The 106,020-nt window shown below is 33.4% G+C and overlaps 5 protein-coding genes, 2 long non-coding RNA genes and 1 pseudogene across 8 annotated transcripts; 2 read left to right on the top strand and 6 right to left on the bottom strand.

Moving 5' to 3' along the window:
- Positions 1-2,919: 2,919 nt before the first annotated feature.
- On the bottom strand, positions 2,920-3,849 carry LOC146916139 (uncharacterized). The gene is made up of 2 exons (XM_085721555.1): positions 3,766-3,849; positions 2,920-3,435 (listed from the first exon to the last, which is right to left on the bottom strand). The coding sequence occupies exons 1-2, from the start codon at positions 3,847-3,849 to the stop codon at positions 2,920-2,922; spliced, it is 600 nt and encodes a 199-aa protein (XP_085577681.1).
- A 7,976-nt stretch (positions 3,850-11,825) lies between these two features.
- LOC146916138 (uncharacterized) lies at positions 11,826-12,506 on the bottom strand. The gene is made up of 2 exons (XR_015013739.1): positions 12,284-12,506; positions 11,826-12,152 (listed from the first exon to the last, which is right to left on the bottom strand). It is a non-coding gene; the product is annotated as an uncharacterized LOC146916138 (long non-coding RNA).
- Positions 12,507-16,049: 3,543 nt separating this feature from the next.
- LOC146916137 (uncharacterized) lies at positions 16,050-20,957 on the top strand. The gene is made up of 5 exons (XM_085716882.1): positions 16,050-16,187; positions 17,857-17,964; positions 18,090-18,620; positions 19,759-19,872; positions 19,994-20,957. The coding sequence occupies exons 1-5, from the start codon at positions 16,128-16,130 to the stop codon at positions 20,747-20,749; spliced, it is 1,569 nt and encodes a 522-aa protein (XP_085573008.1). The 5' UTR covers positions 16,050-16,127; the 3' UTR covers positions 20,750-20,957.
- Positions 20,958-46,919: 25,962 nt separating this feature from the next.
- LOC146916136 (uncharacterized) lies at positions 46,920-49,833 on the top strand. 2 transcript variants are annotated; one of them, XR_015013737.1, is made up of 4 exons: positions 46,920-47,349; positions 48,368-48,481; positions 48,667-48,900; positions 49,556-49,833. It is a non-coding gene; the product is annotated as an uncharacterized LOC146916136 (long non-coding RNA). The 2 variants fall into 2 exon arrangements; XR_015013738.1 differs by lacking the exon at positions 48,368-48,481.
- A 739-nt stretch (positions 49,834-50,572) lies between these two features.
- On the bottom strand, positions 50,573-69,950 carry LOC146916135 (cysteine proteinase mucunain-like). The gene is made up of 4 exons (XM_085721554.1): positions 69,844-69,950; positions 51,761-51,812; positions 51,534-51,674; positions 50,573-51,067 (listed from the first exon to the last, which is right to left on the bottom strand). Exons 1-4 carry the CDS (start codon positions 69,948-69,950, stop codon positions 50,630-50,632), a joined length of 738 nt encoding a protein of 245 aa, XP_085577680.1. The 3' UTR covers positions 50,573-50,629.
- Positions 69,951-87,423: 17,473 nt separating this feature from the next.
- Positions 87,424-89,047, bottom strand: LOC146916134 (E3 ubiquitin-protein ligase ATL6-like). Its single transcript, XM_085718301.1, has one exon. The coding sequence runs from the start codon at positions 88,795-88,797 to the stop codon at positions 87,844-87,846; it is 954 nt and encodes a 317-aa protein (XP_085574427.1). The 5' UTR covers positions 88,798-89,047; the 3' UTR covers positions 87,424-87,843.
- Positions 89,048-92,423: 3,376 nt separating this feature from the next.
- Positions 92,424-93,942, bottom strand: LOC146916133 (uncharacterized; annotated as a pseudogene).
- Positions 93,943-99,763: 5,821 nt separating this feature from the next.
- On the bottom strand, positions 99,764-100,555 carry LOC146916132 (uncharacterized). Its single transcript, XM_085721553.1, has one exon. The coding sequence runs from the start codon at positions 100,553-100,555 to the stop codon at positions 99,764-99,766; it is 792 nt and encodes a 263-aa protein (XP_085577679.1).
- Positions 100,556-106,020: the final 5,465 nt, after the last annotated feature.

The raw sequence follows: 106,020 nt of genomic DNA, 5'->3' as shown, positions 1-106,020 counted from the left end.
TGGAACAAAACCAACACCCCTTAAGAGGATAGGGCGATGGTCGGAATAATTCCATGTCAAGTTCTCTACATAAGCTTCTGGAAAAGTAGTATGCCACGCACAATCACCAAGGGCCCTGTCCAACCTTTTGGCAACCTTCAGAATCCCTCGTTCCTTACGAGTCCAAGTATAAGTACTACCCGTAGCTCCAAGGTCAATAAGATTACATTGCTCCATCATATTCGATAATTTCTCAGCTTGTCTAGCTGTAAAGATGCCCCCCTTTATCTCAGAGGGATGGAGGACTTCGTTGAAATCTCCTATCAAAACCTAAGGACTCAAAATATCTTCGCGAATAGAAATAAGATAACTCCATAATTTTTCACGATTGACTAATTGAAGGCTACCATAGATAGCAGAGCAAAACCACATACAATCATCCTTTTTGATGCAAATGATGACCGCTTGAAAGTAGACATCTATCACAGTAATATCATAATCGCAACCTTTACTTTTTAGCACCCAAATACCTCCCGAATGACCGGACGCTTCGAAGAGAGCACATATCTCATAACCCAAACGATTCCAAAATATTGATGCTTTTGAGAAAGGACAATGAGTTTCCATGAGAAAAATAAAGAAAGGGTGATGTTTCCTTACCAATTCCTTAGCGTGTCGGCGACCCTCAAGACTAAGAGCACCTCTAATGTTCCAGCTCAAAATAGTAAGATCTTCAAAATCCATGATAAAACATATATTGTAATGTAATGTAATCACAACAGCGTCCTCTCACAATAGGGAGAGAAAAACCAAAACTCTCACAACGAGGAGAGAAAAACCAAAACCAAAACTCTCACAACGAGGAGAGAAAAACCAAAATATTTTCCTTTTCTTTTTCTTAATCAAAATCTTAATGAATCTTAATATTACTTAGACCATATTTTGCAAATAACTAATTCCCACCTCACCTTTTTCCAATCTCATGCCCTTGAGGCCTCTTTCCATTCTTCAAAATCCCATTTTCAAACTTAAAATCAACCAACAAAAAAAAACAAAAACATTTTTGGAAGAGAACTACGGTGGATTTGATCCCTTAAACGGGTACGTAGGCAAGGAACAAAATTCCTTCAATTCAAATAAAATAAAAATTCAAAAACATTCTTCTCCCTCCAATTCTCCACTTAGAATACCTTTAGGCCTAACATCATTTTCAAAATAGCATTTAAAAATAAAGCGCGCGCGTAGAAAGTAAAGACGGTTCCTATAGGATACTATAGTCGTTATGGGTGCCTAACACCTTCCCGTAGCGAAAACAACTCCCAGACCTCGATTCTCAAGGGTTTTGCTTACTTTTTCCCTTCCCAAGAAAAAATAAGATATCACCGGTTAAAAAGGTTCAAACGTAATCAATGTTTGACACCCGAAAACCAAGATAAAACACTTAGGTTTCCCCTAATCGTCCGGTTTAGACTCGTGTCATGATATGTTTTGCTTAGGCCTTGATACGTAGAGCGTATTCTCGGCAATGCGGTCCTAGGTTTCCCCTCGACCGCCATGACACGTATAGGAAGAGAAGCCTGTAACAAGTGAGATAAGCCTATGACGGGTCTAGCATGCACTACCGTCTAGGGAACATGACCACACAAGTATAATCAACCGTCAGGTTGTATTGTAGTCACGTGGTGACCGTATGTTTCCCCTGAGGTTACCTATAGCCTAGGATTTAGGAGAACTCACTGAGACATTATGTCTCATCCCAATCCTTATTTTGTTTCAGATAAACAGGTTGGATGGCAAGCTAGTAGCCGAATGGATGTTTCAACAAGTGATCGTTCGTACCCGCAGCAGGATGTGATGGATTTCAAGGACGTATTTTATTATACTTTAGAAATGATGAGTAGTATATCTTTGTACGAACGCATGTTGTTGTAAATAATATTCATTCGAAATTTTATTGTTGTATATTTTAGTGCATCCAGTACTAAACTTAACGCACGTGCTAGACTTTCTAGATACGTCTAGTATGGGTGTTACAGATATAGTTGCTGGAGGGAAACCAAAATCATGGAGAGTGAGTTCCAAGAAGTCCCAATTAAGCCTATCATATGCCTTTTCAAGATCAATTTTGAACGCAATAGAGCCCTTTTTTGCATGAGAATGATGTATGAAATGAACAACCTCCTGGGCCAGGATGGCATTATCAGTAGTACCTCGACCGGGGATGAAGCTACTTTGAAGAGGGCTTATCAGGTCAACAAAAAACGGTCGCAAGCGACTAACCAAGACTTTTGTGATTACCTTAAAAATGACATTACAAAGACTGATGGGTCTAAAATTCTTTAACCTTTGGGGATTACTCTCCTTGGGTATTAGGACAATTAATGTCTCTGCAATTGAAGCATTAATAGTACCCATTTTGAAGGCCGTATGTACGAGACGCCATATGTCATCATCAATTCTTTCCCAAAAATGTTTAAAAAATATGGGTTGAAAGCCATCAGGGCCAGGAGCTTTATATGACTTCATACTAAACACGGCGCTCCTCACCTCTTCCTTAAGGACCGGTTTTGTAAGAGAATCTCTGCATTGTTCACTTAAACAAGGCATATCATTAACCAATAGATTATTTGGAGTAGTGGCGTGGTCTACCTCAAATAATTCTTTAAAGTAATTTATGGCCTCTGCTTGGAGGATAACATCATCGGTACTCCATTGACCATTTTCAAGAAAGAGACCTTGGATCTTATTTCGTTTTCTCCTCACTAGTGTCTGAGTGTGGAAAAAACTTGTGTTACGCTCTCCCAGTTTCACCCAATTCTCCCTCGACTTTTGGTACCAAAGGATCTCTTCTTGTCTTAAAACATCATTATATTCTTTTTGGAGTGATGCCTCAGTCATGGTGAGGTGGGTTGAATCAACTGTTTCTAACTTGCGTTGCACCTACTTTAATTTCTCTGCAAGAGTACTCTTCCTTTTATGAATGTCACCAAACACCTCTTTGTTGAATGTAGTCGCATCTAACCGAACATGCTTAAGACTCGCGGGTACAATATGTTCACCTTTATCCCAAGCTTTATAGACTACCTCTGGAAAATCTTTATGTGTTAGCCAAGCAGCTTGAAAGCGAAAAGGTCGCACACGTTTAGCTGGAACAAAACCAACACCCCTTAAGAGGATAGGGCGATGGTCGGAATAATTCCATGTCAAGTTCTCTACATAAGCTTCTGGAAAAGTAGTATGCCACGCACAATCACCAAGGGCCCTGTCCAACCTTTTGGCAACCTTCAGAATCCCTCGTTCCTTACGAGTCCAAGTATAAGTACTACCCGTAGCTCCAAGGTCAATAAGATTACATTGCTCCATCATATTCGATAATTTCTCAGCTTGTCTAGCTGTAAAGATGCCCCCCTTTATCTCAGAGGGATGGAGGACTTCGTTGAAATCTCCTATCAAAACCTAAGGACTCAAAATATCTTCGCGAATAGAAATAAGATAACTCCATAATTTTTCACGATTGACTAATTGAAGGCTACCATAGATAGCAGAGCAAAACCACATACAATCATCCTTTTTGATGCAAATGATGACCGCTTGAAAGTAGACATCTATCACAGTAATATCATAATCGCAACCTTTACTTTTTAGCACCCAAATACCTCCCGAATGACCGGACGCTTCGAAGAGAGCACATATCTCATAACCCAAACGATTCCAAAATATTGATGCTTTTGAGAAAGGACAATGAGTTTCCATGAGAAAAATAAAGAAAGGGTGATGTTTCCTTACCAATTCCTTAGCGTGTCGGCGACCCTCAAGACTAAGAGCACCTCTAATGTTCCAGCTCAAAATAGTAAGATCTTCAAAATCCATGATAAAACATATATTGTAATGTAATGTAATCACAACAGCGTCCTCTCACAATAGGGAGAGAAAAACCAAAACTCTCACAACGAGGAGAGAAAAACCCAAACCAAAACTCTCACAACGAGGAGAGAAAAACCAAAACTCTCACAACGGGAGAGAAATACCAAAACTCTCACAATGAGGAGAGAAAAACCGTGTTTAATAAAAGCAAAGTATTATCCTTACAATAACATCATCGGGAGAGAGAAACACTTTTCAAAGAGAGAAAAAATCGAATACTAATGCTATGGTTTATAGTGATAGCAATTGAGGACGGAACAACAAGAAACACACTCAATTGGATTACCAAATAGAAAAGCTACCAAGAACAATTTCAATCATGTTGCAACAAAAGAAAAATTGCTCAAGGTTTCATGTATTCATGGCAGAAAAGGCAATTGGTGATAACACGGACAAGCATAAAAAGAAAAAGACAATCGATGGACAAAGGAAAACAATCAATTGGAATTTGGTCTATGGATTAATTATGGGAACCAATAGAAACTATTTTAGGTGAAATAGTGTAATAACCTGGCATACATTAAAGCTAACGAGAAGGGGTTACATATTAATATATGCAATCGCACAAGAAACTGCAATTAGATGATGATGGGCGGTTGGGAAAGTAGCAAAGTCGATACCTAGCAGAGTACTATCCCAATTTTTTTTTTTAATATCTCTAATTAAACAGCGTGATTGTCTAATTTTTATTAATATATTAATAAAATATATGTGGATGTATGGACTATATATTAATAAAAATATATATGAGTATATGTTTGTTTTATGCGAATATATTAATATATTCTTATTTCTGAAATTTAATGGGAACTATATATTGATAAAATACAAATGAGTATATGAACTATATATTAACAAAAATATATCTCACTATATGTTTTTTTACGGGAATATGTTAGTATATATTTATTTATGAAATGTATTTTCATTTATTAGCTTTTTTAATATCATCAATACTAAAACAAGAACAATATACTAAGATTAATCATACTTCAATTTTTTCCGTTGTTTTTTTTTTTGAAAAGGTATCACTAAAAAAATCATTGGAGTGTACAATTGTAACACGAGACCCATTTTAGTAACTACAACGAGTGATCGGTTTTAATTAGTATTTTTTTAATATCTCTATTTAAACACCACGACTGCCTAAGTTTTATTAATATATTCAAAAAATATATGTGGGTGTATGAACTATATATTAATAAAAATATATATGTGAGCGTATGTTTGTTTTACGGGAATATATTAGTATATTTTTATTTCTGAAATCTAATGGGAACTATATATTGATAAATATATATATGAGTGTATGGACTAATTATTAATAAAAATATATCTCACTACATGTTTTTATACGGTATACGGGAATATGTTAGTATATGTTTATTTGTGAAATCTATTTTCATTTTTTTTAATATCGTCAATACTAAAACAAACAAAAAAATTATAATATACTATGATTAATCATACTTCAATTTTTTCCGTTGTTTTTTTTATAAATGTATCAATAAAAAATCCGTTGGAGTGTACTATTGTAACACGGACCCCATTTTAGTAACTATAGCGAGGGATCAGTTTTAATTAGTATTTTTTAATCTTTCAAAAAAAATTAGTATTTTTTAATATCTCTATTTAAATACCGCGACTGCCTAAGTTTTATTAATATATTAATAAAGTATATGTGGGTGTATGGACTATATATTAATATATTCTTATTTCCGTAATCTAATGAGAACTATATATATTGATAAAATATACATGAGTGTATGGACTATATATTAACAAAAATATATCTCACTGTATTTTTTTTAAGGAAATATGTTAACATATGTTTATTTATGAAATATATTTTACGATAACAATATTATATAATACATTAATTATGATTTTTCACGGGAAGATTATTAGTATTTTTCACACGAAAACATATTAGTAAATGAAAACTATGATTATTTTTATTTATTAGCTTTTTTAATATCGTCAATACTAAAATTTAATATATATTTGTTCATATTAAAATTTAATTATTTTATAATTTTTCATTACTACCGATCAATATATACATTATTATGTCTTAAATACTTTACATATTTTCACCATGGACCTAAAAAAAATATTATGTCAAGCGCAACCGAGACGCGACACACGGCGAAGCCACGGCCATACAGCGCGGCAACGCCGCGCTACCCGTGCTGTAGCACGGGTATCTCGACTAGTTGTGAAAAACAATCTAGTTTTTATTCAATTCAATTGTTCTTAAAGCTTTTTATATCCTGATCAAATATAAACATGATTTAGTGGGAATGAATGACTACTGACCATAGCTTTCTACTTAGACCTAATTGAATTGTTCTAACAAACAGGGTTAGTCTAGGAATGGAGAATCATTTGTTAGTGATATTAGGTTAACGTGCTTAAACCTTCAAAGATTATTAGACCACCTAAGAAATTAGGGGTTGTAGTTTGAGAAGAGGGTCCTAACTCAAGGGATTGATTAGGACTATTTTGTTAACTATCGTGGAACTAGAAAATCATTCATAAGAATCAGTGCAATATACCAATTAGGGGAACATAGATGATTCGAATGACCTGATCTCATCTCTCTCTTATTTTCTAATTGAATCTTTATTTTATGTTATTTAATTTTATGCAATCAAATCAAATCTAAACAAAATAATTTATACATCCTAAATATTTACTTTATTGCTAAGTTGAGATTAACACAGTCCTCATGAATACGAACTTATTTTATTACTTCGATGCATTTTTAGTACACTTGCTAAAAGTCTATCAAGTTTTTGGCGCCGTTGCCGGAGACTGTTAAATCATTTCAACTTGGCAATTTTGTTTTTATTTAGGATTTCTGTCATTTATATTTTTGTTTATATATAAAAAAAATTGAAAAAAATATTATGATTTATGCTCTTCATTTTCTTCTCATTGTACTGTGCTACTAAAAAGTTTATCCAAGTTTTACAGCTATGATAGACAGGTTACGCCTCTATGACACAGAAGAGATTTGGTCCTTGCAGTATGAAAAATATATGCTATCTTTGAAGATAAAATGTTTGGACAGTAAAATCTCGATACTAAATGAGAGTTGTGGTCATTGTGAGGCAAATCAATCAAGTAGTGATTGTGAAGGGAAGAAAGAGGTGATCAACATCGATTACAATACTCAACTTCAGAATATTTTAGATGATTTCTTGGTGTCAAATCAAGTTTCATTTGAGAAGTTTGATGTTCAGTGTGGTGATCTTGTTGAGAAAGCACATAAGTCTCAGAGGAAGATGGTTCAGATGGAGACTGAATGTCACAAGGTTGTGGTGGAAGAAAATCCCAAAGTGAAGAGTGTCGATATTTTCCCAAAGTCTGAACCAATGGGGATTAAGGAAATCACTCGTGTGCAGATGGATGCATATCCTTCTCTAAGGTGGGAGAGTTCAAATTCTAAAGGCTTAAGAGTGAGTGCATGGGAGTATCTGATTCGTTATGCCAAGTTCATGGAATTCCTGCCTAACAAGAGGAAGAAGAAGGGTGATATATTCTTTCTGTCATATTTGCCACCCTAACAGTGGTTGAGGCGTCAAGCTCAATGACTTAAAAGAAAGCGCTTGGTGGGAGGCAACCCATCCTTTTTATTATTATGTTTTTATTTTCAGTATTTTATTTATATTGTTGAGTCAGACAATTGTCAATGTGTTTGAATAACTTAGTTGTACCCTTTGTTATGTGATTGAATCTGAACTTGTTTATTATTGATGAATTTGCTTGTTAGTTGACTTTTTCCAGTTTAGTAACAATTGTTTGTTCAAGTGGTATTCCAAAATTTCAAAAGGAGGAGTGACTTGATTTCAAAGGCGAAGTGTACGGCAGTTAAAGATAGGTAGTCACAACTCCCAGAAATCTAAACATTGTAAGGTTCATGGCCAAATTTTATTTTTCCAATTTACTTATATAGAGTGTCCATGCTTTTACATTTCTAGAACTTGCATTGTTCCTCTACTGTCGATTGATCTTTGTCATTAGCACACTGAGGCAAAAGTGCTTGGTCCTGTGAGCCTTTTTGAAGCCTACCCTGATATTAATTGTTATTTTATCCTTTTCTTAGCCAACTTGAGCCGGTAGGTTTAGATCTTTTTGTTCGGTGACAAACTACATTACAAGCTTAGAGACTTTTAGGATTTATCCCAAATTGTATTTCTGAGTTAGGCATTGTAGAATGTTGCTAAATAATAAGTTTGGGGTTGCCATTGGAATTTGCAACTAACTAAGTTTGGGGTGGGGGTACTAGAGAACAAAGAAAGAACTTTATGAAAAATACACACAAAAATGGTGTATCAAAAAAAAAAAAAGAGGAAGAGAAAATAGAATGAAAAGGGGACAAAACATTGAAAATCCAAGTAACTATAAACTCGATTGTCCCAACAGTTACAAGTGTTCTCTAGTACCTTTACAAGAATTGTTGTTCCAAAGGTGAATGATGGATTGAATTTGTGCTTTAATTTTCGTAGGAGTGCCTAACTCAATATTTTGTGTAGCCTACTTATCCAAATATTATCCCACCTTCACCTAAGCCCCGTTATAACCCTTTAAGACCTCAAAGTGTGCATTAACATTGATTTTGATTGACGTTTAGAAACTTTTCAAGCGTATGGTAATATGTAGATTTGCATGTCGACTGTGTGTGAACCCTATTCAATTTGTTGCGTGGAGTTGTGAATTGGTGGATGCAAACAAGTCAAACTAGCTCATCTTTAGCTAGTCGGGAGTTGAACTTTTGGGTACTATTGCTTGATCAGGTAATTGTTATTTTACTGTCAATTGTCAACTTTGCAAGTAAATTCCTTTAGGACAAGGAATGGTTCAAGTTTGGGGTTGTGATGACAGTAGTCATTACGTTATTTTTAGTGTCATTTTCATGATGTTTTGAGTTCACAAGCAAGCTTAAACTACAAGGAAAGCAAGAAAAATAGAAGATTTTGAAGAAACAGTTGTGTTGATGTTTTTATTGAGTCTGTAGCAATATTAGACAGCCTGGGGGTGTGAAAAGCAGAAATTCTGGAAGTGCTGAAAATAGGCAATCGTGTCACGATTTTCAAAGGCGTGACACGATTTTTGGTTCAGAATGTAGGTTTGGTTCTGCCACTGAAATCGTGACACGATTTTGCTGGAATCGTGACACGATTTTTATAGGCGTGACACGATTTTTGGTGCAGAAAATATTTCCTATTTACGCTGAAGTCAGTTTCAGAATTAAGCGTTAAGAATTGGAGAGAGCAAAATGCGATTTTGAGACCTAAAGACGGCTAGGAGGGTGATTTCTTCAACCTTCTATCAATTCAAGTATGTTTTGATTCCACTATTAATTATGCTATTTGTAAACTCAATTATGAGTAGCTAAATCTCTTAAGAGATTACGTCTGAGATGATTCTTTGTAACCCTAATTGATCCATGTTGCTGTGAAACTCTATTTATTGTGAATGACAATCTAGTTTTTATTCAATTCAATTGTTCTTAATGCTTTTTATATCCTAATCAAATATAAACATGATTTAGTGAGAATAAATGACTACTGACCATAGCTTTCTACTTAGACCTAATTGAATTGTTCTAATAAACAGGGTTAGTCTAGGAATGGATAATCGTTTGTTAGTGATATTAGGTTAACGTGCTTAAACCTTCAAAGATTATTAGACCACCTAAGGAATTAGGGGTTGTAGTTTGAGAAGAGGGTCCTAACTCAAGGGATTGATTAGGACTATTTTGTTAACTATCGTGGAACTAGAAAATCATTCATAAGAATAGGTGCAGTATACCAATTAGGGGAACATAGATGATTCGAATGACCTGATCTCATCTCTCTCTTATTTTCTAACCGAATCTTTATTTTATGTTATTTAATTTTATGCAATCAAATCAAATCTAAACAAAATAATTTATACATCTTAAATATTTACTTTATTGCTAAGTTGAGATTAACACAGTCCTCGTGGATACGAACTTATTTTATTACGTCGATGCATTTTTAGTACACTTGCTAAAAGTCTATCAACTATGAACGCGTACCACATACCAACGCAAATTGCATACTATGACACTATGGTATATTTATTACCATGTTTCAAGTTATAGGTGTATGGTCGAGAGTGTCATCATAGGCGTATCTTTTTTCTACTAATTAGTAGTGATAGTATTATGTTGTTGTAGAGGTTGGAGTTGCTAGTTCGTTATGGCTTCACTGTGTGGGATGCTTTTTGTAGCACATTTCTTGTAATTTTTCAGATCTTTTATCGTTACTTTCTGTATTAATATATTTTGCCTTTTCAAACAAAAAACTATAATTTTATTTTTATTGTTTTCTCTCTTTTGTTTGCAACCTAATTTGTTTCTATATCAATGTAAAGAATGACCTTTTAGCTTTACTCGATGCCCTAGTTTTATGTAGAAATAACTTCAATATGGAAAACTTTATAATCTATTGAGAGACAAATCTCTCTAGTTTTTTTGTAGAAATGTCTTCTTGTTGGTTCTTGAGTTTTTGGTAAAGGTGTATTGCATCTATCACTTGCTTGGGTAGTGGCTCTTGCTTAATGGGTGGTCCTCCGGGCTACACTCGTGATACAACAATGCTATCAAAGCCCAAGCTCCTTGAACTAAAAATTTTCTCGTTTTCGGAAAAGTGAGAAAATTTTAATTTTCTCCAGAAAATAAAAGAGTAAAATAACAGTGAAAGAAAAGGTGAATGAGAAAATTAAATTTTCTCGAGAAAATGCAGCGGAAAATCCTTCAAGGTGGATACCAATCTTGCTCTGATTCCATGTTATGAAACATGGCATCCATGGAAGGAATGAGAGAAATAGCTCAAAGTTCTTTGTATTGATGGAAAATGAATATCACAATATGAGAAAGTTAACCCACTTATGGGGAGGTTACACCTATATATACTAATAGGACTAGTATCAGTGGTAACTAAACTATATATCTCTAATAGGTTTATTTGTGTAATCATTTTTAGGGATATGGTAAACGAAAAGGAGTGGTTTAAAAGGAAATAATAACATAATTGTGATGATTGTGTTTGTGAAAGGGACAAGTGTTTCTTTTAATGTGTTGAGTGAATGTGGACTGGATAGATATGGTTTTGTTTCAAGAATATATAAGGTGTTGAGAGATGATTAACCAAATACTAATGGTTGAGACACAATATTCACATCACTTCTTAAAGGAATTAACTACATTGCACAAGTTTAATTATTTAATACAATTTTTTGTGAAGAAATTAATTATATTTGAAAAAAAACTCACATTGCTTGAAAATCAAGGTTAATAGTGTTTTATAAACCCACACATTTGTCTTTTTTCTACCTATCAAAAAACCTTTTTATAAATAACAAAACTATAAGGGCTCACACAAAATCTAAAGCAAACAATACACAAACTAAGTTTGTGGAACCAATTTCTGCCAAAACAAATAGACATATTAAATATTAAAGTGGAAGACTTAGGGTTTAGGAGTTAAGGTATATACTTGTATACAAAGACTTTGCAGCTAGGTTCCCCCCCCCCACATGCCTTGGAATATTTACCCGTCGACATAGTAATTACATCATGTTGAATTTAACTCTTCTAAATTCAATACTTGATAAAATAAGAAAATCAAAATTTCAAATAAAAATTTGGAAGAACAAGATTCCTAATTTCGTATATCATTCCTAGTTGATTAAGATAGCATAAGAGTAGCTCATTATCATCATTCCTTTAATCTTTGGGATTTATATTTTCTGCTTATAACAAAAATTATTACTAAGATCAGTTTTCGTGAAATAAAAGTGATACCAAACAAAGCATTCCAGTTTCCAACGGTACTTCAAGAAATAGGGATGTGCATAAAACTATTTTCATATGACAACCAAGATAAGAACCATCCTTAAAACATCATTCAATGCTAAGAGGTAAAATAGTTGGACAGGTTCTTTATCAAAAGGTTACATCAATAGGTTACATCGATATACAGATTCAACAAAGACTGCAATACACAAGTTATATAAAATATACAAAAGAAAAAGGAAGCTAGAACATAACACTATTATACAAGCAGGTAGCAGATGTTGGGAAAATGAATGAGGAATAACGCTCTAATGAGGAAATTTTCACCAGTTGTTGCTAAAGTTTGCAACGCCAGAGATCGAACGATTGGAGAACAAGATTGCAACTCATCAGAGATGACACTTTTGCGGAAAAGCGGCTGAAAACATACACAAATAGACATATTAAATATTAATTCTTCAAGATATATAGAAAAACAAAAACTTGATGCATGTTCAGAAAACATCAAACATTAAACAAAATAGCAAATTAAATCAATTCATCGTATACTTTTCTTCTGTTTGAAGGCAGACTTCTTCCCCGACTAATCCTTGGCCGGTTGAGTATATTCCCCATGAAATCCAACCTTTTTTGGAGTTGACGGGCTGCTATAAAGACAACAAATACTTTTATAGCAGCTTCGTCAACCGAAAAGGATGGACGGCGTGGGGAATAAATCCAACTGGGCAAATCAAAACTATAGACGAAAGAAGCTATTATTGCAATGTGTATGTTCTCCCTCACACTCAGTACCTTATGCTCTCAAACCCATATCTTATATACACACACACACGAAAAAGAAAGCTCCTACTTAAGTGGTATATTGAAACCGTAAATGCAGGTTATTAGGATTGACTATTTAATACCAAATAAATAGCAACAAATTTTGACCAGGCAACAAGGACATAAAAACGTGCATCAAGTAATTTAATAAATAATTTTCCCTACAAAAATGTTATTAATAAATATATTAATTCTTTAAAATATATAAAAATGCTTATAAGTTATAACTTGTAAAGATGCCAAATTTTAAAGATAGGTGCAATGATACTTGTGTTTTCTTTTTTAAAAAAATCAAGCTAAATGTTGAGTGTTTGATTATTCCAAGTTTTCATCTATTGAAATCAGCCTAAATATGTATAACCTGTAAATTAAGCAACATCAAGCTATAATAATCCTTCTCAATCCAAATTGCAATCTTTGAGTAAGAAAAAAAAAATCCAAATTCAGAGTTAATTAAACAAAATTACTTTCATCAATAATAACAAAATTCAGAGTTATAATAACGCTCATAAAGTTTATCGAAGCCCTATAAAATATGTATTATAAACACAATGTTTGGCTTAATTAATGAAGAACTTATATTAGGAATAAGTTAATTTAATGAAGAAATTATATTAGGAATAAGTTAATTTTAGCTAAAAAAGATATGAACTAATTTACAAACAAGTTATGTGAAAGAAAGAGAAAAGACCATTCTCATGAGAAAACATTATATAATTATATAAGTAGGCTCTTCTTCTTCAAAAAAAAAAACAATTATATAAGTAGGCTCTTGTAATTTGAAACCGCTTCTTAAAATTGAGTGATACATAGTAGCAATTATATAATATAAGCAATATCTTTATATCACGTTTATTTAAGTTCAAAATAAATGATTTCATATTTTGAAGATAATAAAAGTAGAAATAACCAAAAACATATATGAAATCAAATAACCTTTATATGAAATAAGGGGTGGAGAGTTTGGAACTTTCATTCGCATAGGGAAAATTTTCATTCTCTTGAAAAATTGTTAGAAACCTGTAAAAACTATGCCATAAAAATCACCAACAACAGAAAATAAATCTATAATTTGAAATTGCAAACAAAGTTACTTGTTGGTGTTTATCATGAATCTCCATGAGAATTTACTGCAAGCTAGAGAACCAAAATAAACCTAAAAAATGTAACAAATTAACAACAATAAAAAGAAGAAAAAAGAGAAATACAATATTAGGAAAAATTGTGAAAGGATAACAACCGCAACTCACCTTCTAATTGATTTGAAAAGAGAATTTTGAGAGGAAGTTATTTTGAAAATTCTTCAAATTATTATCCAAACAAAGGAATTCACCTCAAAGTATTTGAATTTCCTCAAAATATTACATTACGTCAAGACATTCCTCATCCAAACACACTCTTATTTGAATATAATATGTTTGAATAGATTGAAACAAGGTATTGCACTATAGAGAGATTCCAATTAGCAGCTTCTCATATCCTCCTTCATTCCTAGCTTTTCATTTTTTTCATAACACTTTAATCATTTTGATCTTCCACGGGACAAACGTGCACACACATGCTCTCCCTGAAGTACTTCTTTTTTTCTTTTTTTTTGTATTATGGATCCAACCTTAATTATCCTAGTTGTTTTATTCTAATGAGTTTTGCTAGAAGCCACCCATGAAGATGTCTTTTAGCAACCCACACTTCAAGGAGTGATTTCCACTTTTTAGTTATAACTTTGCTAAAAGACACCTTCATAAAAATTAGTTGGTGTCTTTTAACAAATGCTCATAGAATAACTTGCTAAAAGACACCTTCATAAAAGGTGTCTTCTATGAAAACTCTATTCTAATAATCAAGATATAGTATTCTTCTAATAGTTTCAAGAAAACATAATACTCATCTGTCCCTATATGTAGCCACCTTTTTTTTTTTCCTTCACATTTCTTAAGAAAACTAGTATGTGAATAGGACTAATTTTTTTTAATACTAATAGATTGAAAATATTTGTCACATTTTTTTCTACGCATGAATGCAAGATATGTGTCCTGTGATTTTTTTTTATATTAATTAATGAAAAATATTTTCTCTAAATAAAAAATGAAAAATATTTATCACATATCTTTATGTATCATTAAAAAATATTTATCACATATCTTTATGTATCAAACTAAAGAGTTTAATTGTGGTAGGTTGACAGTTCAAAACAATTTTGTACACGCAACTAATCAAAACATTTAGAATCGCAACATCAATTAATGATTTTGATTTATGTGGGTCAAATAAAGTAAAAAAAAAAATACTTGTTATTATATCAAGATTAATTTATATAGAATGGAAGTGGCTTCCCAATCAAGGCGAAGGTTACACTGTTCATGGTGTCTATCAGTTGCTCACTCATCAGGAGGATCATCACTTGGTTTACCGTCTTGGGCAGCGTTTGGTATAAATATGTTCCATTGAAGGTATCTATTTGTGCTTGGTGCCTTTTGGGCAATAGGTTGTCGACTAAGGATAACTTAGTTCGATGAGGCACTATTTTAACAGATGATCATTTTTGTGTTAGTGGTTGCGGCCACATAGAATCAGCTCAGCATTTGTTCCTTCATTGCAAATTATTCTGTTTCCGATAGATGCAAGTGCGGACTTGAATTGGTTTTAATTCGGTGGATCCTAATAATATTATGTATCATTTTATTCAGTTCTCTCACTCTACAGGAGGTTCTCGTGTTTGCCGAAATTTTCTGCAATTACTTTGGTCAGGAGGTTCTCGTGCTCGCCGAAATTTTCTGCAATTACTTTGGTTTGCATGGGTGTGGGTCTAGTGGACAGAAAGAAATAATAGGTTGTTTAAATTAAAAGAAATGTCAATTATGCAATTGTTAGATAAAGTAAAATTTTGTACCAAAAAAAAAAAAGATAAAGTACAATTGATTTCTTTTTTGTGGCTGAAGGTAAAGTATGTTAACTTTCCTTTTGGCCATCATTGGTGGCAAGACCCATTAACTTGTTTGGGCATTTGTTGATGCTGCCTGTGTTTAGTTTATAATTTTGTAAACTTTATGTAGCCTCTCTGGTACACCTTGTGCTAGAGGTACTCCTATTTGGTTTTTAATATAATCTTATTTTGGCTTGTTAAAAAAATATATTTTACTTTGGGAGAAAAATGTCAATGCTATCCTAAGCTTCCCCAAAAAAAGTGTTATCCTAAGGTTTAAGAATGAAAAGAAAATACATAAATAATCAAAATTTTGCAATAATGGAGAACTATTTATACAAATAAGATCTTACGTAGATTATTAGTGATTTGAAATAAAATAAAATATGATTCAAACACATGTTATGAAGATTAATAATTTATGTGATTTATTCAAAGCAAAGTGTCTTTGTTTCGCACCACCACGTGGTATGTGTTCATGCAACTATCCAATGTTCTGTTATTTTTATTTATTTTATTTATTATTACTATACATCCTTTATTTATTGTACTTTTTGTCACACACCCAAAGTTGGTAGCTAGGTGAAAGCATAGTGTCACACACGCAGAGGTTGTTGATTCTCCAGTCATTGGAGACTCGCCGGAGAAATGGAGGACTCAAATTCTGATGCATGTTTGCCACCAGGTTGGACTGGTCACAAAGACAAGGTAATAAAAATAGTAGTAATTATAATGATCTTGCATTCTTTTTATGAACATGCAATTTTCTTAAATGTGTGATCTTGTGACTTGGCTTCACCGATTAGTTCTGTTTAACGTTAAAGATCGAAAATGTTGTTTCTCTTAGTTATTTGTTACATATGGGCATGGCAACGATCTTGTTGGGGTTTTGGCATGTTTTGTCTTGTGTTTGGGCTGCAATTTGTAAGTTGCAACCATTAGTGTTGCTTAAGTTTTCGTATTATTTTGATTATTGAGGATGTGCCTTAAAGCATAGGAGTGGTAAAGTAAAAAGTATTCTGGGACACTAAAAAGTTTATAAACATGGTCGGTCTTAAGATTTTTGGTGTCTTTAGCGAATCAATGAACTTATGCCTTTTCAATTATTCGAATTTTTTCTTACGTTTTTTGTTCTGTTGCAAAATATTCATTTTTTTTTTTCATAAAGACCAAGGAGAAAACAATAAAAGCCACCAGGAAGGGGATTACACAAAATACAAAAGACCTACGCCATCTCTAATAAACCAATGTTCATTCATAATCAAGGTTCTCTAAAAATATTTTTTTGATAAATTGATCAAAACGAGTTAAAAAGAAATATTTATATATAGTACTAACTATTAAGTAAAATGTAAAAATAGTTTTTAAAAAAACTACCAAATAAAAGTAATAATTTTGGTGCTTCCAGAAAAAAGGGGGTTTGTTACTTTCAATTCTCTGCATGTTCTCTATGGTATGTTTGGACTATGTTTCCAACAAATTCATGCTCTTCATTGATACTTCTTAAATGGGCTAGTCATTGGGGTGTTCATTTTTGTGTGATTATATGCCTTCGTGTCGTGTTCCACACCTTCAGTATGAAGTATCAGTGCTATATAGATAAGTACCTTAAGAGGAAAGGAATCTTTACATGTATCTTATTAGTTCGGGTTAATGTCATGTGATAATGCTTTAAATGTTTGCGGAAAATATTGCATGTCTTTATATACTAGTGAAACTGGCAAAACGAAACTCGACAGAACATGTCAATGTGATGGTGCTTCTGCAATTAGCATTATGAGATTGACTGTTTATGTGTAAGTGAATATATCAATTAAGAAAGTCATCTAACTGGTTTAAATTTTTTGTGGTAGGTTCATTTAATGTGATTTTGTTTGTTATGATATAATCTAAAATTCCCATTTTTTGCAGCTGAATGTCAAAGCTAGTAAGTTATACTATGAAACTGAGAGTATCATATATGTTAAGGGATTGATCAAGTATTTTATGTCCAAAAACACCAAAAGGATGCGAATATGCAAATATTCTCTATTTTCCCTCATAAAAAATTTAGAAATTTCATATTGGGAGTTGATTTTAAATTTTTAGTACATGGTTACCTATGTAGCACCGGCACATATCATTATATTCAGTCACTTACATTTTAAAATTCTCCAATTGGATGCGATGCCATTTCCAAGTTCATTTATCTAAATGTATGTTTGATCATAGTATCCATATCTATGTTTTACTTGATTAGAAATGGATATACATATACCTCCACTTTATCATCTTTTATCTGCTAACAATTGTTATTAAAACCGTTCTAGACTTTATCTTATCTTGAGACATAATCATTGAAACTCTTTACCTAAGATGATTTATCTCGATTTTGCAGTTTTACTTCCCCCCTTCAAGTGATCAAAAGTTCAATTCCATGGTAGGGGTACTTCGTTATCTCGACAAGGCTAAGAACAAAGCCAGCCTGCAGAGTAGCTCAAACAATGTCTGTCAGTAAAATCTTCTTTTCATGATATTATCTTATCTTCAATTTCTATTTAGTTGTATTAAGTTATGTTGGAAATATTTGGTTACTCGAGCAAACAATGTCTGTCTATGATTTCTTTGCAGTCAGAAGATGTAACTATGAAACCAACATTATCGGCAAGCTCAGGTCAGATTCCGAGTGATCAACAGATTCCACGCCGTGCTTCAAAGCGTCTTGCTGGAATAAAGGCTGATATGAAACCAATATTATCGGCAAGCTCAGGTCAGATTCCGAGTGATCAACAGATTCCACGCCGTGCTTCAAAGCGTCTTGCTGGAATAAAGGCTGATATGAAACCAACATTATCGGCGAGCTCAGGTCAGATTCCGCGTGATCAACAGATTCCGCGCCGTGCTTCAAAGCGTCTTGCTGGAATAAAGGCTGATCTACCTCAAGAACTTAAAAGAACTCGGGCTCGTCGAGATGTGGTCAAACAACCACGTGAGGATGAAACTGTCAAAATTGCTGATAAATCCACCAATAGCTTGCCAAACAATCAAGCCAAACAGTTTAACGCACTTGATAGGCCAGAACCTGTCATAAATGCCGATGCAAGTTTGCCACCAGGTTGGACAGTGAATGTAAAAGTGAAAAAGAATGGTCACAAAGACAAGGTAATATTATATACTAGTATTTGAAGGTTTGACTTTGACATTTTTTTTCCGGATGATGCAGTATTCTTAAATGTGAGATCTTTGTGACTTGGTTTCACTATTTAATTCTGTTTTATAAGAGAGTGAAATTTTTGTTTCTTTTAGTTACTTAAACTTGGCAATAGTCTTGTTGGGTTGTTGGTACCATGTTTTGTCTTTTGTTGTTGGTATATGGTTGCATCTTGCAACCTTTAGTGTTGCTAAAGTTTTCAGATGATTTTTAGGACGGTTTTGGAGCTTAGGTATTGTAGCGAACAGTGATTCGTTACAGTAAAAAGTTTCACATTATTTGAGAATTGAGGCCAAGAGTAGTTTATAAATACCGAATCTCTTCAACTGCCTGGGACACCATTAAGGATTAAACCATGACTCGGACTTTCAATATTTCAAAAAAACGGTGCAACGGACCTGAGGTTGGAACAAATAGTATGAAGGAAGATTTTGTTTTTGTTATTGGTATATGAGTATGTAGCTTGGTTTGAATTTGAGGTTTAACACATAGATCAATGCTTTGCATGTTCTGTCTGGACTAAGTTTCCAAAAATTCTCATGCTTTTCATTGATGCGTTTTAAATAGAAACAACATTGACACGTAGAATGAAAGTGATTGAATGTAATCATGGCTGTCGGAGTCGTGTCTGTTTCACCAACAGATGTCGAATACCAAACACGCTTTCAAGGGGAAGGGAATCTTTACTTTAAGGACTTCATTTCTCTGACTTGTTAGGTTAGCGTCATGTAAAAATGCTTTACATGTTTGTGGAGAATATTACACGTGTCTTTCTATACTAGTAAAACTTGATGAAAGATAGAATATCAATGTGGTTCTGCAATCAGCATTATGAGTTAAAAAGTTTATCTGTGAGTGGAATGAACTTCACCATTTCTAAGTTTATTTATCTAACTGTGAGATTACGCATAATGTTCAGTCTATGTTTTATTATATTCGAAATTAAGATACACATACCTCAATTTGAGCATCTTTTATCTTCCACTGAATGTAGGTAAAACCGTTTGGACTTTATCTAATTTTTTTGAAAAGTAGTCCTAGAAATTCTGTGACTGAGATGACTGAGCACAATTATTATACTTATTGCAGTACTACTTTCCCCCTTCAACTTCAAGTGAAAAAAAATTCAATTCCATGGTAGGCGTATTACGTTATCTCGACAAGGCTAAGAACAAACCCAGCTTGCAGAGTAGCTCAAACAATGTCGGCAAAATCTTCCTTTGATGCCATTTTTTTCCGTTCAATATCTAATTTATTTTATTAAGTTATGTGGGAATTATTTGATTATTGAAGAAAACAATGTCTGTTTATGATTTCTTCGCAGTTGGAAGATGTAACTACGAAACCAACATTATCGGTTAGCTCGGGTCAGAACTCAGGTCTAGACAAGATATCAAGCGGTGAACAGATTCCTCGCCGTTCAAAGCGTCTTGCTGGATTTAAGGCTGATCAACTTAAAACAACTCAAGCGAGTGGAGATGTGGTTAAACAATCAGGCGAGGACAAAACCATCATAAATGCAGATAGATCCACTAATAAAGTGCCAAATGATCAAGTGAAACCGTTTAATGCACTTGATGGTTCAGAAGCTAAGTTCAATAACAAAAGTGCTGAAAACACAATGGAGAACAATGCTACTGAGAAAGATTGTGTGAGAGTTCTCGAAAATGGAGATAACGCTGTTGCCAAGTTAGATCACAGATGCGATTGTGACTCTCCCCTTCAAGTAATACTAACCGATCCATGTATCGCATTTGCCGTACAAACTCTCACTGGAGAAACATTTGAAACATCGAAAGACACTCAAATTTCTTCGGAACTAAAAACCGTCCAGAATTGTGAAACTTCTGCTGAAGAGCACAGTAAGAAAATCATTGCCACGTGTGATGATTCTGACCGACGTAATATGTTCTCATCTCCGGAAAGTTTTGCTATTGAAGGAAAACATGTTGATAATGCTCTAATCGATATTGCTCATAAGAATGCAGGACCATCCGAAAAGAAACTTGATATTTCAAAGATGGCCGTATCAACTGTCAACTTATGCAAGAGGTTACAGTTGCAGCCAGCAGTTTGGTGAAGAAAGAAGCAATGTTTGTTAGAGAATCAGCTACCAAGTTGTGTCATGAACTAACTTATTGGTATTTTGGTAACTAGCTACCTTATGAAGCCTTTAACAAGCTTCCTTTTGTTGGTATTTTGTTGTGTAATATTAATGTAATATAGTCTTGTATATTGTAGAATATGCTATCAGGTTCTAATGTATATAGTTTTCATTGTTCATGCTAGCTACCTTAGTATCTAATCTAAGTCTAAGAATTCCATAAGCAGAGAAAAGTGAAAATGGAGAAAAGTGATTATTCTTGATTGAATGAAATCTGTCACAGCTTAAGGTATATATAGAAGCTAGAAATGACACCTCATCATAACTAACTTCTAGCAAACTAAATGAAATGTAAATGAAACTGAAATGCACAATAAATTCATAATGAAATGAGATAACTTGCGCCCTAAGCTAACTCAAGCTTTGGTTGCATGCTTCAACTCTTCTTCAGTTTTGTTGCTATCTTCGAATACTAAGTAAACATGATGTAGAATCTTACTGCCGATAATCGAATATCAAATCAGCGAGACCTCCCAGTCATGGTTCACTCGGTTAAATAACCGAACCGTACAGAATGTTGATCCATAGTTCAACTTGAACCGTCCGGTTTGATTCTTGAAACATTACTTATTACCAATATTCTTGTCAAGCAAGCCTTGCCTGCCTCTTCTAACTGTGTTCCTTAAAGTGAGTAACAAGTGAAAGGGATGCATCATATTAATATATAAGGCCCAGTTTACTTGTTGAAAATATTTTGTATTTGAATATTTTAAAATTTGTATTTATTCCGACTTGCTAATAAGAAGATGTGAGACTCCTAAGATGAATTATTGAGATAGAGAGATAATGCATTTCTTGAAAAGTCGACCATAATTAGTTTACTTTTGCCCAGTTTTAAAATGAGAACCAACTTTTTTTTTTCTATATAGTTTCATTGTATTCAACAATATATACAATTGTTCACTACAAGACCTAATTTTTTTTTTTTTTTTAAGAAGCAAAAATGAATTATATTACCACAACGAAGGTCTTCCTAGCACAAGGCGTGCCAAGGAATAAAAACCTTAAAGTCGATACAAATAACAAGATTACAAACAAGGCATACAAGACCTAATTTTAGAAATAGAAAATGTTTTCACAAAATAATCAGGACCAAAGTTATTTTTTTTTTATCTTCACATTATTATTTATCCCATACATTCATAATTTTATGGAAAAAAGTTTTTGTTTGCCGTATTATCTTTCCAAGTTTTTGACCAGAGTCTAGCGCAAGTGGTTGAAGCATAGGGTATGTGAATACATCTGGGTACCAAATTCAGTTCTTAATTATAAAAATATATATATCAAGTTTTTTTTCCAACTATGTTAGAAAAAGTAATAATGGATATATGTTAGTAAAGAACTGGTTGACAATTTTTATTTGCTTTCATTAATAATTATAAATTAGTCTATCTATTGTTCTCAGAATTTTTTTAAAAAAAAAACCATGAAAGTAAGTGCAAACGTGATGATTTTTAATCTTTAGTGATATTGAGGGGCTTTAGAGACATTATAGGCTTTAGAGATATTAGAAGGCTAAAGAGAGAAACGTTCTTGTATCAAATAACTAGGGTGTAAGAATTAAATTGTTTTGGACTGGGCTAAGGTCCAACAAGGTTAGATATGATGCTAAAAATCCTTGAGAGCTACATTTAGATAATTTCATTTTCCACTCTATGTTCTTCTCGCACACCCTCTAAATTGACTATTTTACCCCGTTCAGATTTTATAATCTGAGGTATATATGATTTTTTCGATTGTAACCCTTTGGGTGTGATATCATTGAGTCTTTTTAAGGAAAATTAGGGTTTAGGGTTTTTTTTAAGGAAAATTAGGGTTTAGGGTTTATTGTTGAAAGCTAATTTCTTGTAACCTTTGTATCTCTTTATAAAGAATTTCTTGATAGTAAATTGGAGAGTTCCTCTCTTCTCAAGAGTATGTGAAATTTAGAACGAATTGGATATACAAATATCGTTTTGTTCTTCCTATTCTTTTCCTTTTATCTTATTTTATTGTTTGTGATCTATATAGTTGATTTTGGTTGCTACGTACTAATCTTTGCTCCACATCAAAATATTGGTTTAAGTTTTTATCTGAATTCACAACAACAGAAAAATGGTTTTGGACAAATTACGCAATTATTCTAACTTCTTTTTTGAAGGAATTATTATTCTAACTTCTGTTGCTTAGATTAAGTGCATTTTAATAAAATAATTTTGCTTCTTAAGAAAAATCTTCTTAATACTATCTTTGCAAAAGGAATTATTACGATAAAGTTGCTTAGTTTAATAGGTTAAAACTATTGAATAATTTTATATTACTTCTGTTTAAATCAGTTTACAAGAAATTATTAGACAAATTTTCACAAGTATCCTATGTTGTTGGTATAAATAGAAAAAATAGTTTTAAATAGATGTCATTAAACGAAAAGAATACCACATTTATCCCTTAAACTAGTAAGAGTCCATGATATAATCATTACAAAGATTATAGTGATCCATTATCACTTTTTTCTTAGACATGAAAAAAACCATAAAAAAAAAATCCCTCTCCCATTGGTCTTAAAACCCACGCTTGTCCGAATTTATTCATCCGGACGTGAACAAAATCTACCGTTTTTGGATTTACTCAGTTGGACGTGGAAAAAGTCAGTCTTTTCAATCTGTTTGTATCGACAAATTCAAGGAAAATACATCGTTTTTTCTATGTACTTGCAAAAAGTACAATAAGAGAATCTAGGGTTAGACTGTTTATTGGATGTCTTGAGAAGGCTTTCAAGGGTTGTATTTATAGCCCTCTATGGGCTTGATTTGTGGTTACTTAGGCAGCAAGTAACAGGGGTATTTAGGTATTTTAGGCGTGCTCTAGAGGTTTCTAGAAGCGAGCAAAGGCGGCGCCTTGAGAAGGATGCGCCTTGGGCTTCAGGGCCCTTCTGGAGGGCAGTGAGGCCTCTGAGAGGGTCTAAAAGCCCTTCATGGAGGTCTTTTAGGCCCTTAGGAATATTATAATGGTCCATTCTAGATTTACTCATTTGAACCAAGGAAAATATGGTTTTTCATATGTTTGGATTGACAAATTTAAAGCAATGTGATTTGTAAAACATCAATGGTAGTTAAAGTAGCTCTCAAAAACTAATATCCCTATATAAATTTAGGTTAAATATATTTTTGATACCTCTAAATATACTAATTTTTTATTTTAGTCTCTCTAAATTTTTTTTCCGGTTTTTAGTCCTCCAAACAAATTTCATCTTCCATGTAAATTTGTGTCCATTCTTTTGTTGTGTTGGAAGTCTACATTTAACTATTAAAGATGCATGGATACCATTGAGTAAAAAATCAAAAATAAAAACTATTGGATACCATAAACTGACAAGGTCAAAAAGTTTCCATGAAGGAAGGAGCCATTGTTGGTGCTAAAGAAAGTCAAGAAGAAAGTTGCGGCTCATGCTGAGTTACAGGTTGTTGGAATCATTCTGTCCAAGACCAGACCAAAGGCCATCATTTGTAGTAACATCTGACCGTCCTTTAATCTTATTTCATTATTCCCTGTTGGAATATGTTTTACATTTTGTAGAGAACAGTTGGGAAGCAACATAGGACACTTCTAAAAATTCCTAATTTTTTTTGTCTCCAAAGTGAAAGATATTCTAATTAAGGAACATTTATTTAAGTTTGTGAATACAAGTTTTATAGGTTTTTTTTTTTTTTTGTAGAGAACCGTTGGGAAGCAACATAGAACACTTCTAAAAATTTCTAAATTTTTGTGTCTCGAAAGTGAAAGATATTCTAATAAAGGAACATTTATTTATGTTTGTGAATACAAGTTTTATAGGTTATTATTTTTTTTCTATCGATTTTCTTCGTTAGAGATGTTCTCTATTTGAAGCGTGTTAGATTTTTTTTTTTTAATGAAGCGTGTTAGATATTAAATATAACTTTCTTAAAAAAAATACTAAATATAAATGTCTCTTTCAACCACAATTTAAACTTTTAAATTACCATGTTGTTTTCTGCAGTCTCGGCATTTGATTTATTGTCAGACTTTCATTAATGAAATTGTCTTTAACGTTAAAAAAAAAAAGTTACCATATTGTAGGAGTCTAATTACTTATACTAAACTTAACGAGCTGGTGTTTTCAATTAGCTTTTTTATTCATATATCCTTATTTATTAATTTTGTTTTGTATGCAGCAATTTAACCTAATATTTTCCATTTCATTTGCTGTATTAGGTTAGCAGTAATTTAACCTAACGAATTCCATCTAAAAAAATGCATCGCACCAATTTCATTCATATCCTCTTGCTTTTTTTTTGACAGTATTTTGTACACTTGTTTAATACTAAAAAAATGCATCGCACCAATTTCATGCCTTTTTTTTTGACAATATTTTGTACACTTTTTTTTTAAAAGGAAATATTTTGTACACTTATTTTTTTTTTGAAGGAATTTTGTACACTTATTTAATACTAAAAAATGCATCGCACCAATTTCATGCCTTTTTTTTGAAGGAAATATTTTGTACACTTATTTAATACTAAAAAAATGCATCGCACCAATTTAACCTAACAATTTCCCTCTAAAATGCAGCAATCCCTAATATTTCTCCTCACTGATGAGCTATTCATTCCTATCCTGTTGTGTCATCGTTTGTATATATTTATTGCTTATGTATACTTTTTTTTTTTACAAGTTGTTGTAGACTTATTTAATACATTTACAAACAGAATACCCTAATTTCCATGCAAACTCGGCTACCCTAATTTTTGCAGCAACTAAACCTATAAAATTCCCTCCAAATGATTCACATTAATTGCTAAGTGCTAACCCTAATTATGTACTATTTCCTTCCAACACTTCTTCAATTTGAAATTCAAAAAAATTTGTTAGGAACCATGAATTGCATTAAATTACATCTATTGTTATACCTCTTGAAAAATACATATATAGCTCTTCAACCAAGCACACATCTTCAAAATAATTAATCCATTGTATAAGATCTCTTCTATTTGGTTGGATATGATATGTATTTGGTTGGAAAAATATATTATTACTTTTAGTAAATATCAAAGTGTAATTATTCTTTTTAGAGTTGTACGTGTGATTTAGAAATTCTATTAATTGAAGTGACTTTGTTTTTCATGTTAGTAGAAATTTAAAACAATTATTACAAGTCAATTCTTGATGTTTAACTATAAAAGTAATTAATAAAATTGACTTGTGCAACAATATAATATTGTATTATTTTTACCTTTTTCTATATAATTTAAAAAAAATGAGAAGATAGTGCCCCAATAATATATTGTGATAAAATAAAATAACATTCTTTAATTGATTAGTTTTTCAAAACTAAAATGTAAAATTTGATAAGATTCAAGTGTCATTGAAGGACATAGTAAGACAAATTTAATCGTAATATTGTATCTCTAATATTCTAATTTGCGTTTATTGATCGATCCATGATCTTATGGGATAAAAATTATTCATTAGTCTCTATTATAGTCGACAAGACCCGTGCGTCGCACGAGTCAAAGGTCATATATATATATATATATATATATATATATATATATATATATTAAAAAGAAGGTTTAGGTTTGATCCAGACTATTAACATATTTCACTTCCTTTTAACAATATATTAGCAACTAAAATTTGAATATCAAAAATAAAATAAAATCAGTCTTAACCACTATTTTAATTCTTTTAAAAATAAAACAACCATTTTAAATAACTAGTGGGAGACAATGAGTCAAAGGCCATCTTTTGATTATAGGAGAATTTTTATATCATGTATACCTAATAATTTATTCCATTAATGTAGGGTTTAGGAGAAATGTTATACATAGCCTACATCTAAATCCTTAGACCTTTGGTTACTTTTACCACTTTTGAAAAGAGAGGAGTATCTGACCGTACATTTTAGAATATATTTTATATTCAATAACAATAGGTGTTAGGAGAAAATGTGTGGACTCAGGTACATGAATAACACTCCATAAAAAAAATTAAATATATTGGGTGAAAACTCCAGTTTCTCATTTTTTTTTTAACAAGCCAAAATGGAATTAAGTAACACAGCAGTCCTAAAAGCACAAGGAGTGCCTAAGCGGCTGCCAAAGGAAAGAAGAGTTTACATCATGTACAAACCAACCAGAAAAAGCACCGCTAGCCTAAACCCAAACAAACAAGAGGGCTAGACCACCACTGTTGGGTGCCGAAAACAAAAGAAGCTTTTCTAGCTTTCAACCACCATAGAGACAACATTTTCACCTTATCTAACAAACGGAGAATGGGGGTTACAACATTATTAAACAGACGATTATTGCGCTCATTCCACACAACCCAGGCACAAAGCAGCCAAATAAGTTGCATGAAAGAACATCTAGACTTAGCACCACCTGTCTAATTGTTCCATATGAGATCAGAGTTTTGCACCTTAAAATTAGAGTGTCAATATCTCTTATATATGTTTTTTTTTTCTTTTGTAAATTAACTATCCAATATGCACAACTATATAAACTAATTTCTCAAACCATATAAATCCCAAAGCAATCTCTTATAGCTCAGTTGGTATGGACAATGCATAAAATATGCAAGGTCTGAGGTTCGAACCCCGGCCACCACCAAAAAGAAAAAAAAGCAATCTCTTATATCTAAACTAACTCCTTATGCACTGAAAACTTTAAATTGAAAATAATGTATTCAATTATTTAAAATTAATATCTAAACTAACTCCTTATGCACTGAAAACTTTAAATTGAAAATAATGTATTCAATTATTTAAAATTAAAAAATTATTAATTTTAATATACAAATCCTCTATTTATTTTAATTCTTAATAAGTTTTCTAATATCATGTTTGTTATCATGTGCGCATCAAACACATGATAGGATTAATGTTTATCAAGTTCTTATCATATCATATCTCTATCCAGCTTTATATCATATCCTGCATCTATCATATCTTGACCATCAAACGAGCTCTAAGTATACTCACTTTAATCTCAAATATAAACAACAATCAATAAAAAAACAACGTGTGTATTTAGTAGGTCAAAATTCGTCAACTTTATTTTATTAATAAATTTTATTTATATTTGAGACTAAAAGAGTAAGAGCTAAGGAGATATATTCCTGTTAAATCGGAGGTCCTGTTCTAATATTAAAAAAGAATCTCTAATAAAAAAATTCTATTAATTTGAACAATTACAAATTAATAATAAACATTATTTTGATTTCAATTTGTTTTGTTGATTTTTATTATTGTTGTTGGTGGATATGTGGTGGTTGAATTTGGTATAACTTGTTTATTTACTTTTTTTTATCAAATAATAAGTATTTGGTTTTGAACTACCTTACCATTAGAACAAAAAAAAAAAAAATTATCCTACACTTTAACGATTATACTCTATTTGAGGCCTCGTTAATTGATGGTTCGAACGAACTCCTTACTCTGCTAAAGGATGCCGCGGTGATAAGAGAAAATTGATGTTTCCGCTTTAGATTTTAGTTGAAAAAATTACACATTTAACTTTAATAGCAGCTAACTACCATTTGACTTCCTTAATTTTCTTTGTTCGCAAACGTTGGTTAGCTGCTGTTGGAGTTAAATATGCAATTTTTATTTGTTTTCTAGCAAAATCTATAGTGGAAACCACATTGTTCGTGGGTGGCACCTTGTTCGTGATAAGAATGACCTTTTTGTGGTAAAATGAATAACCTTTCAAAACTTGTTACGCTACTCTCTACAAAATTCAGGGAAAGCCACTGAGATTCTGATATGTTTACTTTTTTAGGAAAAATAATACCCAATTCCCCAATACACACTACTTTTACATTTGTGATCGACTATTAACAGGTCGCGTATATGTTCACTTTTATCAAAGTATGGGATTTCAACCACAAAATGATTATAAAATATCTCACTCATCTGAAGATTTTATTTTGCCACATTACAGGTAGCATGAAATATTATCTTCTAATAATTTATTATCACATCCTAAAAGTCCATGATTATAATTATTTGTAAAGTATTCTACAAATCCAAATCTCATTGTCACCATTAATTAAAGTATACTAACTATATGACTATCCTAAAATTTAACATTTCTTAATAAATTAGGAACATAGGATAACATGGTAGTGCAGTTATCTTAGAAGTGGGTGGAAGAAAAACCATGATGGATTAATTTTATATCATTGTTGATCCTCCTCCACTGAAATTTTTCAATTTAATTTAACAAGTATGGTTTGGTGTCAATCTATATATTGGAACCCTTCCCTTCTCCTTGGTACTCTTTCCTTGTGTACTTATGTCCTAAAATGAAGATTCTACAATTGCAATACGTAATGCATCTATCTTAAAGTGGGTCTCACATTGTTTCTGCTTTACAGCTTAGATTGCAATATTTCAAGGGCAATGCTTATCATTGGTCTTATTTCTATCTATTTCCACAGTCCACACGTCACTCTTTCTACTTCTTATCCTCAAAATGTTGGAGAGTCAAAAGTGAATATAGATTGTAGAATTTATTTTATATGCTTTTTATCATGTTAATATTATTATTTCAATTTTGGAGAGTCAAAAGTGAATATAGATTGTAGAATTTATTTTATATGCTTTTTATCATGTTGATATTATTATTAAATGTAAATTGACTTTGATGGCAGAATTAACTTTATCAAAAGTTAGAATTTGTCCTCGTGAGCTTAGCTCAGTTGATAAGGACAATGTATTAATATATACAAGGTTCGCGGTTCAAACTCCGGCCATCACAAAAAAAAAGTTAGAATTTGTAGTTTTTAATTTCTATCGATCATTTTAGCCTAAAATTAAATTTTAAGTTCACTTTTACATAAATGCATCTAAACATAAACTAATTTATATCGAAATGACCTTTATTCATAATCAATTTGATATAATCAATTCATTCAAAATTTATTTTCGATACAGCAAATCAAACATACACGTAGTTAATTTTGTAATGGGTGGTCATATCCAAACTAATTTAAATAAAAATTTATTTCAATTAAAAAAATTTAAAACGACACAAAGTTGAATGATATTGAATATTTATTTTGGCCTTCTTTTTTTTTTTTTTTTTTAAAAACTGTTAGAATCAAATTTGCTTGTCAAACTAAACTAATCAACTACAGATATAAATTTTAGGGTTAAATAAATAAATGGTTTCTCTAAATATACAAATATTTGATTTTATTCCCCCTAAAATATTCCTTAGGCTTTTAGTTTCTCCAACGTTTTGTGTCCATGAAATTAGTCCCTATTTTCCTTAAAAAAACAAAATTAGTCCATATTTTTTAGTCACCTCATGTCCAACCTTCATCTTTTTTAATGAAATTTTTCTAGATTTTGGTAGAAAATTATGACAATATTTTCCAAAAAAAAATTATAATTTTTTAACTAAACATGAATTTAATATAAATTTTTTAGCACAAACAACATAAAAATTCATATTTAATTTATGTTTTGCTAAAAAAAATGGGAGAGATTGTCATAATGTTATACTCATTTCTATAAAATTTCATTAAAAAATATGAAGGTTAGAAATGAGTTGACAAAAAAGTAGGGTTTAATATCATGGATGAAAATTTTTGGAGCAACCAAAGAGGCCTAAGGAATATTTTTGGGGGAATAAAATCAAATGTTGGTAAATTTAGAGGGACCGTTTAACTCTTTTTATTATTTTTAATTACAATTTAACTCTTTTTATTTTCATTCACTCATGTAATTGGTCTTTTTATTTTAAAATGATAAAATCATACAATTTTGGTCCTCTTTTAGATCAAAATCATTCAATTTTGGTCCATTTTTTAGATTTTTGAACTAAAAATTGATGATATATTCTGTTTTAATTGGTTTTTAGAGAACTTTCTTGTAATTTCATGGTTGTTGATCATTTCGTATTATCATATCGTATAACGCATCATTTAAAATTTGTCATCTCACCATTTGTTAGTCTAAAAATAGGAAGAGAGACCAAAACTTTGGATCTACATGTAAACTCCCTCCGATCCTAAATATAAAAAAAGTTTTTTTTTTCAAATTCATTGAATAGATTATCTATTTAGTTTATATTATAGTCTAAATACATTATTGTTTAATGAACATTAAAAAAAGTTCTTTTCTTTATTTTTTTTTCCCATATACTTAAGGTCGGATGGAGTATTTATTATAATATTAATAAACATATTTATTTGGAAAAGGAAAAAAAAAACAAGCATTTTTGCAATTGTCTTGGAGAGAAATGTTTCTTTTACAAAAGGTATTTTGAGAGAACTTGTTCTTCTGTCTTTGAGATCATTTTTTTTTGTGGTGGTCGGAAATTGAACCCATACCTTACATATATTATGCATTGTTCATATCAACTGAGTTAAGCTCACATGGACAATTGAGATGATATGTTAACATCTCATGGAAATGATTTCCGCCTACTTCAATCAAGCAAAGTTTACAAGTCCATGTCCTTCTTGTTTTTAAATTAGATGCTTTTCCTAGCATTGTTTTCCGGTGACCCACTTTTCAATAATGCAAAGTAGGTGAGAGCGTGAGTCATGCAGTTTCTTGAACTTCATCACAAATGATCACATTTTTTAATTAACTTTGAAAAGCAACAATCCTAATCTATATTTTGTTTTATCTAACTGGTAATATAACTATATAAGATGCTCAATTAAAATAGTGTGTAATCTTAGTAGCATTCTAATTCATTCTCCTAACGTTGTTAAATTTATTACTCCAAATCTAGAATCTATTTGTATTTATTTAAATGATTTTGCATTCCAAAATGTTGCTCCACACGTAATAGCTAGCTTGCATGTCATAGATCAAAGGTGGAGGGAAAAAAAACAGATTCGTAGATTAAAGTGGTTGCTGCTTTTGATATTTCTGTCAAGCTTCATTAGTCCACACACACACTCATGCATCTCTCTTATAGAAATAGAATACAAACATTTTATGATTTAGTTACATGGTTACTAGAATTGGAATATGTATGACAGCCTACTTAAATTTAGTTAATATTTTAGTGATGTAATCATTTTAATTTTTATGGTAAGCAGTCAATTTAACTCTTACAAGTTGGAAACCTACTGCAGTTTCATTTTTGGCCTAACTAGAGGCCCTAAAATATCCTATTGTTAGATGGAAAATACTTGGAAGACATTGTGTTTTGGTGATATTAGTGGCATTAGTGTATTTGACGAGAGAGAATGACAGATAAATGATTAAAATAAATTATTGTTAGATAAGTTTTGTTTTGGACCGGTCAGAAAGTCAATCCCATTGCGACACGTGGATTGAACGTCCATCAGACTAACGCGCGTCGCCCGAAGGAGCACGCCAATACCAGTACACCTTACACCATTAGAGCACGCCTTCGTGCATCAGATACTGTACATGTGTCCTCTAACCGTCTCCTAATCACACGCCACATTTCAAGGAGGCAGTTGTTCTCACACACGCCTATATAAGGGTGACTTGGCTTCACCCTCAAGGTATGATTCACTTTTCCCATATTTTTTACACACTCTTTCTCAGTTCCAATACTGACTTGAGCGTTGGAATGTTAACGTGTGTAGGCACCTTCCGTTCCACCGCAAAAACTCCTCGCTACCGTACCGGGATCACTTTCCCCATCGTTGCCATCAGCTCCTCACCGGACAGATCATATTTAATACCGTATAAAAAATCTAAATTATTAATGAAGATCAAACGATTGACATTCAAGGTTATCAAATTAGACTTTAAAATATAAATCATATAATAATGTCATATGATGTTCATCTAACCTATGAGATATATAATTGTGGCCCCGGAGAATCAAATATTGTTAGGAAAAACTCGTATTTTTTTCTTGGCTCTGTTTATTGTTGGACCCAATAACAACTAGGTGGAGTTTAACATGGGAAAGGTGAATCCTTTCCCACCATGGACCACTTCTAATCAACCATCAGATTTTAGGGTATATTACATCTTATCATATGTGTCTCACACTAGATCCAACTATTTATCTACTACAACTCATATCCCTCAGTCCAGATCTGCTCCAGTTTTAGATTTGTCCAGTTCCCAATTCCTTTATAGACTCACGACGTGTGACAAGAAAAGATTCAACCTTGAGATCAAACATTATTTGAGAAGTAGCAAAACATTGAAACAATGCCAAGTTCTCTCGCATCTCCTGGATATCCTCATTTTCCCAAATTCTGATTGTTAATCAACAATCAATTGAAATTTACAACTGTGTTATTAATTCTATGGATTCGTTATATGCATCAGACTCACCGTCGCTGACTCGCCGTCTTTCTTGCCGTCTCACTGTCGCGGTGTCCTCTTTTTCAGTTTTACGACGACATCTGAGTTCATGAAATTGGAGATAATTTAGTTGTGCATGTTTAATCTTGCAAGGTGAAGGCTTGGATTTTACAATTCATTGATCTCTCGTGAACCAGTTGCAGATTTGTGTTTAGGTTCTTATGGGTTTAATTTACCAATTCTCAAAATAAGTTTTGCAAATAAAAAAGAAAACTACATCTAAGTTAAATTAGTTGTGTGTTTCTAAATGAAATTTCCAGCCCAAAACAATTAATCATATATGAACATGTCAAATCTGGGCAAAGAGGTGTGGGTTGCAGAGGTTGAAGATGAAGGGTGGTGGAAAGTGTAAAAGAAATAATCTCATGCCGACGGTGTATAATAAGATTATGTTATTCAATTAATCTAATGGTTAAAGTCAACTTTTCCATGGTGGGAAAGGATTGACCTTTCCCATGTTAAACTCCACCTAACAACTATAGGACATTTTTGATTGATTCTTTTATTACTATTTTGTATTTTTTTTATGACAAGAACAACAATACTGCGTCCCATGTCTTTGTTGCTTTAAGACACTTTTATTTGTCACCATTTGCCATACCGTACATTTGTTTCAAGAAATTAGAGGCCAAGTGCTTATGCTACCATTTTTTAATGGCAATACACTACAAGAATTTTGGTTATTATTGACGGAATTAATCCCTTAATAATGATACAAATCCCTCAGTAATACACATTACTGGTGGATTGGTGACAAAAAAATACCCTCAGTAATACTGCCGTCAGTAATGTAGTGGGTGATCTGATGAAGCATTACTGAGGGATTTATCCTTCAGTAACGAAATAGTCTGCCAGTAATTACTGACAGAAACATCCGTCAGTAATGTAGTACCAGAAATTCAACCAATTAATATTGGCCGATTTAATCCTCCAGTAATTTCAACCAATAATAGTGTCTGATAAATCCGTCAGTAATTAAGTGACCCATTAAAGCTGGCCCAAAAATCCGCCAGTAATCACTTCTCAGATAAACAATACTAACAAAAATATCTGCCAGTAATACACTTCCTTTTTTTTTTAAGAGAAAGCACTTCTCACTGTTTTATTTAAATTAATGAAATAAAATTAATTACACATAAATAAATTAAAGATATTTTTTTTGTTCCATCAACAAATTTTTTATTATTTTTTTTGACGTGAAAACATCTCATTCTTTGATAAAAGTAAATTCATTACAAATGATAGAGGCTACAGGTTCAGGGACATTTCCCCACCATAAATTAGTTCCTACATTCCTTGCCATGCCTACAAGGCATTGAGCTACTCTATTGACGGATTTGTTGTTTTAACTACTGGCGGATTTGTTGAATTAGTGATGGATATTTAATTCACATTATTACTGACGGATATATATGGTTACTGGTGGATTTGATACATTACTGACAGATTTATATCAGCCAGTAAAGCAAAGGCATGTGTGGCTGTCCAGCATTATCATTACTGGCGGAAAATTTCCGTCGGTAAATTATGGTAGGCTCGTTATCCGTTGGTAATGTAAGTCTCTGAATTATTTTGGGTTTTTTCCGTCAGTAACGTTATTGAGAGTTTTTTTATGTTGCTGAAGGTTTATTGCGTCAGTAATTACTGAGGGTCTAAATTCCTCAGTAATGCAATTTTGCATTGGTTAGTAATTTGGGGAATTCTTGTAGTGATATATATATATATATATATATATATATATATATATATATATATATATATATATATAAAGGTTAAATTGTACTTTTGAACTCCTAAGTTTCAAAATGTTGTGATTTTGGTTCCCTATTAAAAAAAATGAAAAATTTGATCCCCTATGAATTTACCCCTTTACAATGGTGATCATTTTTGGAAATTTTGACTAAGTCAACGCTTGTGTGGCACTTCATTCAAGGACCTGGCATGCCACGTGTGTAATCATTGAATTAAGAATAAATAAAAATTGCAACATAATTATTTACAAAATTAAATAAATGAAAAATAAATAAATAAATAAATGAAAAACTAGAAAGTTCATACTCTTCTTCAACTTCATCACACCTTCATCATCTTTATCTAGAAAATAGAAAACCCAACCCAAAAAATAAAAAATTCATATTAAAAAAAATGTCATTTTTGCAAGCAAAATTCATACTAACAATTTAAACATAACAACAATCCAAACAAAATTCATACAACAAATCTTAGACACAACAACAACAACAACAACAACAACAATGTTCATTAAAAAAAATCCAGAACGGCAGAAAAAATTCACAATTGATTATTGTAACTCCGATATGTGGTTCCTCATAATCCTCTAAACTCATAATCGATCCCCACACATATAATATTCAATCCTTCGTTCTTTTCTATGTTGAACTCTAAATTCAGACAAGAGAAGGGTGTTTGAGTGTGCGAGTTGGTTCTTCGTGCGGCGATGTTGGAGGTGAGTTTGATGGAATCGGTGAAATCAGTGGAGGAAGGAAATAAAAACTAGACATAACCCTCCCAAACATTCTAATTTCAAAACCCTTGAATAATAAACCTAGCTCTCCAACTTAAACTAACCCAAAAACCTCTTTATATTTCAGAAATCAACAAGCTTTGCTATGTTTTTTTTGTCATCATCATCATTCGTGAGTTTTCCATGTGAGAAAACAAAACAAAACCAAACCATCTTTGTGTATCAAGCATTCCAAAAACAAAACAGAATCATGGAGGGGGTGTTTAATTGAAGATGCAGGTATTTTAGTAATTTAATTGAGTTAAAAGTGGTGGTGTGGTGGAGATTAGGATTTTACTTGATTAGTTGTGAAGAGATTCTGATTGTAGTATTTGAGTATTGAAGATTATTCGGGGTTTGGATGAATTTTGTGGATGTTGAAGGGTTGTCTGTGTTGAAGATGAATGTTCTTGAGATTTTTCAATTTTCTCCCCTTTACTGTTGGAAGCCTCACGTGCCAAATTTTTCATTTTTTTAATAGTGGGCAAAAATCACAACATTTTCAAACTTAGGGGCTCAAAAGTACTCTTTAACCATATATAAGAGAAAATACGAGTCAGATATACAAAAGGTAGAGAGAACCGCAACCCCAACGCACACCAAAGGGAACCAAAACCCAACAACACCCAGAAAAAAAAATAAAGAAGTGTGCCACCGCACAAAAAGACAAACCCCAGGCTAACCACCGAGGAGGAGGGAAACCCCACACTTGCAAACAAGACCTTATAAACCCTTCGTCAAAAGAGTCAAGAGTCAACTCTCAAAGGGAGATGGATCGAGCCTACTACCCCAAGAGTAGCGACACAGAGATCCGAAATGACCCAAGAACCACTCAAAGGCACCCAAGCACGACCCTTCCACAACAAAATATTGATCCCAATAGATAGTTGGTTCCACCACCCATACGTAATAGGAACAAGAATGACCAAAGTGCCTCCGAAAAACCAGGGCATTAATTTGGTTCAATAAGAAAGAAATAATGATTGATGAAATCATGATTTAAATAGGATTAGGTCGTTTTCGATTCACTTCTCTTTCGTTAGTTGGTAATAACATCTATTTACTAAAAATGCTCGCATAGAATTACGATGTCTTAACAAAATAATTATGACAAATGCCTTGGCTCATAACCCTGTTTGTTTATCACAATCCCCTAATGTATTAGGTAAGTTTGGGATCATAGAAGATTCGATTTTACATTAAAACTTATCAAAAGTGAGGTAATATAATATGTCTAAAGCTATTATTGGTTGGACCATAAATTTTAGTCAAGTACCAATAGCTAGGGTTAGTAGTCATTTGAGACATATATAAATTCATAAATATTCGTAAACGTACAAAAATTATTAAGAACAAATGTTAACTAAATAAAAATTAAGCTTACAATTACGTAAAAGAGTATTCTACAATTACATGGTTCAAGTAACTATAGAAAAGATCATCTACTTGTGCTAATCTAAGAGCTCTAGCTGCTCATGATAAAATTAAACATTACTATAACTCTTGAAGTACTATACATGAATAGATGGTGATGTGGTTGTTTTGAAGTGAAATTGACAGCCTTCAACCTTTAAAATTGTGTAGCTAAAGAATATGTATAAATTAATTACAGATTGAAGAGTTAATATGGAATATGTTTTAAGTTAAAATTTAGTATCACAAAGTGGGTGAGGTTTAGCATAGGAAAGCAAACTTGTTTCCCATCATGGGAAACTTTGTTTTTTACCTGCAGCTGGCAGTCATGACTTGTTGTGATGATAAAAAATAATTAATTAAAACATATAAAATGTCAAATAAATGGCTTCCTATTGGTCAGAGAACAAACTACTCCTCTTGCCATAATTCTAATCCAATTGAACACTTGCAACAAAAAAATTAAAAGAAAACGGTTCAAATGAAAATAAAATATTTCACGGTTCAATGTTTACAAAATGCTAGGTTCTTCTTCTTTGCATCTTTCTAACTGTTCCTCTTCTCTACTTCCTCCACCATATTTTACACAGTTCTGTTCAACGAAGACAAAATCTTTGTCCTGCTTCGTGTTCGTTCATCTGTCATGTGAATCCGATTGCAAATGTTGAGAAACCAGTGGTCGTCAGTCGCCACAAGATCCCCAGTGGTAGCCTATCACTCATCAGAATCCGGATCTGGTGGTTGTTGTTCGTGGCACAGTAAAATAAAAATTGGGATTTTGATTATTTTTTTTACACAAATTGATTTTGACAAGATAAAAAAGTGATGAAAAAGAGACATTTACAGTGTTAATTTATTCAAAGCGAATTTAAAATTAATAATAAAATCGTAAACAAAACATAAAACTGTTACTGTTAATTCTTAAAAAAAATGTTACTGCTGATTACTTTTTTGATTGGGGTTGTCATTTTTGTTTCATGAGCCAACAAAAAGTCATTGCCATTAACTGGTAAAGAATCTCAACCGTTAGAATAGAAAATTATTATATCTACGGTTCTGGATAAACTTTCCCATGATGGGAAACAACTTTGCTTTCCCATACTAAACTCCACCTCACAAGTGAGGTAAAATAATATGTGTTTTATCTTGGTTTTTCGGGTGTCAAACATTGATTAAATTTGAACCTTTTTAACCTTTGATATCTCATTTTTTCTTGGGAAGGGAAAAATAAAAAAAAACCCTTGAGAATCGAGGTCCGGGAGTTGTTTTCGTTATGGGAAGGTGTTAGGCACCCATAACGACTATAGTATCCTATAGGAACCGTCTTTACTTTCTACGCACGCGCTTTATTTTTAAATGCTATTTGAAAATATTATTTACACCTAAGAGTTTGCTTAGGTTAAGAATTGGAGGGAGAAGAATGTGTTTGGATTTTTGTTTTATTGGACTTGGAGAAGTTTTGACTTCTTGCCTACATACCCTTTTAAGGGATCAAACTCCATGTAGTTCTCTTCCAAAAAAATGTTTTTGTTTTTGTTGGTTGATTTTAATTTTGAAAATGGGATTTTTGAAGAATAAGAGAGAGAGGACTCAAGGGCATAGGATTTTGGAAAATGTGAGGTGTGATTAGTTATTTTGCAAAAAGGTCTAAGTATTTAGCAATTGTTTTATCATTTATTAAGAAAATAAAAGGAAAAATTCAATGGGATTTTGATCCCAATGTTTCTTTGGAAAATTATTTGAGTGAAGTTGTTCACATTTTTTGGGAAAGAGAATTTTTCTAAGTATCGTGATTCCTAAGCATACATCTAAAGCATACATTCCCTAAACATACATCTAAAGTATCTTTGTGATGTGTGTGCATGTGTCGGTGCTTGTGTCGGTGTACATCATTAGAGTCCATTGTCCTTTACATAGGCCCTAGTTTACATACTACTCCTTGCAAGAAATTAAAAGCATAAAGGAAATTACAAAATCCCTAAGTCTTTAAATGCTAAGTCTTGGCAAAATTTAAAGTGCAAGAGATAAAAGCTAAGAATATAAGATGGAGGATGAGATGCTTATGGAATGAATGAAACATGAAGTAGAAGATTAGTAGCACAAGGTGTAATATGGTGAAAAATATAAGCAAGTAAACATCACAAAAAAGACTTCAAAATACACCAAAAACAAAGGTAAAATATACCTAAAATTTAGTCACAAAAGCAAAGCCAATACATGACTCCTAATCCTCCCATTTCGACAAATTTCCAAAGGTTTCAATTCAATTTTAACAATGAGGATTAGAGGAAAGTATCAAACTAAACAATTATGATGCATTTTGGACCTATTCTTCACTTTAATTCCACATAGAACTATTAACATAACTTGTAAAACAAGTAAGTCACAAATCAGCTCACAAAACAGTAAAACAACCACAAATTCAGAGGCATATATATCATAAAATCACACATCAAGTAGCACTATCATATATCAAAGTATTAGAATCAAGAACATAGCAAAACTTCACAAAATTTAACAAAACAAGTGAAAATATTAATGAGAAACATCACATATATTTTTTAACAGTTTTTACCATGCAAAAATATCACAAGAAACAAGTCTGAAGTATCAATAACAATCACAAGAACCTTCACACAATTTTTGGGAGTTTTAACAAGATTTTAACAAAATTAAAAGCACTAAACTAAACAAGAGATCAACATTTTCACATATATTTTTCTAACCAGTATTAACATGTAAAAATCACCAAGAACCAACAAAAATATCAAGAAAAGCATTAGGAAATTTTCTAGGAGTTTTATCATGCATTTTGAGGCAAACAGGGGTGTAAACAACAACATACAGTGTCAAAATAGTAAAAAATATAGAGCAAACGAATTTTAACAGCAAAATTAGGCCCAAGCCCAAGTACAGGTTGGGTCTGGATCACAGGAGGCCACAGGAGCCGTCAGATCGATCCAAACGGATCAGACCTAGATCTGACGATGAAGATTGAAGGAAAGATGAACCAGGAGTGAACCAGACTGGTCCACTGGTTATAAAAAGGTTTGAAACCGGTCTGGTTTCATTTCCTCTTCTCCTTTCTCTCTCTTCACTAGTTCTAGTGAGAGAAGCTCTGCAACTTCTCTCTTCTTCTCCGATCGTTTTCTCCGACGAGTACAACGGTGCAGGTACGGTGGTTCGCCGGTGGCGCCACCGTACCGGAATGTTTTTCTAAATCTTTTTACATCGTTGTGTTCGTCGTCTTCTCCTCTCTTAGAATATGTAACTCTTTTCCCTTAAAACTCACTAGATCGGTGTAGATCTACATTTAAACCTTTCGGTTTCAGAATCTTTCAAGGTTTTCAACAATTTTCGAAACGAAATCTCACGTGTTTGTTCGATCTACACCGATTAGTGAAGAATATTACTCATGCGATTGAAAACTGGAAAATAAACGGTGAGTTTGAAGATTTACCTCTTTGAACTTTGGAGATTCGAACAAAAGATCCACGGGAGCTTTCTGGTAAGTTGTTGAACCGAAAATAAATCGGTGTTCTTCTTTTCCTTCTTCACCGGTTCAAAACCTTGCTTCGATCTTTCCTCTTTTCACTCTCTCAACTGTGATCGTACGAATTCGTCGTTTTGGTGACGAATTTGTGCTGGAATTGCAGTTATTTCGGTTCGATGATGAAGATTCACCTTCGAATCTCTGAGAACTGTGATGAATTCGTTTAATTTTGCTTCAATTTCTTGTTCTGGAAATTTAGGGTTTGGATTTGGGGATGAATGTTCTGGATTGTGATGAAACGATGGAATTGGTGTTGAATCTGTTGGTTTGTGTTTGTTTTGGTGAATCTGGAAAACGGTTAGGGTTTTGGTTTGGGGATGAAGTTCTTCATGAGCTTCATCGTGTTCTTGAGGTTTTTCTGGATTTGATCTCTGATTCTGGAGAGAGAATGTGGAATGGTGTTTGTTGAGTTGGCGGTTAGAGAATGGTGATTCTGACACTTGTGCAGTGAATGCGCCTTTTATAGGCTGCCATGTGGCCTCTGACCCAATGCGTGGCTGACACGTGTACTGGACTTTACCTTGGACTGAATTTTGGACTTAGGGACTAATCTGCAAATCAAAAACTAAAGGGACAAAACTACAACATAAAAAAAGGACTGAACTGCAATTTGAAGGACTAAAAGGACTTAAATGCAATTTTTAAAACTAAAGGACTGAAATGAAAAAAGGACTAAAAGAAAAAAATAAAAGTAAAATTGGATTAAAATTGGTAATTGGAAAATAACGTAAAGTGAAACAAAAATAAAATCAACAAAAGGACTAAAATGAACCAACTATCAAATGAGGTACTTTAAAGTAACCTCTCTCTGTCAAAATTTTATGTGAAATGACCAAAATGCCCCTAGGGACTAAATTGACTCGAAATGACTCAAATGCAATTTTTGAAATGGATTTTAACATGGAATTGAAACAAGCATTTATACAAACAAATTGAAAAGACTCAGAGACAATTTTCAGGGATTAAAATGAGTTTGAATGCAGGAAATGACTAAAATACCCTTTTTCATGAATTTTTGCAAATAACATTGAAATAAAATGCAGAGAAATATGCAATTGATCAGAGACAATTTTGAATGACTTGATATGCAAGAAAAACCTTTTGGATGGCTTGAAATGCAAGAAAACATAGACAAAATCACAATTGAAAAGATATTCAAAGCAAAATTGGCAGATAAAGCAGGGTAAAGTATCAGTGTAAAACAATAGCAAATTGGCAATCTTTTAAAGGTCAAAGACCATATCAGAGATGAAAAAACATTTTGGACAAGTATTTTTAGGTCCAAAATTAGGGTATGACAATATGTTTAAAGCTATTACTGATTGAACAGTTAATTTAAGAATCCCAAAAGTCAGGGTTAGTAGTCTTTTTTTGGTGGTGGCCGGGGTTTGAACCCCGGACCTTGCATATTTTTATACATTGTTCATATCAACTGAGCTAAGTTCACGAGGACCAGGGTTAGTAGTCTTTTGAACATTAGATAAATTCATAAATATTCGTAAACATACAATTAAAAAAATAGTACTATACGATTATATGGTTCAAGTGACTACAAAGAAGATCCTCTGCTTGAGCTAATCTAAAATCTCTAGATACTCATGATAAAATTAAACATTATGATTAATTTTGAAGAATTATACATGATAGATAATGATGTTGATTATATGGTTCAAACCCTTCTGAAGTATAGTTCACTGGATACGAGTTGGTTTCAAGGTCTTTTTGCTAATAGTCCAAGTAAATATTAAAGGGTTAAATAAGTAAATGGTCTCTAAAAAAGTTTTCATCTATGAAATTAGTCCTTACTTTTTAGTCTACTTATGTCTAACTTTCAGATTTTTTAATGAAATTTTCCAAAAATAGGTAGAAAATAAGACAATACTTTCCAAAAAAAAAATTGATTTTTTTTGAAGGAAGAATTTTTATAACTAAACATGAATTTAATATGAATTTTTAGCATAAAAAAATAATAATTCATATTTAATTCATGATTTATTAAAAAATTCTAATTTTTTTTGGGAGAGATTGTCATAATATTTTATCTATTTTTGGAAAATTTCATTAAAAATGTGAAGGTTAGACATGAGTTGACTAAAAAGTGGGGACTAATTTCATGGATGGAAAATTTTAGAGGGATCAAAAGACTAAGGTATATTTTAGGGGGACTAAAATCAAATGTTGGTATATTTTAGGAATATTTTTTTAATCTTTTTGCAAAATTGGAGAGGGTTGCATCATGGTAAAACATTGAAATCTCAATTATGTTGGCACCTCAATGCACCACTAATCTTGTATAATCTCTTCAAAGGTATTATTAATATGAAAAATAAAACAAAGGGTGGAGGGGCCGAAACCAAACCCATCAAAACAAGATCAATGAAAGCGAACCAAACACGTCTCTATAGAAACTTTATCTAGAACAACTAAGTAATCGTGCCAGACTAAACCATTAAAAAAACGCCTACATTGGCTTGTCTGTCTACATGAGTATTCCTCTCTCTATAAATATGAGAAAATCGAAAACAAAAATTTCTAATAATATGAAGACACTTTTCCCATTTAATCTATCTTCCAAGGAACCAAATTGACGTTAGTAAAAGCTTGAATTGTGAGCAAATTCACACCCAAGTCATACATTTATCCAACCTCTAGCATGAGCAAATTCAATAGCTTAGAGAATTGCACAAATTTCATCATGAAGAGAAGTTGTAACACCAATATTAACCGAAAAACACCTAAAAACTACCAAGGTGATGACTAAAAAGGCCAATAATGTTACATTTCGTAATAGAATGAGGAGGGAACATGACAATCAACGTCAAAATACTTAAAGAATAGAAAATTCTTTGATAGAAGAAAACATATGACTTTTGGAATGACGTGGTCCTTAATGAACAAGGGTTTTTTTTTTTTTTTTTTATAGAAATCAGATCATGGGAAAAATTGGTAAGAACATCATTAAATCTGAGATTATTCCAACACTTCCAAACCAGCCACAAGATATCGATCATTTTTATTCTTTAATGTTAATTTTTTAATATATTTGTGTTATATTTTACAATAAACCTATTATATTTTACCTTATATGTGTAATATTAATATTAATAAAAAAAAAATTACATGTTGTATTTTGTATATTTAAAAATCGGTCCAAATCAAACCCCATATATTTGGATATGATTTCAGTCAGAATAGCCATACAAACTGAGTCGCATGTGATTTTTATTTTAGATTGGATAATATTTTGCATCAAAACCAATCTAACTTGCAATCCAAATTATATTTAATTTTTTATTTTTATGATCCTAAAAGCATAGTTTTCAGAACCGGATCGGACCGGCCGGTCGGACCGGTTCAACCTGGAACCGGAGGGGTATCCGGTTTGGTTCTTATATTGGACCGATCATGTTATCAAACCGATGAAAACCGGTGTGACTCGGCCAAACCGGATGAAAACCGGTGAACCGGCGGTTTTACAGAACCGGCCGGGTGAATGTCTTAGTGGCTGGGAACACCATTTTAAATTATTATTTAAAAAATTGAAAAAACACCTTCAGCATGGCTCGAACTGCAGTGCTAGCGGTAATCAGGCAATGCTAAGCTAACCATTACACCATGACTTTTGTTTGGTTAAATTACTACTTCAAATTAAATTATATTATACAACACTAAATGCTAAATTAATACCTAGTGCAACATACTTTTTTTTACGTGAGTACTTTCGAATTTTTTTTATAAGAAAACACTTGATTGTAAAGGAAAATTTGTTTTTTTTTAGTAAAGGAAAATTTGTTTTACGGAAATTTTTTTTTTTTATAAGAAAACACTTGATTGTAAAGGAAAATTTTTTTTACGGAAAATTTGTTTTTTTTTAGTAAAGGAAAATTTGTTTTTTTTAAATGCAAACTAGTTAGCATTTAAAATTAATTTGTATGTTTAATTAATTAGATAATTATGTCATAGTTGATTGATGAAAATTTAAAGAACAAATTTGTAAAATTAATTTAATTTAATTTATTTTCTTTTAATGTTTTAAAAGTCTTATATTTTTCTTAAAGATCGAGTCATCCAGTTAAATACAAAAACAAAATGTTTACAACAACCGGTTGATATAAACGAGTCAACCGATTTAATCCGGTTCTTTCATACGGTTCGACCAATGACCCAATGGTTCGACCAATTACCCAATGACCCAGTACCCTTACCGGTTCGATGACCGGTCCAATTTTTAAAACTATGCCTAAAAGTAGCAAACTTGCATTGAAAAAAAATAATATTTTTACTTTTAAAAAGTTAAATACACGACTTTCAATATATATATATATATATATATATATATATATATTAAATTCAATAACATATCTCTTATAACACATGTTAGGATTCACTTTAATTTTATACTGAGTATCACTTTTGTTAAAATCAAATATATTACTAAAAAAGTTTAGACAAATATTCACAAGTGTCTTATGTTTTATTTTTTAAGGAACAAGTGCCTTATGCTGTTGGTATATATAATTGTACAAATAGGAGAAAAAAAACTAGTTTTATATTGATGTTACTAATGAAAGAATATTACCTCTATCCCTTAAACTAGTAAGAGTCTATAATATAATGATAAGAATGGCTAAAGTCCACTGTCACTTTCTCTTAAAAAGGAAAATAAATTGCTACTTTTGTGTCCATTCTTTTGTTGTGCTGCATTTTAACTAATGGATACCATGAACTGAAAGGGTCAAAGATTCCCTTGAAGAAGCCATTGTTGGTTGGTGTTGAAGAAAGTCAAGCATACGGATGGAGAAAGTTGCGGCCAGGTAGAGTTACAGGGTGTTGGAATCATTAGACATATGATTCTGTTCAAGACTCATATGCACGACATATTCAAAATGCTGGTTGGTGGTGGTTTCTTTATTTCATGAGAAAAGAGGTTTGTGATCATTTATTTCATGAGAAGAAAGAAAGAAAATTAGAAGAAAAAATGACAATTGAAAAGGGAATTTGAATATGAGAGAAGATAAAAAAACCATCATGAGTTGCTATAATTTTATGAGTTTAATGACGGAGTTGAAGATTTTTTTATAACATTTAAAAAAAAAAAACAAGACTCAATTAAAATAAATGACACATGAGTTTAAATATCTAATAAACATGTATTTTGTTAACTCAGCATAATACATTTGAAATTTTTTATTGTCACTTACCACCGAAGACTAAAAGTGGAAAAAATTTAAAATATTAGATGTGAATGAAAAAATTCGCATGAAAAAAAATGACATTCAAAAACTATATTTTAAGATAAAAATTATGCAAATGATATGAAAGAGAAAGACATTCAAAAAATTATATTTTAAGATAAAAATTATGCAAATGATATCTAAAAATCAAGAAATCATTTCATCATCATAATGTTGTTATTACCAGATACATTGAATTTGATTAACAAATATGACTAATGGAAACAACACACGTGAGATTGACATCACATCTTCACCATAAACCTTAATGCATTGGATATATATGAGTCATATCATTTATATGTTGTTTAACAATTACTCTTGAATTCAATGTGAAACTTTAACTTACACTTGACACATTATCATCTCTCTCTTAAGTATGAGACTCTTTGCATTTGTGATCTACTACCAGGAACCATTCACGCTTCCGCCACAATGTTAGACAAGGTTATGCTACCACCGTTGGGCTTTACGAAGGAACCAACATTGATGTGGATTAACCCATTGTACAGGAAACTATCATCCGAGTGAGAATAATACTGATATTGTATTTTTGTGCAACTTTATGCTTTCAATTTTACCTTTTACTTAATTATATTTTACCATTTTATCATTTCTTATGATAAAAACGGAGAGTGCCACGACAATATTTGTCTTATCCCATAAGATTATAATAACTATTGAAAAGTATTCCACAAATCTATATCTCATTCTCTCCATAAACATAGAAAGTAAAAATTGAAAGTTTTCTTAATAATGTGTGAACATGATCAAATAGTACGTAGTGCAAATATCTTTGAAGTTTGAAGTGGGAGGAAGAAAAACCATGGATCATGATGTACTAGTTTTATATTTTATATCATTGTTGATCCTCCTCCACTAAAATTTTCAATTTAAGTTAACAAAGGTATGGTCCATGGTTTGGTGTCAAATATATATGATTGGAGTCCTTCCTTTCTCTTTGGTACTCTTTCTTTGTGTACTTAAGTCCTAAAATAAAGATTCTGAAACTGCAATATGTACCGTATTTATCTTATAGTGGGTCTCACATGTTTCTTTTTTTTGAAAGAATGCCTTTATTATACAGCTTAGATTGCAATTTCAAGGGCAGTGTCTATCGACTATCATTGACCTTTCTTCCTTATCTCTTTCCAAGGAAAAAGATTCATAGACCACTCTTTTCTATACACCCCTTTGTACCACTGCTGATGTGGCAGGGGTAGTTTGGTAATTTAATGCGCTAGGGATAGTTTTGTAGTTTTCACAATCTCTTCCTCTTGTCTGTTCACAGATCTCTGTTCTCTCTCCGTCTCAATCCCACTCTTCCATCTCTCTCCCTCAACCGGACCGCTCTCTCTCCCTTAACCAACACACGATCTCCACTCATCGCCATGTCTCCTTCCGTGATCTCCTCCCACTGCCACTGTCGGTTCACAATCAGCAACTATTTTCTTCCCGCAATCTCTCTGTTCTTAGGTGAGGTTAATCTCAAATTTTCATTTTATTTTATGACTAGAATTTGTGTTTATGGTTTATTTGTCTGCATTTTGAATGTTTTTCTCCAAAATTGAATGTATTTTTAAATGATTTGTTAAACCCTAATGAGATGGTAATTTGTGTTGATTTGAAATTATTTGTGACCAGCTTTAAAGGAATTAGAATTTCATGGTGTAGAAATTAATCATATTAGGGTATGATACTGATTTTGTGAGAATTATGAGTTAATTGAAGCCTGGTAGTATTTAGAAGTTTAGGTCATAATTTTCTTAAAATCTTCTGTTACATTATTGTCTTATTGTTGCCTTTTGGGTTGTTGCCTATTAAGATGTTATGTTGTTGGTTGTATTTGATGGGATCGACAAATGGGGTTGGGATGATAATTTGTGTTGGTTAAGTTATGTCATTCGTTAGTTAGTTTGTGTGAAACATGTTATACATAGAATAACATTCACCTCTCATTGTTATTTTCTCAGTCAAAATTCACAAGTTCTCCTCCAATTATTTAGTATGTCTTTAGTGATTTGTGGTCATAGTTATGTTAAAAAATGGCTAAGTGTGGGAATTTTGGAAAAAAAAGTGTGGTTAATTATTTGTTACGATATGGTTAAGTGCATTGAACTAGTTTTTTTTTTTTTGAGCAAGCATATAATTGATGGGGAATAGTTAAAAAAGATGGACATACCTATGTAAAATTGTGGCTATATACTTCAATTATTTGGTTACTTGGAGTTATCTTGTTAAAACTATACAATTTTAATACAACTTATCAGTGAAATACCAAAAGTGACTATTTGTTATGTTTCTTAGACTCTAATTCCATTAATTTTGTTGTAAGGTTGATAAACTTATAGAAGGTAGAAATTAACATTTGTAATTTTTTTTATCACCTCATAACATTACAAGAAACATTCCATCAAAAAAACATTACAATTTGTGATTATCTAGGCTTTTTTAACCCTTCTTATATGTAGTTTGTGCTTGTTGTTTATTACAGGATAACTAAAATCCATCTATCCAACTTTATATTGAAATCAATGGTTATCATGCAAGTCTCTGCCGAAAGTACATGCTTTGAGTTTCTATGGAAATTTCCACCAACAATTGAAATGTATGATGTTAGTAATCTAGAATTTATCATCTGCTTGGCTTTAATAAGATGCTTTGGCTTGTTGCATAAATGTTTGACTTTAAAAATTGCTGATTGAAATACTTCTATGTTTGATAAAAACTAGCCATTTGTATGTAACCAAAAAAAACTAGCCATTTGTTCATTGGATATTTTTCTTGTATTAGTGTGGAAGAAACCCAAGACAGAGCACAAGCCTTGCCATTGCATATCAATTTTATTACACAATAATAGAAACTCATCCAGCTTTCCAATCAGCCATTCATGGGGAGAAATTGAGTCATGAATTAAGGAGAGACCTCACAAGAGAGACTGCATGGGTTTTTCGGTGATTAATGATGATCTAGCTGTCAGAATTTTTGGGGTTGGATTCACCGTCATGACTGTCTCTGTTCTTGAAGGTGAGTTCCATCTCATAAAATTTCTTTAACTTCTACATTGGGGATTTGCATTGATGGTTTTATATGTTTTTGTGTGTTGAAATTTGTTCTTCATATTTGATATGAGTTACACATTGATATGAGACAGTTATTTAATTTAAGTTTTTGGGTAAATTTCTGCAAGATTAGGTTATGAATTAAGATATGGGTTACTAGGTTGAAAATGAATGAGGTTTGTGAAGAAATAGTAAGAAAGGAGACAAACTGGTAATGAAAAAAATATGGATACGCCTTTGTTAATAATTGGTTAAGGACAGATCATTTTTGGTTAGTTTGCTTAAAGCCTGTCAAACAATAAATATCATTCACCTCTCATTTTATTACCATCAGTCACAAATCATGAGTTTGGTGTAACAATATGATGTTGGAGATTTTCTTAGGTGTGTTTGTGATAAGTGGTGTGCTATTGTTTTCACTATGCTAGATGTAAAGACAATATGTGATATTGAATTTCTTTTGGTGTTATTTCAATTTGTTTTCAACATTGAACTTGTTGGGTTATGTTTGTTAGATAATGGAAGCTTTGTGTATTGCTCTCATATAAAATCTAAATATTAACTTGTTTAGGTGAGTAGTTTATCACTTTATTGTTTTAATTTTCTTTTGTTTAATGCAGGTTATGTTAAAACGAAGCAAACTCAATTGTTGACGGGCAAAGATTTCTCTACAGAAAGTCAAATAGGTATTGACACCACTATGAAGAATTTAAAGTGTTCTCATTGGCCAGGGACAAACCACTATGGATAATTTGAAGCTTTCTCATTGCCAAATGAAAAATTAGTTGAATATATGTAGGATTATTGACTGCTAAAAAATTTGTAAAGTAGTTTTGGGACATAATGTACATAATGTAGTAACTAGTGAGGCTATGATACAACTATTGATTATGCGCGATTTAGTTTGAGTCTTCTAATATTGATGATAAGTTGTGAGAAATTTCAAAGTTTTGACAGGAACTTGCAAACTAACCAAATATTTGAAGCGTTTATCCATTTTTTAACAAAGGGTTAACCTTTTTTTTCCTTCGTGTGTCTAATTTCTGAAAAAAATAGTGGTCACGCATATTAAAAAATGTGGTCACACATACCATATATTTCGCTAGCTTATCTTTACCAGGTATAAATAATCTTGTTTTAGAAAAATCAAACACATAATCTAATTTGATCACTGCACTAAAAGCCTTTACAACCATAAATAACTTATTTTACAATATGCGAGTTTATCACGCCTAAAGACGGACAAGTTCTAATTTCTGAAAAAATAGTGGTCACGCATATTAAAAAATGTGGTCACACATACCATATATTTGGCTAGTTTATCTTTACCAAGTATAAATAATCTTGTTTTAGGCAAATCAAACACATAATCTAATTTGATCACTGCACTAAAAGCATTTCCAACCATAAATAAAATGTTTTACAATCGGCGAGTTTATCACGCCTAAAGACGGACAAGTTCTAATTTATGAAAAAATAGCGGTCACGTATTTGTAAACATGTGGTCATACAGACCATATATTTGGCTAGTTTATATTTCCAGATGTAAATAATTTCGTTTTAGGCGAATCGAACACATGATCTCATTTGATCACTGCACTAAAAGCATTTCCAACCATAAATAACCTATTTTACAATCGGCGAGTTTATCACGCCTAAAGACGGACAAGTTCTAATTTATGAAAAAATAGTGGTCACGTATTTGTAAAAATGTGGTCATACAGACCATATATTTGGCTAGTTATCTTTCCCATGAGTAAATAATATTGTTTTAGGCAAAATATATACATGCGAAGATTTCCGATTCCAAGTACACAACAACAAGTAGTGCTTGAAGTACAACTGTGATATCTACTACAAACGGTTGGTAGGTTCACAGGTGAAGGAGGAGATGGTCCAGGATTTGGGGGATTTTGGCCCTTCTTTATGGGATAGGAAGACTGCATTGCAATTCCACATTTGCCTCCCATGCTTGTTGCTAGATTACGTTCCAAGTTTACATAGCCTGATTCTCCCCAGCTCTTACCCCATGAATTCCTTACTATCCAATAATCGACTCCAATTTCTGTTCCATACCCAACAGCGGTAACACCATGGTCTAATGTTGTCCCACATTTTCCTGTGAATATACCCTGCAAAAGTTGTGATAAGTATAATACCTAAAGCCAGAAAACAAAGAAAGCAATTCACATAGATATGTACAAGAGAGTCTAGCAATACTTTCAGAAGGCCTTGTAAATTCTTGTGAATAGCAGAAATAACAATAATAATTCAAGTATCATAGTCCAATAATAAGTTAGTAGTTACGCTGAATCACGAACCTCTGACTTCTAACTTCTTAAGTGTCCCTTACCAGATACTTATGTTGTTAATCATAGTCCAATAAGAATGTGCCAAAATGATTACATATCAATCTAACTTACAGTTGAAAGAGATTAGGCCAAATTCACATATGTACTGATTAGATTAAATATAAGGCACAATTCTATGCTTTAGTATGCATTACTAGTGTCGACTCTTTCCCTTCTACTCGTACTGCATGATTAGGAGCTTTTATTTTACTTTGGTGCACCGAGTAAGTTAGAATAAGAAACTTACGGATACATATAACTGGAACTCCCTACCACCAGCTTCAATGGCAACACTGATTGACTGATTAGCTACAGCCTTTTTCAAGGCCAACTCATCATAGGCAGGAACCTGTTTGTAGTCATCAGTTGAAACAACTCTAGCATTTTTCTGTGAGACAATACAGCAGAGAAAATTATTAGTAATTATTGGAGTGAGAAATATTACAAGCAGTGGAAAAATGAAGACTAACTAACCTTGTATTGATCACATTTACCATCAACACCACGATAGGGATAATCCTCATCGCTGTCAATACCACCATTGTTTTATAATGAATTCAAAGGCATATTCCATAAGTCCGCCATCGCAACCTGCATTAATTGTTCTGTCACAGTCAACCAGTTCTTGTTCTGATAGTGAAACAAGCTCTCCTGTGACTATCTGTGATAAATTAATGCGTATTGAATTTATGTTCATAACTTTTTTATTTTTTTGAAGGAATGTACATAACTATTCTCCCTATCATAATTTATTTCATTTATATGAGAACTTGGTTGGTCATCTAGAAAAAAAATCTGGTAATACACATTTCAGTTCAAATTAAATGTTCTAGGAAAGTTAGCTAAAAATATGCTCTGTCTGACCTCATTTTCTGATTTACGTGACCACTATTTTTCCAGAAATGAGAATTTATCCGTCTTTAGGCGTGAAATACACAAAGCTTATAAAATAAGTTGTTTATTGTTTGACATGTTTGTAGTGCATAATAAAATGTTCGATTTGCCTAAAACAGGATTATTTATACCCGATAAAATAAAGTTAGCCAAAAATATGCTCTGTCTGACCACATTTTTTCATTTACACGACCACCATTTTCCAAAAATTTGATTTTGTTCGCCTTTAGGCGTAAAATACTCGCAGCTCATAAGAAGTTGTTTATTGTTTGACGTGCTTTTAGTGCAGTGATAAAATGTGATTACAATGTTCTGGGATTATTATATACCCGGTAAAGTAAAGTTAACCAAAAGTATGCTACGTCTGACCACATTTTTTCATTTATATGACCACTATTTTCTAGAATAAGAATGAGCTTAATATAAAGGCATGTCATCTTCACAACTTAGTTCACAGCTTAGATAATTTAGTTTACCGTCAAATGCAACCTTGAAATTATTTAGTTTAATGTTAAATGCAATCTTGAATAATTTAGTTCACATCCACTACTATCATGTCTAGCTTTTATCTGAATGAATGACCATGTAATTTTGTCTATGAATATTAAGAATTGACTTATGAATATCAATGAATGACTTGCTTCAAATGTCTATGAAAATTAAATTGCTGAATTTGAGATTCAGATTTTTTAAAATTGGATTCAAATGGTTCAATATTTACTTAATGATATTTTTTAAAAAGGTACAAGGGATCAAAATCCCAGCTCCACAACCCAAACCTCGCTACACCAAAACTCCAAACCACAGACTGCAAGTCTCAAAAAGTTGTATTCCAATTCAGAAACTACATTTACTGTTTAACAATTTTGGAAAATAAATTTCAAAACACAAAAAACCCTAAATGCAACCCATGAATCCAGAGATTGAAGAACCAACAAGAAGATAGAGCTCACCTTCAACAGAATCAGCAGAGATGACAGATCCGACAACAGATTTGGTGAAGCAACGACGGCTGGGAGGAGACAGAGAAATTGAGCTACCGAAGACGACTAGCTTGTGGGAGGGGACAAATTTTGGCGAAACAACCAACAAACAGATATGAGAGAACAAGAGAGGGAGAGAAAACAGGATGAAAGGGAAAGTGAGCGTTTGAGAGAGGGAGAGAAAACAGGATGAGAGGGAAAGTGAGCGACTGGGATGATGAGTTATGAGAGAGAGCGAAAAAAGACTTTTTTTATTTTTTATTTTGCTGACATGACATTGGATTATTATCTTATTACTATTTTTGACAGGTAGGAGGGTGTACAAAGTGGTAGCTCCACGTTAGGTTGTATGTGTATCGGTGCTCCTTTCCAAACGTCACCCTTTCTACTTTTTATCCTCAAAATGATCCCTCCCTCTCGTGAAAAAAGTGTTTCCAATCTATGATTATGTGTGTTGATCTTCGATTTTTTTTACCCGATATTTTCTACGAGTAAATTATAGAGATTACTCTTTCATACCGGTCATGACCGTGATATATATTACTCTTTTCGGTTATATTTATAAGCAATTTTTACTTTTTAAAATTCATTAAATAAATTAATAATATAGTCCTTATACATTATTTATTTAATGAATTTGAAAACGCAAAAATTGCTTATAAATATGAACGGAATGAGTATAAAAGAAGAAAATTGAATAGAAGTAGAATGTTTTCATCAATTGTATCATTGTTTACAACTCATTTATATACAAGCGATATCCACACACTAACTAAGGTGAGATAACAAGTATACATTATCAGATCACTATTATAAGTAAAATTAATTTTGAATTTTATTGAATGACATGTGTATTTGGTCTATAATATTGACTAGAATGGTCATCTTTTCAATAAATCTAAAAAGTAGTTTGTTGCTTATAATACTTGACTAGATAGTGTAGGATACAATAATTTGTAGTCATATGCATGTTTAAATAAGTGTGTGTTGAAACAGTTAGAGGTAGAACTAAGTATATTGTAGGCTTAATTGGTCTTTTGGTTCTCTAAGTAATTTTCAGTTTACATTTTGGTCTCATAACTTGTAAAATCAACATTTGGGTCCCTCTTATTTTGCTCCTTTAGTCAAAAAGGTCTTTGACTGTTAACTTTAACCTCAAATGTCTATGGTGAACCAACTTTAAGAGTGGTCCACAATAAACTTCATTAATTCTTTAAATTTTAACCGTTTGATATTTTAGTCGAAAAGATAACCATTAGATCATGCATTAAATCATGTATGTCTACTAGATTGAATGGTGCTCCACCAACACAATTTTTTTTAACCTTTTTTCATCTTCTTCCCTCCACACCTTCTTAATCTTCATACATTCATAAAAAAATCAATCAAACTCAGAAGAAAAAAACAGAAAAATAAATTAAAACACAAAAAAAAAAAAATTACATCTCTTCTCTCTTATTTCCCTTCTCTTCCTCCTTCCTCTTTCTCTTCCCTCATCTGTTCCATTCGACACAACAACAACTACAGCAGCAGCAACATACAAAAACATTCATTCTCCACCAAACTCCTTTCTTCTCGATACTCAACAAACCACCATTTTCACACTTTCCATTTTCATTCGTAGATCTCACAACCACACAAAAAAAAAAACTATAAATTGAAATTGGGAAATTCAAATTTTGAGATCTGGTGAACCCATTTTGAATGAGTTTTGAACTTGAATCAACAAGCATCGAATCGAATAAGGAATTGTTTGCATATTCCACTACTGAATCTTCTTGTTGCATTTGGGAAGTGCTCCAAATCGTAACAAATAATAAAATAGTAAATTTATCGTTTTCTACAGGGATTGTCGTTCAATTTAGCAATTAGAAAAAATTATTTTAAAGAGTGAAAAAAAAGGAATTGAATAAGTTTGCACGGTTTAATTGCTCTGTCCAACGCGAGATTAGGTTTGTGATTCAGATGAATAACAACGATTAGGGAATCCTTGAATCCCCCTTTCCGTCTTTGTTGAAATTAACTTAGAAAATAATCAATTATGTGATATCTACTTATGAGACTAGTATTAAAACTCCATTAAAAATCTTACGGCAACGTATGTTACAAGTTAATCTAGTTAAACTACGTTGTTCCCCGAAGAAGAGAGTAAAAAAACACTAGATTTCAACTTAAATTTCCTTAACATAATTGAGAAATAATTAATTGGTGTCGAGGTCAATTAGGGAATTTTGGGTTGTAATCCTACTTTTCATTTTCAAGATTACCGATGCGGATTCTCAGTGGAAAAGGCATTCAGAACAAACAAGTACGAATTTAAATTGGACACAAAAAAAACATAACTAAATGAATTTTTTTTAATTGAATCCAACAAATAAGAACGGGTTCATCTTAGAACCCTAATCAAAGAGGTTTAGTTGCTCATGACAACAACCATCATAACAAAACAATAGAAAAACATACCCTAGAGAGAACAGGAGGAGGATGCTTGACCCTTGTCTTGAACTGCTAGCTTTTTGGATGAATACTAATGTGTGCAAGGGTCTCTACATATAGTTGATGACAGGTCATTTTACAATATTCTTAGCATGTTTTTCAGTCATTTTTAGTAGGTTTTACCAAAAAAACAGAGAAGTATTAATTGCCTATGATTTCGGGACATTTGTAATGTTTTGTATATTTGAGTCTGTAATTTTGTTTTTCCCAAAACATAGCAATTTTAGGGTGTTTTTGTTGTAATTCACGAAGAAATCATGCAAATCGGCAAAGCAAAGACATCTGAATATTATGTGGTTCTTGAGAAGATGAAAAATGATGATTCAAGAGGCCTCAGAAGACTCTACGAAGGGAATTCTGATAACAAGTTCCAAGACAACTTACATAGAAGAAAACGCTGGAAAAGGCAAAGAAACATGCATTTTGGGGCCATGAAGCTGAAACATGTGCCCCAGAGATTGATTTTATGCGCCTGGATTATGGAGCAACCAGGCACATGCGCCTAACGCATGGTTGTGTGCTCCAGGTGCTTTTAAGGTGGTTTAGATGTGAGGCACGTGCGCCTTGGGGATGCTTTGTGCTCCCCGGGGACGTTGTCTTGGTGAAAAGTCGCGTTTTGTGACGTTTTTGCCCCTAAGGCCCGTGATTTTAGCCCAAGTTCAGGTGAAAACTTTCCCTGTAAATCCCTCCTTATTCATAATTTCTCGTTCAGAACTGGAGCAGTTCAAGAGGAAAGAAAATTCTAGGAGCTTTCAGGAGGAATTTCTCTCTCCTCTCCATGTTTTTAAGGTAAATTTTACTCTTTTGTGATTAGTCATTTAGTTACCATGAGTAACTAAATATTTTTAGGTTATAGTTCTAAGATGAACCTCTGTTTATTTTGTTGGATAATTATTTAATTTAATGTCGTTTATTTATTTATTTTCTATTTGCTATTAAGTTTTATTAGGTACAGCTTGTTTGTATTGTAGTGCACCCCTAGTTAAGGTACTTAGGTTGTGACAGAGCCTAATATTTATGCTTATATCTTGATATTTATATCTGCCTATTTAGGAAGTAATTAGTTAAGTAACTAGACGAAAGATACTGAAAGCGAGTTGACCCTAGTATTAAGTGCTTAGGAGGTGACATTATTAATATTGAGTAAAATCTGCGGAACCTAGGATGTAAATAGTTTAGTAATTAGGGAAACAAACACCAAGTGGAATAAACCTAGTAAGACCATTGTCCTCGAACTCTAGGTAAGGTAGACTCTGATAGGGCTGCCCGTTTGTAGAAATATCTAGGGGGAGGAGAGTGTGATGTGAGTGTCCTAAGATTCATAGATTGGAAGACTTTCAAGAACATTGGCCTCCATTGTATTTGGAAACCTAAGAACGCCAATTTAAGCTTATGTTTCCATTACCTTTGAATTAGCAAGACCCATCACATAAGGATCACTGTGCGTTCAACAGGTGCATTTAGCCATATGAGGGATAAACCTATATCAACTGAGATAGTATAGACCCCACACGTAAGGATCACCGTGAGATAGTTTCCCATCTGTGAGATACATAAGATTCATAGATCGGACACCCCTTTAAGAACATTGGCCTTTATTTCCATTGGAAATTTAGGAATGCCAATATAAAGTATATGTTTCAATTACCTTTGAGGGAGTAAGACCCTACACGTAAGGATCACCGTGTGACCAATAGATGCAACTCAACATTGGAGGGATAGACCTAAATTGACCGAGATGGTATAGACCCTGAACGTAAGGATCACCGTGCGATCAACAGGTGCAACTTGACAACTGATTAGGTTAAAACGTCACTTGTATAGTCTACTTAAGATAAATAAATGCGACATGAATGTTATTTAAATCCAACAAATAAATAGGGGGATTCGAAGAATCCTAACCGTTGCTTAATTTTCTGCAACCAAAAACATGTAACTTGCTCTGTTGTTGTTTACCTTGGTTATTGGTAAACAACTGCTGATTTCGAAATTGGTTTACTTGCAAGATCAACCAATAAATCTTAGGACATATTGCACTTATGTTTTCCAGAAAATATGAATGTTCTTGATGTAAAATATGAATGTAACCGTCGGAATCAATAAAAGTCAAATCCGTTGAAGTAAATTGCTAGAAAGAATAAGTAAATTGCAAGGAATTTAAAGAGATAAACTTATATTGCATAAATTGAATGTAAATTGGTACGCAGATTCATACATTTGTAACTTGTTACTCGTTTCTCCTTGAATACAGATAGTTTGAGTGTGTAAGTTTTGTGTATGATTGAATTGTGACCCGTTTTTCCTATGCAAAACTATTATTTTTACTAAATAACTGCTTATACATAAACAGTCGAACATAACTGCTAATAACTGTTCCAGACATCTTTTGAATTTCAAATGACATCTCTCGACAGTAACTGCTGCTTGGCTTGTTAATCCGGCACCAACTTCTCTTCGATATCTTGCTTGCTTGTCAAAGTTTCACCATCAAATGGCAAAATCTCTTTAAGTCCATACACTTGATCTAGCTTGTGAGTCGAACTCATTTAGTTTTCTTCAAACCTAAGTCAAACTTAATTGACTGCATTTATTGTAGCCTGTCAAAAATACAGGCTAACTGTTGCAAACAAATAAAAATTGCAATCTCTAACCCTTCAACTCTTTATTTTATTTTATTGTTCAAAAATAAATAACGAGAATTGTTTGGACTAAACGACAAGCTCTGTGGGTACGATACTCTACTTACACTTTATTACTTAGTAAACTATTTGGTACACTTGCCTATTTCAACCGTCAATAGTATATGATTACTTAGGGTTTAAGAGAAGAAAATTGGGCTTTTTCCACCATTTTATCTTGAAAAACAAGCTGCAAGAAATTTCTGCCCATAGGGATGCGCAGATGCGCATGACAGGGGTGCAAGAGGCGCATGAGACTGTGGCAACACTGCCTCATGCGCTAGTGGAGCATGGCCTATGCGCAAGAGTTGCATGAGGCAGCCCGTGTGTGCTAAATCTTGCGTTTTTGTCCTGTTTTTGATCGTTCTTCCATTTGGAAACTCCAAGGAACTTAAACCAAATTTTCTTCACTTTGTATTGTCCTAAAAAACCTTATAAGAACCATGATCTTCCATCTTCTTATCCTTGATCCTTCACGTGATGTCTTGACTTGTCGATTTACATGATTTCTCACTACAAAACACTCAATACACCTATGAATTTGTATGATTTAGGATAAAAAGTGAATTACATTGGCTCGAGTGAAAACAATAAAATATGTTTCTCAAACCATTGATAACTCTTCTATTTCTCATCTTATTTGACTTCAAATGCAAAGAAAAGTACTAAAAACATAGCTAAAACATAACGAAACTTAAATTGTTGCTTGTTCTCAAGCAACACAATAGCAAGAAGTTAAAATTTACATGAATTTAAAGAATAAGAACATACCTTTCTGTAGATTTTGCTTAAATTCTCACTCTTCCCACCATCAGACTTAACTAGCTTACCACTTTCATGCAAGCGGAACAAACTTAGAGAAAATACTCATAATTTCAATCATATACAATTACAAGAAACACGTATGTACCTCATAAAGCTAGTGGGGATGGTCAAGGCATTTGCCACACTACCTTGCTACGAGATTAAAACAGTTCTAAACAGATATTCAAGGTATATATCATCACAAACACATATAGAGTTCTTTTCAAGGTTATAACTTGGATAACGTTGATGTGAGATATATTTGAGAAATTAGGCTATCAAACACTTGGGAGTTAGTTCATAATGAATCCCTATTTGAAATACTTTGAAAAAATTTGTCATCCAAACTTGTAACCTCATTCACAATATTGATAAGTGTAACAGCCCGATTTTCGCTTATTTTATTATTTATTTAGGTGTGTTATGTGTGCTCTTATGTGATTATTTGCCTCTGTGTGTATTTTTGGTTGGGATTCGTAGAATTCAGTGATGGAATGGTATTTTAGTCATTTTGGACTTGGGGGCATTGTGGTCATTTTGAGAGTAGGGGTAATTTTGTAATTTTGGTTGAGGATTATTTTAGTGTTTAGTGAGAGTTGTTATTTTACCAAGTTACTAGAGTGAGTGTAGTAATTATTTATTTACCGGTAAATGACCGTTAGTGTTATATTTTACTGTTAAGTGGATAATAACATTTGGAGGTTAGAATAGAAATGGGTTAGGCCCATTAAGGCATTGTGAGGTGAGCCCAATTGAGGGAGCCTATTTAAACTCTAGTTGTTGGTGAAAATAGGGTTACAAACATTTTTCATTTCATTTTTCATTGAGAAGAGAAGAGATAGAGGCTAGAGAGAAGAACAAGAACAAGGGTTAGAGGCAAGAGGGAGATTCATCATCTAGGAGCTAAATTGAAGCTTGGGTTAGAGATTCTTGGTGCTAGAGGTAAGGGGGTTAGTCTTTAATCATAATCTAGTAGTTTAATTTCTACCCTAATTCTTTGCATAATTGTGGTTAAGTGGTTAATTTGATTTTAGAGGTAGAAATTCGTGCTTAATTTTGATGATATGATTATATGCATGAATTGAATGATAATTGTGTTGTTGTTGTTGAATTTGTATGTCAAAATGGGTATATATGAACATGATAAGTTTTTGTATGAAATTGGTGATGAATAATGTTGTGGTTGTTGGATTGATGATGAATTCATGTTCAATTGTTGTTGTTGTTGTTGTTGTTTTAACATGTGTTGTTGATGAATTGATGCATTGGGTATCATGAATTGGTGAATTATGATGAGATTTGTTGTTGTTGTTGAAAATTGTTGAAAGTTTGGTGAATTATTGATGAATGGATGTTGTAATCTCAAAACTTGTGTATGTTTAAGTGTTAGGAAGTATATATGACCTATAAACATCTTTGGAATTAAGTTTTGGGGTTTGGAATGATCAAAAATTGGGATTTTGGGGTGAAAAGGGTTGGAACCCGTAACATTTTTCTGCAGAACTATGAAGGTTCGCTTAAGCGAACGCCAAGCGAACGCGTAAGCGAATCAACATGTAGGTTCTGACTTCAGTTCGCTTAAGCGAACTGGACCTTCGCTCAAGCGAACCTGCACAGGTTCAGCCACTTTTGATCTTTAGTTTCGTGTACTTGGGGACCAATCCGAGCTTTCTAAAATGTTTCTTTTGGCTTGTTTAACCTCTGTTTATACATTTAATCCTACTGGAACATGATTTGAATTGGTTTGGACTTGATTTTGTAAAATTCGTCTAACTTTTGTAAAAACGGTCCAAACGTCGATTTTTCCGAAAACTCGTTTTCTCTCAGAGATTGAAGTAGGATTAGAGTTGTATAATGTTTATATGATTTCTAAAAATGGTTGTGATTGGTTTCATCAAGTTTGAACTTGTTTTGCTTTGAAAATGAGAAATTTTGTAAAAAGTGATAAAAGGAGACGAACTTGTGATTTTTGTGAATTCGTCGCATTTGGCCGGTGAAACGCCAAGGTATCCTCTATTGCACTCATATGTGGCCTAGAGGTATGCTTAGTAGAGGCATTGAGCTTGTTTACTTGGATTGGGGCTTAGGTGCTCACTTATTTTCAATGTTGTGATTTTTGGCGACGAACTTGGTAGAAAATGATTTTTGAGAGCCAATTGCTTATGAACCCTTTATGAATAGATTAATATGATGATGAGATGATGTATGAATGGTTGTTGAAGGTTGAATATGATGTTTATCATAAATGTTGTATTATTCCACTTTGCTTGGTTTATGAGAAATATGTGGGATTGTTGTGGGATATTGTGTAGTTGATGATGATTTATGTGATGATGACTCTTATGTGTATTATGATTGTTGAATGTGTGGACATGTATACTTGATAATGCAATGTTGTTGAGATAGTCAATGTAATTGGAGGTGTACTTTTACATTGTCGTTATTGTGGTGAAGTTGTGCATTATCGGGTTGTTGATGTATGTCCATGCATCATATCATATTGAGTCATATGTTGAAATGTAAAAGGAGGTGTACTCTTACATGTAAGAGGAGGTGTACTCTTACATAGATGTGCGGTTGGCATCTAATGACTGTTGTTATGGTACCACATGCATATATGTGTCGAGTATAGGCGCATTGCATATTGAAATGTTATCTTGTTGTTGCATGTGAATGGTGATTGTTGATGATAAGTGTGTTTGATGAATACATACTTGTGACATTTGGAATTTAATGGTTGATGAGTTGTGACATAATTGAATATGTGACTTGATGAATTTGTGTATTGGTGAAATTTGGTTAATGTTGTGATTGTGTGGATTGGTGTATATGTACATTGGTGGATTTTGTTGACGGTTGTGAATAATTGAACTATGTTCTAATTGCATGTCTCAATTGTTTGTGCTTATACACTTGGTGAATCAATTGAAGATAATTATTTTGATATTAATGATGATGTGAGATTTGTATATGTATATACGCATATGATGTGGTGATTTCTTTGATGATGACGACTACTTGCTTATAACTTTGAAATGATGAACTGTACTTGTTAAGTTAAGTATGCTAAGTGAAGAACGAGGTGAGTAATCCTTTCATTGATTGTTATTGATAAATGATGAGCTTGTGTCAATGTCTTGATTAGAGATTGAACATGTCTGTTATGCTATGATAGCTTGAAGTGCAAGTAATGGGGGATAATAATCATGTGATGCTAGTATTCTAGGAGGGATGGTTATGTATATGTGATATGTATGAATCCTTGAATGCTGTGTTTTTATCTGTTGGTTATGATTAATGTAATGCTTACCCCCAGTGGTTTCGACCGCCTACCTATCTGTATGGATGGGTAGACGTTGTGCAGGATTAGTCGCTTGGTGAGTTGCTTGTGGTTGTTTGGATAGCGGGAGCTAGCCTCCGTTATCATTTGGAGTTATAGTTTAGGGCTCTGATTAGGTCCAGTCGGTGTCCTTTAGTTGTTGTTGGTTTATTTTATTTTGAGGTGTACTCATTGTTGAGATTTGGAGAATTTTATGTTGTTGTGTATTTGACCATGGCATGTATTTATATTTGGAGATTTATGTTGTATTCCGCTGCAACTGTTGAGATATTATATATGCATGTATGTTGAGATGTTTGGTTATTTTGTGAGACGTAGCGTCTATTTCTTGAATATATTCGTTATATTTGCGTGTTTTATCGCTTTAATAGAAGTAGGGCGTTACAAGTTGGTATCAGAGCCGTGGTCGGTCTTGTCCAAACCAAAACCCGTTGAATTTCCTGTTTGTATGCGACATGTACGGAAGTACTGTCGGTACTTGTTGTGTTGTTCAGTATTTTTAGGTGGGTTTGAGCGTAGTGGGGGAGTAGCAGGTTGTTTCAGGTTCGTTGGGTCTGGCAAGGGAAGGTATCTTTGGCTACAGAGACTCAGTTGGTTGTGGTTTGTGTTAAGGTTCATGTTGATTTTGAGTTGGATCTTGTGTGTCTTCCGTTGAAGCATATGGGCGTGATTTTTGGTATGGATTGGATGTTGACTTTTGGTGTTAACATTAATTGTTTGACCAAGAGTGTGACGTTTTCTAAGCCGGTAGTTGAGGAAGGAGGGAAGTTCTTGACCGCGGATCAAGTGAAGAAGTCCTTGGATGGTGAAGCTAGTGTGTTCATGATGTTTGCTTCCTTGAAGGAAAGTAGTGAGAAAGGAGTTGGTGATTTGCCGGTAGTGCAAGAGTTTCCAGAAGTTTTTCCGGACGAAATTACCGAATTACCGCCGGAGAGAGAGGTTGAGTTTGCAATTGATTTGGTACCAGGAACGAGTCCTATCTCGATTGCGCCGTATCGGATGTCTGCATCAGAGTTGGGTGAGTTGAAGAAGCAATTGGAATAGTTGCTCGAGTAGCAGTTTATCAGACCGAGTGTTTCTCCATGGGGAGCTCCAGTGTTGCTGGTCAAGAAGAAAGATGGAAGTATGAGGTTGTGTGTGGATTATCGGCAGTTGAACAAGGTGACAATCAAGAATCGGTATCCGCTTCCGAGGATTGATGATTTGATGGATCAGTTGGTTGGTGCGGAAGTGTTCAGCAAGATTGATTTGAGGTCAGGATATCATCAGATTAGAGTAAAGGCGGAAGATATATCCAAAACTGCGTTCAGAACTAGTTATGGACACTATGAGTATTCTGTGATGCCATTTGGAGTGTCTAATGTGCCAGGTGTTTTCATGGAATACATGAATAGAATATTTCATCCTTTTCTGGATCGTTTTGTGGTGGTGTTTATAGATGACATTTTGGTGTATTCGAAGTCTGAAGAAGAGCATGCCGAACATTTGAGGATTGTGTTGGGAGTCTTGAAGGAGAAGAAGTTGTTTCCCAAGTTGTCGAAGTGTGAGTTTTGGTTGCGGGAAGTGAGTTTCCTTGGTCATGTGATTTCTAAAGGTGGTATTGTTGTGGATCCGTCGAAAGTTGATGCAGTGTTGCAGTGAGAATCACCTAAGTCTGTTTTTGAAGTGAGGAGCTTTCTTGGATTGGCAGGCTATTATCGAAGGTTCATTGACGGATTCTCTAAGTTGGCGTTGCCATTGACGTAGTTGACTCGGAAAGGACAAACTTATGTTTGGGATGCTAAGTGTGAGAAGAGTTTCCAAGAGTTGAAGAAGAGGTTGACTTCAACTCCAGTGTTGATTTTGCCGAATCCAAAGGAATCGTTTGTTGTGTATTGTGATGCTTCTAAGATGGGTCTTGGTGGTGTGCTTATGCAGAATCGTCAGGTTGTGGCTTATGTTTCGAGGCAGTTGAAGGTGCATGAGAAGAATTATCCGACTCACGATTTGGAATTGGCGGTCGTTGTGTATGTGTTGAAGATTTGGAGGCATTATTTGTATGGTTCTAAGTTTGAAGTGTTCAGTGACCACAAGAGTTTGAAGTACTTGTTTGACCAGAAGGAGTTGAATATTTGGCAGAGGAGATGGTTGGAGTATCTTAAGGATTTTGATTTTCAGTTGAGTTATCACCCTGGGAAGGAAAATGTTGTTGCTGATGCTTTGAGCAGGAAGTCGTTACATATGTCTGATTTGATGGTTAAAGAGTTAGAATTGATTGAGCAGTTCTGAGATTTGAGTTTGGTTAGTGAGTTGACGTCGGATAGTGTGAGGTTGGGAATGTTGAAGCTGACGAGTAATATCTTGGAATAGATTAAAAATGGTCAGAGGGAAGATTTGGAACTTGTGGATCATGTGGTGTTAGTTAATCAAGGCAAGGGTGGAGACTTTAGATTGGATGAGAACTGTGTTTTGATGTTTTGTGATCGTGTTTGTGTACCAAGAGTTTTTGAGCTTAAGAGACAGATTTTGGAAGAAGGTCGCAGAAGTAGTTTGAGTATTCATCCAGGAGCGACTAAGATGTATCAGGATTTGAAGAAGTTGTTTTGGTGGCCTGGAATGAAGAAAGAGATTGCAGAGTTTGTGTATGCTTGTTTGGTTTGTCAGAAGTCTAAGATTGAACATCAGAAACCGTCGGGTTTGATGCAACCGTTGTTTGTGCCAGAGTGGAAGTGGGATAGTATCTCTATGGATTTTGTTGGAGCTTTGCCGAAGACTGTTAAGGGCTTTGATTCGATTTGGGTGATTGTTGATCGATTGACGAAGTCGGCACATTTTGTTCCTATTAAGACCGGTATGTCTATGGCGAAGTTGGCGGAGATCTACATTGAGCAGATTGTTAGATTGCATGGTGTTCCTTCTAGTATTGTGTCGGATCGGGATCCGAGGTTTACTTCTAAGTTTTGGGAGAGTTTGCAAGCTGCTTTGGGAACTAAGTTGAGATTGAGTTCTGCTTATCATCCCCAGACTATGGTCCGACGGAGAGGACTATTCAGAGTTTGGAAGATTTGTTGAGAGCTTGTGTGTTGGAGCAAGGTGTCAGTTGGGTTGAATGTTTACCACTGATTGAGTTTACTTACAACAACAGTTTTCAGTCTAGTATCGGGATGACACAGTTTGAAGCTTTGTATGGTCGGAGGTGTAGGACTCCTTTGTGTTGATATGAGTCAGGTGAAAGTGCTTTATTAGGACCGGAAGTTGTGCAAGAGACTACGGAAAAGGTTAAGATGATCCAAGAGAAGATGAGAGCGTCTCAGAGTAGGCAGAAGAGTTATCAGGATAAGAGGTGGAAGAACATTGAGTTTCAGGTTGGTGATCATGTGTTTTTGAGAGTGAATCCTGTAACCGGTGTTGGTCGTGCTTTGAAGTGTCGGAAGTTGGCTCCTCGTTTTGTTGGACCGTTTGAGATTATTGAGAAGGTTGGGGTTGTAGCGTATCGGATTGCGTTACCGCCATCTTTGTCGACTCTTCATGATGTGTTTCATGTGTCTCAGTTACGGAAGTATGTGTATGATGCGTCTCATGTGATTCAAGTGGATGATTTGGAAGTAAGAGACAATTTGACTGTCGAGACTTGGCCAGTTAGGATTGAGGATCGAGAGGTGAAGCGTTTGCGTGCCAAGGAGATCGTTTTGGTTAAAGTGATTTGGGTTGGACCAACTGGTGAGAGTGCCACTTAGGAATCGGAGAGTAGAATGAAGGTTTTGTACCCGGAGTTGTTTCCTTCAGGTAATTTTCGAGGGCGAAAATTCTTTTTAGTGGGGGAGAGTTGTAACAGCCCGATTTTCGCTACATTTATTTTATTATTTATTTAGGTGTGTTATGTGTGCTCTTATGTGATTATTTGCCTCTGTGTGTATTTTTGGTTGGGATTCATAGAATTCGGTGATGGAAGGGTATTTTATTCATTTTGGACTTGGGGGCATTTTGGTCATTTTGAGAGTAGGGGTAATTTTGTAATTTTGGTTGAGGATTATTTTAGTGTTTAGTGAGAGTTGTTATTTTACCAAGTTACTAGAGTGAGTGTAGTAATTATTTATTTACCGGTAAATGACCGTTAGTGTTATATTTTACCGTTAAGTGGATAGTAACATTTGGAGGTTAGAATAGAAATGGGTTAGGCCCATTAAGGCATTGTGAGTTGAGCCCAATTGAGGGAGCCTATTTAAACTCTAGTTGTTGGTGAAAATAGGGTTACAAACATTTTTCATTTCATTTTTCATTGAGAAGAGAAGAGATAGAGGCTACAGAGAAGAACAAGAACAAGGGTTAGAGGCAAGAGGGAGATTCATCATCTAGGAGCTAAATTGAAGCTTGGGTTAGAGATTCTTGGTGCTAGAGGTAAGGGGGTTAGTCTTTAATCATAATCTAGTAGTTTAATTTCTACCCTAATTCTTTGCATAATTGTGGTTAAGTGGTTAATTTGATTTTAGAAGTAGAAATTCGTGCTTAATTTTGATGATATGATTATATGCATGAATTGAATGATAATTGTGTTGTTGTTGTTGAATTTGTATGTCAAAATGGGTATATATGAACATGATGAGTTTTTGTATGAAATTGATGATGAATAATGTTGTGGTTGTTGGATTGATGATGAATTCATGTTCAATTGTTGTTGTTGTTGTTTTAACATGTGTTGTTGATGAATTGATGCATTGGGTATCATGAATTGGTGAATTATGATGAGATTTGTTGTTGTTGTTGAAAGTTGTTGAAAGTTTGGTGAATTGGTGAATTATTGATGAATGGATGTTGTAATCTCAAAACTTGTGTATGTTTAAGTGTTTGGAAGTATATATGACCTATAAACATCTTTGGAATTAAGTTTTGGGGTTTGGAATGATCAAAAATTGGGATTTTGGGGTGAAAAGGGTTGGAACCCGTAACATTTTTGCTGCAGAACTATGAAGGTTCGCTTAAGCGAACGCCAAGCGAACGCGTAAGCGAATCAACATGTAGGTTCTGACTTCAGTTCGCTTAAGCGAACTGGACCTTCGCTCAAGCGAACCTGCACAGGTTCAGCCACTTTTGATCTTTTGTTTCGTGTACTTGGGGACCAATCCGAGCTTTCTAAAATGTTTCTTTTGGCTTGTTTAACCTCTGTTTATACATTTAATCCTACTGGAACATGATTTGAATTGGTTTGGACTTGATTTTGTGAAATTCGTCTAACTTTTGTAAAAACGGTCCAAACGTCGATTTTTCCGAAAACTCGTTTTCTCTCGGAGATTGAAGTAGGATTAGAGTTGTATAATGTTTATATGATTTCTAAAAATGGTTGTGATTGGTTTCATCAAGTTTGAACTTGTTTTGCTTTGAAAATGAGAAATTTTGTAAAAAGTGATAAAAGGAGACGAACTTGTGATTTTTGTGAATTCGTCGCATTTGGCCGGTGAAACGCCAAGGTATCCTCTACTGCACTCATATGTGGCCTAGAGGTATGCTTAGTAGAGGCATTGAGCTTGTTTACTTGGATTGGGGCTTAGGTGCTCACTTATTTTCAATGTTGTGCTTTTCGGCGACGAACTTGGTAGAAAATGATTTTTGAGAGCCAATTGCTTATGAACCTTTTATGAATAGATTAATATGATGATGAGATGATGTATGAATGGTTGTTGAAGGTTGAATATGATGTTTATCATAAATGTTGTATTATTCCACTTTGCTTGGTTTATGAGAAATATGTGGGATTGTTGTGGGATATTGTGTAGTTGATGATGATTTTTGTGATGATGACTCTTATGTGTATTATGATTATTGAATGTGTGGACATGTATACTTGATAATGCAATGTTGTTGAGATAATCAATGTAATTGGAGGTGTACTTTTACATTGTCGTTGTTGTGGTGAAGTTGTGCATTATCGGGTCGTTGTTGTATGTAAAAGGAGGTGTACTTTTACATAGTTGTTGTAAGAGGAGGTGTACTCTTACATGTAAGAGGAGGTGTACTCTTACATAGATGTGCGGTTGGCATCTAATGACTGTTGTTATGGTACCACATGCATATATGTGTCGAGTATAGGCGCATTGCATATTGAAATGTTATCTTGTTGTTGCATGTGAATGGTGATTGTTGATGATAAGTGTGTTTGATGAATACATACTTGTGACATTTGGAATTTAATGGTTGATGAGTTGTGACATAATTGAATATGTGACTTGATGAATTTGTGTATTGGTGAAATTTGGTTAATGTTGTGATTGTGTGGATTGGTGTATATGTACATTGGTGGATTTTGTTGACGGTTGTGAATAATTGAACTATGTTCTAATTGCATGTCTCAATTGTTTGTGCTTATACACTTGGTGAATCAATTGAAGATAATTATTTTGATATTAATGATGATGTGAGATTTGTATATGTATATACGCATATGATGTGGTGATTTCTTTAATGATGACGACTACTTGCTTATAACTTTGAAATGATGAACTGTACTTGTTAAGTTAAGTATGCTAAGTGAAGAACGAGGTGAGTAATCCTTTCATTGATTGTTATTGATAAATGATGAGCTTGTGTCAATGTCTTGATTAGAGATTGAACATGTCTGTTATGCTATGATAGCTTGAAGTGCAAGTAATGGGGGATAATAATCATGTGATGCTAGTATTCTAGGAGGGATGGTTATGTATATGTGATATGTATGAATCCTTGAATGCTGTGTTTTTATCTGTTGGTTATGATTAATGTAATGCTTACCCCCAGTGGTTTCGACCGCCTACCTATCTGTATGGATGGGTAGACGTTGTGCAGGATTAGTCGCTTGGTGAGTTGCTTGTGGTTGTTTGGATAGCGGGAGCTAGCCTCCGTTATCATTTGGAGTTATAGTTTAGGGCTCTGATTAGGTCCAGTCGGTGTCCTTTAGTTGTTGTTGGTTTATTTTATTTTGAGGTGTACTCATTGTTGAGATTTGGAGAATTTTATGTTGTTGTGTATTTGACCATGGCATGTATTTATATTTGGAGATTTATGTTGTATTCCGCTGCAACTGTTGAGATATTATATATGCATATATGTTGAGATGTTTGGTTATTTTGTGAGACGTAGCGTCTATTTCTTGAATATATTCGTTATATTTGCGTGTTTTATCGCTTTAATAGAAGTAGGGCGTTATAATAAGTGCTCAAAAGTATTATTTTCATCGTGTTAAAAGAGGCATTTTGGTGACTTGTTATGCAAGTTATCTTAGGAAAAGCTACTAATTGTTGTGTTTTATACCATTTATGCTTTACATGCCTCATTCTACCAAACTTATGCAGGAAATGACAAGCAAGGAACAAGAAAGAAGTTTTTAAACTCAAGGTAGCACGCTTAAGCGACCTCAGCTCGCTTAAGCGTCCAACAGGGCCGAGAGCAACTTTGTGCATGCTATCAGGTCGCTGTTGCCACGCTTTCAAGATTTGAAGCGCACGCTTAAGCGACCTCATCTCGCTTAAGCGTGCAAAATGTCGAGAGCACCTTTATGCACGCTCTCAGGACGCTTTCAAGACGTTGTTCATAGTTCAAGCAGCACGCTTAAGCGACCTCAGCTCGCTTAAGCGTACTAGTTCCAGAACCAAACCGCCGTTGCACGCGTTTAGCACGCTTAAGCGTGCTCATCTACTTCAGAAGGAAGATATTTTCCCAGCTTATGTGGCAGCACCCTATTGGTCAACAAAAGATATTTTGTGTAGCACGCTTAAGCGTCCTCAGCACGCTTAAGCGTGCAACACGAATGCTGCCCCATTTAAATAGAATTTTTCCCTCTCTTTAGGACTATTCACTGTTTTATTAGATAATTTTATGCATTTCTAGAGAGAGGTTAGAGCTATTTCTTAAGAGAGAAACACATAGCAAGTGGTTTAGGAGTAGATTCAACCCTAGATTCTTTGAGACATCAAGAATCTTGGCATGGAATCTTCACCTTTCCTTCATCCTTTGCATAGTTTACATAGACATGTGTAGCTATCATCTATTCTTGTAGATTGAAGTAATCAAACAAGCTATTATGTAATGTTCTGGTCTTTTAATATATGGTTCTAGCTTAATGATTCAATATTGTTGTTATTCTTGCTTTTAATGCTTTCAAAGAGATTCAAGATGATTTGGACACGAACTCTTGAATCTTGAACTAGAATAACAATCTATCTTAAATTATCACCCTTGACACGTTTGTTAATCTTTGATAATCGCTTTTAATCAAGAACTTAATGCTTTCAGACATTTAATCGATTGGACACGGTCGATTAAGTTATCCGATCGACTTTATTATCTTTTAAATGTTTGGACACGAATGTTTAAATGATACTTTAGAAATAACGATATCGCTTTGGACACGAAGGATATTTATAGAAATGATTGTGATAATATTGGTTATAAAGCTAGAATCTGTTAATCGATCGAGAGATTGCTGCTGTTACGCTTGGTTGATTTCTCTAACCGCAAGCGAAATAGTTCTATCTCTTATCGTTTTACTTTTATGTCGATTAGGAAAATAGTTTTACAAACAACAATTTATACCCAAACCCTTAATGTGAAATATTGTGAAAACGCTTATGATTAAAGCAACTCCCTGTGGAAACGATCCTATATTATACTCACGTGTATATAGTTTTTAGACATGTAAATATCTTACATCAAAATGGCGCCGTTGCCGGGGAGTAGCGGAATTTTATCATAAGTATCGAAACAATTTTGTCATGTTAAGAAATTTTGCACAAAATTCTTTCTTGTATATAACATACACATATAACATTTATTATCCTTTTTGTGCTAACCACTTGGTATAGTCTCTGTGAACTTTGTTTATGCGAGGTACCGTTGCTAAAGACCAACTTCAGTTTGATCCTGAGATAGAGAAAACAGCTCGTAGAAACAACGCTAAGACAAGGGAAGCAAAAAGATTAGCCAGGCTGGCACAGCCGGAATCTTCTAGTTCTATTCCTACACCTTCTGGTTCGGTTCATACTTTATCTCCTAGTGGGTCTCTACACTCGTCTGCACCATCATCTCCGGAAAGGGAAACATTTGTAGCCATGGCTAATGAAAATGAAGATGGGAATGCACTACCGTGTTGGGTTAGTCCAAGGAGGCTTGCTAGCCTTGGAAATCAAAATACTAAACAAGTTGAGTTGCAGTCGGGGTTAATCCATTTGATAACTCAAAACCCGTTCACCGGTCTTGATCATGAAGACCCATATAAACATCTCACCAATTTCTATGTTACCGCTGGTACACTTGGCATGAAAGAAGATGAGGAAGAGAATATGTTCACCAAATTGTTTCCTCATTCTTTGATTGGGAAAGCTAAGGAGTGGTACTTGGATCAACCGACTTCTTTGATGAAGAATTGGAATGAATTAGAGAAAGCTTTTCAAGAACGGTTCTTTCCGGAGGATAGGTATCTTGAAGCCAAGACATCTATTACAACATTTGCTGAAGGTTATAGTGAGACACTATGTGAGGCGTGGGAGCGTTACAAGTCTTTGCTGAGGAATTGTCCGAAGCATGGTTATGATAGCCAAATGCAAATCTATCTCTTTCGTTAAGGGCTTCAAGGTGAGTCCAAGACTATGTTAGATGCAAGTTCAGGTGGATCTATAATGTTAAAAACTCCAGCAGAAGCTGTGAAGATCATCAACCAAATGGCAATCAACACTCGCATATCGTCTCACAATCGGAATCCTTCACAACGGAAAGCCGGTATTCTTGAATTAGATGCTAATGATGCGGTGTTGGCTCAAAACAAACTCCTCACTCAACAAATGGAGGCTATGCAAAAAGAAATGAGAGCCATGCCCAAGCAAATCTTAGAATCGCTCCAAAAAGAAGGCGGAACTTCACAAGTAAACACTTGTGAGTTATGTACGGGTGATCATCCCACCGGTTTTTGTCCAGCACCTGGTTCATTTGAAGAAGTGGTCAACTTTGTGGGAAACCAACAACAAAGACCAAACCAACAACAACAAGGGCAACAAGCCGGAAGCTCAAATCAAGGCCAAAATCCGGGTACTTCCAATCAAGGGAGATATCCGGGTAATCCCAACTTTCAAAGACCAAACCAATACAACCAACCATGGAGAACACCATACAACTACCAATATCCACAATCAAACTTCTACCAACAACCATACAACAACCAATATCAATTTCCACCACAAAATAACCCACAACAACCAAATCGTTCCCAAAGCACCTAGGAAATCTTGAATCAATTCATGCAAATGTCGATGGCCAATCAAAAGAACACCGATGCGTCTATCAAAGGCCTTGAGACACAAGTCGGTCTATTGGCTCAACAAATGGCTCAAGGTAATCCACAAGTAGGAGCGTTCACCGCCAACACACAACCAAATCCCAAAGAGCATTGCAAATCATAGCAATTAAAAGTTATAACAACACGGAGTGGTAAAGTGATCGGTGAAGGGGTTGGTGAAGATATTGAGGTTGAGAGGAAGGTTGAAGATGTTGTCGAGGAGGAAGATGTAGTGGAGTTAGAGAAGGATGTAGATATAGAAAATAAAGGAGAGTTAGTTGAAAAACAAAAAAATGAAAGAAAAAAAAAGAAATAGTTGAAGAAGAGGAGATGGAGAGAAAGAAGAAAGATGTGGTGCAAGAAAAAGGCAAGAAGAAAGAAGTTGAGAAGAAAGTGGCGGCTCAACACTTACCTTACCCACATGCTCCATCAAAGAAAGATAAAGAGCGGCAATACTCAAGGTTTCTTGAACTCTTCAAGAAATTGCAAATTGATATACCATTCTCAGAAGCCTTGGAGCAAATGCCGGTCTATGCAAAATTCATGAAAGACATCCTTTCCAAGAAGAGAAGAGTTAACGATGAAGAGACCATCCAAATTGATGCTAATTGTAGTGCTATCATTCAAAGAATTAGGTTGCCTAAAAAAGAACAAGATCCGGGAAGAGTCACTCTATCGGTAGCTATTGGCACCACCACTGTAGGTAAAGCATTACTTGATCTTGGGTCAAGCATTAATCTCATGCCTTTGTCCGTTGCCAAAAGAGTTGGTGACCTTTGTATCAAGCGGACTAGGATGACTTTGCAACTAGCCGACAAATCCTTTGCAACACCACTAGGAATGGCCGAAGATGTTCTTGTTAAAGTGGACAAATTTGTTTTTCCGGCTGACTTTGTGGTGATGGATGTCGAAGAAGATGAGGATGTGCCTCTATTAACGGGAAGGAATTTCATGCAAACGGCTCAGATGATGATTGATCTTGACGATAATATCATGAAGGTTAAAGTAAATGATGAAGAGGTTACTTTCAACATCCGGGAAGCCTTGAAGCACTCAAAAGACAACGGTGCATGCTTCAAAATGGATGCAACCGAAGAAGTCATCTTGACAACTCGGAAGCAATTGCATAAACGAACACCCCTTGAGAGTGCTTTGATGGACGCACTCAATGCCATAGATGAAGATGAAGCAAGAGAAATTGAAGAGTGTTTGAAGGAGCTAGATTCCTTGAAAGAGATTCTTCCGCATCAAGCTATATTAGAAGATTTGAAAGAGGAATCTAAAGAAAAAGTAAAAGTTGATGACACCAAGGTAGAGTTAAAAGTTCTACCATCTCATTTGAAATATGTATTTCTAGATAATGATGGTACCAAACCGGTGGTCATTAGTAGCTCCTTGTCCATCAATGATGAAACGAAGTTGGCAGAAATCCTCAAGTCCAACAAAGAAGCGATAGGGTGGAAGTTATCTGACTTGAAAGGGATAAGTCCATCTTATTGCATGCACAAGATAATGATGGAAGAAAACTTCAAACCGGTAGCACAACCACAACGCCGCTTGAATCCAAACATGAAAGAGGTGGTACGCAAGGAAGTAGTAAAGTTGCTTGAAGCCGGCATGATCTATCCAATCTCGGATAGTGCTTGGGTAAGCCCGGTTCAAGTAGTTCCCAAGAAAGGAGGGATGATGGTGATCACAAATGATAAGAATGAATTGATCCCAACTAGAACCGTCACCGGATGGGGAATGTGCATTGACTATAGAAGACTTAATCAAGCAACAAGGAAGGATCACTTCCCATTGCCCTTCATGGATCAAATGCTTGAAAGACTCTCCGGTCAATCCTTCTATTGCTTCCTTGATGGTTATTCCGGTTACAATCAAATTGCCATGAACCCCGAAGATCACGAGAAGACGACCTTTACTTGCCCCTCTGGTATTTTTGCTTATCGAAGAATGCCATTTGGCTTGTGTAATGCACCCGCAACTTTTCAAAGGTATGTTCAAGCCATCTTCTCCGATTTAATTGGTAAGTGTATGGAGGTGTTCATGGATGATTTCTCTGTTTTAGGATCATCATTTGATTTGTGTTTAAAGAGCTTGGATACCGTACTTAAGCGGTGTATTGAGACTAGCTTGGTGCTCAATTGGGAGAAATGTCATTTCATGGTTACCGAGGGTATTGTCCTTGGTCACAAGATTTCTTTAAAGGGTATTGAGGTAGACCAAGCCAAGGTCGACGTAATTGGAAAGCTCCCACCACTGGTGAATGTCAAAGGTGTTCGTAGTTTTCTTGGCCATGCCGGTTTTTACCGGAGATTCATCAAAGACTTTTCAAAGATAGCAAAGCCAATGAGCAACTTGCTCAATAAAGATAAGTCTTTTATTTTTGATAATGATTGTCTTTTTGCATTTGAAACTTTGAAAGAGAAGTTGACCACCGCACCAATAATCACAGCTCCTAATTGGGACTTAAATTTTGAATTAATGTGTGATGCAAGTGATTATGCTATTGGTGCGGCATTGGGTCAACGTAAGAACAAATTTTTTCATGCTATTCACTATGCAAGTAAGGTTTTAAATTTGGCACAAATAAATTATGCCACTACTGAGAAAGAATTACTTGCAATAGTTTATGCAATGGAGAAATTTCGTTCTTACCTTGTAGGTTCCAAGATTGTTGTCTATACTGATCATGCAGCTATCAAGTATCTCCTCACTAAGTCTGATTCAAAGCCAAGGCTCATCCGATGGATGTTATTGCTTCAAGAGTTTGACTTAGAGATCAAAGACAAGAAAGGTACGGAGAATCTTGTAGCTGACCGCCTTTCAAGGTTGACAAACAATGAAGTGACAAAGAATGAACCGGAAGTTCGTGAAGAATTTCCCGATGAAAGGTTGCTTGCAATCAACGTGAGACCTTGGTTTGCCAACATGGTGAACTACAAAGCAACCGGGTTCATTCCCGAAGATTATACATGGCAACAACGCAAGAAGTTCCTCCATGAAGCTAATCATTATGTATGGGATGAGCCATACTTGTTCAAAATTGGAGCGGACAATCTCTTGCGTAGGTGTGTTGATGATGATGAGGCAAAGAAGAGCCTATGGCGATGTCACTATTCACCCTATGGAGGTCACTTCAACGGGGAAAGAACCGCCACAAAGGTGCTTCAATCCGGTTTCTATTGGCCAACTCTTTTCAAAGATGCAAATACACATTGCAAGCATTGTGATGAATGTCAAAGAACCGGATCAATGTCAAAAAGAAATGAGATGCCTCTACAAATTATCCTTGAAGTAGAAGTGTTCGATTGTTGGGGTATAGATTTTGTTGGCCCTTTTCCTTCATCATTCTCCAATGAATACATCTTGGTAGCTGTTGATTATGTTTCAAAATGGGTGGAAGCCGTAGCATCGCCTAAAGCCCATAGCAAGACGGTAGTGAAGTTTCTAAAGAAAAATATTTTCACCCGATTTGGAACACCAAGAGTTCTCATTAGTGATGGAGGATCACACTTTTGCAACGCACAACTTGCCAAAGCCTTAGATCACTATGGAGTCAAGCACAAGGTGGCATCACCTTATCATCCTCAAACAAATGGCCAAGCTGAAATTTCCAACCGGGAGGTAAAAAGAATACTTGAGAAGACGGTCTCTACATCTCGGAAGGATTGGTCGGCTAAGCTTGATGAAGCTTTGTGGGCATATAGGACCGCTTACAAATCTCCTATAGGGCTCACTCCCTTTCAAATGGTCTATGGCAAGTCATGTCACTTACCGGTCGAGCTCGAACACAAAGCATTTTGGGCACCAAGTTCCTAAATTTTGATCAAGAGAAGGCCGGTGAAAAGCGAAAAGTTCAAATGCATGAGCTTGAAGAAATGAGAAATCAAGCTTATGAATCTTCAAAACTTTACAAAGAAAAGCTCAAGAAATACCATGATAAGAAGATCATCCAGAGACAATTCATGCCTGGACAAATGGTGTTGCTATTCAATTCAAGACAATTGAAGTCTAAATGGTCCGAACCTTTCATGGTTAAAGAGGTGAAACCATATGGAGTTGTTGAACTAGAGGATCCAGTTACAAAAGCTAGCTGGACAGTGAATGGGAAGAGAATTAAGCCCTATTTTGGTGGTGAAATTGATCAGAGTTTGTCGACGATTTCACTAATCGAACCATGATTTCTTCAAGATAAAGGCGTCGAGCTCATGACCTAAAACAAGCGCTTGTTGGGAGGCAACCCCAGTTTTGTAAGTATTTTTATGTTTATTGCATGTAGTTAGGTCACTAAGCAATCAAAGCAAAAATTGAAAAAGCAAGTTTGGAGCACATTTTGGGTAGGACGCTTAAGCGTCCTAAGAACGCTTAAGCGTACAAAAGGCAGTGAGCAACATCTTGCACGCTTTTTGTACGCTGTTGGCACGCTTCTCAGCCACAATGAGTACGCTTAAGCGACCGGAGCACGCTTAAGCGTGCAAAGCGTGAATTTTGAAAAAAATATAACGGTTCCCAAGGGGATTAACTCCCCTTAACCACACCCACTCACCCACTTCTCTCTCATTTTCGGTTACAACACAACATAACCACAAAACTCTAATTTCTTTCTCTTCTCACACACACAACTCTAACTCACAAACCCAATCAATTTCAAGTCAAGCACTCACACACTTCATCATATTCATCTTGTACTTGCAGCATTCATCATCATTAACAGGTTTGAATCTATGCCATTTCTCTGTTTTTATGTTAAAAAAATTCATGTTCTTAGCATGTGTAGAATTGGTTAGGCTTAGGGTTAGAGACATTGGTGTGTTTAGAGACAGTTTCCATAGGTTCATAAAAGTGCAAGTTAATCAAAATCACAACTGATTTCCTTCAACATTCAATTTTGTGAATTTTGACCCATTTTGTAATCTTTCAAAAATAAGGGTTTTGAATGAATGTTGAGCAAATTTCATGATTTTGGTTCCTTTTCATGATTTGGTTGTGTTAGTAGAGGTTTAGGGTTAAACTATGTTGAAACAATATGCTGGATTGGATTTGTGTTGGATTTGGATGAAAAATTTTGCAGGGGAAGAACATGCACGCTGACCACTTTTTCCAGCACGCTTAAGCGTGCCAAAAGCGTGCAAATGGCCGAACCTATTTGAAAGCACGCTTTCCAGCACGCTTAAGCGTCCCAAAAGCGTGCTCACCCCAGAACTGTATTTTTCTGTGCTTTTCAAATCTGTTTCACTTCTGTTGATTCCATATGTGTTCTAATTGAATTTTATCATATGTATATGGACTTTTCTGGTTGTTTTGCAGATGGCAGCTAAAAACAAAACCACCGGCACTAAGCGAACTCGAGGTTCCACCTCCGGAACCATTGAGATTTCCATACCGGTACCACGTGTTTTTGACCGAACCCGGTTCTCTTCCGGGAAACATGTCATGAGGTACAATGAACTGAACAAAGGTACCTGGCACGAAAAAACTTTCAACATTAACCCAACTGGCAATTATGCCCACATTCTTAACATGATAACATCCAGAGGGTGGGATAAACTCTTGACACCAGAGACACGCATAGACCCTGACATTGTCAGAGAGTTCTATGCCAATGCCATTCCAAATTGTGAGGGTCGGGAGATGAGTGCTAGGTTCTCGTACACCACCATGGTTAGGGGAAGACCTATTAACTTTGACTGAGACACCATTAATACCTACCTAGGTAACCCCCTGACACTAGACCCACCCGAGGATCCGACGGTACCCACCTTTTGTGCCTATGGAGAGATGGAGAGAGACAAAGATTACAGCTTTAGGAAAATAAAGAGAGATATCCTCCAGCCAGGTAAGACTTACAACAAGGGGAAGAACCAAGAAGATAATACTGCCAAATTTCGAGACATGACGCTTGAGGCACAAGTTATGTTTCAATTCTTGGTGCACAATGTTGTGCCAAAGAGTCATGTGACCACAACCCCAATGGCTGCCTTACCTCTTCTCTGGCACATTTTGAAAGGAGGCCAAGTAGACGTGGCCCGAATTATCTCTGATCAAATGAAACACGTCGCTTTGTGTGGTTACATAGGAAAGATTACCAAGCTATCCTTCCCGGGTTTGATCATGGGTCTGGTAACCGATCAAGGTGTAGTCATTCCTGAGCCTAGATTGGAGAAGATTAAGGGTATGGTTGATGATAGATACATCTTCAACCTTGCACAGAAAATAGCTGGAGTCATTCCTCATGATCCAGAGCCGGCACAAGAGCAAGAAGAAGAGCAAGAGATACCTCATGAGGAGGCGCATCAGCAGGAGATCCCTCAGCATCCTGCTTCTTTTGATTTTACTTCTTTTCAGGCTTATATGACTCAGTTTGACCAAAGGGCAAAGGAGAGGGCTAGGAGGCAAGAGCAGCGGGACATTCATATTATGGACCAGCAGGCTGCTGTCTTCCGCGGCAACCAGAGGATTCATCAGCATCTTTACGATGCTCACATGGATCCACGGTGTTATGCTATCACTCCTGCAGAGTATGCTGATTATTGCAGATGGCCTGGGGACATGCCAATTTATCCAGGAGGGGGCAGTGGAGCAGGACCTGCTTATACTCAAGAGAGGACTGCTAGCTTTCATGGTGTTGGTGATGATCCGAGAGGACAGCCAGTGTCCACCAGGATGATGATATGGATGATGCGGCGAGCTGATCACATCTAGTGTATTTTTAGTGATGCTTTAGCATTTTGCTTTGACTTTTTAATCTTATGTTTTTATTGTTATGTTGGAACATATTTACTGCTTTTGTACTTACTTTATGAGCATGGTTTAGGGTGTTCAAAACTTTTGGGTAGTACTTTTAGTTTTAATTGCATTTTGGTTTAATAACTTAGCTTGTTGGTTGTTTTTAACTTATATGCTTTGGATGAATAATTTTTGTTTAATCTTGTTTGTGTCTCTCAAAAGATAATTGCTCATGAATTTTAAAGTTTAAAGTGCTCCAAGGAGCCAATTATTGAGCAAAAGCAGGTGAGTGATAATGATATGAATTGTGAGAAAGCGCAAAGCCAAGGTATTGGTTTCCTGTTGTTCTAGGTTTTACTAAGAATTTGAAACTTGTACTTTGCACAAAATGTATCTCATTTAATTCTTTTCAAAAACATGATTATTTTTGAACCACTTAGTACTTAACCTAAATGTGAGGTAGCTTCAATTTGTATATATATGCTGGAGACCAATAATCACCGTCTAACTTGTTTTTGTTATGTTAAATCTAATAATTATTTTGAATTGTGTTGAAGCATGGAAAGGATCAAAGCACTTTTTGAAATTGAGTTAACCTACTTGACCACATAAAGCCGACCTGTGAGAAGAGCGAGTATCTGTTACCCCAATCTGAGCCAAATGAATCAAGTCCTCAAATATGAACTGTCAATATTCATAAGCACAATGCTCATTGAATTTGCCTGAAATTTTTCAAAAATCCAGTTCATGTTTGACTCATTTTAGGACTTTGATATTTTCACTTTGTTGAACCCTTAACTTTATTGTACTTTGTCCCTTGCCTTAGGATAGGGGAACATTCAATTAGAGTTTTGTTGTATTCAAGTTGGGGAGAAAAGGAGGCATTGTATGTCAAGTATCTTGGTGAAATTGTTAGAATATCCTGACAACATTGAAGAAAACAAAAGTTGTACATATGAAAAAGAAAAGAAAAGAAAAGAAAAAGAAGAAAAAGAAAGAAAAATTCAAAATAGAATAAGTTGTCAAGGTTATTGGTTAGATTGTTTATCACCAAGGGTTTGTAATGATTGGTAGGGAAGGTTATGGATTTCAATTGTTGATACAAAGAATGTTCCTCTTTGATAGGCTTTCTGATCAATTGCCCCACATATGACATTTCTTTTGTAGCCCGGCCAAGTTATAACCCTAGAAAGACCTTTTGATCCATGCTTCTGTGCTTTTTGAGACGATATTTGGATGGACACCTAACTTAATCAGGATGTTAGCATGATTGTTGGATGTGTGTTCACTACCCTCGTTTATTGTTTTTACTATTGTATTTCATCTACTTTTGAAGAAGTGTGTTAGGTGTGGTTCATAAATAGTTATGTTTATGTTTTGAATTTTATGATATATATTTTGTGCTTAGGATTTGTTTCACATTCATAGTTTGTGCTTGGAATAGTGGAGAACTTCATGCTTGCCTGCTCATTCACATTTGAATCACCACTTGAAAATTTTTAATGTTTTGAATTATTTGGCACTGTGCTAGAAAGCTTGTCCAAAGCCTTGTGAGTTTCCTTTTTGATTCTTTTGTTTGAGGACAAACAAAAAGCTAAGTTGGGGAGAGTTTGATAAGTGCTCAAAAGTATTATTTTCATTGTGTTAAAAGAGGCATTTTGGTGACTTGTTATGCAAGTTATCTTAGGAAAAGCTACTAATTGTTGTGTTTTATACCAATTATGCTTTACATGCCTCATTCTACCAAACTTATGCAGGAAATGACAAGCAAGGAACAAGAAAGAAGTTTTTAAACTCAAGGTAGCACGCTTAAGCGACCTCAGCTCGCTTAAGCGTCCAACAGGGCCGAGAGCAACTTTGTGCACGCTATCAGGTCGCTGTTGCCACGCTTTCAAGATTTGAAGAGCACGCTTAAGCGACCTCATCTCGCTTAAGCGTGCAAAATGTCGAGAGCACCTTTCTGCACGCTCTCAGGACGCTGTTCATAGTTCAAGCAGCACGCTTAAGTGACCTCAGCTCGCTTAAGCGTACTAGTTCCAGAACCAAACCGTCGTTGCACGCTTTCTGCACGCGTTTAGCACGCTTAAGCGTGCTCATCTACTTCAGAAGGAAGATATTTTCCCAGCTTATGTGGCAGCACCCTATTGGTCAACAAAAGATATTTTGTGTAGCACGCTTAAGCGTCCTCAGCACGCTTAAGCGTGCAACACAAATGCTGCCCCATTTAAATAGAATTTTTCCTTCTCTTTAGGACTATTCACTGTTTTATTAGATAATTTATTCTTCATCCTTTGCATAGTTTACATAGACATGTGTAGCTATCATCTATTCTTGTAGATTGAGGTAATCAAACAAGCTATTATGTAATCTTTTGGTCTTTTAATATATGGTTCTAGCTTAATGATTCAATATTGTTGTTATTCTTGCTTTTAATGCTTTCAAAGAGATTCAAGATGATTTGGACACGAACTCTTGAATCTTGAACTAGAATAACAATCTATCTTAAATTATCACCCTTGACACGTTTGTTAATCTTTGATAATCGCTTTTAATCAAGAACTTAATGCTTTCGGACATTTAATCGGTTGGACACGGTCGATTAAGTTATTCGATTGACTTTATTATCTTTTAAATGTTTGGACACGAATGTTTAAATGATACTTTAGAAATAACGATATCGCTTTGGACACGAAGGATATTTGTAGAAATGATTGTGATAATATTGGTTATAAAGCTAGAATCTGTTAATTGATCGAGAGATTGCTGCTGTTACGCTTGGTTGATTTCTCTAAACGCAAGCGAAATAGTTCAATCTCTTATCGTTTTACTTTTATGTCGATTAGGAAAATAGTTTTACAATTGACTTGAGACTAACCACTCACATTTGAACCCAAGAATTGTTTCTCAAGTGTGAATGATATTAGTAACCCGGTTGACATCTCATCGACATGTTTTTTGGCTACTTTAATCAAACAATCCCAACTTTCACAAACTCTCAAAAACCTTTCACATGCTTGTTTACTGGTACATGTCCTTGTTTTTAAATTAGATGCTTTTCCTAGTATTGTTTTCAGGTGACCCACTTTTCAATATAACGCAAGTAGGTGACAACGTGTGTCATGCAAATTCTTGAGCTTCATCACAAAAGATCACATTTTTTTTATTAACTATATGAAAAGCAACCATCCTAATCTATATTTTGTTTTATAGCTCAACTGGCAAAAATGTCGAAATTGTTAGGCCGGTCATGATCGGGGTTCGAACTCCGGTACCTCCACTTTATGTGTGTGGGTTTATGATGGCTTTGCCATCTCTTCTATCTACCAAAAAAAAAATAAGATGCTCAATTTATAAGGTGAATAAATGGGGTGTCCAGGGTTTGAACCCCGGCCCCTGCATAGGGTTCGAACTCCGGCCCCTGCATATAATAATGCATTGTCCTACCAACTGAGTTATGCTCACGTTGTTAAATTTACTACTCCAAATCTAGAATCTATTTGTACTTGTTTAAATGATTTTGAATTTCATCAAAATGTTGCCCCACACGCAATAGCTAGCTTGCATCTCATACATCAAGGTGGAGGGAAAAAAACAGATTCTTCGAGTAAAGTGGTTGCTACTTTTAACATTACTTTCAAATTTATGTAATTCTAAGATATTTAACATTTTACGAGTAAGTTACATGGCTACTACTAGAATTGGGACATGAATGAGAACCTACTAAAATTTTGTGATCTGGATATAGCACACACTTATATATACGAGATCATCCGCAAGGCCCGTCTTGCTCATCGATCTAAGATCAGACAACACATATTGCATGTTCGATAAATCAATCTTAAATGATCTTTACCATTGATTTAGATCGGATGATCAAGATTAGTAAATACATGATGTGGTTAATGTAGGGTATATGCGTCCAAATTTATTTGCTATCTATTATTTATTTTTATTATTTTTTTAAAACTCGATAGTAAGTTCGAGAAATTACGAGTCATCTGATCATCATCTAAGAGCCGAGATATATGATTACATGATTGTAGGGAATTCAAAGTTATGTGCTTATCATGAACAGTTGAAAGGGAATTACTAGCAATCATGTAATCTAAAATAGGCATAAGTTTTAAAAACTAAAATTATAAACAAGATCTATAGTTAGGAAACACTCACTGTATATTTTTTTGGCTCTGTTTATTACGTGTACTTGTGACCTGGACCCAGTGATAACTATAGGACATATTAGATTGATTCTCTTGCTGGTACCTAAAAACAACAATAATTCGTCCATGTCCTTTTGTTTTAAGACATTTTCATTTGTCACCATTTGTCATACCTTACATTTGTTTCATGCATTTCAAGAACCACAAATCACATAGAGAAAGACAAAAGCTTTGCATGTTAGGGTCTGCTCCTTCAAAACAGTTTGTGTGAACTCGATTCCGATTTTCCACATTTACAAATGTACACATTTAAACATATTAACCGATCTTTATATTTAATTAACATCACTCATTAATTCAAAATCAAATGATTAAGATTAATTAACATGTCACACATATAATACATTTTTTTTTACAAACACATATAATACTTATATGGTTTGTCTAACATGTACAATATTGCACATATTAAAACAACTGAAAGTAGTAGTATGTTTTTATTGAAAAACAACAATTAATTTATTAAAAAGTTATATAATTAATACAAAATGTACAAATTTCAATGCAAAGTTGCTATTTTAAATTTCTTAACATTTGCAAATTTGCAAATGATAGAAAAACCCTAATAATACATATAATCAATATCTGTCATTATCATACTCATGTTGGATAAAAAAATCTAGAGGAGTTCAAGGAGACACATATCCTGTTTTTCTAAACAAAGAGCAAAAATTAGGCAATGTCCATGTGTCATTCTTACATACATATTTCTAATCTTAGCAACCACCACATGAAGAGCATTCTTACATACATATTATATATGTGGAGCAAGATTAGTGGCAAAAGTGGTTGTAATTTTATTATTGAGAGGTGGTTGATTTGATGTGTTATTATCTTAATACATATTCGATACATTAATTATTCAATTAATTTAAAAAAAAAATATTCTTAATATACGGTAGTATGTTTTATACATGTGAGTGTGCAGATTACATATTTTAAACTAATGCTTGTGAATTTTTTTTATAGTCTTGAAGAAGGAAGTTGTGTTGCGGGTTGAAATATGAATATCTTTGGTTTTTGCTTTGATTCTTTTTATTTATTTATTTTTGGGAAATATTAAAAACACTCTTTCTTGCACTTTTTCTAACACTCAATTTCTTATTTGATGAAACTTATGTGAGTCACACAATTTTATATGGTTGATTATTCTTATATTTGGTTGAGTTCATTAAATGGTAACCGATTTAGTACAAACATGGTTTTAGAGAAAGTTAGCAGGAAAATATTTGTGGAAAAACAAATTTTAATGAATTACTTTGATGGATAGTTTGAGCTTGAAATAAAAGGGCACAACGTTCTTCACCTATATGATTGAAACAATGGTATGTTTTTTCAAAAGTCCTGACTCCGATATCGAAATTGTTAGATTAGTTATTGTGATCGAAGTTTAAACTCCAGACTCCCTTACTTGTATGCGTGACTTTGTAATTGTTATTTCATATATATATATAAAAAGGGTTAATACCGCTTTTGGTCCCTGTAATATTAGCGAATTCCAGTTTTAGTCCCTGTAAAAATAATAATTTAGATTCTGTCCTTGTAATTTCAGATTCCTCCATTTTTAGTCCCTCATTTCACCACGTCAGCAAAATCTGCATACATGGCACATGAAATGAGGGACCAAAAGTGGAGGAATCTGAAATTACAAGGACCAAAAGTGGAGAAATCTAAAATTACAGGGACGTAATTTATGCAAATTCTGTTGACGTGGTTAAATGAGAGACCAAAAGTGGAGGAATCTAAAATTACAAGGACGGAATCTAAATTTTTCATTTTACAGAGACTAAAACCGGAATTCGTTAGTATTACAGGGACCAAAAGCAGTATTAACCCTATAAAAAATGAAACAATGGTATGATTGGTGCTAAAAAAATTCTAATGTCAAATATAGAAGATACAGTGTCTCGTTCTCATACTATAGGCAATTGCTGCTCCCGATTTTCCCGTACTTTCGCAACATTTATCTTAACACTATGATGTATCATATTCAAAAAAAATCAATCATGCATATGTCAATGATGGGCAATTCATCTTTTGATCATTATAACGTCTTCTGAAATCATTCAAAAACTAAATTCAATCTTATCCCAAAACTGTGTGCCACTCAAAGCATTCTTTATTCATCAATTGGGTTCTTTTCTCTGTGATAATGAAAGACACTATACCTTTTGAATTATTAGATAGGAACAAATAAAATTAAGTTATATAAGTATTGTTTAAATTACATAAAAAAAGAAAGCATGAATTGAAATGTGATAAATAATTTTTTTATTTTATTTAATACTTTTTTACTCTTTGTTGAATCATAATTAAATGACTTTGAAGTATTAGTTATTGATTTTTGACGTAAGCTTAATGATTTAAAGTACCCCCATGATTGAGCTTTTTGCCCTATAGTTCATAAAAACAAAAGTTATTACGGAATATATTGAAACAAAAAGAAAAACCGATTCTAAAAAAGTTATAATAAATTAAAGTTAGTGCCAGCGGAAAGCTCTTAATCTCAGTTGAAGATTCAATATTTTGTGTTGTATAAAAGAAGTTTAAAAATCAAGTAATTGAACTAAGTGATTAGTAACTTCTACAAGGAATGAATTGTGGAGAAATTGCATTTGATTTTTTGGTGAAATAATTCTCGACTAAATATATTTTTCTTTGGCCGAATTACGGATTACCTCACCCCTTCATCTAAAAATCGAAATTAGACACTACCAAAAGTGGTTAATAACCTCTACAAGGAATGAATCGTGGAGAAATTGCATTTGATTTTTTGGTGAAATAATTCTCGACTAAATATATTTTTCTTTGGCCGAATTACGGATTACCTCACCCCTTCATCTAAAAATCGAAAGGTTAGGACCGAAAGTAAATAAATAAAACGAGTTTAAAGAACAGGAAATTAAAATAAATTCTAAGGGTTAACAAGTTCCCTTTAGTCATTGTTTAATCAATTAAAAGTTGTAACTTTTGCATAAAAATAATGTAATTGTAAGTTTTTCATATCTCTGACTTAAATTTTCATGATAAAATTTCTTAATAATTTTTTAAATAATATCCTTAAGACATTTGTTAACATGATCCAATTCTAAAAATCCACGTAAATACTACTAAATATGTGTTTGAATATGCTCTTGCAATGCAAATTTTACATCCCAAAGCAAGCTAAACGTGAAAATGGCGAATCTACAAAAACAAACTTATGTAAAAGCGTGAAATTTACTGTGAGACGGAAGAAGCCACCGCTAAACCCCCGTACTAAATTATAATCAAGATCAAATTCAACAAGTAATAAATTCTTTTGTAAAAAAAGAAGTTATAATTTCTAATGACAAAATGTAAGTATTAAATTTACAATATAAGTAATTTTATTTTTTTTTACATTTGTCAGTCAATCACATTTGCCATTTAAAATATTTTATTTTACTAATTTTTTAACGTAATTATTTTAATCATATAATAATTCTAAATCACACATGCAATTGATTATGATTTATAAACATTTTAAAATTAAACGCAATCATTAAACCCCCCGATTTAATCTTTTTATAGATACGATGATTAGACAAAATAATTCTTATTATTAACCCATTTAAATTAGTAGAGTAATGTTGCCTTAAAACTTTAGAGTGTGTTGCTGGTCTCGTATTTAATTTTTCGGATGTCGTCTCGTATTTAATTTTTCGGATGTCAATCTCAATAGAATAGTTTAACTTAAGGAAAAAAAAAAATTCTTATTATTAGTATAGGGTGTCTTATAAATCAATAAAATAATTATAAAATAAAATAAAATAAAGAACTGCAAGAAATCTTAGGAAAGGCACTTGCTTGCTACACTCTCGTACTCCTAAAAATTTACTAAATGTAAATAACGAGTTAACTCATCTCACAAGGAAGCAATTTTCATACATCACAAAGTAAAGGCAAACGAGTTAACTCAATCTTCCATTTCAATCTTCTCTGCTTCACCATTCATACTCCATAATTTTCCATAACCCATCAAAATTCAACAATGACCCATTTATTGAATCAACCTAAACATCATCATTCTTCATTTCAAGAAGCTTTTTCTGTAATAATCGATGTTTACAGAAGGTGCAAATATAGTGCATACAAACTGTTTGATGAAATTCCTCAACCATGTTTAGCACACAAAACCCATTTTTCTACTTTTGTATCACCATTGAGTCCTTCATTATCACTCCAACCTAACCCTTTAACCATGTTGTTGCTCATAGAAAGCTGAAAGCTTTTTCTATGGTTAACCAAAATGTACCTTCTAACATCCTCTGGTAACATCAGTGTGTACCTCTCTACACACTTCACTTGTTCAACCAATGAATGACCAGTTGAATTTGATCTCAAAAGTTTCAATTTTGATGGATGCCCATCATCACAATTGATGCTTTCTCCTTTGTTCGCGTCTGAGTCGGTTTGGTTTGGGTTTTGGTTTTCATCATTGGAGGTATCATTGAAAGTGATTTCGGGTACGGTTTCAGAGTTTTCTTCACATGTTTGGTCATTGTTGTTGAAATTGGTTGGGATGGTCATTGCAACTTGACAAGAATCTTGGTTAAGATTTGCGCGACAAACGGGACAAGTGACATGAGAAGCTAACCATGAATCAATGCATTGAGGGTGGAAAACATGGTTGCATTTAGGTAGTAATCTTAAGGTGTCTTGTTCTTTGAAATCTGTTAAACAAACTGCACATTCCAATGGTCCTTTATCTGTTTTAACGTCTTTGATTGCTGAGTAAAAAAGGATAGGGAAAGTGTTGAGTAGTTCTTTGTTTATACCTTGTGAACATGAACATGGACAATCTGTTGCGTTGGTTCTTGTGACGACGATGCGCGATTCAACGCAGTTTCGGATGTAGAAAAATACGATTCCTAAGAAAAAAAGTAGACAAAGTACAGCACCAGCTGCGATTGCAAAGGAAGGATTCCATCTATGATGAGAGATATCAGTAGGAACAGGTTCCATGGAAGCTTGTGATTCAACATGGTTTAGGAATAGAAGAAAGAGGAAAGGAGTTATAGTTGTGAGGGAAGTAAAGTAAGAGTTTTTGAGGTGAAAATTAAGCATGTTTGTTTGTGAAAGATGAAAAGGTTTGAGAGTGATGTGAGATGAGTAGTGTAGTGGAGTTGTTTTTTTAGTGAGAGGAATATGAAGAGAAAAAAGAAGAGGATTGATTGTTATAAAGGGGAGAGGAGAGGAAAGGAAGTAAGATGGGAAGTTCCATTTGTTGCTTGAAGAACAAGGATTTGGTTTAGTGGAGAAAAGGTTGAAGGATGAACGGTGAAGATGGAAGTGTGAAGCGAACACTCCTTTTTATGCTCCTTTTTGATGAATTCTAAGGGACTATAAATATAGTAGAAATTTTGGAAGATATGTTAATTAATTAAAATATTAAAATAACAAATCATAAGTGACATTAGTTAGATGGGTTAATTATGTTTCTAGTCCCTATAAAATAGCGACCTTGTAAGTTTAGTCCTTACTTAATTTTAATAGCATTTTTAGTCCCTAATTTTGTTTTTTTGCCCTGAGTATTAGTCCCTACTCAATTCAAATTTGTTTAATTTATGCTTAAACTCTTAAATTTTTGAACAATTTTTTGCAGACATGTTTAGAACATTACTAAAAGTTCCTCCGCAAAAAATTATCGCAAAATTTGATTTCTACATCCAGATTTTATTACTTTTTATCTTTAACTTTTGTCGTTTTAAAAAATTCATATTTAATTCATTTCATGTCTGAAAATTCTAAATTTTAGTAAACGAACCTTTCATAGTGTTCTAATCTTGTCTCAAAAAAATCGTTCAAAAATTTAAGAGTTTAAGGATAATTAATCAAACTTTGTTTTAGCAGGGACTAAAATTATAAGTAAATTTTATTTTATAGGGACTAAAAATGCTATTAAAATTAAGTAAGGACTAAACTTACAAGGTCGCTATTTTATAGGGACTAGAAACATAATTAACCCTAGTTAGATTGGAGTATTTTTAATTTATGGGTCATGTTAACTTGTGCCCTTAGGGCACATGTTAAGCAACCTAAAAGTAGAAATTGTTTCTTAAATTTTGTGCATTCAATTAGTTAAAAGTCAAAAAGTTAAATTCAAATACATTAATTATAACAAAACATTTCTATTTTTACTTCTTAACTTGTGCCTTGAGGGCACAAGTTAACATTAGCCTTAATTTATTTATAGCAATGCATGTTTGGTATGCAAAAGGGACAAGTCATAAAAGAGCACAACCCCAAATCAAAAATGTTTTTGGACACTGATAAATTAAAAGGAATTAAAAAAAAAAGATGAAAACAAAGTAGGCATGAAAATAGGGTGAGGTGGTGACAGAGTTTACCTTCTTTATCTCATAAACTCATATATTTACTCGTTACCTTAGCCGTACCTAACGGGGATAATAAATCAAAACTCATTCCCGTCTTCGACGGGTTTGGGTATCCCCGTCTCATCTTCTTCCCCGAATGCATGATTTTTTTTTAATAAAAATATAACTATTTTTCAGCCTCGGGCACAATATTGTAATACATTGTCTATCAAAGAGATGATGTTGATTTATGGCTATGGTAATGGAGAAGGGAGTTGTGATATGTAGGAGGAGAAGAAAGAGAGACCAGATAAGTAAGTGTCGTCTTACAAACTTAGGATTTGATCGTATGTGTAAAATGATTCAGGGTTTGATTTTCTATTTATAAATTTGGGTAAGAAATTGATTTTCTACATTTGAGACGGGTTTGGGTGTGGGTTTGGTTCGGGCAAATACCCGCGGGGGTAAGAGTTTTGTTGACATGCTTAAAAACAAGGAATTCTTTAACATTTTTTTTGTCTCAAAATAATTGTCACTTTAAAATATCAATGCAAAATTTATTTTTTTGCTTCCCACTATTATACCTTTATTTATTGAATTTTATTCAACTTAACTATTCTACTAACTACAACCTCTGTCCCTAAATATAGGAGTCTTTTGTCAAAATCACGGGAATTAAGAAAATTGTTAGTACTATTAAATTTGTATATAATTACTATTGTTTTTACAATTTTATCCTTAAGATAAAGAGTTAGGTTATGTTTTCAACATAATATTTATTTTTGATTGAAGAAACTGATGCAAAATATATAAGGTTTATGTTGGTAAAAAAACAATTAATGTAATTGGAAATACCAAAAGGGTCTTATAAAAAAGGATTTATTTTTCTCAAAATGGATTTATAATTAGGGACGGAGGTAGTACAATTAATAAGGATATTTTACTCCCTCCGTCTCTATATTATACTCCATCCGTTTCAAATTGAGTGTCGCTTTAGCCAATTGCACACATATTAAGGAATTGAAAGAAATAATCATTAGATATAACACTTTTACTAAACTACCCTTACTTTATAAGAAAAAAGACAAACTTATAAAGTTGCATTGAAAATTGTGAGAGAAAAGTTTGAGATGGTAAAGTTGGAAGAAAAAAATTAAAGTTGTATTGAAAATGTAAAGTGACATTCATTTTGAAACAATTTTTTTTTGCTAAAGTGACAATCATTTTGAAACGGATGGAGTAGTTGTTTAAGGTTTGTGCACGATTATTAAAGAAATGATTAATTGTGTTGATTTTAATGATAAAATTAATATTATTTACTAAAATAACCTTATTAATTGTAGTTAGTGGATTAGTTAAGTTGAATAAATTCATTAAATAACGGTATAATAATGGAAAAAATAATAAATGTTGCATTTGTAAAGTGACAATTATTTTGAGAAAAAGAAAAAATGTTAAAGAGACAATTATTGTGAGACGAAGGGAGTAGTAAATTACACAAATTTTGTATCATTGATATCAACACAATTAATTACTCCCACCGGTCCTATATATAAGAAATTTTTAAATTTTTTCCTCTCGTAATTATAAGAAAATATCACAACTTTTAAGGTGTAGTTAATATTTAAAAGACTTTTCTATCCCTTATTTAATGTTTTAGAATGAAATAATTATTGGATATAACATTTTTACTAAACTGTGCTTACTTTATAAGAAAAAGACAATTAAAATTGCTTTGAAAATTGTGTGAGAGAAAAGTTGAAGTTTTTATTGAGGGTGAAGTTGGAAGAAAAAAATTAAAGTTGTATTGAAAATGTAAAGTGACATTCATTTTGAAATAATTTTTTTTGGTTAAAGTGACACTCATTTTAAAACGGAGGGGTAATATAAAGTTGAAAAATTAAAGTGTTCTGTTGTGCATTTTCAAGATTCAATGTCGTTCTTATACTACACGTTTTCTCTTAGAAGTGGAAGAAAGCTGGTTTTGGTGGTTTCCCATGAATGTCTGCTTTTCTCATTCCCTAGAATTCAGTTTCAAATAAAGCTATAGACGTCGACGACACAAGTCTTGAGTTACTTCCATTCACGCCTTTTTCCTCCTAAGAGCACCTACATCCATGTCACTCTACATGGATGATATAAATGGGTACCACGTAATACTTTATATTACTCCACATTTTCAATTATTTAAACCATCCAACTACATTTTCCAAATATTCATACTACTCTTACAAAACTTACAACGGGTCCCACTAATCTTACAATATACTCCAAATTTTACATTAATATATAAAATGTATCTTACAATATACTCAAAATGAATTAAAATATCCAAAAAAATAAATAAAATCAAATGAAAATATATTAAATAACGTACTACTTGACACAAATAAGTTATAAGAAAATACAATAAAAAACACATAAACGTTAAAATAAACTACTAGCACAAAATAAAAATAAAAAAAATACATAAACGTTAAAAAAAATACATGAACGTTTAAAATAATTTTTAGTTGTGAATATTCTCATGCCCAAAACGTTCCCATATATGTTCTATTAAGTCTTGTTGAAGTTGTCGATGAACTTGCTTATCGCGAACATTGTGTCTTCTACGCAAGAACTCTTGAAAATCATTATTAGAATCATCTGGTGGTGCAGTCGGGCCATTGCCTAGATGATCATAAGAATAATCAAAGGTTCCACCATATGTGGCACGTTCATCTTCAACAATCATGTTGTGTAATATGATTCACGTATCCATTATACGTTTTAGTGCATCCAAGTGCCAAGATCGAGCTGGGTTACGTATGATCGCAAATCGGGATTGGAGAACTCCAAACGCTCGTTCGATATCTTTTCGAGCACCTTCTTGATGTTGGGCAAACAATTTTCTCTTATCCCCCCTGTGGCATTGGGATGCTTTTCACAAATGTTGCCCATTCGGGATAAATGCCATCTGATAGATAATACCCCATGTTGTATTCTGTACGATTAACTGAAAAATGGACTTCAGGAGCTCGCCCTTGCATAACATCATTGAAGACATCAGATTGGTTCAACACACTGATATCGTTGTTTGAACCCGCTACCCCAAAGAATGCGTGCGAAATCCACAAATCTTGTGAAGCAACTGCTTCAAGCATAACAGTGGGTTTACCATGATCACCTCGAACATATTGCCCTTTCCATGCAACTGGGCAATTTTTCCATTCCCAATGCATACAATCAATACTCCCAAGCATACCTGGAAAACCACGTGCCTCCCCCATCTGCAGTAGGCGTTCAATATCTTCGGTGGTTGGCTTTCTCAAGTATTGTGGCCCAAATACACTAATCACACCTCTTGTAAACTTATCAACACATTTTAGTGTCGTGGATTCACCAATTCTCAAATAGTCATCCACACTATCAGCAGATGTTCCATATGCCAACATACGAATAACAGCAGTGCATTTTTGTAGCGGTGAAATACCTGATCTACTAGTTGCATCAACCCTCAGTTGAAAATACTCATCATGTTGACCAAGAGCTTCAACTATGCGAAGGAAGACATGTTTACGCATTCGGTACCTTCGACGGAATTGCTCATCTGTGTACCTTGGAGCTTCTGAAAAATAATCATTGAATAACCGATCATGTCCTTCTTCACGATTCCTCTCTATATTTCTTCTTTGACGTCTGGGCTTACTTGAGCTCGCATGTTGCTCTTGACTTTCAAAGTAAAGTCGCACAAGTTCTTCATCCATGTCGTCATTCATGTAATCCATGAACATTTTTGCAATATGGGAAGGATTGGAAGGATCCATGTGAAGAGAAGTTTGGTATTGATTGCGAATAAAATGTGCAAAAGAAAAAAATTAAAGAGATAAAATTAATAGTTCAAATTTAGACAATATAGAGATGGAAAATTATAATAGATTGAAATTTAGACTATGGTGCATTTTATAAGAAGTAAAAACAAGAAAATTTATTGCTATTGCCGTTGCAATTTAGCCGTTGTTCAACGGGAAAAATATTTAGGCTTCAGTTTTGAAAAGCAAGGTGAGAAAATAGCCAAATCAATTTTCAATTCATTATAATATTATTTAGAGGTGTATGAATTCTGAATTGCTACCGTTGCCAAAGTATACCACGTATCCATTTTATACCACTCTTACCACATCAAATAGTGGTGTCTTTACTGACAAGCACTGTGGCATGGTTGAAAAAGCAACTTAAGCACCCCGCGATATTTGTGCTCTAAGGAGTATTTCTATAGAGGAGTGATATTTTGACAACCAATTTTTAACAACTTTTGTGACAACTCTCTTTCATAGTCTCATTATACCTTTATTCTCTTTCTTCCCTTTTCTCTCTATTGTTATTGTCCAATAAGAATGGAGGAAAAAGGTTGTCCCAAAAAAGTTGTTTAAAATTAGATGTCAAAATATCATTCCTCATCTCTATATGTCCCTGTATCTAAATACCTATTTAACTTTTTTTTTTTGTAAATTCTTTTTTAAATTATTAGAAGCATTTATTAGTTTTTCTCTATACATATCCCTAATTAATACTACTAATTTGTCTTGAAATATGAAAAGTAAAATTTAATACACATACAAACAAATGACAATTTTATAATATTAAAACACAAAATAGACACATTAATTACACTAACAACTTTTCTTAAGAAATGTGAAAAAAAACAAAAGAGGTTTACTATAGAGACGGAGGGAGTATTATTTTATTTTTGAATACTCTCTCTGTCCTGTATTATATGACCTAGTTGGCTTTGACACATATGTCAATGCACAATTTTGAACTCAAATATCGTTAACAATTTATTGAAAAAAATTATGAAAATTTGATATTTTGAAAATATTTCTTGAAACCAAACCAACATCTTATATGCTACTCCCTCCGTTTCAAAATGAGTGTCGTTTTAGCCAAAAAAATTGTTTCAAAATAAATGTCACTTTCAGTTTCCAATGCAATAATAACTTTTTCTTTTCATGTACCCTTCAATTAATACTATGTTACACTACTCCCAAAGTATTATTTTTTCTTTAATGAAAAACAAACCAATAGTTGATTAGGATAATTTGGTAAAATTGCTATGACACTTGACTACTTTATTTCATTCCTTAATCTGTGTGCAATTGACTAAACCGACACTCATTTTAAAACGGAGGGAGTATATTTTATCTAGGGTTAATACGTTTTTACCCCCCTGTAATATAGGCGAGTTCCGGTTTTCCCCCTGTAAAAAAGATTCTTTCGATTCCAACCCTGTAATATAAAGATTCCGTCGAAAACCCCCCTGAGCACATTTGAGACCCCCCAGCTGATGACGTGGCGTGACGTGGCGCGCTGACTCACCCTTGTCTGCTGACGTGGCTTGCTGACTGTATAATTAATTTTATTTTTTATTTTTTTATAGGGTACACGTGGCATTTGTAATTTTTTTTATGTCTTTACCCCCCTGTAATTTAGGCGAGTTCCAGTTTTACCCCCTGTAAAAATTTTAAAAATAAAAAATAAAATCTGGAAAATTTAAAAAAATAATTATTTTTTTAAAAAATTCTGGAAAATTAATAAAAATTGAAAATAATGAAAAAATTCCAAAAAAATTTAAAAAATTAATAAAATGAAAAAATATATTTTTTTTGAAATTTTAAAAATTATAAAAAAGTTCGGATTTTTTTTGAAATTTAGAAGATATTTAAAAATACTGGAATTTAATTTTCAAAATAAAAAAGTTTAGATTTTTTTGCGAAGCTCAAAAGACATTGGAAGAGCAACTTGAGGTACTCACTTTTTAAATTTTAATGTCTCTTAAATAAGTCACTTTTTAAATTTTTTTTAAGTAAAAAGAAAAATACATTAAAAAAAACAGAGAGAGATACAGAGACTGGGGGGACATAAAATCTAACCCAAGTAAAACCCAAAACGGGCATACATCATTATAAATCAGACCAAGCGAAACAGTCCTAAAATATCCTAACAAAAATTCACTAATCATGAGCATAACATAGCGAACCTGCGTACGGGAACGAAACCAGATTACAAAAAAAATATATGAACAGTGAACATTTGTCAAAAACAATTAGGATTTAATTTTAGCGAATGATTGACTGCCAACACAATAACAAACCCAAGTGCCAACAAGTCCCTGCTCAAGCAGCAAGCATAAAGCTCTTTCGAGCTCGAAGAACCTGAGTGTAAGCGGACACTTTTTAAAATTTTACACGCATTAATAATTCTTTTTACAAAAATATTCCTATGTAATTCAAGCTTCTCAGATTTTTTTTCTAAATTTTTAATTAAACTAAAATCAATTTTTTTTCTTCAGATTATATGATTTTCTAAATTTAATTTTCATATTGTAATTGGATTTTAAAAAAATATATATCCAGATTTTTAAAATTTAAAATATTTTCCAGTTTTTTTATTTCGCAAAAAAATATAAACTTTTTTATTTTGAAAATTAAATTTCAGTATTTTTAAATATCTTCTAAATTTCAAAAAAAATCCGAACTTTTTTACAATTTTTTAAATTTCAAAAAAAATCTAGATGTCTTTTCTGCTTTTTTATTTTATTTTTCGAAAAAAATAATCTGATTTTTTGTTATTTTTAAAATTTAAAATAAAATCAATCTTTTATTTTTTTAAAAAAATAATCTGATTTTTTGTTATTTTTAAAAGATTTTCAGTTTTTAATTTTTATTATTAAAATGATTTAATGATGTGGTATGTATATACACACATGTCATGCGAAATTTTTTTCCAGATTTTTAATTTTTTTGTATTTTTTCATTATTTTCAATTTTTATTAATTTTACAGAATTTTTTTAAAAAAATAATTATTTTTTTAAATTTTCCAGATTTTATTTTTTATTTTTAAATTTTTTACAGGGGGTAAAACTGGAACTCGCCTAAATTACAGGGGGGTAAAGACATAAAAAAATTACAAATGGCACGTGTACCCTATAAAAAAATAAAAAATAAAATTAATTATACAGTCAGCAAGCCACGTCAGCAGACAAGGGTGAGTCAGCGCGCCACGTCACGCCACGTCATCAGCTGGGGGGTCTCAAATGTGCTCAGGGGGGTTTTCGACGGAATCTTTATATTACAGGGTTGGAATCGAAAGAATCTTTTTTACAGGGGGGAAAACCGGAACTCGCCTATATTACAGGGGGGTAAAAACGTATTAACCCTTTTATCTATGTATATTAGTAAAAAAATTATGGTCAAAACATGTTATGCGAACGGTTCACATTTTTAAACTATGTCATTTAAAATGGGACGGGGGAGTATTATTTTTAGTTTTTTTCCTGTATTATTATACATATTGCTTTTACCCTAAAACATGGTAATAAGATGTACTTTTGACAAAATAATAGTGTATTATATATCTTGAACAAATAAAAAAATGTATTATAATTTACAAGAGGAATTTGAAGGAACGATGTGTTTCCTTCTTTTTTCTTTTTCTTTTATTGAGAAATCAATCCATAATTTTGAAGGTTTTTTGGAACATCAATCCATATTTAATGTTGGAACATAAATGTAAGTTGAACACAATCCAAGTTTTTTCTACATTACCCTCTCTTGTTTAGGGGGTATATCCCTTCAAGATATCAACCAATCATACAATATACAAATGTAAAAGCTTTTTCCACTAGCTTATAGCGTTTTTTGAGAAGCTATTTCAAGTAGCTTTTGAGCTTATAGCTGATACTTTTTTATATTTTCTTCCAATTTTAACCCTATTAATTTAATTTAATTATTTTTTAATAAAACAACATGTTCATTGCTTAAAAAATAACGGCCAAGTTCATAGCTTATTTTTTAATAAAACAACTGCCACGTTTTCTCCTTTGAAAAAAAACTGTCATGCTTTATTTTATTTTGAGTTTGATTGAGTTGTTTGAGATTATCTAAAATGTATTTTATCACACAAATTTGCGTTTGATTAAGATAAATGGATCTTCAATGTGTTGATTATTAATTTTAATTTTGGTACAATATTGATTATTAAATTTACTTTTGGAATTTGTTTTATTCAAATCATGATATTGTGTTGTTATGTTGTTTCTGTTCCTGGGGAATTTTGTGTTGCCGAAATGAACATTTGTTGAGATTGTGAACACGGTGTGAGGTCGGTTAACGTTATGGAAGAGAAGACAAAGAGAAATAAATAAATAATGCTAGTACAAACATGAATTTCATAAGGTGAGTGTTAATTCGTGAGCAATTCGTGAATATAGCTTTTGGTAACAACGACGATCTCACGATGTATGGAATCAAACGGACGACAACGATTCTCACGATAATTGGAAACGGCGGTAATTTTGGAACTAGAGAATTGAACAATCAAGATGGGAAGAAGAATGAAGAAGAAATTGCACGTTATGTGTGTTCTAGGTTTTGGAATGGAACAAAATTTATGAACGTATATGATGGGTTGAATTTGATGTTAAATTTTAATTGGTACAAGCTCTATAGTGTAAATTAATTAAGATTGTATGCCTAAATATAATTAAATAAAAATTAAAAGTTACCATATTAAAATTATATTGTTTTTTTATAGAAAAATTGACTCATTTATTTGGCATTTAATGTTATATTTGTATATTACATTTGATTGGTTGATATCTTGAAAGGGTAAATACCCCCTAAACAAGAGAGGGTAATCTAGGCCTCACCCACAATCCATGGCTAATTAGGAAATGTTAAAAATGAGGTGAAAAATAAATGTATTACAAAAAGGGAAAAATTGAAAATATCACTCCCTCCGTCCTCATATCTAAACATCCTTTTGACTAAAAATTTGTCTTTAAATATAAATCTCTTTTCAAATTATTAGATACATTTATTATTATTTTTCCTAAACATACCCTAATTAATACTACTAACTTTTCATAAAATACGAAAAATTAAATTTAATACACATACAAATAAAGAACAATTTGATAATATTAACACACAAAATAAACATATTACTTAACAACTTTTTTTAACAAAATGAAAAATGTAAATGATACTTATATACATACAAGTATATGTAACTTGTGGTGAAGGTAAAAACAAATGATTTATAACAGGCTTATTTGACTAAATCGACCGGACTTTAATCATTAATAGTAACAGGCTTATTTGACTAAATCGACCGGACTTTAATCATTAATAGTAACAGGCTTATTGTGATGGACAATGATTTATAAAAGGGTTTTGTTAACTAATGCTCCGAGGCACTAGTTAAGAAAACAAAAAAGAAAATATTTGCATTGAAAATATCATTCTTTACACTTTTTAAACTTTGACTACACAAATGTCAATGTATTTATATTATATTTGGTTTCCTTAACCAGTGTCCCGGGGGCACTAGTTAACATTTTCTTTCATAAAAATAATAAAAAAAAGATGGCTAATGATTGGAACCTGAGACAAAAGTAAAAATAATGCGCAGAATAAAAAATGCAGTAGCAGAATCTACAAGCAAAGTTGTTTATGTTTTTGAAAAGTAGTAATGTAAAACATGAACAAGTAATCCATTTTATTCACTTTCTCATTTTAAACTTATACAAAGTGGTGGGACATACATTAATTTCATCCAATAAATGAGTGGGTACTAGAGAGAGTGTTGAAAAGTGAGTGTTGGTAGCATTTCTCTAAGAAAAAATATAAGGGTTGTGTTAACCAGTGTCTAGTTTTTTTTGTTAAGAACAAACTCATATTATTTCATTCATCAAAGTGGTAAAGATACAAGATGGTAAAGATGATATGTAATCAAATACATGGAAACTAGCATACAATTTTGACGCCCTTGCTAAAGAGTGAGCAACAAAATTTGCTTGTCGCCTAACAAAATTTATCTTAAAGTTTGGATAGTGAGAAAGAAGCATCCTACAATCAGACATAATTTTGCCAAACTCGGATTGATTTGTAGATTTATCCAATATGCCATCTACCACTAGCTTACAATCTAGCTCAATTGACACATTTGACATACCCATTTCTCCAAGCCAAAGAATAGCTTCCTTGAGTCCACAAGCTTCTGCTTCATATGGAAGAGGCACACCATGAAATCTTGTTGTTTTTGCTTTCATAAAATGACCTCTGGAATCTCTAAGACACATTCCAACACCAAAACAATTCTGTTCTTTAAAAAGTGCAGCATCAACATTACATTTTACCTCTCCTTCCATTGGTGGCAGCCATCGAATTTGGGTGTTGTTGTTGCTATCCTCCGGTGTAGTTTGTTGTCGCCTTGCTGCATTCCATTGGATCATATAGTCACGTGCAAGCTGGACAGAAATGTGAGTGTTCTTCTCGACATCGTCCCATATCTTCTCATTTTGCCGTTTCCAAATGCACCACATCATCATAGCAAAATCAATTGTTTTATGCGGCTGCAAATTTGACAAAGTAGTGAAGAAAAAAGATACAAAATCAGCAGCATGAGAAATTAAAGGGTTGATATGTGACCATAATCCTGCTGTATTCCAAACCTCCTTCGCCATCCTACACCCAAGGAACAAATGCCATTCATTCTCATACGGGGCACTAGTTAAGAAAGTTAAAAATAGAAGTTTTTTATTAAAGACAACAACATTTTGAATTTTCTAAAGTGAAACATTTCACTTTTCATCATTTCCCAATGCAAAGTTTCCATATTAATCTCCTTAACGAGTGCCCCAGGGGCAATTGTTAACATTTTCCAAAATATAATTACAAACATTATATTTTCTAAAATATAAAGAAAAAACACATCTGAAAGTCATTTTAGTTGAAGGAGACATGGTAAAGTGAAGGAGGAAGTTGGAAGAAAATAATACTAATGAATGAAAATAGAAGGAAAGAAAATGATATGATTGTTTATTTTGTTCGTATGCAAAGTGAAAGAAAAAAGGTTTTATTGATCGGTCAGTCTCTTAATATAATTGATTGTTATAAAATGATCTCATAACTAAATAACGTTTCAAAGTGATCTTTTAAATTTTTTTGTCATTATTGATTTTGGTCTATTCTATTAGTTTTTAATCCTAAATGTCTAAGACGCAAGAACATTTTAGATAATCCACAATATACTTTATTAAATGTTTTAATTTAAAATTTTTGATCTTATATTTATAATGAGGATTGTTGGAGCGTGCAGCTCATCTTGTAGTGTTCCACCAAGAAAAAAATATTTTTTTCCTTTCTTCATTTTCTTCCTCCCACCTCTTCGTCATCTTCAAACTAATCTTCATAAAAGAAACTCAAGAAAAACAAAAAAACAAAACATAAATTCAACATGAAAACTTCTCATCATCATCAGTAAACCACTACCATTAACAACAAAACCTAATATTATCATACTCATAAATCATCAAACAACAACAACACATAAGATTGAATTAAACTTAAACATTCAAAATCTCACACTGCACACAAAATCCAAAACTAATGCACATACAAATTGTTGAACTAAAATGAGTTTTGTACAATGCCTCTGAAGTTTTGATAATTACAAAGTATAAAAAGAACAATTTGATATGCTAATGTATGTTCAAATATGGAGGACCATAAATTAAAATTCAAAGTCTTAAATCAAGTTTTGGTTTTAAAAGTACAAGATTCTAAACATATACAAGAACATTTGAAACTTATGAGAAGCTGAAGATTTGGATCAAACTCTGAAGAAGACAAACTCTAAAGGTCAGAAGCATATGAAGATTGAAGATTATGAAGATACTCAGACTCTGAAGCCACATCAACATCAGTAGACTCTGATTGATTTTTTCGCCTTCTGAAGGAAAGTCACTATCAGACTCTGATAGTATAATTTGTCCTCTTCTGATCACGTGTAGAAACAAACAAAGAGCTTCAAGGATAATTGAAATTAAACGAATAATTTAATTTGAAGCAAAGGAATTTTGAATGAGCTTTCAAACAACATTAACCAAATCAATAAACATTCTAATGTCTCTGATTAAGGTTCTCAAGGACTCAAACTTATACGCTAACACATCTCCAACGTCTCTAAGATTTTTTACTATACAAGGAGCTGAAGACTTGAAGAAAACGAAAACTCTATGAACATTTTGCAAGTCCCCTTACTATGTCAAAATCCTAGCGCTTTAAGCACTTAAGATTTCTTACAAACTTTATATCTTAGAAATTCTTAAGTTTAAATAGTCAAATCTGCGTCGTATTATTTACTCCTCTGATTGTATATCAAGTGTAAAACCTAAACAATATTTTAATTAATTAAGTAAGATTGTCAGAAGTCTCTGACTTGTGTGCTTGAGTATTATAAGTCTCTTTCTAGCATGATTGAGCATTGGAAGTCTCTTACTTGTGTGTTTGAGCATTTGTAATCTTAGTGATTATATAGAAAATCCATTTGAAGTACAAGTGTGAAGCCTCTAGCTATAGTTTTGATGATGTTTTTGTCAAAATGTATGTCTATCTTTTATCATGTTGATTAGTTTATAAGTTCTCAGAATGTATAAAAACACCCTAACAACTCAAGCATTCATGAACAAAGTGATTCACTTTAATCCTTGTAAAATTGTGCATCATGTGTCTTAAAAATTGTGTCTTATTAGGTTGAATCGATTCACAGGTTCTTGAAACACAACATATTGAGTCTCTGACTTCATGTGAATCGACTCACAGAATATTGAATCGATTTAGTTGTGAATCACATCATATATGTCTGAATCGTTTCATCAAACTTTCTGACTTGATCTAAATCGATTCATGTTAGAAATGAATCATATCAATCTTGATTCTGGATATTTTGTGTCGATTCAAAACTTGATTGATACGTATCATTCTTCATTACATTCTCCTCTTTTCCAGTTTTGTCTTATATTGTCTGAATCAATTCACTCATTAAATGAATCGATTCACTTAGTTATTTTTACACGAAATTTTACCCTTCCCCTTACTTACTATATAAACTATCCTCCTCTTAACTCCAAATTTATTGAATAAATTTACAACTATTCTCTCCAGGTCTCAAAAACTCATTGCACATAAATTATTCAAGATTAAACACTTTTTTTTAGAATGACTTTGTACATTGAGTCACATTGATTTGCTAGGGTGCTAGTAGGGATTGTAAGTTGGTTCTTTCAAGGAAATTGATTGGGCTTAATCAAGGTTATAAAGTAAAGTGAATAATATCATTCTACCTTCAAATGACTTGGGGTTCTTTCTAACCGTTCTTGAAGTAGAATGAGATTCGCTTACCGGACGTAGTATCGAAGACTCAAGTGAAGAGTTCGAGGGGGTGCACGGGTAATCAAGGATTCGAAGATTCAAGGAGCACCAAATTCAACAGTTATTTGAAGTTTGGGGGAGTGTTTGCATAGGGGTTGAAGAATTAGGTTTAATTTCAAGGAACTCTTGTAAACACATTGTATTCAACATTTGTTACTTAGTGGATGACCTTGGTGAAGGCGTACTTCATCAAGAAGAGTAGATGTAGCTCTAGCGATGACGAGAAAGAGGGAACTACTATAAAAATATCAGTGTTATCTCTCTTCCCTATCCTCTTTACTTTTTACTATTGCATGTGATTAATTGAATAATTGTTAGGATAATTGCTAGCGTTGATCTAAGTTGTTTTTCATCAGAAGATAATCTAATTCATTGAATTAGGTTTCAAATAATTTGCTTACATCAATTTATTTCAATATCTATTCAATTCTTCAATTTCATATGCATTGTGTTTTCAATTGATAGTTTGATATTATTGTTCATATAGGTTTGGTTTTGAAATTGTCTAAAGTTTTGTAAATTGTTCAAGGCACATTAAAGTTTGATTGTGAATAAGATTTGTATTGTGAATCACTCAATTCTATATTGAATCTTATTGCACATAGGTTTATATTTTTGCTTATTGTTGTGATTGTTCGCGCACGATTCCAATAGTCGATCTTGTTAAAATCAATTTTTTATTAAACTCCGGAAAAACTTTTCAAAAAGCTATTCACCCCCCTCTAGCTTGCAACCTTATTGGCTATATAGACCAACAAAGTGGACTATACTACTCTCGGTTTGTGACAGGAACTAGTATAGATTGTTCCGTGTCATCTCTCTCTCTCTCTCCATCTCTCTATCTCCCTCCATCTCTCTCTCTCTCTCTCTCTCTCTCTCTCTCTCTCTTTCTCTCTCTCTCTCTCTCTCTCTGACTCTCTTAGTGTTTGATTTTATCCGCTACATTCATACTCTAGCTTAGAATCTGAAATGAAATTTGTTTAAGATTAGATACTAACCAGTTCTTATACACTTCGAAAAAGTTTGAAAAAAAAACACAATTCAACCCCCATCTTGTGTTTTTCTCACCGTCAATTGGTATCAAAGCACGGTCTGTGTGCTTTGCGCTTAACCGTGTCATAGAAAAGATCTTGAGAAGAACATATCTACAGAACATACCCTTGGTACTACTACTGCTGGCTCTAGTTCTGGTGCAACCATACAATATGATTACAACAACAATTCTACCTCTTAAAAGAACAATTATACATCAAGACCTCCATTCTTCGATGACGATGTTGCTCAATTTTAATGGTTGAAGAGTATAATGTATAGTCACATCATAGGTCTTTATTATGAACTATAGGATATCATTGAAGATGGTGTTGGTTTTTTTATTGATCCTGAAGGGATGGTAGTAGACAGGAAGAGTCTCACTGAGGCTTAAAAAAGATATAAAGAAAACACCACCGAGTGCGTGGTATTTTGTTTGAAGCTCTGAATCACTCAGAGTATACCAAGATATTTGATATGTCCACTGCTAAAGCCGTATTTGAATCATTGTGTACTACATATGAAGAAAACCAGCAAGTTAAAAAGGCTAAGGATAACATGTTGGTTCAATTGTATGAGTTTTTCAGGATGGAGGAATATGAAGACATTGAACCATGTTTTCAAAGTTTCGGACACTTGTGTATGGCCTTCAGGTTTTGAACAAAATCTATATTGTTCCTGATCATATCAAGAATATTCTAAGGAGTCTTTCTGCCAAGTGGAGGCGCAAGGATACAACCATTCAGGAAGCAAAGGGCGTGAACAAGTTTAGCCTCGATAATCTGATAAGCTCTCTCAAAAATCATGAGATGTAGCTTGCTGGAGATGAACCCGCTAAGAATTGAAAGTCTTTTGCTTTGAAGTCTAGTGACAAATCTTCTAAGGCTCTTAATGATATTGAGTTAGAATAAAAAAACTCCATTAAGAGGTTCTGATGATGGTTTAGATGCTGAAGAGACGACCTTTTTGACAAAAAGATTTCAGTACCTGGCCAAGAAGAAGAGGTTTCCTGGTAGAAGCAGTGGGTCTAAAGGATCAAGATATAAGGAAAAAAGGATCCTTTATTATATCTGGAAATATTCTGGGTTGATGTTTATAATCATTATAAACTCCATTCATATGAACCTTCTAAACTCTGTTCATACGAACATTCTGAGCTGTAAACTATTTATCTTTAGAAGCTTTGGAAGTGTGACACTTTGAGGAGGTTTTGAGAATCTTCATAACTTGTATGCATATTTGCTTTAATCTTGTTTTCCCATGGTAGATCTTCAAATCATATAACATAAAACTCAATGTGATCTTTATCACATAACTTCAAGCATATTCTTGTGTAGCTTGTGATGTAAGTTCTTCCATCATGATTCAAATTCTTCCATCATGATTCTTGAGTTATGAATCTTCATGAAGATTTGATTTTGTTTTTTCAACTGATGATATACTCATTCTTTCATTGTTGAGTAGATATAATGCACTTATTGATGTGAGTGGCTTTTTGCTTATCCACTTATGTGATTCATGTTCTTTAACAAAAACTCGAGTGCAAGCATCAGTAGATCTACAATGGGAAAACAAGATTAAAGGTAATATGCATACAAGTTATGAAGATTCTCGGAACCTCCTCAAAGTGTAACACTTCCAAAGCTTCTAAAGATAAGAAATTCAGAGCTCAGAATGTTCGTAT

This window comes from Medicago sativa, chromosome 6 (genome assembly GCF_051527215.1).
Source record: "Medicago sativa cultivar Bolivia chromosome 6, Bolivia_mono, whole genome shotgun sequence".
In the NCBI taxonomy this organism is placed as follows: domain Eukaryota; kingdom Viridiplantae; phylum Streptophyta; class Magnoliopsida; order Fabales; family Fabaceae; genus Medicago; species Medicago sativa.
This window is presented reverse-complemented; position numbering and strand designations above follow the sequence as displayed.

What these genes read in the sequence shown, in the direction of transcription:
- LOC146916139 (XM_085721555.1), bottom strand. Translation starts at nt 3,849, where the DNA reads ATGGATTTTGAAGATCTTACTATTTTGAGCTGGAACATTAGAGGTGCT. An exon ending in GCCGACACGCTAAGGAATTG is followed by an intron (nt 3,436 to 3,765) that starts GTAAGGAAACAT and finishes TTGAGTCCTTAG; the next exon opens with GTTTTGATAGGAGATTTCAA.
- LOC146916137 (XM_085716882.1), top strand. Translation starts at nt 16,128, where the DNA reads ATGGAGGACTCAAATTCTGATGCATGTTTGCCACCAGGTTGGACTGGT. An exon ending in GGACTGGTCACAAAGACAAG is followed by an intron (nt 16,188 to 17,856) that starts GTAATAAAAATA and finishes TCGATTTTGCAG; the next exon opens with TTTTACTTCCCCCCTTCAAG. An exon ending in AGAATGGTCACAAAGACAAG is followed by an intron (nt 18,621 to 19,758) that starts GTAATATTATAT and finishes TACTTATTGCAG; the next exon opens with TACTACTTTCCCCCTTCAAC.
- LOC146916135 (XM_085721554.1), bottom strand. Translation starts at nt 69,950, where the DNA reads ATGAGGTCGCTTAAGCGTGCGCTTCAAATCTTGAAAGCGTGGCAACAG. An exon ending in GGACGCTTAAGCGAGCTGAG is followed by an intron (nt 51,813 to 69,843) that starts GTCGCTTAAGCG and finishes TGGTATTGACAG; the next exon opens with CGATGAGGATTATCCCTATC. An exon ending in AGTTCCAGTTATATGTATCC is followed by an intron (nt 51,068 to 51,533) that starts GTAAGTTTCTTA and finishes CAACTTTTGCAG; the next exon opens with GGTATATTCACAGGAAAATG.
- LOC146916134 (XM_085718301.1), bottom strand. Translation starts at nt 88,797, where the DNA reads ATGCTTAATTTTCACCTCAAAAACTCTTACTTTACTTCCCTCACAACT.
- LOC146916132 (XM_085721553.1), bottom strand. Translation starts at nt 100,555, where the DNA reads ATGGCGAAGGAGGTTTGGAATACAGCAGGATTATGGTCACATATCAAC.